At 35.4% G+C, this 144,179-nt stretch overlaps 2 protein-coding genes across 2 annotated transcripts; both read right to left on the reverse strand.

The window, feature by feature from the left end:
• Window positions 1–5,882: 5,882 nt before the first annotated feature.
• On the reverse strand, window positions 5,883–99,034 carry LOC149547897 (AT-hook motif nuclear-localized protein 10-like). Its single transcript, XM_089791948.1, has 6 exons — window positions 98,513–99,034; window positions 88,985–89,037; window positions 13,953–14,084; window positions 13,443–13,604; window positions 13,042–13,351; window positions 5,883–6,327 (listed from the first exon to the last, which is right to left on the reverse strand). Exons 1-6 carry the CDS (start codon window positions 98,952–98,954, stop codon window positions 6,266–6,268), a joined length of 1,161 nt encoding a protein of 386 aa, XP_089648074.1. The 5' UTR covers window positions 98,955–99,034; the 3' UTR covers window positions 5,883–6,265.
• On the reverse strand, window positions 58,276–59,500 carry LOC149547898 (uncharacterized). The gene is made up of 2 exons (XM_089794809.1): window positions 59,218–59,500; window positions 58,276–59,097 (listed from the first exon to the last, which is right to left on the reverse strand). The coding sequence occupies exons 1-2, from the start codon at window positions 59,308–59,310 to the stop codon at window positions 58,534–58,536; spliced, it is 657 nt and encodes a 218-aa protein (XP_089650935.1). The 5' UTR covers window positions 59,311–59,500; the 3' UTR covers window positions 58,276–58,533.
• Window positions 99,035–144,179: the final 45,145 nt, after the last annotated feature.

Below are 144,179 nucleotides of genomic sequence, written 5' to 3' on the forward strand. Positions count from 1 at the left end.
GACCTTTAGCAAACATGGGGGCAGATGAAGCTAATACACTACTATTTAATAATGATTCTTCATCACTATGAGAATCTTGGTCTCCTGTCTTCGTAGTAGGTGCCTTCTCTTTAATGTTCTTCTTCTCTTCTCTTCTAATCCTATTATCTTTTATTACTTCATTATTTAGACACTCATAGAGTGCTTATATGTATAGAGCTACTTAAAAATAGATACTTGGCTTTGTAATTTAATAAATTCAGTCAGTGGGCTAGTAAATCCTATATTTTCTAGGATTCTTAGTCGGTTCTAGTAGTTAGTTCATATAGCCTATCGACATCCCCCTCCTCAGCACTCTTTTGGGTAGACCTTGGTAAGTATATATGTATTAGCTACATTAATGGTTTTACTTGATATTTACAACCCACTTTATTAACACGACTAGTCCTCATCATGATTTAGAATGGTATTTAGGATCACTGGTATAGTAAGGACAGCTTTAGTTTGCACCTTGTGATATGATCATTTATTGGTGAAGTGTCAGGGGCTTAATCGATCCAGATGACATCACTAGATGTCATCATTAGAGTTGTTTCTAGGTGCTTCCCCCGCCTATAACTGGAGGTAGTAAGTTGTCATTTTCACTGTTCCTTAGACATGGATTCAAACATTTATGTGTTCCATACGTCCGAAGTTCGCACCATGGCCTTTTGTGGAAATGTAAAACCAGAGAGGTGGAATCAGATACTTTACCCGGTTGATGTTATGACTCGACTTGCCATTAATAAAGCAATCGGGGAAGGTATCTTCGATTATGAATTCACATGGAGGACTAACAACGATGTTATTAGATCTTTCATTGGAGTGATGGCCAGAGCAAAGATTGCGGCAGAAGATATTGTTAGGCTCTGTTGTGACTTGTTTGTCCCTACCTAGAAGAAGGCTTTGGTATAGGCCATCCATAGCATTGACGAGAAATTGCGGATTCCACTACCAGAAAAGCACATGAAGCTGCCTCGAGGTTCCTTGGACCTAGATATGGCGTTCAGGCACCCTTCATTGATAATTCGAGAAAGCTTCGTGTTCTATCGTGAATGGCCTAAAATGGAAGCAAGTATACAGTTCCTGCTTCGCTGGAGGGGGATCATTGCAGATGATAGAAAAGATTGGCTAATAAAATATCTCCATCCGTCCAATGCGTACATACAACCGGGAGTGGTATTCGATAACCTTGACACCCTTGATTTCTGCACCCCAAATGCTGAAAAAACTAGTAGGGCAAAAGTGGATTTCGAATTTCCACCAAACTATGTCATCGAGTAGCCAAATGACATCCCTAAAGTAATAATGGTGTATTGGAAGTAATCTACTACATTAAATGGTGTTTTGGGAAGCTACTCTATTTATTAGGGTTAATATTGGTAGGCCTTTAGACAATTTTGTATCTCTAGACAGCTAAACTATTTAGGGCTTTTATATACAGCTAGTAGTCCCTCTCATTTTCGATGTTTGAGAGCAGAATAGCCTCATAATCTTATCGGGATGTAATTTCAGATCTTGCTTAAGTGTAATGTACAGATATCAATATAAATATATGATAATACTAGATTTTATAATCCTTTGGACTAGAATTGGTCTTGAATGATTGTTGGAATGAAGTGTTTGCTTCAGTATTTCGAAAAGTTTTTAGAGGTAATTTACTCCTAGATGTAGTTTTCTTCTTATTTGATTTAGGTAATGGTATGATTTTATAGTTACTGATGGTCGAGAATTTTGTTAATTTTAGTAATTTATTGGTGAGATGTATGGGGTTCTATTTGAGATACTTTAAGGCGGGAATGGAATAAACATCTCAGGTGAATGATCATGGTTTTGTTGTATGTATTAATTTGGAAGTAGGCCCATTTTAATACGCTAAGATAAGCTCTTAATTTGATTTATCTCTATCACCAAAAAATGAAGAATGTCACCCTTTTTCGGTAGCACAAATGAAGCTCAATAAGGCAGTAACCATGAGTGTCTCTGCAATAAGTGTGATCTTTCTTGGATATTATGTTGAATGGCTCAAACAGGGAGATATATTGGTGTAAAATGATTCTTATAATTTCAAAATTTGGATGCTCTTATTTATCCTATACTCTTTTTGGGCTTTCCCCTGTTCTCAGAATAAGAACTATCTAGGGATGGTTGTAATCCCGGACAAAATGAATATAATATAATATGTAGTCCTCATTAATAATCTGTATGTAACAACAAAACTGTGAACTAGTAAGGATAGCTTTCACTAATTTTTACAGATCTTAAACAATGCAATAACATATGTAGCAGCAAGGAGATTTCTTGATGAGAGATCCCCTACCTTTTTTCGGAGACCTTGTGTTGCCAAATAACATTGATGTTCTACTTAAGGATATAGGCAAACTTGCATGGATGAATGTCATCATGGAAGAAATGAGGGACATCACTAAATACATCTACAATCTCATGACTGCTTAACTTACTAAGGGAAATGGGCTTCTAGAACTAGGAGTGATGTGATTTGCCTTCAACTTCAGCACATTGCAAAGCATTTTAGGCTCTTACTAGTGTCTCTTGAGAAGATGCTTGTGAGTATTAGGTGGGTGGACTGTCCACATAGGAAAGGCCAATGGACAGTAGGCTTGTGATGATCATTTTTGATGATATGATTGTGAAGAGCACATATGGGATCTTCAAGGTTGTTTTATGTGCATTGCCTGGGAAATATAAGAAACATCTCTAAACATATCTGCAACTACTCAAGAGTGCTTAACTTGATGAGAAAGCGCACAAAGACAAATGATCTTTTTGATTGGAGGTGACATGATTTGCTAGTAACTTCTTCCCATTGCAGAGCATTTTAGGCTAACTGGTGTCTCTTAAATAGATGTGAGCAGTAGATGTGTGGAGTCTATATTGAATAGGGAAAAAGTTGGAAGGGATTGTGATGACTGTTTTCATGATATGTTTTCTTTTTGCACAGACAATATCCCAACGGAATCAAAACTTGCAGTTTAGGCACTTATACTCAATTCAATTTCTTTTTTAATTGTTTGGTAGATGGGAGAAAATGCATGAGACCATGGGTCCAGCAAAAGAAAATTTGAACTCATTTTGTACACAATTTTAATTATAGATGGAGAAAGTAAATCCACCCATGCATTAATGCAAAAGCCTATTAATTTTACTCTTCAGTTCCTCCAGCACCAGTTTGAAGGTCATGGATACCATTAACACATGCATTGAGAGATTGACACGTGACAAAAGATTAGAGACTGCATGTACATACATTTGCTCATTTATTATTTTCCCCCTTTTAACTCCTAAATTATTTTTATTAAAATCTTGTTGGTGCATTTGTATATTCTTTTACGTAGCAGCAATATTGAGCCTGGATTTGGGAAACTATAATGGAGACACGCTGCCAGAGATGAACATGAATGCCCAGAAGAGTAGATGCCCTCAATACAAGAAACAGGGACATTGTAGAAAGGACAATAGATCTTGATCTGGCCTAATATGTACATTTAGGATCATCCCTTTGAGAAAGTCTGTGTTATAGTCTTCTACTTCCAGGTTCAATATTGCTGGCAGATTAAAGATTATTTTGACTCACAATTTAACAAAATTGTACTCACAGAGGAATGGAATCATATCATACATTACAGCCATGACAAACTATGTTGTGTGTGACGAATGACAACGTTGTGTCTTAGTGTTCATGAATCCTTGATACTTTTATATACTTCTTCTGTCTAGTAAATGAGTGGATGAGAAAAAGGAGTTTCTTTGGCAAGTTGAAATGTATGGAGTTTGTGTTCGTTTACGTTGTGAAAATCAAAGTCTCCAAAGTATCGTGTTCATGTATCCTTAGTCCTTTTCACACTTCTGTCTAGTAAATGAGTAGACGCCAAAAATGAGTTCCCTTGGTGCATGTCTAAAGCTCCTGTTTACATTCTGAACATCTTTGTCACCAGTAATTCAGTACGGATATAAACCGGCATGCCTTTGCATAAATGGTTGTTGTGATTCGTGAGTATAAACGAAAGGAACTTAATTGGAACATTATTCATTTCGAACACCGTGGGTTTTGTCATTTTGACAGAAGATGGCTCTTGCTGACTTAATGTCTTCCAGTTGGTTTCTTATGTAGGTCCGTTTTAGATGATTATTAAATGACTTTGATGGTTTTCAATATTTAATAACACATGGATACTATACTTGCTGATATATCAGATACTATGGATGAACAGAGTTAGACTTTCCTTACTGCAACTTTATATTGAGTTCTAAAGTATTAATTTAGGATGGCTTGTTGTGTAATCTTAGGACTATTGGATGGTAACAAGAAGATTTATTTAGACTCCTTCTCACAGATATAATTTGTGAGGATTAATGACAATGGTTTTATTACAGCCCTTTATTAAGTGATCGTATTATAGAGACCGTTTTATAGATATTAATTTATTTAGGATAGTAGTTATGATCCTTTAGTAGTTTATGGTTGGATTCCTTGGGTTGATTGTTCTAAGATCTCTAACCCGGTGTTGAAGTTAAGGATAGTTTGTAGAAGACTAATCTGATACAAGTACTTTGTCATCTTACTGGCAAAGCGCTCTTCATGACTAAGAAGGGATTTGGCAATTGTATTGAATTTGATTTGTAAGCAAATGTAAATTGTTAGGGGTATGTCCCTTCAATGTTTGTAATCTTCTATGTAATCATTCATGTTGATCTCACTGGAGTATGCTCTTTTTAAGATGTAATAATATAGGACGTTCTGTCCTAGGCTAGACTGAAGGTTTTCTTCTTCATTTTTTCCTACCAGTGCCCGTTTGAATGGAGCAACAACTGATGTAATCTTTTAATTTTATTAATAAAATTTATCACGGCCTTGATCGTTTATTGATTTTTAAAAAAAAAAATTATAAAAAAGAAAGAAAATAATTTAGAAAGTTAATAAATATATTATCAAATCATTTATTGTTAATTATAAAAAAGAAGGGGGATTATTTATTTACAAGTTCTTTGTGGATTGTTTACACAGTATAAAAATAGGGATGAAGATAGAGTGGGAGGAAGGAAGACAGTTAAAAATTAATATGAAATTCAATATTTAAGTAGAAATATTCCAAGTTAATAAATATAAAAAACAAAAGACATTTGGAAGAACTCTTTATATAATCATTCTATATTCATAACAAAATATTTGAATTGTTAATCTTTTTATTGTTTAAAATATACAAATACAAATATAGAAATTGCTAAAAAAAAAAATCTTTTGGTTTTTAAAAATGTTCTTAAATAAACTTTAATAAATAATTAATTGTAAATAAAATAAAATCTAATATATTTATATTAAATTATTGGTATTAAATATTTATATAAATATTTAAAATTGAATATAATAATATAAAATACCAAAAATGAAATAAATCTCTATTGAAAAATATTAAGATTTAAATTTTATTTCTTACATAAAAAAATAGTCAATATGTCATGTCATTGATATAATTAATGCATTAAAAATAGAGTGTACAAAATTCTTAATTTTTATGAAGAAAATTATTTTTACTCCTTACTATTATTGCTCCTCTAAGCCAATCAGAGAACAGAAAATTTATTTTGTTTCAATCATTTAAATAGATAGAAAAATTAAAACTATAGTTTATAGACATGTTTTAAAAATTCTCTACTTTGATTGGCTATTTAAAAATTACTATTGCATCTAATGGATGCAATAGTTCCTGCCCATGGCAAGAACTAAAAATGCCAGCTTTATGTTATTCAGTGTGTGTCATCGAAATGTATGCACTACAAGTTTGAGATATCAAATGATCAGCACAGTAAAGGGATGAGCTAAAAATTGAAATAACAGGCATCAATGACAAAAGGGCATGTATTACTTCATAAGAAAGGCTTTTAAGAAGAATTAGATCTACAACAATTATATTTGACATATGCCTAGAACTGAACTACAACAAATAGTTTCGTATAGCTAGCCATTATCTACACAAGCTAAATTGCACAGGGGTAAATGCTGAATCTAATGCAACACTTTTCAAATGGGAAGGAGATGATTCCCATGAACTGGAAACTCATATAATTTGCACATAATGGAAAATGTCAATAAATCGAAAAGTGACAAAAACTTCTCTGTGATAAGAGACTCTTTTCTCGTCGTGTCAACCAAGAACCACACTAGATGATCCTGCATTTGAAATATTTTCTCAAAAAATGATAGTTTTCATATATTAAATTCTGGTCTTCATTCTTCATCTCTTTGGATAGATTGAGTTCCATCAACATGGTCCATGGTTTTTCCTCTTCCTGCATAGGCAAAAAAAAGCTTAGCAATACATCTATACAAATAAAGTTTATTATTTGGCCAGACTGTACTGCAATCCAAAGAAAGTTTGTTATCTGGTCAGACTGTACTGCATATTCCTTCTCTCGACCCTTGATAGTTAATATAGACACGTCTCTTGCCTCTTCTTTTAAAAGATGGAAGTTTTGGATAAGAAACAATACAAAACCTTCAAAGCCCAATTTCAATTTTTCCAAAGCCTTGTGCTTAACCATGTCTAATTTATGTCGTTTTACACTGTAAATAATACTTGTAACTATATCTATTTATTTATTTGGGTAAAAATCTTATTTTACTTCCACTTTCCAACACGGATTTGCAGAATTTTATACTCTAATGTTCATATGTTATGGTGTTGACACAGTTACAGATTTGATAATCAGAACACTTGCCGGCGTAGCTTCTTCTGTTATTTCTCACAACTATGCTATACTAGGTAATTGCACATAACTTACAAGCAGAAATTAGGCACCCACATGTTGCTTACTTATCATTTATCTTCTGGTAATACTAACATTTCAAAGCCGGTGTATAGGTGTTTGCATGTTACATGACATGATTTCTTGGGAGTTCATGATGTAAAAATCTTCTTTTTCAAGATGGTTTGTGGAAACAGATACCTACCTTGGACAGCCAGTCCTAATGGAGTCAATTCAATAGGTTGCCAGAAGAGCATGGTCTTGGTATGGCTTGCAATCACATATAGATTATAGAATATAAATTGCCATATAAAATCGTATGGATAGGAACAAATTGGACCTTATTTATAATCTAGAAGAGGATTGACTCGCTGCTATAGAATTAGATGTTAAAATCGTATCTTATAGATCCTGTCTGATTTCTTTCATCCTTCACCCTCTAATATCTATAGCTTCATTTGCAAGAAATCATTTTAGTCATTCCAGATGCACTGGTACCATATTATTTGGATTTCACAGCCATATTTGGATGAAAATCATGGCAAATCACAAAGAATCTAATTTCCTCTATGTCCTTTACTTTCCTCATCATATGTATTAACAAAGCAATTGTGGCAAGCACTTCGACCATCTGGTTTGAGTTAAAACTTCGAAAGTGCAAGGAAGGGCAACCTTGAGTTTAGAGAAGGAATTGGAATGATTAATTTCAAGTTCAATAAATGCTTCTAATTTGGTTATTTCACTAGCAAAACAGCAGAGAAGCCATTATTTGTGCCAGACTAGATCTTAGTCTGAATATCATACAGCTTATCATGGTCATTTCTGTTGGAGTTCGTAACTGCGATAGAGATCTTTCTGTGGACATTAATACCGTTGTGGTCAGCTTCAGCTGAAAAGGACAGAAATACAAAGAGTTGTATTTGAATATAGTCATATTTTCGAAAACTCAAGAAACCTTCGGTTGTAATGTGAAGAGTCTGTCTATGTGTTATATATATCGCTTCAAGCATAAGGCATTGTACACTCCAACATTTTATTATCAATAAAGTAATATTTTTGGTTGTGGCTGGTTTTTTCCCTTCATCTTGAAGGGTTTTCCCCGGATATTTCTATGTGTCTCTTGCATCTATTTTGCTCTCCCGTATTGCTGTTTATCATTGAATTCTGGGCTAAAATCCTAACATGGTATCAGAGCAAGGTTAGGTAACAGCATTGAAGGAAGTCGATCTGCTCTCTTTGTGATAATCTTTATAGAAGTGTTGATCAATTGTTCTTAGTGTGCTATGCTTTTTTTAATGGATAACCAAGTGAAGTAATTTTCTGGGTTGAGCTATGTTTAATTGTATCTGCAGTTGATTTTACTATATCGCGCTCCAGCTTTGTCAAATTACCGTTCTCTAAGTGTTTTGAGGTGGATCTCATATGCATGATTTGGCATTGCACATTGTTGTCTTGGCTCTATTGCAACATTCCTTGTTTAATTTTGTTCAGTTATGGTTCCATCAAGTTGGCTTCCTTTTGTCCTCCGCCACTGTCGAGTTATTTCTTCTCCTTTTCTTTTCTTGGTAATCAATATCAGTTGGTCAAAATCTTAGTTTCTATTCAGGCATCAAGCTTCTTCTACAGTCACTCTCAATTTAGAATATACTCTTCTAAGTGTGAGTGTACCTCTTCACAATATCGCCAACGGTAGTTAAGGGCTTGAAGGATGCAATAAAGTTGATTTTTTATGGGTAGAGGCATAGTTGCAGCTGGGCATCATTGTTCACATGCTAGTGATCATGGGTACCCAACTCTCAAAACTTGCTACTTTAAATGATTGACTCTAGTTGTCATATGCTATCAGTTGTTAAAGATTGTCATTTCTATTTTAAAGCCTAGTTACCGGATTCGTGCCTAGAGGCCAGATTTGGATCCGGGTCTGATCTGGATTTGGATTCATGTAGATCTGGGCAGGATCCCTGTTTTACACAATGGATTCATCTGGATTCGCGAGTCAGAAAATCCAAATGAATCCACTGTATAAAACAAGGATCCTACCTGGATCTGCACAAATCAGGTGTGAATCCTCAAGAATCCACCATGAATCTGCACGAATCCTTGAGAATTCAAAGTGAACCCATAGGCAGGCTAAGGTTTTAAATGGGTCAAACTTATTTAATGACTTTCCTAATATTATTTTTACCTCCAAACCATAAAATGACCCTTTTATTCAACATCCAAATACTTTTCACCTCATATTTGCTCTTAATTTCACTCTCTTATTTTGCTCTCATTATACACACACAAACACACACACACGAATCCTTACAAATCATATTAGAATTTTTTTTCATGAATCCACGGATCCGATTCGTGTGCCCGAATCAGATTTGGATCCTAAATCGACAACTAAGTTTTAAAGGCATCGGTTCATTTTATTGATTTCGTCTATCATTCAATTTTATTTGTCCCTTTGAATTCATTTATCTTGCCTCATTTTTTCCTCTAAGTATCTGTCGTCACTTGAGGAAGGGGGTATGTCTAATTTTTTTGTCATAGCTAGCGATTTCTTATTGCACATGGCTATTCAAAATATGCGGTGGCATTCATGGGAAATGCTTTGTTCTTTTAAGACTTTTTGTGTATGGTCGCTTACAACCTCAAGCAAATTATTGATCATGGAGGACTACGTGGATCGTGGAAAGCAAAGTCTAGAGACAATATGCCTTTTGTTTGCTTACAAAATAAAATACCCAGAGAACTTCCTGTTAAGAGGCAATCATGAGTGCGCCTCAATCAATTGTATATATGAATTCTATGAAGAGTGTAAATGCAGATTCTGTTTGCATTGAGGCCTTTCACCAAATCTAATCAACTTGGATCAAATAAGAGACATACCTCGTCCCACAGGTGTTCCAAATACGAGATTGTTATGTGATCTTCTTTGGTTGGATCCTAGCAAAGATGTTCAAGGATGGGGTATGAATGATAGCGGGGTATCATATACCTTTGGTCTAGATAGGGTGCCTAAATTTCTCAAAAAGCAGGACCTGGATCTTATTTGTCCTACACATTAGGCTATTATGGATGGTCACAAATTCTTTGTCGACAGACAACTCGTGACAATGTTTTCAGCCCCAAATTACTGTGGCAAATTTGTTAATGCTGGTGCAATGATGAGTGTGGACGAATCATTAATGTGCTCGTTTCAGATATTGGAACCAACAGACAAGAAAATCAAATTAGGTGGTTATGGAAACTCAAAAACAGCCACAACTAAACCACAAACACCCCCTCATGGAATGCGAACGTTGGAGAAAATCAATGGACACGACATATAGCACTATTTTGGGATATTGAGTGAAGGTTCATACAACACAGTTGAGCTCTTGAGCACCACTCTACCAAGAGATTAGTGTTCTGTGATATTTTTTTAAACACTAAGAATAGTGTTCTGTTTCAGAATTGATATCTAATAAGTTTATTCTATGTATCATTAATTAATTTATCTTTCCCCTTGGTTGTGTTAAGATGACGAAGTGCATCGTATGGTGCAAGGAACCTCGCTGTACGATGAGTCCACCGTACCATATGGTGGAGGTGAGTCATCATATGGTGACACAATGCTGTTTTTTGTGTACGGTGGAAGTGAGATGTACGACACTCCAATGTGAGGTTTGTGTACGGTGAAGCAGTACGACAAAGTTGTTACAAGTGACCAAAGCCCGAAGGGAGTGTTTGAGGCCCTGATGCCAAAGGGAGTGATCCGATGCTGAAGGGACTACCGACTGGAGGAGTGACTATCAAATGGATGAGTGACCGTTGGGACTATCAAAAACTATTTTTGTTCTATGACAGTTAATGCACCAGATTCCATAATGAATTGCAAAGTGTATAAGTGTCTGCGGGATTCGTTGGGCTAAATAGGCTAAGTCTGTGAAAGTCAGGTTGATTGTAAAGGCAATTTGGGCCTGTGAGCTTGTCTAGAAATGAGAGTTTGTTGTATGTAAATTGTTTACTATAATACAAAGTTTCTCTAGGTTTTTGGGTGGTGGGTTTTTCTTGAAAGGGTTTCCCACGTTAAATGTGGCTTCCTTTGTTTATCTTGTGTGCATATTGTTTTTTCAATGTTCTAAAGTAGATTTACAATCATTTATATTTCATTGTAAATTGGCATTTAGAAGGCGTTTTCTGCAACTAGCTTTTCTAACAGGTTGTAGGGTGCAACAAGAAGCAAGAGAGGATCATGAATATAAGGAGGTTGCTTTGATAATACATATTGAGAGGGAGATGTTTTCACTTCAAAGGGAGGTTTCATGAGATGTCTTCTTGTGATAATCAATGTTGTTTATGTTGAGAGGGAGTATCCCCACCATTCTTATATATGTTGTTAATTTTTTATTTTTTATTTTTGAGACTTTTGTTGGAAACAAATCTCAGTGGTGATTTTCTTTATTGACTATGAGTTCTTATTCATGTGAAATTAATAACAGTTATAAGGTCAACATGATAACTCTTTCACTTATGACAAATTGATAGTGAGCATATAGTTATATGGTAATCACGTTGAGAGATTTCATGCGGGGAGTTGGAAGTCATGTTGGGAGAGTCCATGATGTCATCACATTGAGAGATTCCCTGATGGGAGTTGGAAGTCATGTTGAAAGAGTCCATGACTGTATCACCTTGAGAGAATCTCTAATAAAATGTTGGTTGTAAACCTTACTAAATTGTCATGTTGAGAGATTCCATGACAACATCACATTGAAGGAGTCTGTGATGAAAGTTGATTATGAATTTTTGCAAGTTTGACATGTTGAAAGATTCTATGAAAGCAACACATTAAGTGAGTCCATGATGAAAGTTGATTGTGAATTTTTTGCATATTTGTCATGTTGAGAGATTCCATGACAACATCAAGTTGAGTGAATCCGTGATGAAAGTTGACTATGAATTTTTGCAGGTTTGTCATGTTGAGAGATTCCATGACAACATCACGTTGAGTGAGTCCATGACGAAAGTTGATTATGAATTTTTACAGAATTGTCATGTTGAGAGATTCTATGATTATGAGAAATTGTTACAGGTCTATCATGTTGAGTGATTCCATGATTATTAACAATGAGAAAATTGTTCTCTTAGTTGAGAGAATCTATGAATTTTATTGGATCTATGAGATCTAATTTTATCATTGAGATTTTGGTTGTAGCCTTGTGTGACTATTAAGTTAAAGCTCTATCTCTCGCTAAGAGGGAGTGCTGGAGTTTGTAGCTGAAATAAAGATCTTTATCTCCGGGCATTAATATTGTTGTGGTCACCTTCAGCTGAAAAGGACATTTATGATTAACTCTAATATTAAATATTAAGGCATGTGTCATTCAACATCCGTTGAGGCATGGAACTACGAAGAGTTGTATTTGAAAATAGTCATTTTGTGAAACTCAAGAGACCTTTGGTTATAATGTGAAGCCTCTCTCTAAGTGTTATATATATATCCCTTCAAGCGAAAGGTATTGTACACTCAAACATTTTATTATCAATCAAGTGATATTTTTGGTTGTGTGGCTTGGTTTTTATCTTCATCTTGAAGGGTTTTCCTAGGATATTTTTGTGCATCTCTTGCATCTTTTTTGCTCTCCCTAATTGTTGTTTATCATTGATTTCTGGGTTAAAATCCTAATGATTTTCTGTACTATCTGGTTTATTTTTATTTTTTCTTACATCATTCCAAGAAATATATAGCAGAACACATTCATAATTAAATTGTGCTCTTATTTGTTTTTAAAATGTGCACCACAGTTATTAGTCTAGGAATGGAAATAAGTTATAAAATGGCTTAAATTCTCTTCACGAAGCTAAGCCCAATTTTTTTCCTAGGATTCTATATCGGTGACCAAAATCCCAAATCTTTTAATTTATCATTAAGTAAGATCACCGGGTGAAAATCTCATTGATTGCAATTACTCATATTGAGATCATACTTCTTGAGGTTAATATTTATGATACTCACAGATGAAACGGTAATTTGTAAATGCATAAAAGTATGAGACAGAAGTTTAATTATAAGGTGAAGTGCTCTAAATAAAGCAAGACTGAGAAGGGAATGATGTTGAAATCTAAATAGTAGCATCCATCATCATCATCATGACAGCAATTCAACTTTAACCAAGAAATTAATATTTTGTCAGGAAGACAAAAGAAATCAAGAGTTATACTATTAGTTTTACACTAACGAAATGGATGTGTATACCGAAGGTTTAATTACACTGTACCAACCTGCCAACAATACATCTCTGTCACTCTTTGCTTCAGCTTCAAAGCGGGGACTTGCCCAGTCTATTGACTGCAGGGGTGTCATATTTAAGACTTGAGATTGCAAATTGTAACTTCCACTTCCAGCATTTTGCTCATGGCAACTCTTGACTAGATTACTGCCACCACAGGCTTCAACTCTAGGTTGCATGACACCAGTTGAAGGGGAAGGAGAAACCCCTGGCATACAAGCTGATGAAGTACCCATTGATGGTTCATCATTTCCAATGCATACTAGGTCCTTGCTGTCAAATAAGAAGGTACCAACCACAACCTGGAAAAAGAGAAGTAAAAACACATCTAGAGATCAACAGTGATATTTCTGCAACTGGTACAGGAAAAAATAATGATAGCAATAATGTCACCTGAACAGGGGTTGCTGCTGTGAGAAGGCCTCCCACTCCACCCCCAACAACACGTCCATCCGAACCAGCTAAAGAAACACTTAAGCCACCAGTTCTTGTGCGAGCTCCTCCCACTTCAGTGAGTAGAAAGGAGCCTGATAAAGATAGAATCTCAAACCGTCCCTGAAAATGTACAAAGTTGAATCACACCTTCAAATAAACATACAGAATGAAAGCAAAAGTTGGATACAATGGAGGTTCCAATTTTGTTTACGTGAAAAGGAATTGATATTTGAAAATTTGAAAATACAAAAGAAAAGAAAGCAATAAAATATTAGTATAGATTCAAGTATTGCAAAAAATGATTAAGAAAACAAGCGATCAAATAATAGAAATTCTTTACAGAATTCACCATTTATACTATTCCTTTTCTTTTTTCAAATAGAAACTTGCAATTTTCCATTGTCATAGTTAATAACTACATGTAAACAAATTCAAAATAAGAAATATTTAGCATCTGGGAAATCAAACCTCATATGTTACAATGCCTCCTGACACAGATGGTTGGCGAAGAGTTGCATTAGATATGGCTCCATTTGCAGAAAGTACACAAACTGCCCATGGCCCATGTTGCATAAAAGCCATAATTTTCTTGCACACATCCTGTAGATCATACACCAAATTTAAGATATAACATGACGTCCCCCTCTATTTGCAAACCCATGGTTACAAAAATTTCAATTTTTTCTAAGACATCCATTTACTTCTCAAAATTCCTTTATATTATGAAAGAAAAGTTATACATGAAAAGTGATAAAATGTTAAACACAATTTCAAATGTAAATGCTATCTTGAATGAAAAGGTTAAGCTAATCAATTCATGTACTACAAACATATTATGAAAGACAAGTTATCAATGGAAAGTGATAAAATGTTAAAGACAATTTCAAATGTAAATGCTATCTTAAATGAAAAGGTTAAGTTAATCAGTTCATGTACTACAAACATATCACAAACACAGTGCAACTACAAACTAATCAAGTACTTATCTCCCTTAAACTGGTGCAGCTAAGTTCATAGGCAAGAACAACTCCAGTTAATCCTAACTTCTAATAGATTAAGAATGTTACTTTAGAAAGTAAATTCGTGTTGGAAAGTATTCTACTTGTTAAGCACTTATTGTAACATGTTTAAAGATTAATATGTGGTGGAAAATTTGATAAAAGGTAGACAAAAATTTACTGAGAGTCTGAGAGCACTAAATAACAAATTGCTCTGATTTTTGTATCAAGTAAATGAGAAATGTTTATTTCTTTCTTCTATATTCCTCATGTACCTTCTTCAAGCAATCTATTGTCCTCAAAATCAAATTGTTCACAAATGGAAATAGAAAGAAGAATCCCTCTTGGAGGATGAATGCTAGTTACAATTACACTCAAATTATTTGTTTATGCCCATTGCCAATTTTTTACTCTCCCACTAGACTATGTTAAGGATGCAAGAGGGTATCTCTCCCTCTTTTGTTAAAGAATAATCCATTGAATAGTTTGGAAGTGAGTTCCCACTTTTAGGCTCCTAGACATTTCATGTGTTGTAGCTTGATCTTCTTACATGATGTGTTTGTTCCTTGAATTATTTTGATTCCTCAATCTTGCTACCATGCAATAAACAACAAAAACCATAATCCTAAACCTGCACGTATTATAAATGTTTTGAGGCAGAAAAATAGATGTATTTAGACTTGAATCCTGTGTGTATCAAGTAACATTGTTGTTGGCAAAAGTATAATTATAGTTGGCTAAATGAGTATTGTTATATGTGGTAATTAAAGAGTTTATTTTCCAACTACAAGTGGTTAGTAGTAATCTTAACAAACCCAATACACTATTTATGGCAATCTATCTCTTCGTACTTGTACTTATTGCATTTCATTGGAATGCAATAAATGCTCTATCTTTCTACGAACTATATTTGTACTTGAATTTTTATATTTTGTAAAGTACATTCTCATTTGCATTGCATGTTAACATGACTTTACTAGATAAAGATTTGGCACCCCTGTCGGTACAAATCCTAGAATTATAAGTCATAGACATATAGGATGGCAATATAAAGGGCGAACTTGTGAAAAAACTGTAACTAAATAAAACTGAAGTAGAGGAATACACAATGGACAAACTAACTCAGGACTTGGTGTACTTGTGGGAATATCATATGTTTGAAGGGAGGCTCTTCAGCAAGAGGTTGTCAAGTGCATCATCTCAAATAGTCTAATAGTGGACAATGAAGTAGATCATCTCCATTTGAAATAGCCAAGGTTGCTTGCATGTAACTTTATTATCCTCCAAGACCTTTAGAAGGCAAGGAACCAAGAACTATTAAGAAATCAGATACTCTAGTGATATGAACTTTGAAGAACAAAACTAGAGGGAGCAAGAAGAATGAGACACTAGTAGGATACCCTCATAAATTAATGCTTGTATAACCAAAGATAAATGTACAAGAAGAAATCAAGAAGTCATGGGTGGAACACTAAGAATATCCCTTTGGTTAAGAAAGAAAAGTGAGTGATGAAAACAACGATAGAGAAGAATCGCCTAGGTGAAAACCCCAAGTCCACTGAGAAGCACAAGTCGAAGCATTAGTAACATCAATAGTCAAGAGGAGAAAGAACCTCACTAATGGTGGATAGATGAAGAGTGAGTGGGTAGAACTTGTCTAATACCTACAAAACATTACAACACTACCAACCAATGTGTTAATTAGCATCATCCAAATTCTAACTTTCCTCATTTTCTAAGATGAATCCCTAAAATTCATGAAGTAACCCCAACATAGAGAGCATGCAAAGTCATTGTCCTTGAGCACATTAACTCTCTTGTTTTGTTCCCTGGGGCATTTGATCCCATCTATAGTTGGTGAGTGATGCCACCAATATCTTTGATACAGGCAGCATCATGTATAATATTGTTGAGGCTAAAATCAACATCAAAACTGTATTGCAAACAGATGCTATAAATATAATAATTGCTGATACAATTGCAGTTGTAAATATAATAAATGATGATACAAATTGTTGTGATCAATACTCATTGTAGTGATGGTTACCTGTACCATTGGTACTGTAAATTTTAGTTAGCATCGGATGATAGGGACAATATAAGAGAGAAGAAATATATGAGTTTCATAATGGTTTAAAACTATATGGGTTCTCCATTGAAAATAAACATGACATGGCATATTGACCACTACCATATCCATCAATAGAAGAAAATGAAACAAAGAACTACACTCTCCTATTATCAACTATTGTGTTGATCGCAATCATCCAAATTCTGAATTTTATTGGTTTTTGAGCTGAACCGCTATTAATCATGGAGGAGCAGCCCCAGCATTGTCATGTCCTCTGTTGAAAACCCTAACTCTGTTCCCCATCCTTTTCACATCAATTTTGTGAAGTCTCTAAAAGAGACAAAATTGCAAAATAAAATTGGAAGTTCCTTGGCAACAAACGCTTGAAAGGAGGAAGATATTTTCAAACTATCATAGTTGCAAGCCACACAAATAACAATGTAAGGCAGACCTTGAGGTATATTATTAAAGATTTCATAATAGAGGGAAGTGTCATAATTCTACTTCAATGAATGTATTTCTATAAAGAGAAGAATGTACTGTATCCCTTGAGACTTCCACAGCTACCAACATGCAACTTAGAGTCATTACTTGTGTCCACAGGTGATGCCAGCTACCAACCAATTCAACCAGTCTGATTCCCCTTCGAGAATCATGAGAAAAGAGATTAAATGTTCCATATGCCATGGAGAAATAGAGCCGATGATACCGTTACAGATTGCCGCTGATCCCTATCGTGGGAAAGATTTAATAAAAGGCTAACGCTGTAGAAAGCAAAGTCTAATCAGGAGATGCCACTAGAGATTAAGAAGGTAAGGATTGAATAAAGAATCATAAGAATTGAAATAGGGGCAGCCACTTTTGAATTGCCTTGGTGAGATTAGTTTATACCTATGTTACCAAATTCTTCCTTGGGAAGCCCAAAGTCTGGTCCCATTCTTGCAAAAGGCTGGTCCTTATCATATTCTTGCAAAAGTCTGTCCACATTCTGTTAGATGAACCGGACACGAATTTTGCAGTTAATCTGCAGCAGGACCCAGGCTGAATTTTTCCAAGAAATGGAATTTTTTTACTATGTTAAAGTTTATTTTGGTCTATTTTAGTCAATCCAATCCTCCAACCCTAAAATAGACCACAAAAAATGCTACAAAGAGAAAACATATGCTATTTGGGCTAAGACACTAAGGGTCCATTTGGCTGCGGGAATAGAAATATGGGAATTGAAATTGTTATTCTGGAATAGAAAATGGGGATACATATTCCTATTCTTGTTTGGTTCAGTCAGAATTTGATGGGGAATTCACAGGCCCAAAAATTTATGTTTTCTAAAATAAATAAAACTGGAATAGGAATACATATTCCAATTCGACCTATTTAGGTGGAATTGCAAATGCTCATTTTTTAGCCAAATTGGAATAAGTATTTCTATTCGCAATTCCAATTTGGTGCACCCAAACAGAGAATTCAAAATTTTAAGAATTTACATATGCCTATTGAACTCATATTCCCGCTGCCAAACAGGCCCATATATATATATATATATATATGATGCTGTATATTGCTATGGCTTTACTATTAGCATAGTGGTGTATGAACTTATTTTCTGCTGCATACATATACATATACATATCATACATATAATTTTGTACGGACAAACCCAAAATGAATTTGAACCCACCCCAAAAAAATCTTGAACCAATTTCAAACCTGAATCTTGAACCCGCATCTGAACCTGAATCCGAACCAGCAACTTAGGTTTATACCTTAAGTAATTAATTATGATTTAATAGAGACTAATATGTAATGATTGGCCTTTGAAGATAGCTAGCTTGATATGTTCTGCAGATCATTAATCCGACTATGGAAAATACATTAAACGAGTATTGCCAACTTTGATTATGTCATTTTGACAAGTATAAAGATTATTGACTATGACTAGTCATCATTACTAATCAGTTAACAACTTAAGGATATCTATGATCATATAAACCATATGATTAGTTAAGAAGCCATAGCAATATTGAACAAATAGAAGTCAGAAGTTAGTCAAACCTGATCTCATGAAGAGGTACATTTTATTAATAGAGATATCATCTAAGGAAACACATCTCCCCAAACATAATCTTTCCCATTGGGCCAAGCATATATATGATGGGACAACGCACCTCCTTAGGGGATCATCAAATCAAGAAATGGGAGGAGAAAGAACAAAAAAAAACTACAAATAGATTACGTTCAGACCTGTGATCTGAGTAGAAGCATCCTGTGGTAATATCTTACATATTAAAGTTGTTTAGGACCTTTTTAAACTAAATTAAATACGTGGTACAGAATTATGATGCTGTGGTTGGTTATACACAGATGCATACGCACATGTGTGTACAAATAATCTTAACTTCACTGATTTCATATATGTATAGTGATATTGATTCAAGAAAATAATAGAAAAGTGTACAGGTGGGTATGCATACAAAATTATATGCATCTGCATACCTGTGACATAGTACGCATTTTATAAATTTTGTAATATACATTTAATGTGTGAAACACCATGTAAATTTTGTCTGCTGCAATTAGCCATGGTAGGGGAAATCAGGTAGTCATAGTTGGGAGAGTGGCAGTGAGGCCACCTAAGCACACCACCTCATGGTTGTGACTAGTGAGTCTCCATGTGGAGAAAGGTGACAAAGTGGACTGCCTTTGTGCTTAGGAAGGATAGGCTGTCAAGGCGCCCTGTTGTGAATGCTCCTCACAATCCCTACCATGGTAAATAGGCGTTCAATCATTACAAGAAAGTTAGGAGTGGCAAGATGCAAGAGAGTGATGGTAGGACCCCACACGAGGTATGCCACCCCATATTTATGGCACGGGCTGCACGAGGACAAGAGGGATAATAAATCCTCTCTTGGCCTAGGGTAAGAGGTTTCTGGGGCACCTCATCAAGTCACCCGCCTTATTACTTCTATGGTTGGATCACCTTCTAGTAATCAATTAATTTAATCTACATTCCTCATATATGTTTATTTCTAATTAAAGAACTCTATGACATTATGATTATAAATAAACCCTAAGTGTGTTGTGGGGCTTCAATCAAATTGAAAGGTGTCTCTAAAGCTTTCTTTGAAGGAAAATTGTAATCTATGATATATGTGGATATTAATAATTTGGGGACATTACAAATATAGTGAGAAATGTAAGGCCATGTGCCCTACTAAACACTATAGTGCTCTTGTTTTGTTCCTTGGGGTAGTACTACAACAAATTGAAAACAATTTACAATCTACTATGCACAACTATAATTCCTAGGTGAAACTAGGTCAAAGTACAAAGCACTTTCATCCTCTACTCTTTCCTCCAAAGAAAGAGGATTTTCGTTTTCTAAATCTTTGCACTCAAGGTTTTTTTATACTAGAACCAAAAGAACACAGTTGTCATCTAATTCGATGCCTCTTTTATAGCCTCCAATTTGGTGCTCAAATTTTCTTTTAAAATGTTAATTTTTTGCCCAGAGATAATGATACACAACAATAAAGAGGAATAAAACAGATACAAAAGATGCAAGACATTTATCCTGGGAAAACCCCTTAACTTGAAGGGAAAAACCCAAGTGCACCAGAAAAATATCTCTTTTATTGATATAAAAATGTTCAAGTACAATACTTTCAACTTGATACAAGTGTTACATTCACAAAAAGTAATCATACATATATATAGAATCACAACCGAATGCTCTTCAATTTCCAAAAACAATTTTTTTCATATTTTCAAATGCATGACACATCTCTTCATATAATATTATCATAAGTATCTTCTCCAACTGTAAACACAATACATAGGTATTATCTCAATTTCAGCATATATAAAAATCAAACATATAGATCTCTATTGCAACTACAATCTTTAACATCGCCTCCATGCGAGAGAGAGAGAGAGAGAGAGAGAGAGAGAGAGAGAGAGAGAGATCTTTAGTATTGCAGACAAACATAGCTGCAACCACATATGTCAATGATGAATTCTCATCACATAGATTCTCATTAAAACATATTAACTCAACATAACACAATTTATCATAGTAGCATAAAATTAAACTCATGGGGTCACACATGAATTCCACCATATCTCATCATAGAAAGTGGAATGAGGGCTTCCACCTCATGCTTCTCCCTGAGTTGAAAGTATTTCCACCATGCCTCATTCCATAGGGTGGAACAAGGCCTTTCCTCTCAGACTCCTCCCTAGGAAGAATGCATTTCTACCATGCCTCATCACAAAGTGTGGATCCACCATACCTACTTACGGAGGGTGGAACAAGGGATTTCACCTTAAACTTCTCTAACAAAGAACTCATTGACAAGGGAATGCACCTCGAACTTCTCTCACAAAAAACTCATTAGCAAGGGATTGCACCTCAAACTTCTGTCACTAGAACTCATTAACAAGGGATTGCACCTCAAACTTCTCTCACAAAGAACTCATTACCAACATGAATAGGAATGGTTGAGATTCCCTCTCAATAGAAACTCCCTCTTAGCAAATCACCACAATGAGATAGTTGATTCAAATTGGACCAAACCGTGAGCTTTAGCAGTTATATTGCCACATTAGCTTGCAAGGAATTAGACATCTGCCTTTGTCATGTAACCTCCCTTTGAAGCTAAAATTACTTCCTATGAATATTATTTTATGTATCATCAATTTAGTCCCATGACTGTAAGCAATTGTTCCTGTGTTCATGAATTTTTCATATAATCTCTCATAATCCCATTACTTCTTGATGTGTCCTGCAACCAAGAGAAATTATTAACAAAATCATAAAATCAATCATAGAAATCAATGCTAAAAGCATAAACCCTTCCAAGTGATATAACAACAGTTCAGGATCAATATTCAAAGATGTAATCATAGAATACGCATCTCTAATCTCAGCATGCGCACAAATATGAATGAATACACAATGATAATTCATATCAACCAATCTTCAAGTTCTATCTTTGACATAGTCACTAATCCATTTGAAATAACCTAGTTAGAAATCACAGGATCTTGGATAATATCAACTCATAACATATAATAATAATTATGTAAATATAAATTAGAAAACCAATAAAATATACTCAATAGATACCCCTCACTTTAATAAAACATACGTTGAATCTTCAGTCCTGACACACAATATAAATTGCACATCCTTTAGATTTAGATTCGCAAAAAATAAAAGAATCCAGTCTATCAATAAGTAGTTTTGCATGTTTGGTCCTTTGTTACTGTCTCAAGTCGTAAGACTTTCCAAGGAATGCAAATCAATCAAATTTAATAACCAAGACTCATTATTGAAAGTAAATACAATTGCTGATCTTAATAATCACACCCGCAAAATCCATATTACCAAAACTTACATGGACCTTGATCGCTTATGAGAATAATTTCTTTGGGAAAATGTCATAGAAATGATGGCAATGCTCGATGCTGCAAAAATATGGAGATTGTATTCGGTAGAGCCTGTCTTAAAATGATCTCTGTTATCAAACGAATCTCTAGAACTCAATAATTACACTAGATCAAAGTTCTTAACAAAATATTTCTTCTAGTACGATACAAAGAGAAGAACCCATATATGACACACACTAAAAAAATCTAATAGGATGCTGCTCATGCACACAAAGAGACAATAAATCACAAACTATCATGTATATCTTCGATTAGGACCTTGAAAGAAGACCTTCTTGTTTTAAAACTAAGAGTTGTGTCCTTTCACGAGAACATACTCACACCATCCAAACACAAGAATAATACATAATAATTATTCCATCATAAAGATAAAACAATACAATTTAGTCTTTATTTGCCCACAACTTGATTTGTCGTTATGGTAAAAACGTCAAAAATATAAAACTTATAATCACTGTCACAAATACAAAACTGAAATGACATGTAATAAGGTGTCAATAATAGTATATACTGAGCCAAACCCACTAGGAGAGAGATATTGACGAGCTGGAGAGTGCCATAGACACGTAAGATTTTGTATAAGATACAAGGCCATATCAACGGCTAAGATCCCAATTTCTTATGGCAAGTCTGGAACACACAAACACTTGCAAAGACACGACAATAGAATAAATAAGAGATATTGGAAGAGAATATGCATTGAGACAACAATGAATATGCAAAGATAGAGTATGAAATGATGGAAAACGTCACTAAACACCAAATAGAGATTACATACACTTCAGCTTATTACAATGCATATGAGAAATGCACAAATGATGAGGAATATGACTCAAGTAGAAGAATATGAGAACTGTGCTCACACTGTAGCAGTTGGATATAGATAGTGAACAAAAACAAGGAGAAAACAGGGATTTGTCTCGTAGCTATCACATAACTCAACACTTACAAATTGCCTATAAGGTTCTCAAACAATCTGAACAAATACACGATTCCTTTATTGCATTTATCCACCCTGACTCTGATACCATGTTAATGTTTTGCCCAAAAATAATGATACAGAACAAAGAGGAACAAAATACATACAAAAGACACAAGACATTTATCCTGGGAAAACCCTTCAGCTTGAAGGAAAAAACCCAAACACACTAGAAAAATGTCTCTTTTATTGATATAAAAATGTTCAAGTACAATACTTTCAACTTGATACGAGTGTTACATACACACAAAGTAATCATAGATATATAGAATATAGAGACTCTTCACCTCACAACTAAAGATCTTTTCAATTTCCACAAAACAAGTCTTTTCATATTTCCAAACACATGACTCTTCACATGACACGTCTCTTCATATAATATTTTCTCAAATATTATCATAAATATCTTCTCCAACTGTAAACCCAATACATAGGTATTATCTCAATTTTAAACATATAGCAAAATCAGAGATAAAGATCTCTGTTGCAGCTACAATCCACCAAAAGCGCTCACTTCAGCATTTTGATAAAATATTATATAAGGCATTACAGGTCCCATTCTGCCCATTTTATTAAAATAATAAAAAAAATTAAGTTTTATTTTAAAACATTATAAAAATACTAATACTAGGACTAACATAGAACATTATTACTAGCAAGTGATGAATGTGCTATGGGGAAGTACAATGGTTTCCTCATCTACTCCTGATGGTACCGATGTTTCCAGTGAAGAATCTGACAGCAAGGAGGAAAGTGGAGATGAGGAAGAGATTGATGCTAGAGAGGGAGCCACTAAATTTAGAGATGGCAAAGGAGTCATGCAAGATGGTTTCTCCTTCTTTAATAACAAGTTTGATAGTCGTTTCAAAGATGAATGTTTCTCTTCTTCCAAATTTGAAGATGGTATTGTAGCCATGTTGAAGGTGTTTGGAGAAGCATCTTTTGGTGACAAGTTTAATGAACTTCTATTAGACACTTTACTTGAAGCCTAACTCAAAGGTGCTTGCTCTTCGCCTAGTCTTGCTCTAGTTTTGGAATTTTCAACCCCCTACCCCAAATTTCAGTTTTTGTAGGGGCTTCCTCTCCCCATCTTCAGCCTCTTCAATCAAGGACCTATGTTGGTTGTGTCATATCCCCAATTTAAAATAGAATTTTAATAATAATTAGATAATATAATGTTATTAAATAAATAATGAAGTTATATTAAAAATAATACTAAACTATAAACCAAGAAAATAATAATTATCCAATCTATATTATTAATAAAATAATATTTAATATGATATTTTAAATAAGTAAAAAATAATAAAATTTCAATGAGTAAAGAAAGAAAGAAATAAAATTACATACAAGAGATAATATTGTAGAAAGTATGTTAATTTTCTAAATAGAATTTAATAATAAATAAAATAAACATATATAAGTAAATAAATAATATAGCATAGAATAATATAAATTAACTAAATCTAATGAAAATTCAAGAGATGTTTAACAAATAGACATGACTCCTTAATATTATGATATAAAAGGGAGGAAAGTTTATTTTAGAGAGGGGAGAAAAGGAAGAGAAGAGGAGAGGAGTTCAAAAGGAAAAATGGAAGAGGAAAGTAATATGAAGAAAATAAGGAAGTGGTTTTTTGAAAAGGTATAATGATATTGAAAGGATGTGAACCTTTGAAAGGGTCATAATTATGAACAGTTGCGACTCTTCAAAAATATTTTAATTATAAAGTATTGAGACTTTTCCAAAGGATTTTAGTTATGAAGGGTTGTGACTTTTCAAAAAGATTATAACTATGAAATGTTGTGACTTTTCAAAGGATTTTTATTATGAAAAGGTGCGACTCTTGGAAAAGAAGAAGGTAAGAAAGGTATGTTTATGAATTATATTTGTTTAATTATGTTTATGAATTTATTAATGAACACAACTTGTGGATAATATTGTGTTAGCTCATGGGTTAACACCATGGATATCAATGTGAATTCAAAGCATGGAGCATATGAGATATTAATATCTACATTGTCTGCCATGGCTGAGATTCGATATCGAAGCATGGAGCATAGAGATGTTAAGATCTCCATTGTCCGCCATGGCCAATAATCGAGTAATAATACATTAATCTATTAGAAGAATTATAAGACTCGAAGCATGGGGTAGCAAGGTATTAACACCTGAACTAACCACCATGGCCGAGAATTTTCCGTGTTGCCAGAATATTCTGATGTTGTCAAACATATGCATATGTCATTAGCCTTGGATGGATGATGCCCGTCCAAGAAGAATCTTTAAGGGGTGCACTCCTGGGATGATGATGAAGTAGCTATAAGCTATGAAGCTCAATCTGGAGACATCCTTAAGATTGGTGTTAACTTAAGAGGGTAGAATAATATATTTAGTTTTATTATTGTTGTGATTCTAACGTTTATTTTTGCAGGTATTGCTTGTCCCTAACCAACCCTATTAGTGGGGACATTACAATGGTATCAAAGCATGATCTTGCCATCCTATAGGGTTAAAGAGGATCTAGAAAAAAAAATTTATATAAAACAACTAATGTAGAAAGTTAATGACTATTAGAAAGGATTCAAGCATATCCATGATAGAAACCTAATAATTTGGATTAAAAGAAATATATATCTCAACTCAAAAAAAGAAATTATCTAATTGCTTGAGGACAAGCAATTTGAGGAAGGGTGGACTGTCATATCCCCATTTTAAGATAGAATTTTAATAATAATTAGATAATATAATGTTATTAAATAAATAATAACGTTATATTAAAAAAAAATACTAAACTATAAACCAAGGAAATAATAATTATTTATTCTATATTATTAATAAAATAATATTTAGTACGATATTTTAAATATTTAAAAAATAATAAAATTTCAATGAGTAAAGAAAGAAAGAAATAAAATAAAATACAAGAGACAATATTGTAGAAAGTATGTTAACTTTCTAAATATAATTTAATAATAAATAAAATAAACATATATAAGTAAGTAAATAAATAATATAACATAGAATAGTATAAAATTAACTAAATCTAATGAAAATTCAAGAGATGTTTAACAAATAGACATGACTCCTTAAAATTAAGATATAAAAGGGAGGAGAGTTTATTTTAGAGAGGGGAGAAAAGGAAGAGAAGAGGAGAGGAGTTCAACAGGAAAAATGGAAGAGGAAAGTAATATGAAGAAAATAAGAAAGTGGCTTTCTGAAAAGGTATCAATGATATTGAAAGGATGTGAACCTTTGAAAGGGTCAAAATTATGAACAGTTGTGACTCTTCAAAAATATTTTAATTATAAAGTATTGGGACTTTTCCAAAGATTTTAGTTATAAAGGGTTGTGATTTTTTGAAAGGATTATAACTATTAAGTGTTGTGACTTTTCAAAGGATTTGTATTATGAAAGGGTGCGACTCTTGGAAAAGAAGAAGGTAAGAAAGGTATGTTTATGAATTATATTTGTTTAATTATGTTTATGAATTTATTTATGAACACTACTTGTGGATAATATTGTGTTAGCTCATGGGTTAACACCATGGATATCAATGTGAACTCGAAGCATGGAGCATATGAGATATTAATATCTACATTATCCGCCATGGCCGAGATTTGATATCGAAGCATGGAGCATAGAGATATTAAGATCTCCATTGTTTGCCATGGCCGATAATCGAGTAATAATACATTAATCTATTAGGAGAATTATAAAACTTGAAGCATGGGGGTAGCAAGGTATTAACACCTTGAACCGACCACAATGGCCGAGCATTCTCCATGTTCCCAGAATATTCCGATGTTGTTAAACATATGCATATGTCGTTGGCCTTGGATAGAGGATGCCTATCTAAGAAGAATCTTAAGGGGTGCGCTCCTGGGATGACGACAAAGTAGCTATGAGCTATGAAGCCCGATTTGGAGACGTCCTTAAGATTGGGATTAACTTAGAGGGTAGAATAATATAGTTAGTTTTATTATTATTGTGATTCTCATATTTTTGAGGAGATTACAGGTTGAGGTTGGTATTGATATGGGTGTGTTTCGAGAGACCACCTCGCATATCTTCCTTCATGAGCTTGTTGGTTTGACTTTTTTAAAAGAGTAGCCATCAAGATTGCTGATGGGTTTAAACTATGTATGGTGCATAGATCTTTTAATGCTTTGTTTTCTCTAGATAACAAGGAACATGTTGTCATAGGGTAGGACCTATTTCCTAAAGTGTTATTTTATGATAACTTTTGTAATGAAAAATAACAGTGTAGAAAATTGCAGAATTGAACAAACACACATACACGATATTTACATGGAAAAACCTGGTAAAAATATACCAATAAAAAACCACAGACCAATCTCTTAAATTTTATTGCTCAGGAATTTTCACTGTTAGAGAAGTCTCCAAAATGTATGAACAATCATGACTTTGAGTTATAGATAACAAGCGACTTGTAAAGTTTGAAATAAAGACCGCTTACTAAATTTAGTAAGTCTGACTCATACAGTTGCATGTTAAACATTTGTTGAAATTACTATTTTAGGCAAGCCACCTACAAAACTTACTATTTATAGTAAGTCTACAAAGTTACAAGAGAATTTCGATGATTCAACCACAACTAGATGACTAGATGGATGACTTTACATTCCAACATCTTCCTCTTCCTTATGATGGGGTGGGCATCTTTACTAACCCTTTTGCTTCTTCCTTGTGTAGTTGCAAGATGTTGATGTTTCTCAGTTTTTTGTATCGCATAAGGACCTTTTGGTTGTTCATGAGAAGGACGGTTCTCCCATTGAGATGTCTTTAGATGGCATTGCGGTCTTGGTTCAAATTGTTGATGCCTTGGTCAACAAGAGAATTCCTTCTATGGAATGTGCCTCAATTGGGAAGTTCTTTGGAACCCAACCAACTATTGAATCTATTCATTATTAGACTTTCATGTGTTGAAGTGTTGTTGGTTGGTTACAGTTGATTGCTTTGTCTAATGGGTTCTTCTTTTTCTGCTTTGAGAACTTTAAGGAAATCAACTTGTCTTGTTTTGGTGGATCCTAATTTATACCAAGGATTGTCTTGTTTTTGACAAGATGGTCTACCGGATTTGATGTGTCCAAGGAAAATTAACTGGGTCACTCTATGGGTTATACTCCCTATACTTTCTCTAGAATACTACCATGGTTTCTTGAAGCTAATGCTCTACTCTTTCTTAACCGTAGATAATGTTACAAAAGCTAGGAGACATTTTTTCGCCCATGTGGAATTTGGAAAGTCTAGTGAGATTACTGCAGATTCTATTTAGTTTCTTTCAAAACTTGGAAGTTTGGGAGCAAATAGTTCACTTTGGTTCTTCCCCTCCCATGTAATCTCAATGCTATAGAGTTTGTCACATGCCCCAAATATGCAACGTTTTGAACGAGCTCATTATTTTGATAGAAATTATTTGGGTTCTTACAATGTTAGTCTTATAGATATTTCTAAGGGATCCCCACTAAGGGACAAGCAAGAAAAATCTCCTAATAATTGTTTTTATAAGGATTTAGTTGAGGTTTTGAGCGAACTCCCCCTCAAGAACAAAATGCAAATCAAATATTTTATTGAAACTTTGAAGGGAGTCATCTTGAAGGACAAAACAATGTGATTTGACCCTTGGTAAGCAATGGGTTTTTTAAGATTTCATTGAGGTCTTGAAGGAAGCCCCATCAAGGATCAAAATGTGAATGAGATTTGATTCTTTTGATATTTCAGAGCTCCGAGGTTTGGCTTAGTTTAAACCTCCATGTCTTTTGTGGCTTCTTATGTTTAGTTTTTGTTCAAATGACCAATTTTACAAGGGCCTTTGTTCCTTTTGGTCACATACTTGATTGAGAAGCCTCTCTAGTGGGCTCGTTGTAGCCTTTTGGTCTACTACTTTTATTTGTTTACCTTATTTTGTCATTTTAAGAGTTCCATGATTCCTTCATCTTGTTTTCTATTGCCCATTGTGGGCTTGTGATCAAATATATCTTTTAATTCATCTTTTGGGATAGCTTTTTATTTTTAAGTGCTTGTTGTCACTTCTCCTATTTATCATAATGGTTAGCTTTTGTGAAGGTTCTTGGGATCCATAGCTTTTTTCCCCATCCAATAAAAAACTTAAAACACTATTATTAGTCTTTCCTTATTGCTATCCCTTCGCTTATAGAAAATTGGAAAAAAATTATAAATCTTCTAATTATTTTATTTCTAAAAAGGGGACATGATAATTTACCCCGTTCATTATCATTTTCCCTCAAAACAATTGTAAAATATGATGTTCAAGTATTCACACATAGCACTTCAATTGGGAGATTCTTTCAACAAATCACATACTATGTTATGACCTTATTCTTCAATTTATCCAAAATTATAGATCTTCTAATTATTTTATTTCTAAAAAGGGGACATGATAATTTACACCGTTCATTATCATTTTCCCTCAAAACAATTGTAAAATATGATGTTCAAGTATTCACACATAGCACTTCAATTGGGAGATTCTTTCAACAAATCACATACTATGTTATGCCCTTATTCTTCAATTTATCCACTATATTATCATTGATGGCTTCCAAAACCAATTTTAGTATTCCTTCATCATCTAGAGGAGGAAAGCCTACTAGAGAAGTTATTAACTCTCCAAATTCCCTATTGAGCTATAATACAAAAAGACATTATGAATCCTACTATGTTTTCAAAACTCAAGCTCATGTGCATCAACCTCCCCAATCCTACTCTTGATCCTATATGACTTGTAGAATCGAGTCTTGATATTTCAAGCATCATTACTTAAGAGACGATTGTACATACGGTTATGGTCCAAAGAAACATATGATTAAAAACATGACAATTTGCATAGCATTTTGATTTAAATTTGCATTCATTTTAGAATATAAAAGTATTATTCTAAAAGTTACTATAGTATAGAGCTTCAATACAATATTTATTTTTGGCATTCATAAAGAAGAATTTTGGAAACTACAATAGATGATTAACATTTTCATAATTTGAATTTAGTTGCATTTTCACAAAATATTATTGTATAATCTTAAAAAGTTATTCACTTTGTCTTCTTTTTGAGACCATTTTATCCCTCCAAGTAATGTGTTTATTATATTTGGACCTCACATTTCATGCATTATTTAAATCAAGATCCTCTATATTCCTTCAATCTTTCTCAAGACTCTAAGTTGGCTTTGTTTTCTATGCACATTTTCCCATTTATCCATCCATTTACCCATTTCACTTTCCCCTTTTACCCCATTTTAGCCTTTACATTTAATTTCCCCACTTATCCTTTCATTTTTCCCCAAAATTTTGAATACTTCTTGAATCCCATATCCTTTACCTCAAAATTAACCCTTCTAGGTATAGGTCATACATGAGGCAACTTATACCAGTATATATCACACATGAGAGACCTATACCTCAAGCTATTAATTTTGCCAAATTTGGGGGCTCAATGCAAAGTATTTCTCTTTTCTTGTGCAGTGGAGTTAGCCATTGCAAAAATTGACCATGAAATCACTAAAAAAGGAGGCCTTCTCCCTTCATTTTCACATCCGTAAATCTGCAATTACCAGACATCTCAAGCTACCCCCATCAATTGTAAGTTATATACTCTCAAGAAAAGATATTGTCCATTCAAGGAGTTCAAGCAAGCAAGGATTCGTTGAAGGAAATCCATCCATCATTCATCAAGAAAACATTTCTTTCTGTAGATCTTGCTTCTTTCTTCATAGGAGATAAAGGAATTGGCCACCAAGGGAGGACATCTACATCTATCTTCATTCTTCTTCCTCTTCATCAAGCATCCATACATGATTTGGGCAATGTTGATTTATTGCATAAGTGAAGACATCCTAGATTCTACATTCCTCATTCCTACATTCAACATACAATTCAAGCATGCATACATCTTTGTGGCTGTAAGTGATCTGTATGCATCCACAAGGGTTTGACAAGAAATGTAATACTTACATTTTATCATGTTTTACATGCTTTACTTATTTTATTTCAAGGTTTATTCCTCAATGGGGATTTGGCAGGTTTATTCCTCAATGGGGATTTGACCAGGGCAAGCCTCTTCCCCCAACAATTTCCCCCTTTCTTTTATGTAAGTACAGATCTGAAGGTGTAGTTACAATTACATTTATGATACCCCAAAACTTAGCCTCCAATGTATATGCTGCCTCAAGTTTGACCTATACTCGTACATGTCACACCATGTTAGACCTATTCCTATAGCTTCTGGATTTTCATAGCAGAAAGGCAACTTCGAGATCTCTTGATCCAAGTCTATTTCCAATTTCACTATAGTTTGGCAGGGTTTCTATAGATCTAAAGTTGCTTCCTCCAAGAACCCTCAAGGTCAATACATCTTTTTTCCTCCTATTTCATAGCACTTACTTTGATACACCAGATCTTCTATTTTTCTGTTTATCTTTACTTTCCTTAAATATACATTACATTCCTTTCTGTTGTCCTACATTTTGTCACCACAAAATGCAACAGTACGAAACTTTTTCAAACTACTTTTGCATATCTCTAAGTTGAATTTGATATTCAATTGTTTAATGTTGATCGATCAGTCAACTCCAATTCGCATATCAAATTGTTTTACTGAAGGCTGTCATCAAGTCTTTTTCGTTTTTTTGTTTGTCAAGCCTATGCTTGGTTTTTGAGGCCTTCATCATTCCTTTTCTTTGCTTTTGAGTTTGCATTTTTTGGTTTTTAGTCCTTTAATCTTGTTCAAGTCATGGCTTTTGGTTTTCCCTTCGATTTGATCTAACCTAGAGCATAATCAGAGTTGTCTATCAAGAGATATGGTCGTTTTAGTGCCCCAAAAGTGGACCTTTTTGATGTAACAACACGAATTAAAAATATCATGTTATATTTTTTATTTGACTGTAATATCCCTTTCCGGATGTTTAACTAAAAAACCCTTGATATAAAACTTGCAAATTTAAAAACCGAACAGTAAACCATTGTTTGATATAAATTCCAAAACTTTAATCGATTTATAACCAGCAAATATGCATACAAGGAAACTCAAAAAAGTTTGTGGTTCCTCCTATATTCAGAAGTACAATATAAACCAATAATTAATCACCAATGGTTGCCAAATAACATTACTGTATTATACAACAGCAATACAATAACACGCAACAAATCCAGAAAATCCAATCTTATAAACATAAATAACAGTCAAATTGGTAATGTAGATAAAACCTGTGAGAAGGCTAGGTATGCGTCCAACCTCCAAATATTCCTTCAAGGGTTTGCATCCTCAAAGAAATAACCAGTCACTATTTGCAGCTCCCAGATTAATATTTGTTTTTAAATATTATAATCTTCATAACATCCCATGCGGAGTCTGTTGTACCTTTATCAATTTTCTCAATGTGATGCATGCTCTTTTAAGCAATGTGGGATAAAGCACCTTTTTTGTCCTTTAGTCACTTAAGTGAACATAGTACCTTTTTAAATAAAGTGACTTGTTAAATGAACTTTAATAGTCACTTAGTCAGTAACCCATATAATCATCAAGCATTAAAATAGTCGACCAAATGAACTCAGATAATCATGGGCAATAAGCTCGTTGGAAAGTTCTTGGTGAGACACTTCACAACTAACATTGAGATACCGAAAATATTGTGCTCTGTTTACTTACTAAAAATAGTAAGCATCCAGACAACATGCCAAAACTGCTCTGATGGGTCTGAAATTGGAAATGTCTAGGCCAAACCTTGAACTGAACCCCATAAAGAACCTTTTCGCCTCCGAAACCTAGGCGAAGTGAGCCGACAACATAGAATTATAATGTCCCGAAAAAAAGGGACATTACAAAGCCTCCCTTCTCAAAGATTGCTTTCCCTCAAGCAATCTGCTCATACCTACAGAAACCAAATGCCAAGATCCCATACTCGCCTTGAGAATGAGATTCTACTCCTTAGCTGATGTAACCCGACATGCATCTTTCCACATTCGGAATGGTGAAACAGTATAATAGGAATCGATATGCCAACTAACTGAATGTTAGGATCCCAAGGCTCACCGTTAAGGGACACCATCTGTCCTGTACTGCTGTCCTGTATACTAATACCCTCAGTCAGAATGAATGCCTCACTCCATGAGTGACCCTACGAGTCTCTACTGTCAAGTGATGATGAAAGCTCGACAATATACCAATATCCACCCCAAGATGATAACGACCAAACTCTCCTCCTAGCTCCCCAATAAAAGGCAATACATAGGGATGCTCCCCCTGGATCCCGAGTGAGGACTCGTGCACTATCTGAGATACCACTGACCAGCTCTTGTAATATCTGTACCACTGTACCACTCCTGTAATAACTGTACCAATGACAATAACAGATCTGGCCAATCTGACTCCACCACTATATCACCACGGTGAAAACAAAGTAATCCTAATCTTTGGAACTCTGATGTGTCAGGAGGCTGAAACACACAAATCATAATCCTGTGACTATGTAACAACACAACATAATCCACCAGATGTAAAATACTATTAACACCTGGATTCCTGATCACCTAAACAACATGATCCTGGATAAAGGGAGTGGTTGGTGAATCACTAACATCATGAAAGCTAATACTGTCTTCAAGATACAGCTGAATAAAAAATGTAGACACCTCATGAGGAACATAGAATAATGTGTGTTCTCCCCACTCATTTGCAAACAATTCGCTGACCCTTGAAGGCCAAATAGAATCAGCGAAAATACTACTAACATACACAGGCAAATCATTGATAGCTAGAATATACCAACAAGTAAAATCACCAATCAACAAGTAGGCCATGGCCATCTCATAAGAGTTGGGTGATAAAACTCTAGGTAAGCTGAAAAATCCCTCAGAGCATGCTAAGGATAAATTTGAACTTCCTACTTCACCATAAGTACTCTCGCTTATGTCAAAGTCTTCGTAAAAGGATGGTTCACCACTAATTGGAATCTTTGAATTATCCTCACTTCTTGTATCACTAACCATGTGCTCATGTGAAGATGTATAGCTACTGTCATAAAAATCAGAATTTCTAGACTCACCAACTTGTTGATCCATAGAAGTCTCAGACGGGGAATACGTGATTGAATTACATTCTTTGCTTTCACATCTACCCGCTTTATGAATTTCTTCAATGATTTGCGTGATTTCTTGTGCCCTTGAACTACTAATATCTTCTTCATAAGTGGCTACCCCACTCGTTTGATTTTCAACTTTGTGGATGGAATAATGTGTTAAGCTCAATTGAAGGCATAGCTCATCTACCTCACTCTCCTTGTCCCTTCCAAATTTTATTGCTAGATCTTTATCAATTAATAGTTGCAAGTACTCATATTTTATCATTTTCAACGTTTCAAAAATAGTATGTAAAAGAGGACTTGTGACACCACAGACATTCCCATGCCTCTCTTCTATCACAATCTTCCGCATGAGATCCTCAATCAAATTGGAAGAATCATCCATCCTTGTCAACACTTGGACAATCTTGTCCTCTTTGACCAAAAGCATATCCAATAAGTCAAGAAGTGATAATAGTTTTTGACCATCTCTTTCAAACACAAGTGGGTTGTTCTCCATAGAATTTTCTGATTTTTCATCACCTAGGAGAACAACATTTTCAAATATATCCTCTAACTCAATAGGTGCTAGATCCTCTATCCTGCCAACATTGCGGTCTATTTGCTCCTCAAAATTCAACATAATTTCCAGCCTAGTATCACCATAAAACTCATCCAAGTGAATTTCCATGTCACCAAATAAGATGTTGGAGTTTTCCATGTCTAAATAAGATAGGGAGTTGCCAACGTTGGCGGTTTGGTCAACTCTTCTACATGGGCCATTAACCTACTCATCGAAGGGACTAGTGTGAACAGCTCCATAAGATACTTTTGTCTCCCAATTATCTATTAGTATACTCGTGCCATTATTAGTACTACTATCAGGTTGATTGATATCTTCCCTATGCGAATCTCTGTAACTATCCTTTGCAAGGAGATCTCAAGCCAATTCATAGTATTTGTTTCTTGTCATATCCATTTTGTTTTGTAGCTCTAGCTGAAAGTCCACATAATTAATGAAAGGAAATTCTTTTTGAAGCTTTGACGGGAAATTGTTATAAACATCGTACAGTCTCCTTACTTTGGTTTTAATATTGAGTTGGAAGTTTTGTCCCACTTCCTCTGCCATGTAGCTTATCAACTGAATTGCTCTCAATCAAAAGGATGCCATTAGCAAAAATCACTTAATTCCAAATCCTCTTTAGACTCTTGCTCATGAAAATGTATATCACAAATACCCAAAGTGATCAAAGCAACATTACTACATTCAACTGTGAATTTCCAGTTTAGCCTGACTGTAGGTACCCCAAAAAATAATATTATTGCAGGTCTACAATGAGCTATATCAATCCATGCTAGTGTGGTGTATAGGAGTTTCGTTTATAGTTTGAGCTTGTGGAAACACCAAACAGATCATACTGCCATCTATACTGTATACTAGACCCCAATGTTTACCACCATTCCAAATCAAAAAATGATTGTGACTGGGAACAAAGTTTCATAGCATGTATTTTACTAGCATTTATGCTTCATACAAAAGTCCAATACACAACTGTAGATAACAACATTGGATTACAATTCCAGATTGAATGACGAGTCACTAATGAGAATTATTCCATCATTCCGCAATTCTAATGCGCCCAAATTTTGTGTCCGTTACCACTATGGTTGGTGCTAGTCAAGGAGTGCAGTTGCGGAAATGATGAATTCTCAGGTGCATGATAACACTTTGTTAAGCTAACTCAGTCTCAGTGACTTGCAATCTCCCTACATGGGCTAGAGAGAATGAGGGTCTCTGATGGGTGCAGTCACAGGACCTACACAATGCCTCCACCAACCTCCATGCTTTTGCTGAATGCCTTCAACAATGTGCCTTAATGAATCATCCAAGCACTCGTCCAGAACCTGCATTCAATCTAGAAAATGACCATAGGTGCCTTACACACCATACACCATCGATACCTGTAATAATCTCTGTTATTTCTTAATGATAAATCTGTAATAGTCTTTGTTGTTTCTTAACAACAAATTCCAAACTGACCTTGAAGTATTTGGTCAAACAATTGATGTGAAAACTCAGTTCTCAGCAATTATTTAGCTTACACACAATAAATTACTAGTTACTATAACAAGGACCATGAAATCTGATAACAGAGTACACAACCAAATAAAGATGTTCTGAGATTAACATTTGGTAATCTTAATCGTTGCATACATGAAAATATATAAGCAGACCTTAACTATACGCTGAGAGGAACACAGTAAACAGACCCTCCTTAATAATCACGATTCAATATAAAAATATAGAGTGAATGCGTTAGGAACAGACCCGAACAATGGAAGGTGTATCATACAGGCATCTGTGTTGGCTCTCAATCTTCAGCCGGTCACGCTACTCAACTCTCACCCGACTTGCCGCCTGTTCTAGTATTGTGCCAAAAGCCGTGTGGTGGAAAATGTTGCTCGACCCGTGGTAGGATGCGGGCACGTTGTTGTTGTTAACTCGTCTACCTGTGAATACAACCAAACCTCCCCCAAACTTTCAATGGCTGTCAACTCTTCAATCTACCCTGAACGTGGTCTAGATTTCACGTAATTTTTAGGCCGTGGCTAACCACAAGGACTCGCGTTTCATATATCCCATATTCCCACCTTCTGTGGTTACACCTTCCTACGAAGGAGGTAGGAGTTGTCACACTTTTGAAAGCTCTAGTCTACCCTTCAAATCGTGTAGGCTAATGTATATTACACATTCTCAGAAAAACTCTATTCCCCAGTGCTTGACTACTGGCGTATTATTGCTAGTTCTTCCTACCTGACTGCTTAACAATCCAAGCTCATTTCCATTGTAGACCACCTAAGTCATTATCTCCATGTAAACAAATAGAATGCACTTTCTTTCTGAGCATTGTCGATTTCTGCCTGAATTTCTAGAGAGGAACTTTGGGGTATCGTCCAACTTCCTCGAAAATGCCAAACTCAAGGGGTTTCATCCTCAAAGTTCTAACCAGTCACATTAAAGCAACCAAGATATAGCAAGGTATTGGTTTCATAAATTCTTGTGTCTACAAAATATCAAGCTTATTTTCTAGTAAACAATGTTGTAGAAGAAAGCTCCTTTTTATCACAACTCTGCAGACTTTCTGTAAAATACTACAACTAGAAAAATCTGTATGATGTACCTCTGCAACTTGAATCTGAAGAAAAACCTCATACGCTGCTAAAACTCTGTAACAAATAATATTCAAAAAATCTCTTCAAAACACTTCTCACTTGATCCAAATACCTCACAAGCTGACAGAATGCTAGGCTTTGATACCACTGTAATATCCCTTTCCGGATATTTAACTAAAAAAACCTTGATATAAAACTTGCAGATTTAAAAACCGAACGATAAACCATTGTTTGATATAAATTCCAGAACTTTAATCGATTTATAACCAGTAGATATGCATACAAGGAAACTCAAAAAAGTTTATGTGGTTCCTCCAATATTCAGAAGTACAATATAAACCAATAATTAATCACCAATGGTTGCCAAATAACATTACTGTATTATACAACAGCAATACAATAACACACAACAAATCCAAAAAATCCAATCTTATAAACATAAATAACAGTCAGATTGGTAATGTAGATAAAACCTGTGAGAAAGCTAGGTATGCGTCCAACCTCCAAATACTCCTTCAAGGGTTTGTATCCTCAAAGAAATAACCAGTCATTGTTTGCAGCTCCCAGATTAATATTTGTTTCTAAATATTATAATCTTCATAACATCCCATGTGGAGTTTGTTGTACTTTTATCACTTTTTCCAATGTGATGCACGCTCTTTTAAGCAATGTGGGATAAAGCGCCTTTTTTGTCCTTTAGTCACTTAAGTGAACATAGTACCTTTTTAAATAAAGTGAGAAGTTAAATGAACTTTAATAGTCACTTAGTCAGTAAACCATATAATCATCAGGCATTAAAATAGCTGACCAAATGAACTTAGTTAATCATGTGCAATAGCTCGATGGAAAACTCTTGGCGAGAAGCTTCCAAACCAACATTGAGGTACCGAAAATACTGTGCTCTGTTTACTTATTAAAAATAGTAAGCATCCAAACAACTTGCTAAAACTGCTCTAATAGGTCTAAAACTGGAACTGTCTAAGCCAAACCTCGAACTGAACCCCGTAAAAAACCTTTTCACCCTCAGAACCTAGGCAAAATGAGCCGGCAACACAAAATTATAATGTTCCAAAAAAAGGGGACATTACATTGACATTCACTTTTTGAAAAATTTAACTTAAATTCACTTTATGTTATGTTTTTAAGTTATTTTATCATTAAAATTTTCACTTAAAGTAACTATAGTGTACTTTATGTTATAATTTTAAGTTGAGTTTACTTTTTGATTTTTCACTTGAGTGACTATATTAATATATAGTTCAATTTAATTTTTAGCATTTAAATCAAATGCTCTAGTGAATATTGCTTTGTAAATGATATTTACATATAGTCATCAAAAGTGGACCTTTTACATGCCATTGCATATAATTTTCAACTTAGAAGCATAAATCCATCAAAAGTGGACCTTTTTGATGTTATGTTTTTAAGTTATTTTATCATTAAAATTTTCACTTAAAGTAACTATAGTGTACTTTATGTTATAATTTTAAGTTGAGTTTACTTTTTGATTTTTCACTTGAGTGACTATATTAATATATAGTTCAATTTAATTTTTAGCATTTAAATCAAATGCTCTAGTGAATATTGCTTTGTAAATGATATTTACATATAGTCATCAAAAGTGGACCTTTTACATGCCATTGCATATAATTTTCAACTTAGAAGCATAAATCCATCAAAAGTGGACCTTTTTGATGCCATTGCATAAAACTCACTTGAAATGTGCAATGACATGAGAAAGGTGAATTTTATAACTTAAATATATTATTGCATCTAAAATATGAGCTTTTACTTTAAAAATTCAATGATCATGAAAAAGTGAGTTTTCAAGTTAAATGCATATTTTAAAACATGCAATGCCTCTTAAAAGGTGTGTTTTGCACTATGGAGGGATTTTTAAAACAAGCAATGACCATGAAAAGGTGTGATTCACATCTTGGCATGTTTTTAATATATACATTGCACACTAAAAGGTGTGTTTTGCACTAAAAGTTCATGTTCTTGCCCTCAAGAAACCCGTTTTTGGAAGAACACATGCAAAGAACCTCCAAGAACCCAATTTTGAAGATTGTGGGAGATTTACTTCATGGTCTTTGTCAAAATCCTCTCTACAAGGGTCGTTTTTGCTTAGCCATGGGTTTTCAAGCAATGAAAATAGGTTTATCTTGCTAAAAACATTTTTTCAAACTCCTTCCAAGGGCACATTTTTGTAAAAATCTTCAAAATACATCATTTTTTGCTCAAGGAGGAACCAATTTGGCATTTTAAGTGTTCTACGTTGCATCTTGGTATATGTTTTGATCTTTAACAGCCAAAACATTTTATTTCCATGCCTTAAGAGTCATGTTTTTGACCAAAAACATCCCACGTGCATGCAACCCAAAAACATTGGGATTTAGAGCAATGATAGGGCACATTTTGGCATCTACCATTTAAAATGCCTTATTTGCTACCTTCTCCATTTCGAATTTGAAAATTTTAAAAGAGTCCAAGTGTTTTGAAGAGATTTTCAACTTTGGAGCATCCTTTTCCATCATTTTTGGCATCTAATCTTCATGTAAGTGGACTTATTCTTTTTTGTTATTTAATTTGTGCTTATTTTGTTGATTTTATGTATATTATTGCTTGATGATTGCCACTTGTTGAAATTGATACCATGGAAAGTGCATTTTTCCTTTAAAAATGATGAAATTGTTCATTTTCATGTTTTTGGTTTTTCCCCAAACTCCAAATTTAAATTTGCAGGTTGAAGTGCCTTGCTTGTTGACATGTTTGCATCATTTGCCAAAGGTACAATTTTCTTTTGAAGTTTTTTTTTTTTTTTTTTTTTTGTGTGTTTGCTCTCCGATTTTCTCCACTTTGGAGAAGTTACAAGTTCTTTCCTAAGAACTTGTTCTTGTTTCATTTCATGCGAAAGCGTCATCACATTCCATTTCCATCTTCCATGTCACAACACTTTGCATCTCATCCGACAAATGCGATTACATGTTTTCCATCTCATTCACCATACACACATGCATGTAATCTCATTTTCCACTTCCATCTCACTTTATGTATCCACTCACATGTCACGATTACATGAAAAAGCTTTACGTGTAATTGCATCTCCAAAACCCGTTTTTTACTTAAAGTCACTTTTTGAAAAGTCAAAAAATGTCATTTTTATGTACTTCGACTTCACCTTTTCACCAAAGATGACTATAAAAGTTCATTGTCCCTCTTTCATTTTCCATTTCCATCTCTCCATATGCACTCACGACTTCATGAGAAAATACATGTTTTCCCATTTTTCGCATTTTTCCATCCTTTGCATCTCATCCGTTATCCACACTTGCATGTAAAGCTCATCCTCCACCCGCCTTCGTATCTCATCTCTTCCTTCATCCCTTGTTACATGTTGCGTTTACATGTAGTCACGTTTCATGCAATAACGTCTTAAAGACTCTAAGTCATGTTTGAAAATCAGCAATCTTCATTCTTACGCATTCCCATGCGTTCCACCTTCATACATATTTCCATCTTTCGTTTTCCACCTTCATAACATTTCATTCCGCATTTTATTTCCATTCACATTTCATCTCCGATCATTGCATACGTATATGATTTCTCTTTTAGATCATTTCATCGGATCTACAAAGTCTTCAATCCATGTTTGAACCTTTGTTACTGATCGAGAATCAACTTGTATCGCAATTTCCTCTAATGATGTGTTTATGTTTTGGGATTTTTGTGTTGCAGCACAAGTGCAAGAGATGCCCTCACCATCAAAATCCAAAGGCAAGATGAAATATCAATTTGATAAAGAGTTGGCTCATGCAACTCCATCATTAGATGCATATATTCTTGATAACATACTGGACACAAAGATCAGTCATGTGGATGTGGCTGATTTTCTAAAGAGAGTAGAAACTCCTATTGGCTACGAGATGAAATGCATCAAAAGAAGTCATATTCACTTGGTGTCTGCATTTCTTATGGTTGCCATGGAACTTGATTTTGTTCTTGGATGTGCAAGACATTTTAGCCCAAAATCGAAAACAATCATTAGTCTTGATCCAGAGGTCATTGAGCAGATCTTCAAGGTACCACATAATGCAGAATGTGCAAATCTAACCAAAGAATCATCTTTGCCAAGCTGGAATGAGAAGAAGAGTGATTATCAGAAGTATGTTAACCAATACTGGTTAGACAATAAAAGGAACAACTTCTCAAGATGGCCAAAGACCGTTCACTGGTCTGACTTCAAACAAGAATATAAAGATCTCATCACTCTACTCATCAAAGTTTGCGGTCTCAAAGATTCCACTGATTTCAAGCCATGGATGTATAAATTTATCTTTCAAATCATGGAAAATAGAGAACACATCTTTTGGGGAGAGTTGATTAGCACTACGCTTTGCCAACAGTTGCTCAATGTAGGAACTTCAACGCCTTTTTACATGAACTCCTACCTCGTCTACATTGTTGTTGCTATGGGATCTTTCTCTGGTCTCTCGACCAAAGGAGATCGTCTTTAGATTCTAGTTTGGGATTACTATGACCAAATCACTCTGGCTAATAGTAAGTTTCATTACAGAAGAATCCAAGATGCTTTCTTAGGGCATTTCTGATGCTTATTCAATAAACAATTATCCATCAAGAGGGTCTCTAATGCAGCCTCAGATAAGGTGAATCAATATGGTTGTATTTTTATTCAATTTCCAACTTTTACATACTTAAGAGTTGGGTATTTTAAAAGTGAGTCGTATACCTTACCTAGGTATGCTACTGATAGAATCATCCTGATGGAGTTAGCTAGACAACTCATGGAAGTACAGAGTGATCAACATACTTTGCATAGGCCTGGTTTCCGTATCACTTATGCCAAACCCTTGGCAATTGGTAACTATTCGATCAACTTTGTGCAGAAAGAAAAGAATATGGAAGCAAAGTTGCAATTGATCACCTTGAAGAAGTTCAAAGCCAGATTCAACTGTGATTATTGAGAAATAAATTCTCAAATCAAAAGGGCTTTCATACATGTTCATCGCATCGAGGACCTCTAGATTGATATGAGAACAGAGCTGGATATAATGAAGATGGATTACTGCAAATTAACTTTGCAGCAAATAATCGATCTTAACATGTTGGAGATTCCTTCAGATTTCCAAGTCGAAGATGACAGCAACATCCTTGATCCGGAATTTCATCAAGCTAATTTTGATAAAAGGTGTCCTTTTCCTATTTAGTGGCTGCAGAAAGAAGGTACATCTATCTTCGATAGATTTCAATCCATTTTGGCAAACACCAACAAGTGGCTGAAAAAAGTCCTAAAAAGAGTTAATCCTAAGTTGGGTTTGGATTGTGGAAGTTTTGGTCCTCCTGAAAGAAAGTCACAACTGGCAATTACAAGGAAAGATGGTGCTTCCTCTTCTGATGTGAAAGGGTTCCCTCAAATTCAAGTTAAAGGGCGGAAAGGACTCTAAGTCATCTTAGATCTTTGAACTAGTTCAAGAATCAAAAGAAGAATCAGAGGAGGAATTGGAAATAGAATTAGACGAAGAAGATAAGGAAAAAGAAGGGGAAGTCATTATCATATCTCCCCCAAGGCCTGCACAAACTCATGCACCGTCCATGCATGAAGCACCTTTTCTGGATGAAGTAGATGATGATGTGGATTCATTTTCTACTGTTTTCACACCTTCTATTCTAGTTTTTGAAGTCAATACAATGGCTCTTCCTATTTGTTTTGTTGCTCCTCTCATCCTAGAAAATGAATAATATGAGCATTTGGGAAATGTGTTTGAGGATTTTCCAACTCTTATAAGTGGTCAAGTTTCCCAGCTTGATACATCTTTGACAGGTTTTGAGTTTTTTTATGACGGAGTCCTCTCATCACGCACCAATGAATTCAATTGTGTAGACTGAATCTTGTTCACTCATGATGGAGATATAATTTGGATCAATGCCAATGGTCTCCACTATACTCGCTTCTACAGATGAAAGTTTTAGCTTGCCTGCATGGTTGAGCAAAATAAAAACAAAGAGAAGAAAAGTGGTTGTACCTCCAGATAATCTCCTTGTCAAGAAAACCAAATCCAAATCTTTGAAAGATAAGATTGCTTCAATGGTTTTGGTTGATTTGGATAAAACCAAATTTGTAGAAGTTGATGAGCCCCTGGTGGACAAACCTATTGAAGAACATACTCCTTCCAATTACAAGTTCACTAATGTCAAAATTGGGGAACAATCACGTTTGAGTTGTTTACAAGATCCTCAAGATGCATTAGCTAATGTATCAAAAAGCAATCATGAGCTATTGGAGAAGAAAAATCAACTCAAACAAGAGGTTTCTTGCCTAAATGAGGTCATCCGGCAACAATCTTCTCAGAATGTAGTTGTTATGTCTCAAACTTCCAAGGAGAGAAAGCTAATTGAAGCCGCCAAGTCTTGGATAGGAGAAATCATCTCTGAAGGAGTTCAAGCCATCATGAAAACATTTGCAGTTCTTAGGCGTGTCAAAGAGATGAATGAAATGAAGCGAAGCTTGATCTCTTCTTTGACTCGAGAAGTAAATGATTTGAAGGAAATACTCAATAATTGGGATGAAATTGCAAAATTTGATCTAGATGCCTTGGTCTTATGTGACATTCTTCCGTCATGTGAAATGTTCTTCAGGTTTCAAGGACTTATTGGCTACAAAGAAGAAACATTGAGGAAGCTGATTACAAACTTGCAAGCAGCCCTTGGAGATTGCCAATCAGTTGAAACAAGTGTTACTTGTGATTTGAAACAAATGAGATGCCAGGTTCTTGATGGATCTGGTAATCTCATTGCAATTGAAAGGATAAGTTCAGACTATACAATCAGGATCAATGCTGATGTGGATCCTGAAGATTTTGGTTCGCACACAATTATCAAGATTGTCTTGTATAAATCCTCGACAAAGCACTTGTTAGATTCTTTGGCAACAAATTCCAAGGTTGTACAATCAATGTATGTAGATGCAGTGAGGATTGAAGTCATATCAAAGACAATGGAGATTGTTGATCTTCCTACAATGCGTGATGTCATCATCAAGTTCAAGGAACTGAAGAACAATCTTTAAGATTGTTATTTTTGTTTTTATTTCTGTTTGTAGGTCTAAGAGGATGCATTGCATGAAAACATGTAATTACATGTAATGCAAGTTGCATGTGCATGAAAAGATGTAATGCGAGTTGCATGTGCAGTTGCATGTAACCCTATAATTTCTCTTTTAGTTAGACTAGGTCAAAGTTGGTTGAGTTTCTCTCACTTTTTGCTCCATCTTTTTCTCAACTTTTGTGCCTATATAAAGGAGTGCCTCCTCATTGAAAAAATCATCTTTACTGTATGCAAGAGAGCTCTAGAGAAATTGTGCCAACAGAACTTTGTTTGTGTAGCACTATTTTAAGAGAAAAGTAAATACAAAGGAGCAATTTAGACTTAACTTTGATTGAGTGAGATTGTTACTTGTGTGAATTAGAAGCTTTATCTGAATTAGAAGCTTTGTCTATGATTCGCATACGTTATCTTTGATGCATGTTATCTTGCATTCTTGGTAATTGAATATAAAAGAGTTAAGAAGCAATTGGATCTAGAGCTTTGGCTAGGAGCAATTGTGGAAATATATAGCTAGAAGCTTTGTCTATAGCTTATATTTCTTTCTTAATTCACAAAATATTTAAGTTATTTTTACTTTTAGGAGTCTTTACACCCTAATAGTAAAGTTTTTTTCATATAGAAATACGACTAGACTTAGAGCCAAACTGGTAAACTTTCAGCTAGCCTTTGAGTTAGTATTGATTTATTGGTATCACTGTTTCCAGCTTTAGATAGAAGTGTAGTTAGAGATTTAACCCTGCCCATTACTCACTCCACAAGTAAGTGGACTCTTCCTTGAAAGATAAGAAGAAAGAATATTGGTAACACCCCTTTTACAAAAAATCTCTCAACTTCTTGCTTACCTTGAGTTGATCCAAGGAATGGTGAGAAGGGGGAGCCTTCCCTTTAAAGTAGGAGAGACTCTGTCTCACATGCTGTGGCTGGTCATCCTATTTTGTGACTGCATTTTTACCCAAAATTGTCGACTGCGAAATATCCACCCCACTTTCCATACACTCATACATTAGGCAGAAAGCCCAAGGATCCTAGAATCAACATCTCTAAAGGACCTAGATCTTGCATTACACCCCTTTAACTATTCGGGTTTTGCTAATCAAATTTAAGTCTTTTAGGGGTCACATTTTAGGATGCCCTTTTCCAATGTATGGTGGTGAAGTGGAAGTCTACTATTGATAACCATTTTTCCATAAACATTTTTGTGAACCCACCGCTCTCATGCTTTATACCTTTTGATTGGGTAGTTAGATCTTCTTTGTATGATCTCCTTTGCACCTTCAGATTGTATGCATCTCGTTAGCTCTCTTTTGCATTTACATCATTGTGACGCTTTCATGCTTTATGTTTCTTGATTTGGTTGTTAGATCCTCTTTGGGCATTTAAGTTACCCTTTGATGCATTATGTTTCCTTCTACTTTGCATTGCTGCTACCTTTCATTTCACTCCACTGTGTATGAGTTTTGCCACTTTGAGTCCAACCTCTAGTATTTCAGTTAGAAGAATTCATAGACTCGTGGTTAGTTTTGATCTGGAATCCTACTTCTTTCCTAGGAATGTTGATGAACACACTCTTCTCCCTGATGATCCTAAACCTCTCCTAGAGAAAAACTCTTCTCATTCTTCTCGTGATGAAGATGAATCCTTAAGAGTTCCTCCCTCTCAAGTCCAAAAGCTTACTCATGAATATAAATAATTGGAACAATGGTTAGCTCAAGAAAATCACAATCCCGACACTCTTTCTACTATAGAAGCCTTAAGGAAGATCATTCATAATGATAAGGAAGGTCTTAACCTTTTGCTAGCATTTCCCATTTTATTGATTCTAATGTTAAACCCATGACAGAATGTTCTCAAGAGTCAAGATATGTTCCAACTTCTGCAAGTGTTGCAACCTTTGTGCTTATATCTATTTCTATTCCTAGTATCTCTACTTGTGCTTCATCTCTCATCACTACTTCAATTCAAGCATCCAATCCTACACATGTGAGTCTCCCTAATCCTATTTTTTACTTCTCTTCATACGAGTGTTCCATGTGTTTTATTGCCTTCATCTATGCCTTACCTTTTTCATATTCAAAACTCCCTTCTAACAATCCTCCTAATTTGATTCATGCTTTGAACAAAAACATTCCTAAAATGATTTCTTCCATTGATCCTACAATTAATAGCTTAGCTCAAAATGTGTCCTCTTTGCAACAACTTGCTTCTTTGACTCCATCCAAGTTTGATATTCCTACATTTGATATTGTTGGTCATTTGTCCATGGATATTATCCAAGCTGTTATCCCATAAAGTATTGAGCCATCTTGAGACATATAATGGTAAGGGTGATTCTATGAAAACTTTCCAAACCTTGTGTAGTGATTTCTCTCATGATTTTAGATTCATGACAAAGTTGTTCACTAGAACTTTTCATAACAAAGCTTTGCAATGGAATTGTTCTTGGCCTTCCTATTCCATTGATCCCTTTCACAATCTTGCTAATTATTTTATTCAACAGTGTCAAAACAACATTGGTCCTCAAATTTCTTTGACTGTTTTGATGCACTGTAAACAAGGTGTTAAAGAAGCTAGTGACTTCAGTGGTAGATTTAAGCATTTACATGCTCAGATTTCTTATCTTGTGCTAGATATTGATATATAACATATATTTGTTTCTAATTTACAAAAGGACATTAGAGATAAGATTCTCCTTACTACGTTTTCTTCCTTCTCATAGTTGTGTGTCATGCTTTATTATTAATCAAGTGAGTAAATTTGAGAGCAACACTCCAAGTCTCCTTTTTTTGTTGATAAGAGTGATGCCACATCCAATTTTAACAAGTTTCATAAACCTAACAACTATGTCAAGATCAACAAATCATCCAACACTACAAATGAACAAGTGGCAGCAACATCTGAAGTTGTCACTCCTATGTCTTTTGTTTTCAGATTTCATAATTTTACTCAAAATTCAGAATCTTCACACACCATGATGTTGAAGTTAATGAATGCTAACATCATTAAACTTCCTCCTATCAAGTCAATTGACCCAACCAAACCTCCTCAATTATTTGATCCCAAAGCTTTTTGTCTATCCCATTGTCAAGATACTGAAAGCTGCTTTTCTTTGAAGACTATGGTGCAAGACCTTATTGATTCCGATGCTATATCTGTTGATACTGTTATCCACTTGGATGATGCAAAACAGTAGCACCTATTATTTTTGGTCTCTTTGATGCCAACCCAAAAAGACTCTTCATCATAACTCTCACATGTCTTTCTTCCATTGTGTTATAATTCTACTTCCTTTGGGACATGATGATATTTCATTTGGACACAATATTTCATATATTACCATATGATCATGCTGACCCTAGAGTTGGTAGATCTCTCTTGTGCTCTCTTTTTGTCATGTGCTCATTTCCCTTGAATTCACTTTTCTCAGAGGCATTTTGTAGCACCTCCCGTGTTTGCATTTTGTACCTTGTTATGTTTTGGATTCGAGAGATACTTTGATACTCATGTTGGATAACATTCCAGATGACCTGATGGTGGGAAACTCTGTCTTGATTGCTAGTATCATAGATGTTAGATGCTATGCTGTTCAGTTTTATCATATTGATGTGGCATGATGCTTTATGATGATATCTTGTTATTTTGTATTCAAACATATACTCTATTTATGATTATATGATGGACTTATTGGATTTTGGATACTATGATTCGATGCTATGTATATTTACTTCATTCTTGCTTTGAGATGTTTTATGATGTAGTGAGTGATTTAAATAGATTATTATTAATGTGATTAAATAAATGGTTATTTATGTAATTTAATGCATTTATCACTTCGGCTATATTATTATATGCAATTGCATTTGATAATGTTGTTTAGTATGCAGGATTTATATCCCCGGTAGTGGCACATAGAGTTAGTGATTTGACTATTTTACCTAGCAAATGTCGTCCCTATATAGGCGACGTATCTTGTTTAATTGGTAATTAAACCCTCTGGTGATTTAATAAATCTAGATTTCAATTGCATTATGTGATTAGACCTGTGAGCGTGTCTGTGCATTTAGAGGTTCGTATTTGTCACAAAATTTATTAAGGAATACTACGATTTATTAGTTTATGGGAATTTTATATTTGATTTAATTATTTTAACTCCTGACAACATTATTGTAGTTGAATTCCATTTTAATTGGAATTACCCGATTTTGTCTAAGTTGAGAAAGGGTTGTTTTAGTGGGCCAGTTATTTTTCCTAATATGACTTTTCTCTTTTAAAAGTGGATATATACTCCAAAAGGGAATTATTCCCTCACTTCTCACTTGTGGAATAGAAATTTGGAGAGAAAAATCCAAAATCCTCTCAAAGGGATTTACTGTTTTATTCGTTGTAAGAGCTACGGGCGTGGGATCGTCGTGAGGTTGAGCTCGTTGGATCTAGCTTGGGGAGACCTTCATTTGTCGAGACTTTCGACAATGGCCACAAAGTGATTATTTTATCGTGTGCGTTCCTATTTTAGCCCTTTTGGCTGTGAGGTAGGGCTCTCCCATTTTATTGCTTTCGCTCCATTTTGGAGTCTGTTCCTAGTAGTAAATTGTTTGGAGGCAGAGAACTAGTGTTCCCCTCTTTTTTTGTATGCTAACTCTACCCGATTGGACGAGTACAAGCATTTGAAGCCTTTTGGGCTTGGGGTTTTGGGGTTTCAGGCCGTTATGCTGGCCATTTTTGCACACGAACTCTGAACCTAAATTTTATTTGATATTCATGACTTTTGTACCCAATGGCATAATGGGTTTTAATTTCGTGGTTTTTGGGCTTTTTGGTTTTCGCCTTGGTTTGTGTGCCGCCTAACTTTCTCAAGTTTTCTTGGCAATGAAGTTGGTTGTGGATCAAGATTATCCATAGGGATATCTCTGTGACCCTAGATGTATTTTATTGCATTGGGATTTGTGTCAAATCCATACTCCCAACGACATGCTCGATTAAGTGATTTGAGACTTGGTGTTTTATTTGTTTCTCATCCAGACCTTGTTGTCTATGATCATTGTGTTGTTGTTGTGCCCACACACAAGCACGTGAGTGTGCACTTGTCGGATTCTTGCAAGACCCGAACTCCCGATTGCTTTCAGTTGAGTTATGTTCATTAGAGTTGGGTTGGGAAACTGCATTGCCTACAGGCACTCATCGTATGATGAGCATGGGCATGTAGGGTAGACAAGTGGAGGGGCTTCTCTTCTAACCCCGGGTCGTGTTCCTGACAAGGTTAACGTGAAGAAGTTCCTAAATAAGTAACAAAACTGAGATAATAAAATGTGAAATACCTGTATGGTTTGACCCGAAGGTATGAGTCTGTACGGTTTGATCTGAGGACACAATGTGATGGCCTCCCAAGGGAGAGTTTTCGCACAATGTTTATCTTGGGAGTCCCAAGCGATCTACTCTCCACTATAGTCCCTACATAGTAGACCCATAAAGTATCTGACCAAGACCTGTTGTATTGCATTGTCTCATGATCTTGGTTTTAGTCCTCTGTACTATTTGGTGTGAGTGTTAGCCATGGATGACTATATTGTGTGTGTTTGAAGTCGGATCACTATCTCCATCAGCATGGCGGAAATGGGCCTATGGGTTCTACGTGGTTGGGAGGTGAAGCTACCTTAAACTCTGTTGCGGACTGGCGTACAAAGTTGGCCTTCCTCCATGTTCAGTTCAAGAGCTGGATGCTCACATGGTTCTCTGTATCTTCCAGAGTATGTTTCCATGTGGTTTATCTTATTTCAGTTTATTGAATAGTTGATTTATGCACAAATGTGTTTACAGTGATGTTACTTTTCTGCATGATTACTAGATGCTATGGAGTAGATGATTAGATATTTAATTTCCCCTTTATGTTCACGTCATTTCATTTCCATGCTTTTGAGTGTCTAAGCCTCGATTTATGTGTTTTTGGTACTCTCTGATGTGGAGGAATTATTCTGACTATGTTTCCATTAATGTTTTTCTTTATCGTTGTCATCCTTTTTTGTGCCAGAGATGTGTTTCTTTGCGCGAGGAAAGCATTCTCTAGCATAGGCCTGGCTGAATTCTCACGCGAGAGTACGTTCTCTCGCGCGCAACATAGAGATTTCTCACACAGGAAAGTACTAGCTTGAGTGGCCAAGTACTCTGTGTGGCCGTGTGTCTTCTCGCGTGAAGGAGTGTTTCCTCGCATGGCAACAAGTTTCCTCGTGTGGGTCGTGATACTTGCTCACGTGAGCAAGTGTTCCCACGAGTCTGGCTTTTTGTACTTCCTCGCGTAGAAGACAAGGATCATTTTCATGTCGTTAGGAAGTGTGTCTGGGTGTTTTGGACACCTTATTGGATTGCGTGCCTTCTTAGGTTTAGACAAATCGAAGACTAAAGGTTTGTTATTTGCTTAACTTTCATAGTTGGTTATCAAACGCTTTAGTAAGTAGTGACGTTTGGCAATCATTGGTTGGTTGGATTTCTTGGTTAAGTCTTCCGTTGCAATCTTTTGATCGGTTGCATGTTGATGTTGTTTGGATCCATGCTTGTTTCTTTGAAAAAAATAATGTATTGCCTTTTATTTATTCTTGTTCCAAGGATCTCCAGGCGGGCATTACACATTTCATCATAGAAACATTTCTAGTGGTTGAATGCATTGTTCCCAGTAAGGCATTTACAATAGATTTAGCATGGGGGTATACATTTCACTTGCATTTTTTGCACACATGCATTGATTTTGATGATTCTTTGCATTTGCATCCCTTATGTACATAAAATCCTTAAGGACTATTCCTTCTCTTCTCTTAATCCCTTATGGACATACAATCATAAGGATAGATCGCTCTTGTTGGATCCCTTATTCATATATAGTCTTTTAAGGATAGATACTAGATGGATTGGCTAACACGACACACAAACCCCACTAGACTTTCAATGCCATTTTTGTGACACTCTTTTCTCCCTCTATGTGGTTCATAAAAAAAAACTCTTACTAGGACTAAGTAATCAAACCCCTCTCTCTTGAGCTCCTATCTTTCCCTTGTTAGAGATGTCCCTCTTATCTTAGTTTCGAACTTGGTAAGGACTTAAGTTACTTGGAGGCTTGATGTTTCCTTGTCTCCTTGGCTTTGATAAGATCATCTTTTTGTATTTGATCTACTTTACTGTGAGAATGAGTTTGCTTCATACTCCCACTATAGTGGGGGCTCAATGTATAGTATTTAAAAATAGCACTTTGTGTTCTTTTTGAGATCATTTTTGCCTTCTTTAGTGTGTTTCTTATATTTGGACTTCACATTGCATACATTATTCAAATCAAGGTCCTCTTTCTTCCTTCAATCTTGCTCAAAACTCTAAGTTGGCTCTAATCTCTTTACACATTTTCCCATTTACAAAATTCACTTTCCCTTTTCACCCCATTTTTAGCCTTTATGCTTGATTTTCCTGCTTATTCTTTTGTTTTTCCCTAAAATTTTAGTGCTTACAAGACCTATATCAGTTACCTCAGAATTAAACCTTCCAAGTATTAGTCATAAATGAAGCGACCTACACCTCGAGGTGTTAATTTTGGTAAATTTGGGGACCCAATGCAAAGTATTTTTCTTTTCCTGCCCATTGGAATTGGCCGTTGTGGAAATTGACCCCAAAATCACTATAAAAGGAGGCCTCCCTTCATTTTCACATCCATAAATCTACAACTACAATTCATCTCCAGTTATCCATCAATTGCAATTTATCCACTCTCAAGCAAAGATATTGTCCATTCAAGGAGTTCAAGAAAGAAAGGATTCATTGAATGCAATTCATTCATCGTTCATCATCCATCAAACAAGCATTTTCTTCTATAAATCTAGCTTCCTTCTTCATAGGAGATAGAGGAGTTGGGCATCAAGGGAGAAGGTCTACATCTATCTTTATTCTTCTTCCTCTTCATCAAGCATTCATACATGATTTGGGCAATTATTGATCTATTGCATAAGTGAAGACATCCTACATTCAGCATATAATTCAATCATTTATCATCTTTGTGGTTGTAAGTGAACCATATCCATCCACAAGGGTTTGACAAGCAAGGTAATACTTACATGTTATTGCTTTACATACTTATTTTATTTCAAGGTTAATTCCTCATCCGGGGCTTGACCAAAACAAGACCCTTTCTTCCAACAATTTCCCCCTTTATTGTGTGCTGGTGCAAATCCAGAAGATTCGGATTCGAGAGCGCAGATTTGAAGATATAGTTACAGTTACAGCCTTGAGACCCCAGAATTAGCCTTCCAGGCTATAGGTTCCCTCAAGTTTGACCTATACTCGCATAGGCTGCCCCATGTTTGACATGTTCCAACAACTTCCAAATTTTCACAATAGAAAGGTTCAACTCTCGGGTTTCCAGATCCGTCTCCTTTTCTAGTTTCAGTATAGGTTGACAAGATTTCTAGAGATCTGAAGTGGCTTCCTCTACTAACCCTCAAGATGAGTACATCTTTTTTCCTCCTCTTTCATAGTACTTACTTTGATACATTAGATCTGCTATCTTTCTATTTATCATTATGAGTGCATACTTTACTAGTAACTTTTCTTGCATGTACATCACATTCCTTTCCATACACTTATACATTAAATGGAAATCCCAAGGATTCTAGAATCAACATCTTAAAGGACCTAGATCTCGCATTAGCACCTCTTCATCTATTTGGGTTGTGTTAATCGGATTTAAGCCCTTTAGGAGGGTCACATTTCACGATCCCCTTTCCAATGTATGGTGGTCAAATGGGAGTCTACTATTGATAACCCTTTCACTATATACATTTTTGTGAGCCTGTCGCTCTCATGCTTTATACACTTATACATTAGGCAGTAACCCCAAAGATCTTAGAATCAACATGTCTAAAGGACCTAGATCTTGCATTAGCACCCATTCATCTATTTGGGTTGTGCTACTTAGATTTATGTCTTTTAGGGGGTCACATTTTAGGATCCCCTTTCCAACGTACGGTGGTGAAGTGGGAGTCTACTATTGATAACCATTTCACCATATACATGTTTGAGAAACCCATTGTTCTCGTGCTTCATACCTTTTGATTGGGTAGTTAGATCTTTGTATGATCTCCTTTGCATCTTCATATTGTAAGCATCTCATTAGCTCTCTTTTGCATTTGCATCATTGGGATGCTTTCATGCTTTATGTTTCTTGATTTAGTTACTAGATCCTCTTTGGGCATATAAGTTACCCTTTGTATGCATTGTGATTCCTTCTACTTTGCAATGCTTCTTCCTTTCTTTTCATTCCACTATGTATGTGTTTTATCACTTTGGGCTGTACCAATCAGATGTAAGTCTTTTTGGGGGTCACATTTTAAGATCCCCTTTCCAATATATTATGGTGAAGTATATGTCTACCATTAATAACCATTTCACAATATACAATTATTATAAATTGAAAATTGTCTACAATCTTGAATAAGGGGCATTAAAGTCTGACTCTAAGCAATTTATTGTGTACGACTCTATGGTGACCAAAGCAATAAAAGTTGTAGACTCGTGATCATATATAAATAGAGTAATGATGGACATGGTGATTAGCATTCTAAAAATGCCCTCCTAATTGAGCCAATTGATCCATGTTGTTTGTTGCCTTCCTACATAATTGCTCAAGTACCCCTTAATCCACTTATTTAAACTACTTAATATTCACACATTCATTTAAGGGTGATATTTGGTATCGAGTGTCATCTTGATTCTTGTTAAATGAAAAAGCTCTTACCAAAAAAGAATAAGGAATATGCAAAGTCCAACATAGCACCAAAAACTTTTTAGAGCCAAAAGTTTATTAAAAATAATGTATTTTTTCTTTAATGGTCATCTTAGTCATCTTAGTTAGCTTAGGAAGTTTCCTTTTTTGTAATCAGATCACGATTGTCATTTCGAAACATCATCGTTGGAAATCTATTTAAGCAGCCTTTGTCTCTTCTTTACAATATAACATTGATTTACCATAACATGTTATCAGAGCAGGTCTGGATCTAACTCCATCATGGGAGGCCCAAGGTTATGCGGGTCGCATGTTGCTTTCATGTGTTGTTTTCTTATTTTACTGCATGAAGGTTTTGTGATGGGTTGTTTTCTTTGTTGCAACAATGACCTAGTTTTTGAAGTACAACGATTCTACATGATTTTGATTTAAAAATAATGGCGGTGACTTTTCTAGTTTTTTCCCACAGAAATCATGCTGGTGGGTTTTCTGAATTTTTTTTCCACAAAAAGTCACGGTGATGGATTTTCTAATTTTTTGTCCTAACAAAGTTCCAATGAAATTTAAGTTTTAACAAGCTTTTCCCTTTAAAATTTCTAATGGATTTTAATTTTTTTTCCTTGAAAAAAGTCTAATGTGTTTTCATAATTTTCCCCTCAAAATTCTAGAAGAGTTTTATAATTTTTGTCCATAAAAAAATATATTTGGGTTTTAATCATTTATCTCAAAAATTCTGTTTGGTTTTACCATTTTTCCTCAAAAACAAAGTTTTGCATTCTGATCTATCAATTTCGTCTTGGTTTTGATCATGTTTTCTCTCCAAAATTTGTATTCATGGCTAGAGTTCCCGGTCTTAGTTTTTTTGTTGGAGAAAAAGAAAAAAAATCATTGGAGTTTTTTGTCATATTTTCCACAAGAATCATGGTGTCTTGTAATCTATTTTGAGACATAGTGCTCATTTGCAAAAGGGTTAGGCAATTTTTATCAAAATCATAGTTTTAGTTTCATCTCAGTGCCTTTGGCTACAATGAGTGATACCTTTGTTTCCCAACCATCAGGTTCATAAGTTTTTGGTTATCTTAGTCATTTTTTAAAATTTTGTAGAGCATTCTAAAAGAGAAACGGGTAGTCTTCTCTATGCATTACTAATCAGAAGGGTGAAACCTTGTATGCGTTTTATACCGAAAGACCTACAGATTGTCGAAGGGAGGGTACTTAAATATTGTAATGTTTCTTTAAAGGTCGTCTTAATTAACTTAGGAAGTCTCTTTTTCCATCTTCAGCTCATAACCGTTTCCTTCAAAAACATCATCTTTGTAAATATATTTAAGGAGCCTTTGTCTCCTTTGTTTAATATAACATCGATTTAATAACATTTTTTTACAAAAAATTGGGATTTAAATGACAGAAAAAAAACATGTATACAAAATGCAGAAAAAGGACAAAAGCTTATAATTCTAAACATTCAAAGGCATTTCAATAGCATGGATATATAGAAAGAAAATAAAATAAGAAGTTTATCTCATGAATTGTGGAATAAATGTTTTTTTGTTTGTATCGCTGATATTGCATTGCATGATTCATACTTCGGTAGGAGTCCTCATGGGGTCTAGCGGCAATACTTCCCTAAAGGGAATAATAGGTAGTGCCCCTTGTGGGGTTTTTGGGGGAACACCCCTAGCTGGGTCAAGGGGCAGAAACCCTCACAAGGTCTAGGAGAAGCATCCTTGGTGCATTCCTTATCATGATATAGGATGGGGTCAAGTGCTCAACACTTGCCACCAAGCCCAAGCTATGTGTGTGCGAATAAAAATGTAAATTTTCAAATTGTGAATAATAAATGTCAAATAGACATCAATTTACATTCAAATACAATATAGCTTTAAATTTTAATTAAACTTAAAAAAATATAACAAGTAAATGTAACACATTTAAAATATTAGTAAAAAATATCAAATATAATAACATTTAAATATTAATTTATTAATATTAATATTAAATGATTAACACTAATTTCAATTCAATTTTCCTTTTTTGGTCTAGCCAGATTTGGGTAAGTGGATCAACTATTGAAGCTTAGAGACCCATTGAGCTCTTTCAAAAGATTGATTATTAATGTTGAAAAGGAAGATTAGGCGTAGCGTAGGAAGCATTTGTTAGAAGCCATCAATTCCTTTCTTTTGATCACAATGGAATGCCTCCACCTCAGACAAATTCCAGACAAGCTCATGAACTCGTTACTTGTCCTTCAACTTTCATAATTTCGTGAGTGAGAATAATTGATCTAGTGCTTTGCAGTCTATTGAGAGTGTCAAACTATCATTATCCCAAAGTCCTAAGACAATGGAACTCTGCCTTCTACATTTTTGCATAGATACCCTAAAATTGCATATAATGAGATAGTTTATTCAAGATTTTGTTTTGATTTAAACACTATTAAAAGGCAAAATGAATGTTCAAATTTGTTGACTGTTGTTTTTTTTTAAAAAAATATTTTTAGAGGAAAAAAAATGGTTGGTGGCAATTCATGATTTGTATGCTTTATTGTGTTTTTTATTATTTTTCTTCTATGATCTTTATCACTCGTTACACTCTTAGGCAAACCATGAATTGTAAAAATTTCTTTGAACAAACAATTCAGCTCTTCTAAAGCCTTGAGATGAAATGTATTGCAAAGAAATGAGCATATCTAGCGAGTTTCTACTACAAAAAATATGCAATCCTTATTTAAAACTCTTTGGAGGTTGATGGTGAAAGCCATAGAGATGTTCTCCAAATTTTGATTGTGGATGGGTCAGGGTTGTAGTAAAACAGCTGGAAATATTTGTTTTGTTGGTAAGCACACACTCTTTGATGTGTTTGAGGACATGTTGTGAGCTCTTTTCACAAGAATCTCTCAATAATGTTTTGCAACTCTTGAAGTTTCTTGAATGACCTACCAAGAATGTATTAGGTACTGTTCTTGTGGCTTCATTGTGATCTACCCAACTGATCTAAATAAGCAAACAAGTACACGAATGATAATATTCTAAGCATTAATGTGCCAGTAGCAGAAATAAGAAAACAACTTTATAATCATAATCTACATGGACTTTTAAGATGCATAGATGGTGTCCAAGATAAATAACTCTCCACTGATCAAGAGCAGTAATTACGAATGAAACAACAACGAACTAAATTTGACCAGTTAGAACCTTCTAAAAGAATGATGGTGTAATCAGCAATAATATATCATAGGCAGTCATAAACTTATCCTTAAGAAGTTTACATTGTACAATTCAATATATATAAATATCAGCATATTTGGATATCTCTTATATATTAGTGTATATGGAAAATACTCTACCATATATATCGAATCCAACATTGTGATAAGACATTGAAATCACCATTCTCATACAAGTATTTTTTATCAACCTAATTATCAACATAATTGACATTAATATTACCACTCTCCTAATTCATTTTGAATAGAAATTCAATACAGAGAAGGCCCTTGCAATCTAAATTATAGGAAGCATCCCAAAACCTAAGAAATCAAGTGGTATCAGAGTCAACGAAGCTGCCAGACCATGGGGAAACATCTCAAATGAGTATAAAATAGAGAAAAAATTCAAGGATTTGTGTTAGAAATGAAATGAACTCAATGATAAAATGAATCAACTCATGGCAGAATGCAGAAACACTCAAGAAAGACTGGCAAATTGCTAGACATGCTTACATGAGTGAACAATAAAAACAATTGTGATGGCAACAAAAGAGAGAATATAAGAACTGAGGACCAATACTCAATCTCCAACTAGACATTTCTACAACAAAATTGAGGCTGATGATACTATCAACATTTCCATCTAGAGTAGAACATCGAGAAAGAAATAAACCCAGGTTGGTTAATCTACAAGATCTATTTCAACCTATGCTCCACGGAGTTTCCGAGACAGGGACATTTTAAGGGACGGGAATGTGTTTCCGGTACGGGTATGGGTCAAAGCCAAAATTTAAGGGATGGGACCTCAGGGGACGACTATAAAATATAGGGGATTTTAAAAATTTTATATATGGAGAATTAGACTTCTTTAGAGATATATTTCAAATATGCATATCATAACAATGATAACATTGATAAACCACTCACCATAGAATACATGGAAATTGAAAACTATCAAGATTAAAATCAAAATGAGAATATGATATGATGATATAATAATATGATATATCCAAATATTGCATACAATTAGCAAAAATTCCCAAAGGCTCCAAGTATCAATCTATCACCATCATGCATGAAATCGAAATGACATAATGAAAGTAAATACTAGAAGTGCAGATGTCCAACTCCATAATAATCAAAAGCAATAATGTATCTGGGTATCTGCAAAGCGGAAAGCCAAATATATGGCTGTCCTCTAGGAATCTAAATCTCTATCTAAATCAAGATCATCATCAATCTCTTCCTCTGAATCACTGGCAGGGGTAGGTAGAGGGTCCTCATCCAATGGAACACCAAGCAGCCCTGGGGTTGTGTTATCCTCATCAATCTGCAATGCATCCTTAGAATTAACATCCCAACGTAGTGTTGGAGTCTGTCGATACTCAAGACTCTGTCGCTCCTGTAGTCGCAATACACTATGAACAGCCACAAGCTTCTCCGATCGTCTAGAGGTAAGATTGTTCCTCTTGACCAATTGAATGAAGCTATATGTAGACCAATTCCTCTTTGCAGCAGAGGAACTCGCAACCTGTGAGAGAAGACAGATGGCAAGGCCTTTCAGCTCAGGTGCGTCTCTACCATGCCATGTCCACCATCCAATCAGATCCTTTTGAGCTAATGTAGCTCTATCAGTCCTTGCCTCTGGTCTACCAAATGTTGGACCACGAAGACTAGCAAAGTCAAGCCATTGCCCTCGAATTTTTGCAGCATCCTCCGCACTATACATTTTTGAAAGGGCCTTGAAGAAGCCCTCCTTCACCTATATTGAACAAACAAAAATTAAGAAGTGAGAACTTAGAGTTTATAAACTTTACAAATAATTTTTTTTTTTTAAAAACGTATTATAAATTCAGAATTCTTTAACATAAATTAAACTCACCTCCTCATCACTAGATGGAGGCACTCTCCCAGGCCTTGGTGCATACCATTTTGGATTGATTGCATAGGCTGCCATATGAAGTGGGGTGTTCATAGTGTTCCACCTTTTCGTCACAATGGGCTTAAGATGCTCCTCATAGAACTCCAAAGTAGGTTCCTTATCTTTAACATCTTGCTTGATCTACCCAAGCATGCTATCAAAGGTCTCATAAATCTCTTCAAGGCTAGGAGAGTCAGTATTAGCATATCTAATGACTTACACAATAGGGTCAATGAAGGAGCAAATGTATCTGCAAATGAAAGAAAATTGCAAGTGAGAAACATCATATGTTAAAAAAATCAGCAAGTGCTTAAATTAGAAATGTTTTTATTAAATCAGCAATAACAATTATGATGTCAATTATTTAAGTTTCTTACCTCATTGTGGTCCACCAATTCTCATCTAGGATTCTTCGTCTGACAAGTCTTCTATCTGGGGTGCTTGATTCATGTCATCTATTCACTCTACATTGACCACCATGGATTGTAAGGCCTCTTGGACCTCAAGCATCCTCTCCAACAAAATGAAGTAGCTAGCATATCGAGTCTCCACAGGCTTGAGGAATTCTTTTTTGGAAAATGTCCTAAATAATGCAAGAGATGTGTGATGATTGCAAATAAACATTTGCACGTCTCTAGCCTCAGACACCATAGTCTTTATCCAATCAATTTTTCCAAAGTCCTTCAAGTTGTTATTCAATGCATGTACACAACATGGAGTCCAAAAAAATGTGTCTATAGGTGCTCTTTACTATCAATTCAGCTGATTTATACACCTGGGCTGAATCAGTGACTACTTGCACAACATTTGAAGCCCCTACCTCTTCTATAGCATCCTTCAAAATCTGAAATTGGAAGGATGCATCCTTCTCTTTTCCAAAACAATCAACGGCTCTAAGAAAATAGGCCCCTGCTATACTAATGGCAATAAGATTGATGAGTGGCCGATCTTTGATATCGGTCCAACCATCCATGATAATAGAACATCCATCACTCATCCATGTTTGTCTTATATCCTCCATCAAAATGTTTACTTTTGAGTACTCTTTGTCAAGGATAGTGGTGTGTAATTTAATCTCTCCTGGTGGTACAAATGAGGGACCAGCAACATAAATATCTTTGCACATTTGTTTATAGAATGAGGAACGAGAAACATGGTATGGTATGCCATGAGCAACAAGAAATCTGCCAATGGACTCTTCAGCTCTCTCTTTTGCTTGTATGTTAAATAAATCAGCCACATTGGTATCTCTCTTAGTCTTGGCCTTTCCCTTCCCTTTACTAGCAGTGCTAATGCGGGTCAATTAGGGTGTGGGTGTGCTACTCGTAAGACCCCCGGAGTTCAATAACTCCCCCTCCACATACAACCTATTGGACTCGAGTTTTTCATCATCAGTAATTTTTTTGCAACCTTTCACCCCTTGCCCACCTAATCATAAAAGATGGCAATACACTCTTGTGTAGCTCCCAAAATAATGCTTCTTACATATATGACACTCCCATTCCGTACTACCCCTTGAATTTTTCTTCTTATTTTTGTCTACTTTTGTGGCAAATTGTAAGAGATGTTTCAAAGGGTTGAATGGGTCTTTGGCATATTGTTTTAGGGCTTTGGAAGGGCACTCAAATGGATTAGGCATTGCATCTTCCATAGGGACATCTACATTAGGCTCATCAATGGCTGCCCTAGGTCTTTTTCTTGGTCTTTGTAAATGTGACACTTGAGTTTTTTGCATGGCAACATCCATGCTATCACTACTTCCCTCACTCTCACTGCGGCTCATGTTTTTGCCTTTGGATTTTACAATGTTTTATACTACTGCAAGTTATGGAAAAAAAACATTTCAATGTTCCATTCAACATGCCCTCTCTATGTCATTGGAAAAATTGAAGAATGACAACAAACAACAATAAAGTTTGGATCAAACAAAAAGAAAATTAAAAACATACCTGAAATGAAGTAGAAATGAAGGCAAAACCTCCTCTTGAACCTCCAAAGCACACTCCTCTTTTGTTGTTGTTGTTTTCCTCTTCCTCTTCCCAACTTGCAAACAACTCCAAATGAACAATGAACTCCAAATTTAACTATTTAACAAAACATATTAGGGTTCCCCTAGTTTAGAAACTTCTAACATCTATGTGGGCCCCGGACGGAATAGAAAAAAATTTTAAAAAACATTTTTTTGTGACTTTTAAGTCAGTCGTAACTCGCTGGGAAATCGGGGACAGCGTTGGCTACAGGGTACGATCGAGGAACGGGAATGGAGTCCCCGGTACAAAATTCCGTACCCCCATTTCGGTGCAATTTTTTTTTGAAGTTTTGGGGACGGTCCCCTTTTCACCCCACTTGGGATATCACAAGGTACGGCCGATATCAGTACCCTGTCCCCGTTTCGTACCCAGTACGAGTACGACAATAAAAACCCAGGGGATGCATCCCCGTTGAGCATAGATTTCAACAAGATTGGATAAATGAAGAATTGTCATGGTACGCCTCTAAATGACTATACAGACATAAGGATGAAGTACTTTCCTGAAGGAAGTAGAGAGCATGATAGAAGGAGAAAGTCTTGCACAAACAAGAAGGGCTCAAAATTTCAAAAACAGTAATGAAAATCGCCATGAAATCGCCTAAAGCACTGGTTTGGCGATTCGATTCATGGTTCCCGATTTTTTTTGAGCTGGTGAACCAGATTAGTGATTTGATCGCATGAATCGCCAAAATCGCCTTTATGAATTGCGAGAAATTAGCCGAGCTTGAGGATGATGATGAGGCTTGAGCTAGAGCCTTGTTTTTTCATTTTGTTTACAAATACTGATAGACATGTTTCATGGATCTACATCTTACATACATTTATGATTTGATGTCTTATAATTCTTCATCTTACATACATTCTATGATTTGACTCATTATGATCCTATGATTTTTATTTACTTCAGCTACAATTTACACTTTACGTGTAATGTAGTTATGTATGTGATGGATTTAAGATTTATCATTTATGTTCCATGTTTATGTATGTTAGCTTCTATTTGATGATGTTATAGCGTGTTTAAGTTATATTCAATAAAAGGGTGCATGAAATAAGTTTAAATTGATAAAATCTCTAAATTTCAAGGGTTTTTTTAATTTGTTGATTCGTGGTTGATTCGATTCCGATTCATGGCCGATTTGCAATTCGATTCGACTTTGCCAATTTCAATCCGATTCCGATTCTCGTTACTTTGGTTACAAATGAGCTTTTCAAAATGGAGAAACCAAAGGAAAACTGAGTCACATATCCAAACATCACACTTTAAAAAAATGCTAGTAAGGAGCTGATGCAGGAGCACCCGTACCAACTCACAACCAAAAATGCAACAATATGGAGATAGAGAGATGACAAAAAAATGCTTCATAAAGCATCCATTAATACTTGAAATTCATTAAAAGAGATTACATTTGAAGAGCTTACAATTTAAGAACTTCTATTTCTCCAACTTCCATTCGAAGAGCTTCCATTTCTCGAGCTTCTTGAACTTCATTACAAATGATAATAGGCCTTTCTTAAATAGGCACTTCTAACCCAAGACATTACAAACACAAGCAATGTGGGATAAAAGGTAAATACAACTACCTTTAAATAAATATTAAATTCCCACCCAAATACAACTAAGCACCCAACAAATATTAAATGCATGATTTAAGGAACTTGCCACCTACACACCTCGATTAATGGAATGACAACTATTTTTATTATTTTCTATTTATGCCACCATGCACCTTGAAAATAAAGATTCCTCTTTTCTCCACTTTTCCTATTTTCTATTTTTAATTATTTTCCTTCCATTTTCGTCACTTTCTCTCTCCTCCACAAATTTTTTTTTTTTTTCCTCTTTCTCTCTCTCTCTCTCTCTCTCTCTCTCTCTCTATTTTTTATTTATTTTAATAATAAAGTTTTACAAGATGCTCCTGCATCAGACTCCCTTGGTAGATAGAAAAGTGTGTCCCACACTTTGACGCCAAAAGAAAGATATACAATTATCTTCATGTTCACCACAAGCTTCCACCTCAATAGGGACAAGAAAACCAACATGCAAATCTTCCACATTTTTTTTTGCTGATGCATGATGCTCCTGCATCCGACTCCCATGGTAAGAAAAATTTTGTGAGTATGGATTCACAAAATGAAGTAGCCACTGTTGACAGATTTTTTTCCTCTTCCTCCAACACATAGTTGGAACAAGTATCCGATGCTGATATATTTCCTTCTTTCTTCTTTTCCAACACCTAGCTAGAACAAGTGTTTGCTGTTGAAGTCTCTCATCTGCAATGAACTCTATCCAAGTATAACTCTCATCCTCATCCAATCTTGTTGAATTAATCACACCTGTAATAAACCCAGCAACACCATACCAATCTTCCTTTGCATACCACACATGACTAATAAGATCCTCATGCAAACCATCATCAATATCTTTTAAACTCATATCAAAGACAACATCCCATGATTCATAAAAATTTACCTGTTTGACATCTTCATCTTTGCTTGCCACTTTCATGTCATCAACAATGCACGTAACTACTCCACCTGCTTGATCTCCAACGAAGGCACTATATTCTTTCTCCATTGTTGCAATCTTCAAATCATCTTGCTCTATTTCAAGTTCATAAATCTTGCCATCTTCATGCTCTTCCTCTTGTCTTTCATCTTCTTCAACTTTAGGTTCGCAAATGATTTCCTCTTCATCCGCTTGCTCTTCCACTGGATCATCTTTCTTTTCCACATCCAAGGAATTATCAACATCTCTTTTCTGGTGACATGCTCTTTGTTTCCGCAACTCAGCTTCTAATTCATTCACTTGCTTCTGCAAATCAACTAGCAATGATTGTTGATTTCTTGCTCTAAATTTCTCAAGTCGAGGAATCCTCAGAATCCATCCAATCACAAAAGTCATCTTCTTCTTTCTCTTCTCCATAATCAAGTCTTTAGAAGACAAATCTCATGCAACACAAGAACCTTGTGCAAACTGCCTCACAGTCGGCGATCTGTCTACACAATCAAGAACTTCTTAACAAACTTCAACCAACTCAAGGTCCTGGTGCAAACTGCCTCACGTTCGGCGATCTGTCCGCACTCTCAGGAACTCCTGCTCTGATACCACTGATGACGGGCCACACCACCCGTACCAACTCACAACCAAAAATGCAACAATATGGAGATAGAGAGATGACAAAAAAATGCTTCATAAAGCATCCATTAATACTTGAAATTCATTAAAAGAGATTACATTTGAAGAGCTTACAATTTAAGAACTTCTATTTCTCCAACTTCCATTCGAAGAGCTTCCATTTCTCGAGCTTCTTGAACTTCATTACAAATGATAATAGGCCTTTCTTAAATAGGCACTTCTAACCCAAGACATTACAAACACAAGCAATGTGGGATAAAAGGTAAATACAACTACCTTTAAATAAATATTAAATTCCCACCCAAATACAACTAAGCACCCAACAAATATTAAATGCATGATTTAAGGAACTTGCCACCTACACACCTCGATTAATGGAATGACAACTATTTTTATTATTTTCTATTTATGCCACCCATGCACCTTGAAAATAGAGATTCCTCTTTTCTCCACTTTTCCTATTTTCTATTTTTAATTATTTTCCTTCCATTTTCGTCACTTTCTCTCTCCTCCACAAATTTTTTTTTTTTTCCTCTTTCTCTCTCTCTCTCTCTATTTTTTATTTATTTTAATAATAAAGTTTTACAAGATGCTCCTGCATCAGATCTACCACCAAAAAAGAAAGATCTACCAAAAAAGAAAGATCTACCACCATCTTCATCTTCACCAAAGGTTTCCACCTTAACAGGGACAACAAAACTAGCATACAAATCTTCCACATTTGCATCACTCCATCAAACACCAGAATCTCAACCATCCAATCAACATGCTCATTCCCAGGAACAAACTGAACATAATGCTTCATTAGCAAACTCCCATTCACATCAACAACTAGTGAATCCAAACCAGCAGCAACAAACCCCGCATCAGCAACAACAAACTTCATATGAGCACCAACATGTAGATCTCCATCAATACATGCCAAACTCTCAACACCAACCACCTCATTGCTCACAACAAGATGCTCTGCAATACATAACTCACCTCCAACAACTAGATCATCCACCTCCAAGTGCTCCATAATCTCCATGTCAGATTCAACCAATTGATCATGAAAACCAACCTCCATCCCAACATCAACAACATTAGGAGTATCTTCAGCAACAACCTCTAGTTGCTCTGCAGGTTCTGCATCAGACTCCACAAACTGATCAGAAAAACCATCCTCTTCCACCTTGACCTTCTTAGCTTGATTAGCCAATCTAGCATCCAACCGAGAAATCATCTTAGAAAAATTCCTCTCCACTATATCATGGATTTTCACAATCATCTTAGGGTCCAATCCTCTTGGAGCCATCTCCCAAGATCTTCGTAAACCCTCTGCAACAAATCCTTCCTACGCTCCTTGTGACAACCAAATTGTTTGCAAGTCAGATCGCAACCTACCACCTCGCACGAACAATCAGGAACCACATCACAAGTCTAGGACAACGGATTTGCAATCCACAAGCTCTGATAAACTTTGCCCAACCAAGGTCCTGGTACAAACTGCCTCACACTCCGGCGATCTGCTTGTACACTCAGGATCTCCTGCTCTGATACCACTTGATAGAAGGGCCACACCACTCTAACAACTCACAACCAAGAATGCAACAATATAGAGACCAAGAAAAAAAATGCTTCACAAATAATTTTATTATACTTGAAAAATCCTTACAACACCCACAAAATGATATGACTTCTTCCACATAAGAGAAATCCTAAATAAGAGTCTTCACACCTTCTAGCTTCTACTTCTCAAACTTCTCCTTCTCAAGCTTCTACTCCTTGAGCTTGATTACAAATGATAATAAGCCTTGCTTAAATAGGCACTTCTACCCCAAGACATTACAAACACAACCAATGTGGGATAAAAGGTAAATACAACTATCTTTAAATCAATATTAAATTCCCACCCAAATACAACTAAGCACCCAACAAATACTAAATACATGATTTATCCAAAACCTTCTAGAATTTCCACCTACACACCTTGATTAATGGTATGACAACTATTTTCCTATTTAAGCCACCCATGCACCTCGAAAATAGAAATTTCTCTTTTCCCTTTTTTCCTATTTTCTATTTTTAATTATTTCTCCTCTAATTTTCGTCACTCTCTCTCCTCCAGATTTTTTTTTTTTTTTTTTTTTTTTTTTTCAAATTTTTTTTTTCAATTTTTTAATTTTTTTTTTCCAATAATTTTTCCATGCAAGATGCTCCTACATCAAGAGCATACAATTTCCCGTGATCTCATAGCGATCATACAAGAAAGCCAAGAAAAGGAAACGATCTCTAACATTCCTAAAAATAAAGAGATAAGTATGCTTGTGTAGGCTTCTTCAAATATCCGTTAAATAACTCATCGAGAATGAAATTGCCCTTACTCCATCTCAAGAATCATGTATTGAGGATAACTTGTTCTAACTAGAAATAAGAATGACATTCATGATTCTCCATCTCTTGAAGAGTACATGACAACCAATGACTATGAGTGAAAAGGATAACATTTCCAATGATAGTGAGTTAGAGATTGCATTGTGTGTAAAAGCTAAGTGCATTGAAGAAGATAAACAATGGAATGTGACATTGAAGGATAGGGACAATCAGATGAGGAAACTCTTTTATGAAACTATGGCAAGCAAAGAAACAAGAAATTAATTGATAGTGCCCAGGACGTGGAAAGGACTCTTTGAATATGTGAATGGTGGCCTGAGAAAGCTACACATACTAAGATGATAACTTCAATAGTAAGATAATTTGCAGAAAATCAAGCAAAGACATGGGCACTTGGATAAAAAAAAGATAATTTGTCTGACTAAGCATGGTGATTCAAATATTGCATCAAGAGTTTCATGCACACAATCATCACAACAAATGACATTTAAGGCCCTAAAGGTTGTTACACCTAAGGGATAGAGTGTGAATAGTTTTTCAGCTGAGGCCTTTGGTTTCTACATACAAGAAATGGCCAAATTGATAAATGATCATTAAGCATTAAAAGAAGCAGAAAATCAGAAGATAGTCACCAAACAATTCAGAGAGCTAAGGAACATGGAAAAACTAACAAAATAAAGAGACTAAGCTACACACATAAAGCCTTTGACCATTGTCCCAAAAAATCAGTTATGGAAACTGTGGAAATAGACAAGTTCAGTTTGGAACTAAGGATCCAATGCAACTAGTAAATAATCCTTGTTTTTGATGTTGAAGCTAGCAGAACCTATGATAATCCTCTTTTCAATTTGGATAATAAAGCTGCTCCAGAACCATGTGATGAGGTAGAAGTCAACCACAAAAATCAGGATCTTGATTCACTCTCCATCAGTAAAGACTTGAGAAGTGATCAAAGCCTCAAGACAATTCCTATTGGTGTTGCCGTTAGCCACACCCCCAAACACTTTGTGTGATATGTCAATTCATAAGAATACAATTCACTATTTTAAACAAAAAATAAATGTAGGCTACTTAAATGTGTTTCAAAGAAGAAATCACAATTCAATTATATCAATGTCCATGTCTCCTAGACAAAATATTTGACCCCCCATAGTAACGGAAACAATTCATGACCAAGTGTGGGTTGGACCATTGCTATCTTTAAAAGAGTTAAGGGAGAGGAATCCTACCAATATCAATCATATTTCTTCCATCAGAACATACAATGATTCTTTCAACCGTTCTAGATCATTTGTAATTGCAATAAGTTGGAACAGTTGAGATTTCCTTCTTCACTTGAGGAAATATGTTAAGTTTGTGGTCTTATGGTTGGACAAATCTCTTTTGCAAAATAGGACTGAATATGGAAGAAATGTCTTTGGCATGGATGAGAACAAAAAACACTCCTTAGGATTCCATGGGAGGCAAACCCAATGTGAGTATATCAAGAAGATTGATAAAATCAGTGTAGTGCAACGTCATCATGATAAGGTTAACTTGGAACCCTAGAATCAATTGGAATCCAATGGTTTTTTTTCGTAAGTTTGTGGTGATAAAATCTAGCCAAGAATATGTTTCACAGAAATTCATCCAATATTAGAGTAATCTTCCTACTAATTAACTTCAAGGGATCACTTTCACTAGACTTCAACTGAACTAAATAGTGAGCAAATGGCACTACAAAACTTGTGATCTTGGAAACTCTACAAGGAATAAATTGAATGATATAGAGTTGCTAAATGATGAGATAGAGTCTAATTTGTTGAGTTCATTAGCATCAGCATCAAGCAATGGATGTGTGGAAGTTAAAACCTTCTATAGACATTTTTGGGACCCTGATATTGAAAAGAAGATCTAATGTTCCTTGTGGGCAAGAAAAATCAAGAAGAGGAATCTGTGATGTCCCCAACTAATCTAAATAAGCAAAGAATTATGTGAACTACAATAGTTTTCAAGATCAAAGAATCATGTTAATGTTCTAGTACCAGAAATAAGAAAACATGTTTGCAATAATGAACTGTGTATGTCTAAGATGCATAGAGATGACACCTAATACAAATAATTCTCCACTAAAAAATGCAGCAATTAGAAATGAAAGGACAATGAGCTTAAGTCAACCAGTTAGAACCTTCAAAAAGCATCAAGGCATAATCAGCAATAACATTTCGTAGGCAGTGATAAACTAATGAAGGATCGTTATCATTATATAGCAGTGCTTACACAAATGAAAAGCAATTAACCTTCTCAAGATATGGGAGACTAGCTGCAATTAAAAGAAATGAGTGTAATGGACATCATTTATACAAAAAATATGTATAAAGCGGTGATTATAAAATGCAGTAATGAAATTTTTTTAAGGAAAGAAAAAGAGAAGTATTTACATAAACTAAAGGCTGTGATTGCTAAGTAGAAAGAGCTATGACTTATTTGAAAGAGTTATGACTATTTGAAAGGTAATATCTCTAAGGAGATGCAAAATGGGAAAATGAAACATCATTCCAAGCATCATCGAAGATTTCTTATATTATTTTTATATCCATATTTGGATTGCTCAAGTTCAGCAGAAGCCTTCATAGGCATCAGTTGCATATATTCAGAGTATTGATCAGGAACAGTGGCAAGTGAATATCGTCATTATTATCAGTATATCAGACAAGGGAATACGATCAGATCGACTAACAGAAGTATGATTTGCAAACGTTATAAGGAAGATATCAGGAAAAGTGTAATACTCTCAGATCTGTAACCAATATCATTTATTCATATCCAGTGGCATCACACTGAAATCGGAGATAACTTCCATATTTCTGAAGTAGTATCAGACATAGAAACCATTAAGGCATCAAGACATAAGTCTGATAAGCAATTGGCAGATCAGTAGAAGATTGTTTGCATATATTTCTAGACATATCAGAGATGACAACTTATCAATATATTTGTATCAATATACTTGATCTCATAAACAAAAGGATAAGTCATCCAATCCTTAACATATTTACATTGTACAATTCTCTCTCTCTCTCTCTCTCTCTCTCTCTCTCTCTCTCTCTCTCTCTCTCTCTCTCTATCTCTCTCTCTCTCTCTATATATATATATATCACCATATTCAGATATATCTTATATATAGTATGTACTGCAAATACTCTATATATCAGATCCAATATGATATACGACATTGCAATCACCATTCTCATACAAGTACCATGAACAATCTAATTATCAAGATAATTGATATTACATTTACCACTCTACCAATTCATTATGAACTAGTGTTTATTAGAAATAAGTCTCTTGCAATTGAAATTATAGAAAGTAGTCCCAAAACCTAAGAAACTAAATAAGGCGACTTCATTTAGTATTAATATTTTATATTGCAATGAGATAGACTCTATCCTTATAAAGGATGTGATCATTTGCTACCTTGATTTCGTCATCTTACAACTTTCCCACAAGAAATGCTAGCAGTAGAAGTGTCTTAAGCATACTCTACTATTATGCCACTTTCTAATCAATAAAGCATTAGACAACATCGTTACCTTAACGTACTATACATCAAAATCATAAGCTCAAAACTTACTCGTTGTAGAATGGAAATACCACTCAACTTCATAGAGTAATGCCAATAATATAGAATAATTCAATTGATACGTACATAAAGCAAAACATAGAATGTACCTTAATACCACAATACCAATTGGCAAGGAAATGATTTACTTTATTCATCCAAAAACATCATGCATACATTGACAGTATTCCAAGTACTTATAGAAGGGTCAATTGGTTGGGAAAACCAACCAACACATTCCCTCACCTCCTAACTACCCAACTCGATTAAGCTTCAACAAGTACTAAGTACAATAGTTACCTTATTCCAACTACATCTATCCCCCCCAACAAAAAAATAAGTCTTCCAGATGACTGTTGAACATCAAACAAAAAAACTTTAATTTTAAGACAAGGGATGGGAAGACATCTCTATACTCGAAGCTCCCCGTAGTCATTGCAGGTCACATTTAGTTGTCTTCTATTTTGTCTGAACACCTTGTAGTTCCCTTAGAGTGTCCATCTTCTTTGCTTTTGTTGTGGCTATCTTGCTTTCCAAGTCAGTTTCCTCTATCCTCTAGCCCTCCTCCATGGCAACTTTCTATGCTTTCTCTTGAAGAGTTTGTCTTTCCAGCTCCCATTCCTTAGCCAAGCTTTTTTCCTATTGGAGTTCCAAGAAGGTCCTCTAAAAGGAAACTCCAATAGCTACAAGGGTCTCCGTGAGAGGTGGCGGTTGTTCCTGACCGAGAATAATAAATCTGTTTGTCCATGTAGCCACTGTGTCCTCCTGCAAATATCCAATACATGTTTTTATCTATTTGACTAACACCTTTGCCAGTATCGTAACACTTTGTCTGTCCCCTAGAGATGTCCGTCTGCATACGACCTTGTACCTCCAAGAAGCTACTGTAATAGGCGTACAGTTGTGAGACTTTCCGTACGGTCAGCTGAAGTCTGGCCACACGTACGACAGTCTCTCCAATGTTCATGTTCTCGGTTGCCTGCTTTTGTATGGTCATTGTCATTTTTTTTGTGCTCCCTCATATTGCCTTTCTTGCCTCTCGTATGGTACTCCCTTGTGCTTGTATGGCTTGTACGATGTCCCTTCATACGGCCTCTACTTCCCTATCTTGTGCAGCTCCTTGTATGACCTTTAGTGCCCTCTGCCTACTAGCTCCGTCCATACTTATTCTCCTTGTAAGGTTGTTGGCCTCCCTCCGTACGGCTGTGATTGCTCCGTCCATAATTATTCCCCTTGTATTGCTATTGGCCTCTCTCCATACGGCTGTGATTCCAGTATGTGTTGATATGGCTTTATAAGACTTAGGGTGGAGATTTATTTCTTCTCTGTTACTTTCTCCTTCTGTACTTGTGAAATAACTAGGGACCCACTTTGTCCTTTCTTTGTATGTTTTTAATTTAGACCCATTGACGAGGTATTTTACCTGTTTATTATCTAAAGTAGATAACTTTATTGCCCCATTTTCTTTATACTCTATGTACCCCTTCGGGTATCTTTCTTCCTATTTGGATTCTTGTATCTATAACATATTACATTCTATGTGGAAAACTTCATAGTCTCCCATTTGCCAGTGGAACAATCCATTAAGGGAACTTGTTTCGACATCTGAGCATTCCCCCAACCTAAGCACCCCTTCCTCGTCTGGTTCCATCCCTTCATAGTCTTCCCCCTCAGAGTCTAATGCCATGTCCTAACTTGTTGACTGGTTCTTTAGGTCTATGATGTACTTTCTTCTTTCTGATTCAATAGATAGTGTTATGTTTCCAATTATGGTTGGCTTTTGCTATAACCAACCATCCTCTTCCTAATAAAGCATCACACCCTTTCTTCTCTAAAGTAATCGTCACAAAATCAAGGAAAAATTGTTGAGTATTGACTATGACTTTTTGCCCCATTAGGGTCCTTATAGTCTTAATTCCATGTTGGTCCGCTCCCACTAGTTGAAATGTAGGTGGCCAGAGTGCGGGTTTTCCTATTACCTTCCACATTTCTTTAGATAAACATTTACGCCGCAACCTCCATCAACAATAGTATTTGAGAGCTTGCACCCTAATATCTCCATTTCTACTGTGAAGGGTGTTCTCCCCGCTCCTTTAATGAATGGGGTATTGTTTTTAGTTTGTGGTTCTCCTTCCTTCTCTTTGTTAAAACCCTCTTAGGCTTGCCCCTGTGTTAATGCTACCTGCAACTGGGGTAGCGTTTCCAATAAATCAGCGATTTTCACAAGGATGGTGGTTTCCAGTACTTGCCTCACAATATTTGATACACTCCTACCCGAAGTAGGCTTTTCTAGCCTTGTCTTCCCTTCCTCTTCCATGCTATCTTGAATGTCCTTCTTTGCTTCCTGAAATCTTTCGGTCTCCATAATAGCATCTGGATAGGCTAATTTTTTGCCTTGCATCCTCGTGACCGCAAGAATTTTGCCTTCTGGATCTAATTAACCCCCTTCTGTCTTGGGCAATTCACATCCTCATGATTGCTTGGCCCACACCATTTATACAGCATTCCTCCATTTCGTCCTCCATCCTAGCAATCTCGTGCAAAAATGTTCCCATCCATTGCACCTTCCACATTGGATCATAGGTCTCCCCTTAGAATCATACTAGATTGCTCGCCGCGGTGTGTTGTTATTGTTGTTGTTGCTATTATTATTACTTCCTCTTCTGTTATTTTTATATCCTCCTAGTGAGGCTTTTGTATTTGTATTCTTTGGAGGGGTGGAGGGTGGTATAGATTCCTCTGCTTGGGTAAAGGATACTTGAGCGCTCCATGTTTTCAAATTGTGGGGACAACCTTTAATTGTGTGCCCTAGTACCTGACAAATCTCACAAAATGATTTCTTTGGACATGCTCCTTTTGTATGGCCTTCTTTTTCACAGTCAGTGCACCAGAGCTCCCTCCCTTCTTTTTTTTCTCCCTTACTTCCTGCCACTTCATTAATCGCCTCAAGTCTTTTCCCAGGGCTTGGATGGTTTTGGATTCATCTTCGTTTTCTTCTAAACTTTCACTCACGCTTCCATACCTTCTTGCCTTGGAAGTTTTGCTCTCGCGTTCTATGTCCATCACACGAGTACATGCATCCCCAAAGGTTGATGGTGGGACTAATTTCATATTTTTCCTAAGAGACAGTGTTAATCCTTCAATGAACTATCTTTTCTTTAGTTCATCCGCAGGCTTGTTGTCAAGTTTTCCTATCAGCTCTTTTAGTCTTCTATAGTCAACTCTTTTAGTCTTCTACTATAGACTTTAACAAATTCGCTCTTCCCTTGCCTTGTGTTATAAATCTCTATTACTATTTCATCATTGTCTCTTAGGAGTCTGAATTCTTCCTCAAAGGTTGTGCTGATATTATTCCATGTGTTTTTCTTTCCTACCTCCATATCAGTATACCAGTCAATGGCTATACCCCTTAGTGTGGCAGGGAAAACTTTTAGCCACTCAACTGCGTCATTTTCTCCATTGGCTTCCCATATGGTTATGCATATTTTACAATGGCGGTCGGGGTCCTCCGAGCTGTCCCCCATGAACCTCGGCAATTTTTGTTTGTCTATTGCCATTATGTTGGCCTTTTTCTCTCTTGGCGGAGTACTTCCTCCTGATGGAACACTTCCTCTAAATGGAACTCTACCTCCTGATGAAAGTCTTCCTCCCGATGGAACTCTTCCTCCAGATGGAACACTCCCTCCTAACAAAACACTTCCTCCCGATGGAACACTTCCTCCTAATAGAACACTTCCTTCCGACAGAACATTTCCTCCTAATGGAATACTTCCTTCAAGTGGAACACTTCCTCCCGATGGGACACTTCCTCCTGATGGAACACTTCCTCCCGATGGGACACTTCCTCCCAATGGAATACTTCCTCCTGATTGAAAGTTCCCCCTCGTCTAGGAGCCTGATTCTTGATTACTAGAAGTATCCTCTTCTCTGAAACTTTTCTTTTTAGAGGTCTCTTTGTGCAAGTGTCTTTGGATTTTTGTGCCCTAACTTCCTTCCTGGTGTCTCCAAGGTGATCAAATTGGCTATACCTTCAATTGTATGCTCAATCGACCCCTTTTCGATCCAGATGGGGTCCCCTTGCCCCCTTAAGTAACAACGCCTCTCCTCCTGTTGTTGGAGTCACAATGGCCTCAGGGCTACTTCCTCCTCAATTTCTTCCTCTGGTACTTGCCTCAGATATCTATTTGGAATCAACGGCATGAATTTTCTTAGTGTTTATTTCACTTCCTGCAATTATCCCCCTCTTCTAAAATACATGTCCATGTCCTTTCATCAAACTGCTAGAGTACTTGTTGCCTCCTTCGTTCCCTCGACTCTTTCTTCCTCAACACGTAACAAGTTTCGTGCCAACAGGTGAGGAATCCCCAATAGATCGTACATCACTTGGTGGCATCATAAGTTCATCACGTACTGTGCCCTTAGGAACCGTTCTCTCACGGGCTTCCCTTTGCACGTAGTGATCGGCCGCAACTTCCAGGCTATCACCAAATCGCATGTCAACTAATCTTCTCTGGTTATTCCCTCCTCTTCTCCATCACTATTTGTATATGTGGTAGGAATAGTCTTCCTATTACTCCATCCTGTCTTGCCAATGACCTCTAAGTTCAAACTTAGGCAATGGCACCAAAAATGTAGAATGGAAATACCACTCAAGTTCACAGAGTAATGCCAATGATATAGAATAATACAATTGCTACGTGCATAAAGCAAAACATAGAATGTACCTTAATACCACAATACCAACTGGCGAGGAAATGATTTACTTTATTCATCCAAAAACATCATGCGTACATTGACAATATTCCAAGTACTTATAGAAGGGTTGGTTGGTTGGGAAAAGCAACCAACACATTCCCTCACCTCCTAACTACCCAACCCGATTGCTTTAACAAGTACTAAGTACAATAGTTACTTTATTACAACTACACTAGTCTACTTCTACTATTTGTCTAAGGAATGACTTCAAGATGTGTTCAAATTTTACCATAAATATGCCACAACCTAGGTATCGTCCAAATTTGACCAAGGCATGACCAATGACCAACATCTCTTAGTTATATGTTAAGAATGATATTTATGCCTCTCTATGGTTGCCATTGAAATGCTAAAGGGTGCCCATTATGCATTTTACTATCCAAATACCTTCTAAAGCATTGCATTCTAACATAAAGGGAGGTGAAAAATCTAGAATGGCCAAAATAAGGCCTGGATTCATAACCTCTTTGAGCTTTATATAAGCCCTTTGTGTTGGTTCAGTCCAAGAGAAGGCATCTTTCTTTGTCTGCCAAAAGCATTGCAAGCTATGAGAAACCTTCTCAACCCTCCTAAAGTACTTGTAGTTGTAGATACTGAAGAATCCTCTCAACCATGTCAAGGTGTTTCGAGAGGGCCAATCTTGGATTACTTGTACCTTCTACTGATCTACTTAAACACCTTGGGCATTGGAGATATGCCCCATGTACAAAATCTCTATGATCTCAATATCACACAAATTCTTTTGTGAAGAAAGAATGATTTTGTATGTCTCAACTGGTCCTCCCAAGTCATCCTATATATAAGAATGTCATCCAAAAATACTAACACAAATGCCCTCAATTATTTAGTAAATATATACTTCATACAAGACTGAACAGTAGCAAGTGCATTTGTCAAGCCAAGAAGAATGAATACTAATAGCATCCATATTGATGCCTAAATGTTGTCATGTGAGCATCCCCCTTTCTTACTCTTGGTTGATGGTACCCTTATCTAAGACCAATCTTGGAAAATCATATTACTTGTGAAGCTCACTCTTGGGAATCAAGTGCCAACTCTTGATAGGATTCTTGTTGAGGGACATGGAATCAATGCACATTCTCATTGTGTCATCATTCTTACTAACCAAAACTGGAATAAAAGAAAAGGTGCTAGAGCTCAATTTGATTTGACCCATTTTGAAAAAATTATAGATAGATTTCTTTCTTTCCTACTTATTCCTTTTGGGATGGAAATAAGGAGTGGTAAAGATGGGTTTGAAACTTATTTCATGTTCCACTATGTGTTGAGATCATGATCTATTAGACTTAAATCCTAGATATATGTTATTTAAACACTATGTTATGTTGATTTAGAATAGGCTAAATGTCAACATTATACAATTTCTTACCCACTAACTAAGTTGCAATCACCAAATAGTGGACTGCCCATGCTACATGGGAACTTCAATTGGAAAGCCTAATCAAAGCATATACATTCGTGACATACTAAACAATCCCCTTGTTTTCCAAAAATATTGCCACATACTCATTTTTTCTCACCTCCCTCCAATACCCTCCCACCTTTTTCCTATATAAATCCTTACCCCAGCCCCCCAAAAAACCCTTCCCCCTATTTCAGCAATATATTGCTCCCTTTTCTTGCCCATTTTAACCCCCCAATATGAATGCACGTGGTATTGTATCGCCCCTTCAATCAAGATCTTGTGCCATGCTATAAGTCTTCCATGAAAATATCTCCCTATTCTTTTCATTGAAATTACCCTCCCAGAGTACTACTTTTTTCCCTTAAAGATTTGGTCTTAAGATCCATGGTTTGAGAGTTGTATAAAATTTCTTTAAAAGAATGCAACCATTGTAGTACTAAGACCATGTTAGTCTCTCCTAGACCCATATATAGAAATCATAAATAAAGACAAAACAATCTAATTTATATAAAGATTATAAGATGATGTTTCTAAAAGAAACAAGAATTAACAGAATACAGAAAAGAAGACTTACTGAACCAACTAACTTACTAAGATGACCATTATAGAAATATTACAATATTTTGATACCCTTCATTAATGGTCGTCATTCTATCTACCCTACAAAAGACACAATCTCCAATTTTTTTGGCCACATGTATAAAAGGCTGCCCCCTTCTCTTCAAACACTCTACACATGAGCCTACTACTCAAGCCCTCACTGATTTTGTAGAGCTTATGGATATGACCAAGATAACCAAAATCCTTCCAACCTAACATTGTTTACCATACTGGGGTAAAGAAATTAATGCACATAGACAATAGATAAGAACAGCAAAACTCCTTTTATTATTCGCATATGCCAAAGACATTACATTATGCTTGATTGATGAATACAATGATCTCAAAGGGGGTATATATACATCACGAGGAACCTTCCCGAAGGGGTCCGTCGGCCACATACAACATGTCGGCTACATAATAAGAACCTTCCCGATACCGACAACATACATCCTGACACATACTCTGTCGGCTACACAGTATTTACCGACGACATCATCCCCCCCAAAAAGAAAAGTCATCTCCGGACGACCACACAACAAAACTCAAACAAACAACTAACTACATTTATTCATAAAAACAACATATACATAGACATCATAAACCAGAAGGCTGTCTCAGACAATGAAGACCGGCTATGTCGAAGCTGATACACTTATTCTGTCCAGACCTTCAAATCAGCTCTGATCTGAGAGTTCTCCTCCACGACTTCTTTTAGTATCAATGCAACCTCCTAGCGCTAGGCTTCTTTCTAATCATGAGCCCTCTTCGCTGAGTCCTCCTGAAGTGCTGCTACCAAACGCTGTTGCTGACTGTTGTTCTACCTGTTGCTTCCCTCGTGCACCTTCCTCGAGTTGTGCTAACAGGACGACCTGCTCTACTTCCCATGCAATCTGCTAGGTGGCAAGTCAATCGGCCATCTCCTCCCGAGCCTTCTCCGCCATCTCCCAAGCTTCCTGCCCAGCCTCTGCCCGTCTTCCCTCTGTAAGCACAAACTCTGCCAGGGACTTGCTCTGCTCTACGATAACAGCAAGGCGAGAACAAACATCCTTATCCTTCTCCACTATTGGTAGAGGGTCTAACACATGCACCCCTTCATCTACTTTCTCTGCTGCTGCTACTGCACTCTAATCCTCCACCCCTGGTACACAGATACTGCATGCCTGTAGCAGGTCCAGGTCTCATCAACTAGTTAGACTTCCCATGATTGATAATCGCAATGACTAGGGGTCTAGGGGGAACGCCCCCAACGGAGTCGAGGGGCAGCGCCCCTCGCTGCCAAGACCAAATTAGCACTCCAAAACCCATACAAAAATGCATAGAACACACTATTTTTGCGATTTCTCCTGATCCCACACTCTTTTTGGCAACCGCTAATGTTTTCCCTTCCCTTTGGCATCATCCATTATGCATTCTGAACATTTTTTATTTGACGACGTTTTTTTTTTTTTTTAAAACCTCCTGTCATCCTTCTTATGTGCTACCAATGTATAGCTACACCATAGATCCTACTACCGTACGGCCTCTCAATTCCTTATGCTTACTGTATCAGCTGCTCATATCGTGCGTACGGTTCTAGAGGAATGTCGTACAGTATTCACCACATGCGTACCTCTTCTAGCCGTACATCGTACGATGAAAATGGTTGAGTGTTGTACCTACTGTTGGCATTAAAGGGAACATCGTACAATGCCATAACCATGTTGTACAATGGTATTAGCAAGCACCATACGGTAAGATTAGAAATGCCATATGGTGACACCATCTCATGCCGTACGGTACACTTGACTTCTCACCTGTGTCCACTTGATCACCGTACAGTGTCTCTAGAAGAATTGCCATACGGTTTGTAGAATGATGCGTCCAGGAACTATGCCATACGGGCTCAATGCTTGAATACTTAAAAACTTTGCAAGATGTGTCGTACGGTGATATATACCTTCAAGCCGTACAGTGGAGGCAAACTCAAATGGCCGTACGGTGAAGGCAAACAAAACTAGTTGTACGGTGAAGGCATGAGCAGTTGACCACCGTACGGTACTTTTTCTTCTCACTTAAAAAAAATAAAAATTTTAATGTTCAACTCTATCTTTTATCTACCGTTACTTATCTTGCATATGTACAGTATTTACATATATACAGTATTTACAGTCGTTCTTTTCTCAGTTGCTCGTCCACGAAGGTGCGTTATTTCTTTCATGGTAGACATTCAACTTCGACATATGCACTACGTCGGCCACTTCCTTTCCGTCTAGCGTCCATAGTTTTATTGCTCCGTTATCACCCACTTCCCGAATCTGGTACGGCCCAACCCATTTCGTTTGAAACTTACCTGGTTTGATCTCGTTCCGTCCATCATACTTCAGCACCAATTGTCCCGATTGGAACTTGTTCAATTTTAGGTGTCTATCATGCCATGCTTTGCGCTTATTCTGGGTCACCTCCGTGGCCCATTGTGCCTGCAATCGTCGCTCATCAAGTTTATTTAAGGTACACGATCTCTCCCTCCGTTTTTCCATATCGCCTAGTTTGTTCCCGAAGCTCGGTACCATGGATTCTGTCGGCTGCCCCTTCTTGCTGTCAATAACACCTCCACTTCGTATTGCTGCAACTTTTATTAAACCCTTCCTCTTTGTTTCCTGTGCAAACTGTATGATGTGTTTTCCTTGCTGCCAACACCTTTCTGCTATATCTGTGGTTCGACGTAACATTTCCTTTCTGTGCGGTCGTACGGTGGAATCTTTCCTTTTTGTGGGTTCGTACTGTATGTTCTTCCCTTTAGCTTCAGTCCCAACTGCCTTTCCTTCTTCCGCTTCTCCATATTCCTTCGGACATTCATTTCTCTTTTCTTTCTCACCTTCGTTGACCCTTAACATATTACAGCTTAGAAAGAGCTCGTAATCCTCCATCTGCCAATGGTAAAGACCATTCACCGAATCCAAATCGTCCTCTCCTTCCAACCGCAGGACTCCCTCCTGATCTGGTTCCTTACGCTGCCTCTCTTCATCCTCCTCTTCGGAATCTAATGACAGAGCTTCTTCTCCTACCATTTGGGTGTGTAAATCAATGATGAATTTTCGCCCTTTGCTTTCAAGCGAGAGTGTTTTTCTTCCAATTGTGTTTAACTTTGGCTTGTATGAGCCACCCTCAGCCCAGGATGGCATCGTACCCTTTCCTCTTCAACGGGATCACGAAAAAGTCAAGCAGGAATGGCTGTGTTCCAATCATCACTGATTGCGCCGTGAGGGCTCCCAATGGTTTGATCCCGTGTTGGTCTGCTGTTAATAATTGGAACGTAGGTGGCCACAACGTCAACTATCCCAACCTCTTCCAAGTATCCTCCGGTAACACATTCGCACTGGACCCTCTGTCCACAATCGTGTTTGTCCAAACAGTCCCCAGAATTCCCATTTCGACGACTGTCGGATACCGTTCAGATGAGAGGGCTAGCAGCATTGAATCCTCTGCACTTGCGCCACTTTCCTCCTCCCTTCTATCCGCTGTACTTGCTCCACTTTCCTGCTCCCTTCCATGTTCTCTTGGTAATTTAGCAGTTGGAGCGATGTTTGTGAGTGTCGATCGAAGTAAAGGCATTGAGAGCAGTAGATCACTTACTTTGACAGGTACTTCAATTTGTAATATCTATCGTACTATGTTCTATTCTGTGTTGTTCCTTGCTGAGGTACCGGTAGTGTCCTTCATATGTGTTTTCGCCCCCTGCGTTGCTTTTTGGATTTCTATCTGTGCTTCCTCTAGTCTCTTCTTTTCTTCCGTCGGGTCGAGGTACAGTTTTGCTTGCTTCTGAGTGATTGCCAAAACCACCTCTTCATCCGTCCCGATGGTGATCAAATTCACTCCTGATTTTGGGCACTTAGCAACTTCATGATCGCCGGGTCCGCACCATCTGCATAACAATTTCGATGTGTTCACCGTTGTACAGTCATGGGCAAAGTGGCCCCACAAATTACATGCTCGGCATTGAGCTATGGGCCAACCGTTCGCATCGTACTGAATTCAACTCCTGCTGCCATTATTGTTGTTGCCGTTGTTTTGAACTCGCCGATTATTTCTGTATCCTCCCGACGTGGCACCCTCCGTACTAGTGTTCCCGCTCCCTTTTGACGCAGAAGCCTCCTGTGCCAGGAACACTTGCTGAGGACCTCATGTTTTCAGATTGAACGGGCATTCCTTTGTGGAATGTCCCATGATCTGGCAAATTTTGCAAAATTGGTCCTTCGGACAGGATCCCTTTGTATGGCCTTCTTTCTTGCATTCAGTGCACCATAGCTCATTTCCCGTGGTCTCCTTCTGGATGTTCTTGAATTCTTTCATCATCTGAATCATATTCGTTTGAAGGGCGCAAACCTTCTTGTTGTCCGTTTCGTCATCATTGCTCTCCTCTTCTGAAGATGCGTCGTCATCTAAATCAGACGAACTACTCTTCTTCTTCTTCTTCGTCTTCTACTCACTTTCCAGGTTCATTGCTTGGTTGTATGCTTCAGTGTATGACGATGGCGGCACAATCTTCATCTTCTTTTGCAACTTCAAGTGTAGGCCTTCAATGAACCATCTTTTCTGCAACCCATCAGTCGGCTTATTCTCCATTTTATTGATCAAGTCCTTCAACTTCCTGGCGTAGACTCAGACTGTTTCATTTTTCCCTTGTTTTGTGTTGTATATCTCGGCTACGATCTCATTGTCGTCACGGAGCAGTTGAAATTCGGCAGTAAACTCCTTCTTAAGGTTGTCCCAAGTTAATTTCTGGGGATCTACATCGGCGAACCAATCAATTGCAACACCCCGTAGGGTGGCCAGAAACTGCCGGACCCATTTGTTTGTATCTGTTATGCCATTGGCCCTCCAAATTGTTTTGCATGATTTACAATTTCAGATCGGATCGGCTGCTCCATCACCATCAAATTTTGGCAATTTTTCTTTTGGACCTGCCATTACTACTGGATTTGTAGGAACACTAACGTTCTGTATTCCGACACCAAGGCTTTGTATCCTGATACCAACGGTTTGCACTCCGGCACCAACGCTTTGTATCCTGACACCAACGCTTTGTATCTCGACACCAACGCTTTGTAATCCGGCAGCTGTGCTTTTTGGTGAAGAAGGGTCTCTATTAAGCGAATATGTCCGTTCCGGAAGTGTATCGCGGACAAAGAGTTTACTCCACGCTCTTGCTCCCTCGGCACTCCGAGCCGTGCAAGTTAATTCTCTTCCCTCTGGATTCTCTTCCCTCGGTGAATACAGGTTCAAAAACTCCTCCCTTGCTTCTTCCACCAACTCCACCCGCTGTCGAGTTTCTTCCAACAATTCCTCTGCGCTTCTGTGTCCGTCGGCAATCTTTTGAAACCTCCTTCTGCATTCGGCTTGTTGTGCTGAAATTAAATTTTCTTGCGCAGTACGTATTCCATCTTTTCCCTTATCTTATTTCGATCCTTGTTAAGCTGATTTGGCATTAATCTTCATTCCTCCCTCCTTCCAGGTTCATGGGGCAACGGCGCCAAATGTTTACCATACTGGGGTAAAGAAATTAATGCACACAGACACTAGATAAGAACAACAGAACTCCTTTTATTATTCATATATGCCAAAGACATTACATTATTCTTGATTGATGAATACAATGATCCTGAAGGGGGTATATATACATCTCGAGGAACCTTCCCGTAGGGATCCGGGTCCGTCAGCCACATACAACATGTCGGCTACATAATAAGAACCTTCCCGATACCGACGAGAACCTTCCCGATACCAACAACATACATCCTGACACATACCCTATCGGCTACACAGTATTTACCGACAACAAACATTAGGTAACAAACCTTTCCCTTCAAGATCAGCTTCTCAGAAAGCATCAATTTTTTTGACAAAAACTGAAAAAGTTGAATCCACGATTTGTGGAAAAATTGCCAAACCCTCCACTATGCCTAAAAAATACCGCAACCATGATTTTGTCAAAAAACCGTTAAAAACTTTTGCAAATGAGTACTGCGACCCAAAAAATGACTGCAATAAACCACAATTTCTGTGAAAAAAATGCCCAAACTCTCCAAAGATTATTTTAAAAAACCTTGAGATCAAAAACTAGGTTACCAATTCGCCCTTGGAGCTTGGAATTCCTAGTTCAATTCCCTAAAGAGTTTGGTCCTTCTCAGATACTATCAAAAATCTGCTGCAAAGGCCAAATTTCGTTGGGGATTCTCTCACAGAAACTGTGGCAAAATTTAGAAAGACTTTTGAGCAACTTTGGTTTCTAGCAAATTTCCTGACATAATTTCAAAGAATTTTGAGAATTGAGAAATACCTTTTGTTGAATATTTTATCAAAAAAAAATTTTTGCCAAATTAGGCTCAAAAATCTTATTTAATTTGAATTAAATGCTACTTGAGAAGAAGAATTGGGATGTATAAAAGTATGGTAGGTCTATTGTGGAATGTATATAATACACCATAATTTGTGTATATAGCCTAACATGTATAGAAAACTATGGATTTTGAATAAAAAACCCAAAGAGATCTTTACTGTGGATAATTCTGGATCTAAAGCCCGCTTTTTGGCTTCTTCCAATCTGATACAAATCTGCTTTCTTTGAATCATCTACTCTAATAATTAATGTGTGAAGCTTACAACATAGCAACAATCATAACTTTGGCTTCATTTGATCAGTGATGGCTGATTATTAATGTTCACATTATTGCTTTTTGAACTGAAGAATTGATATGGTGGTGAATTTTCTATGTTGCTTAAATATTAGCATAGCAATATATCAACTTGCTGTTGTAAAGACGGACCCAAAACAGATCCGGGCCTAACCCCAAAAACATTTAAACGAATTTCGAACTGAATTCAAGCCAGGATCTTAGCCAAGAACACTAGTCATGAATTGTTTCGATAAATTAGAAAACCCAGACACAATTTTTATGGAGAATTTTTTTAAAAACTTAGACACAATTTTTAAGGAGAAAATAGAAAAAGCCAAATTACAATTTTTGAAGAGAAAATTAGTGAAACCCGATTTTTAAAAAAAGAGTCAAAAATCACAAGTCAAGATTTTTAGGATAATATCATAAAAAACAAGTACAAGTTGCTATGGAAAAATCATGCTCAAACCCACAAAAAAAATCTTTATTTCAACAAAATACCCTAGGCAAATAAAACTCTTCAGGAAATACAAACTTGCACGAAACCTTAAGCATTGGTTGTGTAAGTCGAGAATGAACACATCGAAGGTTGTGTTGTTGGAAGAACCATGTGCTTAAAAAAAAAAAAAGGTAGCTTAAAAAGAGGGCATATCTGCAAAGAAAACACATCCGAATAATCTCCACATGTGTAGAAAAACCTTTGCAAAAAGGTTGCAGGTCGTGGATATGAAATGTGAGTGTGAGAATAGAAGAAACCATCCTTCGCGTGAGTTGAAATTACACCCATAATCCATTTTCATATTGTAAAAAAGAGTCTGAAAACAAAAATGACGCACATATTTTGCTGAACACATGGGTAGCAAAAAAAGGCCACAAACAACTTCATCCACAACAACAAAAAAGTATTGTGATCTACAGTAGAAATCCATATATCTTCAAAAAAGCCCACAAATTTGTTAAAAATTCACCAAATAAATCCAGTTTACTCATTATATATTTTTGGAAAACATTCAAGGTAGGAGGCCACAAATTTCCCCCAAACCTATAAAAAACCCATTGACCCACTCTAATACCATGTTATTATAAATTGATATATACAATAGAGAAAAAAGACTATTTATAAAACATTAGAAGATGATGTTCCTAAAAAGAAAGAACCATTGTTAGAATGTAGAAAAGGAAACATACTAAGCCAACTAAGATGACCATTATAGAAACATTGCAATATTTTAATAGACATTGAATCAATCAAAGTCTTATCATTATGTTTTCGATACTCTTTTGGAAACCAAACCTTTGTCTACAAAATTGTAGTTTGTGTCACAATCAATTAGCAATGTAATCTTTTGCCCTTACAAAACTCCATGCACTTTAAAGGGTGATACCAAAATGTGTGGCAAGGGTTCCTCCTAAAGTTTCTTCCTCTTCCATTCTTTCAAGTTAGATTTATTCTTCAATCTTCGGTATATACTACTTTGAATTTGTTCTTCATCTAGTATCACCTCTATGTAATGCACTTGACCTTGTCTAAGATATTTGTGACTAGGCTCTGATGGATAGCTTGAAGAAAAGCACCATTTCTTTCTTTGGAACTCATTTCTAGCTTTTTCTCTTTCCTCATTCTTGGTAGCATTTTCTAAGATGAGATACTCCCTTCTAGAATATTTGCTTCTATTGATCCAAAGGTGGTGATTTTGACTAGAATTTTTCTTTGGTTGCCAAATTCTCTAGCTTCACGAATAGATTATTGCTTTCCTACAAAGGTGGTGTATTGAAGTCTTTCTTCCATGAATAGAATATTGAGAATCCTTTCTGAGACATCAAGAACATAAACTAACAATTTTTCAAACTCAGCTTCATAACTATGTATAGTGTTGTGTTGCCTTAATAGAGCCAACCTTCTAAAGTGGATCTTAAGGTCTTTCTTGTCAAAGCTATTTATTAGTTTCTGGCTTAACTTATCCTATGCACCAATTAGTTCCCTTGGGCAAGCAATTCATAGTGCCATCATTCATGTGCTATACCTTGCAAATAAAGGATAGAAAATTTTATGATCTCCTCACACTTTATCTTCAGGAGGCCACTCTGTTTCGTGATAGCACTTTACAGTCACTTCTTCCTTCCAGGCCTTCATCTGATCAGCTCATTACTGCCTTTTTCTCACCCTTATCCCCGTTACAAGGTGTGAAAAGGCTGTTCAGTTCTGCTGGTTATTCCAGATCTGTCAGACTTGGCAGCAGTTTCTTATGTCAGCAACACTCATCCAGGAGCTCACAGCGACAAATTAGGGCTTTTGTTACCCCGCAGTCTTGTCCTTTTGTGACTGATTTCTTTTCGGCAACAAAGGATTCCAAATCTTTGCCTTGTCTTCGCGGCGCCTCTTTTCTCTTCTTGTTCTTGTTGTTTGTTTTTCTCGGACACTGTTAGTTGCTGTCCGTTCTCTGTTGTCCTCTTATAAACTCTCAGTCCCGTAGACCTTTTGTGGTCATTTGTTGGACATTAATACTATTATCTTATCTTATCTTATCTTTATACCAGGGCTTAAATGTATCTAGTTTATACACCCAAGGAAAAGTTGGACATTCATTTGAAACATCAAAAGCAAGAGTTGTTAGTTTACCCAATTTATATTGTAAATATTTGTGAGGCTGGATTGCATTTTTCCTTCAAACATTCTTTTGTACATTCTACATCTCAGTCTATGGTGAGAGGCATTCTTGAACGAAATTCACATCCAAAAGATCTCTATTTGTCAAAATAAGCTGTAATGTTATCTCCAATCACAGTTTTTTCTTCTGCATCTATATGCATTTCTGCTCTTTGTAAGAACATAGTCTAGAAGGGTCTAGATACTGAATCAATCACAATTCTATTGTTTGTGGAGGCATGCATTCCCTTCATCTAGAGGAGTTTGAACTGCTCTGGGGAGAATCAAGTTCTCTATTGTCTGCAAAGGATGTGCCATAAGGTTCACTTTGCTACTAGCCTTGGCTCATCTTGACAATAGCATTATACTGCATTTCTACGTTCTGTTCATCTAGTTAAACCCTCTTACCTCTTCCCATCATTTGTTCTTCTATTTCTACTGTGGCACCTCAATTTTGTAATTTCTTTCTTTTTCTTTTGTATACTTTAATGTCAACTTACTAGGCTATTTAAAGTCAACTACAAAACCTGTAGGCTAGCAAGACAAAAGCTTTGGTTCCACTACAATATTTTTTTTCAATATTTTTATAAAACCTACATTTTTTTGTATTTGCTATCATGCAAAGAGTAAGAACTTCCTCTATAAGTTAACTCTAATAAATCACGAAATTTCTGATGTAAACAAGAAAGGTGGCATTTCCAATTCCACCATGTGACTAAATACTAGCAGCATCCTTAAATATCAAAATTTATTTTTGACAACCCTTTGTATTACAAATATTTTTATTGCAATTTGCTAGTAACTTATTAAATATCGACATAAACAAAAATGATACTGCAAAAACCCTCATTGATACGTTGTTTAAATTGAGACTAATAAAATCAAGTGCGAGCATAGACCCAACTCACAAATCTATAGCAACAGTGAGTTAAGCAGGGATAAGACTGCCAAGGTACAACAACTACAAACAACACCACAAATATTATAATTTCTATGGCTAGAATCAACACTGAATTATGCTACAAATTTGTTATAATTTTTTTTTGTTAAAACTATTGTTATAAATGTAATACTTACTCACACCAATTGTTGTTATAAATACTCATCAGAATGACAAGGTGCTATAGTGGCACTGCAGTAGTTATATGGAATAGAACTTTATGGCACTAGACTGATGATACTATAGAAATCTAGAAATCCAAAATAATATACAATCCTCTCTGCGTGACTACAATTCCTGGGTGAAAACAAGTCAAAGGATTATTGTCCTTTGCTTTTTCTTGGAAAATAAGAGTGTTTACGACCAAAACTTTGCACATTGAATGTTTTCAACCTTAGGAGAAATAGATGAACATAAGTGTTCAAACTATCAAACAAAAAAGGAGTTTTGGTTTTGGTTTCATACATTGGATCATCGCCTTTGAGAGAATGCCTCTCATGTATAGACTCCAACTCAGTACCCAAATTTTGGAAACCTTTTTCCCTTAAAAATTCTATCCGTCCTTGAAGATTTGAATAAATTATTACATAAGGCTTATTATGCACTGTTTAGACAATCCTTTGCTAATAATATTAAAATTCTCTTTTAGAATCATATTAGTAAACTAACTTGAAATATTATTTTAGAAATACATATCAAAAAAATATTATTATAAAAATATTTCTGTCTTTAAGTCTTAGTTTATGAAAAAAAAGAAATAGTTTAAGGATCTCCCATTTATATTATTTCTAAAAAGGGAACTAGACGCTATTATGAACTTCAATTATCTTCTCTATTTTTGATATTTTGATTTTATATCCTTGCAGCAATAGTTCTTTCCTTCAATTTCATGTTTTTCCTGTGTAATCAACAAACTATAAAGTTTAGAAGTGGAATGATTCAAACACTTATTTATTTACTAATGTTTTGAATGAATTGAATAATTTTTCCACTATTTACTCTCTATTTAATTGTTCTATCTTTTTTCAGATATATTACGACATGCACGTAAGTCTTTAATACAATGAACCGCTAATTTATTCCAGATACCAGGTGTGTGGTGGGCTTTTGAAAACCAAACATGATCACATGCTTTGCTCAAATAATATAGAGAACTCATGTGTAACAATACATTCTCCACTTGAATATGTGATGACATCTGATTTAGTTCTTGCAATGCAATTTCCATACGCGAATTCATTCAAAAATAAGGTTAAAACTTGTTTATTTTATTTAACAACGTCCCCAAATAATATATAATATAAAAATAGCACAACAATCAAAACAATATATGAAAAACAGCTAGTGTCTAGATATAGCTTATTTTCTCATTTGAAATCATTGTATAAAACCAAAAATTATAAAATGGTAGTCATTCAATTTATTTCAGTAAATATAATGTAAGCTTACGCATGTTGCTCATGAGGTGCACAACAGCCTAACAAGGAATATTAAAAAAAATTTCTAGACAAAATATGTCTTTAAAAAGCATCAGATAAAGGAAGTGTACTCACTTCTCCAGTTGCAATCGTAATGACATGTGCAGTGAATCCCTGCCCCGGACTCCCTGCAAGCAAAACTATAAGTAGCATCCTAATAATAGCAGATTTTTGTGCAAGTGCTTGATACTAAAAGAGAAATAAGTCTATTTATATGCATCATAAACTATATTTTGAACAAGTAAACATATCCATAGTAGTTGGAATGAATACAATATAAAACATAATAGAAAGAGAAAAAATCCAGTACATAAAAATGTTCAACTAGGGGAGCATTCATGATTGTCTCTCAACATGAAACTGTGACCAAAGTTCCCCCTATTTAAGTGATAAGATTTGCTAGAAAGGAGAGAGAATTCTTCAATGCACTTGTAAGAGAAAGTTAGACAGGGATTCAAAGGCATGCTAAGAAGATGATTTTTGTAAAGGTTAAATATATTCAACATTTTGGAGGTTGTATTGCCATTAAGGAAAATATATCATCTTAAATTAGGTTATACTTGTCATGATCACTCGCTTGAAGATCTCTATTGATTTTAACAATGATTGTATTTGACTTTATTCTCAATTGTCTGCTTTAATGACTGATTAGTTGAGCATTTCACATGAATAAAATGTTGGAATGAAGAGAACAAGTGCAGCAAAAATCAGAGGAAGAATTGGCAATTAAGTTTGACAAGTTCAAAGACTTTGGACTTTTTTCCTGAATGACACTGTTCCGGGGACTAGCATAGTTAGTGAGAGGTAGAACGTCAAGGACTTGTATATCAGTGTAAGTGTAGTGCTGAGACATGGTAATTTAAGTTTTAGAGGATGTCATTGGATTTCCAAAAGGGTGAGGAGCATGAGTAAATAAATAAGGTCAGTTGACCAGATAAGAGACAGTAAAGTAAAATAATTCATGAAGAGTATGTACAGATAGTAAAAAGGATACAAAAAATATGAATTCCAAAAGGTCGTGGAAGCAAAGAAGAGAAAGAAGTTCAGACTCGTGACAATTTCAACTGGTGGTTGAGTTAGTTAAACTTCGAAGAAAATCAAGAAAAATGTGCCATTAGAGTTGGAGGAATAAACTTCCACTTGCAAGTGCTGCTGCAAATTAGGAAAAGCAAGCATGTGGGTACAGCTAATTTAATATTTCAGAGAATCATTCCTTTGCCAATTAAAAGTCTTCCAAATCGTTGCAACTGCATGCATAACTGCTGATATTATGGAGAATAATGGAATGTAATTCCTCATATAATGAACTGTCCCAACAAAGCTCCATGTTTTTGTAGATCTCTTAGGTGTGACCCAATTTGTTAACCTCAAAAATTTCTTGATAAACTCTTATTTATTCTTCAATCACATGTCCCGAATAGAGTTCTGGTTTCTTTGCAAACTCACTGATTTTCACATTGCACAAAAAGGCTGTTCTTCCTTCAATACTTGCAATAATTACTTGAACTGAATTAGATGTCCATTCCATGTATTACAAAACCTAAAATATTATCGAATACAGTATGGCATATGAATCCATCGATGTTCTTGATGCATCCATTCATCAATTTCACAACAATAATCAGTACATTATAAACTAAGAGGAGGGAGCAACCATTCATAAAGCTACGTTGCAGATTCGGGTTCCATTTCGTGTACAAGGTTTGAGTACAGCAAAAGTTTTTTCCTTCGGTATGGGTTCAAGTTTGTCTGCACACACACACAAACATGCACACATAGACATATACATACATACATACACACACACACATATACAAACACACACATGCAAATACATATACACATAATACACGAATTTGTTGATTCGGGTTCGGGTTTGAAGAATAGGTTGACCAGTTTGGCCAAATTTTGAAATGGGGTTTGGATTCATTAGTACAAAATCATGTAAAAATTACATAACTACATACATACATACATACATACTTTTAAAATCGTTGATTGGCGGAGACTTGTATTGAAAATAATGAATCTTATGTGAAGATTTCAGATCTTGAATATCTAAGTTCTGATTTATTTAAGGATGTGTGTGTGTGTGTGTGTGTGTGCAGATCTGAATATGCCTGAGAATGTAATGCCTTATGATTGATATATTTTCAGAATTCACAAATGCATACAATATATACATACATACATACATACATACATACATATATGGTATGCATTGAGATATGTTTACATAGGGTTGTGACCCTACATAACCATACCTCAATACAAAACAATATAATTAATATCCTTTAAAGTTATCGATCAGATGTTTACTGCTTCATAACAATTGCTTTAGACTTACCAAGTCTTACACCCGATAATGCACCGATTCAGTTTTACACATAACAGATTTGTTAACATCGGTATATGGTACATGATCGGTATTCATAATAAAATGAGTTTGATCACATTTATAAACAACTTGATTGGCACTTTATAAATAGCTCTGATCAGTATTTAAAAGGATATATATATATATAAGATTAAAGTATAAGAGCATAAGGAAATAATATATATAAATCTGTACATACATATATATATATATATATATATATATATATATATATATATATATATATATATATATATATATATATATATATATATATATATATATATAATCAGATTAATATACTGATTTATCATCAGATATATATAAAGATACATATACATAATTTTGCATCAATTTCCATGAAGCTAATCTTCTTAACAATATATATATGCTATTATGCAGCCTTGACGCATAAATTAAGATTAGAATGTCACATAGTGTCATACAAACAACAAAAACACTATAAACATGTAATCATAGCATCATGTATCATACCATCATACCATCATATACTCAAGTTCAATATCAAAATATATAAACTAGTATTACAGTTAAAATATATAAATTAGTATTACTCGATATTCTACAACAATTAAACTATTTGTCTAAACAATTAATTTTACTAAATTAGATCAATAAAAATGTACTTCAATAAATAAATGCAACAGAGACCTTGTTTTTCAAGGTTTTATGTACAAAAGTTTTCAAATTGGATGACCTATGCTTTGAACCCATAAAATCCTGTCACATTGCACAGAAGAGTAGATTGTGGAACAACATCAGAGAAGAGAAGAACCCAACATGCTGTATTAGAAGGGCAGCTGGACTGATTTCACCAGTTCCCTTGTCACCTTATATGTTGTAACAAGCAGTGTAAGGATAAAGTTCCGCTGGGAATTGTAGCAGATCTTTTAACTCATCTGGCTGTTTAATTTTGTTATCTTAGAATCTTTGGATACACTATTGAAACTCACAGTTGAAATATTTAGTTAGCTTAAGTAGGTTAAAAGTTACAGTAAAATGAAATGACTGTCAGTTGTATACGGGACTGTATAGTCTTGTGCCCCTTGATCACCTTATGTAACTTTATATCTAAATGGACTGTTTGTTAAAAGATAAAACAAATAATTCTGAAATTCAAATGTCTCGAGAGAGGGAAGTGCTTCATTTATTGTTAGTTGGCTCCATAAAAAATAATCTAAAATTTAAATGGTTCACCACCAATCCGGGTCCGAACCCCGGCCAAACCAAAGTTGAACTGAACCAGGACCCATATCCGGTCCGAACTGGACCAGTACCAGGGCCTAGTACCAGAAAAATCGATAATTTACTGTGTATATATATATACACATATATACATACACACATTTATACATATATATACACATTATATATGTATGTATATACTTATATACATACAGATATACACACACACACACACAAACTTATATACATGTATATGTATATGTATATACACTCATACACACACATATAGAGATATGTATATGTTCAAATATCAAAGTTATAAAAAGAAGAGTGATACTCATGAATCCATAATTACCAATAACATTATAAATTGAATACCTCATATATCATATTCATAATTTGCAAAAATGAAAATGCTCGTCTCAAAATGCCATTACACGACAAAAATTTAAATAACAACTGACGTTTAATCTTTTTAGTTTCTTCATCAGAAACATTATACAGAATCTTGGGTACACCATACTTCACTTCTAAATACTCAGAAGCTTAATACAAAGATTCACTTGGTATATTTATACAGAGGTTTGAAGATAATCTACATGTAAAGAGTATATTATTTCATATTCATGCATAGATTTTGGTATATTTTCTTGGTTACTGCCCTTTAGGTACTTCCTCGATGCCCGGGTTCTCTGTGGGTGCTTCATAGAACGACCCACAGAAAACCCAAGCACCCAAGATGAACTAGTACCAGAATTGCACCTATACTAGGACCTATGCCTAAATAGATGAACCTGGTAACTAGGGCACAATGGCCTTGTTTTTTTATAGCTTGCTTTCTATACATTCTCCTACATACACTCCCAATGGTACCAGGATTTGAGATCCAACTTCAAAAAAATATTTCTGATATTAAATATGGTCCAGCACATCATCCATCCATAGGAGTGGATACATAATCTTGATTCTTGATGATGATCTTGTTCAAGGCCTTATAATTTATGCATGTATTTCAAGAGCCATAATTATTCTATACCAAGACAATGGATGACACAAATGGAGAATTACTTAGGTGTATCACATCTTGCTCCAACAACTCTTGATCTGTTTGTTCTCTTTTTCACTCTCCAAGAGTTATTTAGCTATACAAGCCACTTTGAGTACACCTCTTGAATATGATGTCCCTATGATACAAATAAGGGTTTCCAAAACAAAATATCAAATGCATCAAGTAGATCACCAAATCTGTCTAAAACGTGTGGAACTACAGCTGGATCCACCTCTCCCCAAAAGTATCACTCTTAAAAGAAAGAGATTCAGAATGGATTTAGCCAAGTAACAATGAATGTATTCCTTTCCAGTCTAGGAGCTGTCATGAATATGACCAACTACTAGTTTGTGAGTACTCAATGGCTATTGAAACAAAGCAGCAACCACATGCAAAGGCATCTCAATAGAGGAAAATGGAGTTTCTAAATCCCAAAAAGAAATATATAATTAAGACAAAATGAACTAATAAACTAGCAAGCAAAAGAAAATGGATAGTCAGAGAGGTCTTAAAAACATTTGGGTTAGCCACAGCAAAAGACCAACGTTGAAGATTTGAAAAGAACTGCATTGAAGGGAAAAGATCTCCTAGAAGGATATGAATTCAAAGAAGCCATTTAAGAGATCTTGGATTTGGAGCTGATAGCATGAAGGGAGTCTGAACAACAAGATTGAACATGTAGGCAAAGAGGACGAAGATAATGTTAATCATGAATTCAGTCAAAATTGAACAATGGAAAAGAGGAGCCTTATCCAACTGAAACAGTCAAAAAATCCAACAAAATAAAATTTATCAGAGGGAAAAAGATATAGAACTTAGAAGTGACATTCATTTTAGTATTAAGAGAGAAACAATGGTGGATACAGAAAGGGGATCTCAACCTCTGTTGGAAGAAACAAATGAAAATTTCTTATAACACAAACCTACAGGAAAAAATAGAAAATATAAGAAGCTTAATATTCATGTAGTCAATTGCTTGCATGCAAATCAAAATGTCACATGCATGTTTTTTTTATAAGGGTAAAGATAGGATTTTGAAAGGACCCGCCCCTGACCCTTTTCAACAAAGATAGATAACAAGGCCAAAAAATTCCAGTCAAACAACAAGGAGCAAAATCAAAAAACCAGTGGCACAGAGATTGCAATAAAACAGCAATTTTAGACAAAGGTACAGAGCACAACAAGCATACACAGCTTTTCATTTAGACTATTTTTTGGTTCTTATTAGTTAAAAGTTATTTTCTTTCTTGCACTTATTAAAACTTTGTTACATGTCCCTTAATGTACTTGTGGGATTCAATTCCTTTTCTGATAATACACTATTTTTACCTTTATGAAAACAATTCTTTGGAAATTTAGGTTGCAGGGTATATGTTTTAACCAACAGTATGTGTAACCAATTAATTCCTTGGCTGGATCAAGTAGAAGTGATACTTGGATCTCATTTAGAAGCATCCATTCTTTATAAAACATAGACTTCCTCTAAAGACATAATTCCTTTCTTCTTCTGCACCGAATATTACCAAGAGTCCATTGGGAAGAAGTCAGATTTCCATTCCTATTTTCCTTTTGGATTCATTTTCTGAAGGCCACTGACCCATCATATTTTCTATTGGAGACATCTTTAATAGAAATTGAATTCGGGTAAGATAACTGAGTCTTCAGTTTCTAACTCCAAGTCTTCTAGGCATTTAATTTGCTTCCCTTATCCATGCATGATTATTATTTAATTTCATTCCTTGTGCCTGTCCCTCACCCCACGCCCACTACCAGGTTTTCCACTTTACTCTTATCATTCCCAATCTCTAAAACTCCGAATCATTCATCTGGTTTCTTTCCAATTTTCTTATTAGAACTTGGATGTCTCCTAAATGCCCATCCCCAGGCCAGGCCACTTGGCATTCCAATCACTGAGGCAATGCCCTACTATATAAGATGTATCCTCTCCTTGTGTTTTCTTTCTTCTACTTCCAATGTCCATCTACCATGTATATCGATGTATTCTGTACAAATAACATGCCAAAAGTTCCATCAAAATAAAATGTGTTCTTCCTTCCAATCCATTCATACACTGTATCATATAAAAGGGGAAATTCCACTCTCCAAAGGCAAGGACTATATAGAAAGATTTCACTTTTTGGAGAGGATCATATAGGAGATATGGTTACATGCTATTAGGTTAAAAGCCACATATTATCAAAGTTTTCAATAGTGACATGTTTATAGCGGATGTTGTCAAATGTTGAGGAGTTTGGCTATAGTACCAATGGAGGAAAAGAAACCAAGGTACAGGTCAGAAGGACATCTCAGCCTGAAATCCACATTAGAGAGACCTTAGCCCAGCAGGATGATCCACTGATCTAGGTATACCTACAAAGGACAATTTTGTAAAATCTTGCCAATGTGATCTAAGAAAGAGTCTCAGGCACAAAGTTCATATACACAAAGTGTTTTATATGCAGTGACTTTCTCATGTACCATAGATTATGAGATTAACAGCAGAAGCACTCTCTTATTTGTATGAATTTCATATGTGAGAAGAAGATGTGCTAGTAATTATATTAGTTTTGGGCCTTGGCACACTCCTTGACTTTTATCAATTTATCCTATTCTGTGCTAAAATTGAAATTTTCATGCAGTGGAATGCCAACATCCTTGACTCACTTTTGAAGAGGGCTGACCATTGTGCATATTTTTTAGTTTTAACATTTGATTGGAAGATTCAGTTTTTATCAAAAAAGAAGAGGAAGAAGAAGAGACTCCTGACTGCCACTTATAATTCTGTTCTAGGATGCCAGGGTTGTGCCTAGTCCACAATTCTCTCATAATTTTCCAGTTGTCTCTTTCACCCGTATTTGTCTTGTTGAATCCTATGGCAAATCTCTACATTTCCCAATCACTCACTTGCTTCCCTGTTCTAGGATGCCAGGGTTGTGCCTAGTCCACAATTCTCTCATGATTTTCCACTTAAGTTGTCTCTTTCACCCTTATTAGTCTTGTTGAATCCTATGTCAAATCTCTACATTTCCCAATCACTCGCTTCCCTGCCATCTAGCAGTGAAATCATAAACCACATTTATTAGAATTACAATTGGGGTATTTTTTAAATTTCATTTTGCTAGATAAGAGAAGGTTTTTAGTGGACCACCTACCTAAAGAAAAATTGCATATATGCCAAACAATAAGGGCTGTGTGTGGGTGTGTGGGGGTGTGTCTGTGTGTGTGTCTGTATGTATGTATGTATACCAGCCAGAAAATATTTAACATTACCAACATTTCAGTCTACCACATCCAGCTTTTCAATATAATACCACCATATTTCAAGCCACGTCCCACTGTCTTTTGCTGCTTGTATACAGCTTGACAGAGAGCCAGTTGCAAAAGAATTTGTACGGTTAACAGATACTGAGATTGTCAAATACAAAACTAGACTTAATTCCATATGTTAGGAGTATCAGGAGTTTAGTAAATTTCCCACTTTTTAATTTCTTCGGACTCTTGCCAATCATTATATGGAAATAACAAATAGCATTTATTGGCAAGATAATTTATGGAAAATGTCACTTGAAAATGCTTGAATGCTCTGTGAGTGTTTGACAACAGCTATCATAATCAGAAATTCAGAATACATACTCTAATTTAAAAATACCACTCAACCATGCTCTCAACTTTCAATGTTGAAAAAAATCAGACTGCTTGATGAAGCGTTTGATGGTAGTTAAACATTTTATTAAACCAATTGAAAACAAACCAACTAGTCCAATAAAACAAAAGTCTGAGATGGAAAACTATCCTCGTAGAAATTGATCACTGACTAACAACTGAATAAATGTGTCTTCTCACAACAATGCTTGCAGCAAGCAATTCAAAGTGCTTATTACGAAAGTCCATGATGTTCCCACAATATCTGAGGAAGGCAAACGAAAGTTCTCAAGGTAGAAAAGTCACTCATCTTCCACATAAATGCTGGAAAGCACACTAGTATGAAGCACCTAACATAGTTTGCATTTGTCAATATATGTAACCAGTCATGCTGAATCATGGATGAAATAGGACTTCGAACAGGATCTATTCATACGCTCAACCGTGCTATATATATATATAGTGCAGAATGCCCAGAACAAACTGGAACACATCAATGGTGTAGATATGCAAAGTATCCAAAAAAGAAGGTACCCAAAATTAATTAGAAAAGATTTGAAAGCAAAAAAGTATCAGATGATAGGTTTGCTATAACCTAGTACTAGAATAAGAAAGGGGATTTTCATTTTTAATATCGTACGTTTTGAGGGATAATATATCTTACTAGGCGTCACTTAAAAAAACCAGAAATACCCAAGTAAAGACACGATTCGGTTCGATTGCAGACGAAACAAACGCCTTAAAAAGTGATGGGGAATGTTCAAGCATTGAATAATGAGGACAAAAGATATAGTAAGTTTATTTTCCTTAAAAAAACAGAAGCCCAATTGTCAAACATGCTCAGATACCAATATAATTTATTTAATATTTAATATATGCTTGCACAAAAGTTAATTTGTCGCACATTCCACATTTTAAAGTATTTAACAAGTCACAGAAATATATGATCTGGAACAAACTACTAGATATCGACATTGCTTTTAATGTTGTAGCGTTCATTGATCGAAAACTACGAAACGTGGCTTCTGAGACAAACTGAAGTTCAATAATTAACTAAGGCTCAGGGGAAAGTGGAACCAGTTCACAACTAGGGAGATAATTTCTGTGAAAAAACATAATCAAAACTTAAATAGTGATCCCATGAAGAGAATTTTGTAAAACCCAAATCAAACGGGGTCGGAGGAGAGTCACCAATACACACCTAATGCAAATGGAGATCATTTATGTGACACAACATAATCAAAACTTCGAAGTGCTCACCATGAACTGGATTTTGTAAAACCCAAATCAAAGACATAAAACAGAGGACGCGATAACGAGATTAGCATACCAAGAGCGGCCATCTGCGCTTTTTTACCAGATCCTTTCTTATCTGGTGAAACTGGTGATGATGGAAGACCCATTGGTCCAAATCCATCAGCAGTGGTGCCATACTTTCGAGGTCTCCCTCTCTTTCTCTTGAAGCTGTCTGGCACAACCATTCCAATTCCTATGCCTGCTCTTTCGCTAACTGCGGGAGAAAACATTGGACTTGGATTTTTGCATTCTGAGTAGAAAGGAGAAGGGGAAGAGGCGGTATCATTATGGGTATTGGTATTGTTATTGGAAATGCTGATAGGCTGCTCCAGGCTCACCATGGTTCTCTCACAGCCTACTCTGTACACAGCATTTGTGCAAGGATTCAGCTTATCGTCATTGCTATTGGGATTGTGATTATGATTGGAAGGAATGAAGTTTCTGTGATAGTAGGGAGTGGATTCTACGCCTTCCATTCATGAAACTCGGAGAGAAATTCGTCGCTTGTGGTAGATTGTTTTGAATGTGGGTGTGATATTTTTCGTTTGTGAAGTACAATCAGTGTAACTGGGGGTTGAGGGAAATAGTTGGGCAGCTGCATGTATGTATGTACGACAATGTAGTCAAGAGTAATACAGCGTCTCAGACAAATTTGGTAGACTCTGAGCATGCCATTCCCATTTGGGTAGGAGAATTCGAGGAGGTGAGGATGAGAGAAATTTTATAGGTGGCAATTGAGGTGGTGGCATTAGAAGGGACAGGATGGTGTGTCTCCATCTTAATCATGGGAGGCAATGAAGGCATGGCCCTTAATCATCCTTCCATGGTGATGCGAGGTTATTTTCTCATTAGTTAGGTACGTGGGTGTTTATTCAAAATAATTGTTTTTTATTTTTTATAATAATTAGTTTTCAGATGTGGCTTTTGGGTTTTTTTGAAGTCTTTTACATTATACAATGATGCTATTGGTGGAATGAGATTGCAATTGTACTGTAACATTTTACGTAGAAATTAGAAGAAATAGATTATTTTATAGTTCATGGAGCAATGTATGGCATATGGAAGCAATTCTTTTATAATGTATGATGTAAGGCTATAGATGACTTAAAATGTAGCCAATTCTTTTTATAGTCTACGATGTAGATTTACACATTTATAATGTACTCTATATACGAGGCAAGTTGATAGTTCATATTATAGATTTATAGATCGGCTTACAACATATAGCATGTAATTCCTTTTATATTACATGATATGAGTTTATATATACTTATATTGTATGGTGCATTCTATGTAAGAGCTATTTCATTTATAGTCTACGATATGGGTTATATGGCTTACAAAGTATAGTGTATTTCATGTAGAAAGCAATTTTTTCTTATAGACTGTAATAGTTTATGTTAAGGAGACAATTATGCTACAAATGATGTGCAGATAATATTCTATGGGAATTTGAACTCCTTGACTATTTTTCATCTTATTTTTATAAACTTTTATTTGGAGCTTGATAATTTCTTTATAATAATATTAATCATTCATTTATTAATTTTTTTTATATGCAAATAATAATTAACGTATATATAAGATATTGAAATTGGTAGTGATTATATATTTGAAATATGATAGTTTATATCTCATGTTTGATATAAAGAGTTAATAGAATAATTTTAAAAGCTAAATAAATGTGTATAGTAAAATTAATAAAATTGTGTGTGTATATGTGTGTGTCCATCAAAATGTTGGATTTGAATAAAGTTGTGAAGATGATGGAAAGCTTGGAGATAGGGATAACTTTAAGAAACCCCTCCAGGAAAAAATGCTTAAAATGCTGGTGAATCCAACATTTTATGGGTGGGAAAATTTTCATGTCGAGGGTGATTTTTTTGTTCCATGTAGGGAAACAAAATATTATATGTTGACTATTTTTTTTTGCCCTAACAAAAATCATTTAAACGTGGCGAATTAAAAAAAATTCTTGCTGGTAGGTAAATAAATGATGGTTTTTTTTTCTTGCCAAAAATGGGTTTGTAATATCAAAGGCGAATTACTTATTTTGTAGAAAAATGAATAATAATGGTCTTGGCTAATCTTTAGTGGTAAACTGAAAAATTGTTTAATCTGAAAGCGAATTTGCAAGTGTGTTGGCTAGTGACCTTTAAGGTTTTATGGTTGCCAAAGTACACTGACTAGTGTACTACCTATTATTAATAACGTCGGTGTCATCATTACCAACTTGGCTACTGTCACTTCGGTATCGTTAATACATTAGTTTTATCAACTGTTGATTAAATAGAGATCAACAACAAAAGATGCATTTTGGGGCCAGCTGCTTGAAAAGACCGAGAGCCGCATGAAATTCTCTGGAATGGAGACACGTGGCAAGTTTTGCACGAAAACTATTAATTGGAATGTAGTGAACATCGTATCAAGATTAAAATCATAAATGTCGTATTGACAATTACAATAATTACATTCCAATTACAGCTAGTTTGGCGGGCACTCTGACTATCAAACATAAATGTGAGTACATTTCCCACGCTTGTAAATTAATAGGAATATGAAAACAAAAGATATGAAAGATCGAGAATAATTTAATGCAGTTGCTATTAAAGAGTCTCTCCAATTCCTCTTTCACTATCATTTCTCAAATTCTCAATTTGGTTTGTAGAGTTTCTTAGTTTGCAGAGTTTCTTAGGTTTGTAATTCTCATGGATACACCAATTCAGTTAAAATATACCACAATGGGTCTGCAAAAGCTCTTTTTGGGCATGATACTTAAGGATGTCCTAGTAATGGTTTGCAAGGAAGATGCCACAAGTCTTTTTTTTCACTATGCTTTGTTCATGGTCCTCGACCATGAATTCTTAAAAAATGAGAAGAGGTATTGTGTGTCCACAAATATTACCTCCCACTTCATCATGTCTCTTCTCAACCTTGGAGGCAACCAAGTAGGCATTTTGATGCTTCTATGTAACATTTTTAAGGAAATATTTTTAGAAGACGACATCAAAATTCTTGTATTGGTCAAGTAGGTACCGGGGTCGGGCATTGGCATCCCTTTTGTAGACATAGCAGACAAGTGTTGGGAGCAAGGCATAGGGAGCATTGTATAGAAGCATCCCTTCCTACTCGACATGAATGAACATTAATTGACTCGCCATCGGAAGTGGACACGGCTTGGGAGGGATTTTCTATAGAAGTGGTTGCTGTTGGATGACATCAACAACACTGACTTTATATGGTTGCACGAGTTTAGTGACATTATCATCTCCAAGAGATATTTATGGAGGGACTTGAAGACCTTTCTGGTTGAAGGCTTCAAGCCCTCAGCCTACTAATGCTCCCCATTCCCTATTCCTTGTTCCATGTTTCCTATTTCCTTGACCCTTGCCCTTTGGGTGAAACAATGTTTTTAAGATATTTGTTTTTGGTAAAAATAATAAGTAGTTACTTTGGATTGGGCCTTGCCCTTGAATGTAAATTATAGAGTAGTAAAATCAGGTTGATTTAATCAGTTATTTTGAATATCTATGTTATGAATCTGTATATTGTACAATCTCAAATATAATCAATGAAAATAATAGTTTTTGGCTTCTCAATTTGTTGTTCCTGTTAGTCTGTGACTGTTTTTGGCTTCTCAATGCACTATTCAAATGTTAGTCTACGACTCTGTTATAAAAAATTAACTGTTACAAAGTTAGAAACAAAAAAAAGTTTCAACAATCCTTTTATAGTTTCATATTTGTTTAATAATTTATAGTAAAAAATTGTTCAATTGAAAATTATCTCATAAAAATTTGTAATATGTATATGTATGGCCTGTAAATTTTAAAACCTATACATTTTGATAATATATGAACGCAAGGACCAGGGCCATGCAAGTTATATAATAATAATTATTTGTTATTATAATTTGTAAATTTATAGTTAATAGTTATAATAGTTTTAACTATTATTAATTTATTTTAAAATATTAAATAAATAAAAAATAGTTTGTCAAAGTTAAACTTATGATACATGTAACATCATGATACATGATCGTGCATTTTAAATTGTATAAATAATATTGAAATTTGATTTGAAAATAAAAAAGTTCAAATTATAACTTATATATAAATGTTCATATAAAATATTGAATATTAATTTATTGATTCATTACTTCCTATTTTCAAATCTAAATTTATTTAAATATCATGATCATCATAATATTTTTAATTTTGTATCATCTTTTGAATTAAATAAAAAAATGTCATGGTTATTAAAATTTGAATTAAGCTATCATTATCAAGTTAAAGCAATTTAGCAATATCTGAATTATTTTTAATTAACTAAAAATGCTATGATTATTAAATTAAGTTATCATAATCAAGCAATTATTGATCAATGAATGATTACAAGTTACAAATTATAATTTTATATTTTTGAAAATTTGATGTTTCATTAATTTTACATGTTTAATTTTATTCTAATCCAAATTAGGGATTTTGGAAATTTTCAAAAAATTCAAATAATTTGTATGTTTTAACTAAATAATTTAGTTAAAATGTGTGCAACTAGTTACTACACTTTGTGATTTAAATTTAAATTTGCATTGTGCAACAATAAGATAAATTATAATTTAATATTTGTTATGCAAAAGGTTTAACGAATTGATTTGGATCGTTTAATGAATGATAGATCAACGATCGTAGCTCTATTTCGGGCCAAATTTTAAAAGATCTAAGTTAAATTCTATTTCTACCCAAAATCAAGACACATGTACTCTAAGATTCTTTCTTATAGTTATGTTTGACCATTGACTAAGAGAAAGATCAAAAATCCAAGATGAATTTCAAATCACTTTGGGGAATATTTTTCCATGTGCCTAGATTCATCTAGAATCATAACACGTCTGGTCATTGCAATGCTCAATTCAATATCAATTATTATGTTTAGTCTTTGTTATTAGTTAATCGCGGTTGTTAAGTAAAAGAAAGATTGATGACCCAAGATGAATTTTAGTTAAATTTTGGGAATGTTATCATTGTTGTCAAGAAACATTTAGAATCGTGACATGTATCAAGGACACATGTCTGTGACAAGTGTCATGATTCCAGATGACTCTTGACAAAAACAATAACATTCCACAAATTGACCTGAAAATCACATTGGACAGGGGCCATTAATTATTAAGTTAATTTTTTATTATTTAATTATTTAAAATATACAAAATTGAAATATATTATGTAATTAATTATTAATTTTTATTATTATAATTATGTACATTGTTGATGATAGTAGCTTACATGTACATTATATACAGTATAGTACTGTAAACCATTAATTACTTATGTATTAACTTTTAACTATTAAAATTTTACTTTTATGTTTTTAGACTATGAAGTTTAGAGTTCTCGAAAGATCAATACCGTAGGGTTTTCAAATTTCAACTTTTCAAAGACTGTGATTGAATTCCATTTTTTGTTTTGAAGATTGAAGGTCTAAAACTTGAGTATCACAGGACAACAAAATTATCTGAGTATCTGCTAGCATCAGTATTATTGAATCTTAGATCTTGATTCTAAGTATTTAAATTTTTTTAAAAAAATTGAAGTGCAATTGCAGCAATAGAAATTTTATTGTCTTATGTTTATGCTTTATATTTGTTTTAATTAGGGCTTGAAGAAGAATTTTTTGTACTAACTAGTAGTAGGCATGGGAAAAACAAAGTCAAAAACCTCTAGTATGAGTGCAAAAAAAAAGGAAAAGAAAGACATTATAGAACTTAGGAAAGTGTTACAAACCTCAGGTTTCACCAATGAATATCATCATATTTTTTATCTTGTTATCCATGGAGATTTGGAATCATGGAAATTATACATTTATTTTTTATAAGTGGAAAGATCCACATAAAGGGGATAAATTATTTTAAATATAACAAAAGTATTAATGCACATACAAATAAACTAGCTGCTTTGGTTAGTAGATTAGCAAACCTCATTATACCTGAAGTATTCCCTTGCCCTAAAATTATAGTGATATGCACTCATAACTATGATGAAAATAGAAAGACAATTGTAAACCAAAACACTAAGGAGGAAAGTTTATCCATAACTGGGAGTGAATTTTTCACTCTGTTAGACCTAGGGCTAGGATTTAAACCAAAAATCTTTAACAAGTTCATTGAGTTGGATAAACTAGCACAGGCTTATGAAAAATTGGATAGAGTTTTTCAAGATTCATATATTAAGGGTTTAATAAACTCAGATTCATCTACTGATCATATGAGTGTTACTCTTGCACTAGACATAGACCATAAGCCTCCTTATCAGTATGATATTTTTGTGCCATGGGTTCACAATATTATTTTTTTGTTATCATTTTGTCTGGAATTGGATAGTAACAAGGAAGTGGGGGTCAATGTTCGTGAAATTATTTATAATATCCATTGTCGATGTCAATCAATTGAGAAGGTAGAAGTAAGATATAATTATGTTCAACGCATTGTTGAATCTATGCAAGAACAATTACTAATTATTAAACAAAGTACAAATAAAAATAAGATGAAAACATTTAGGTTCACAAGTTACTTGTGCTACCTTCTTTTAGTAAAGAAACATCGAATATTTCAAATTGAGAACACCAAGCTTAATATTGAGGTCTATAAGTTTGATGAGAAAACCTAGAAGAAATTAGAGACTCCAAGCCCAGTATATAAGTGGACACATAAGATGAGGATAACTGGTAACAATAATAACTACATCCATTTTGTAGACTTCTTTTTAGTACCTATTTACCAAAAAATCATAGGCACTTTGATACCTATATTGCCCGTGTCTTATAAAGATTGCATTCAAGTGGAAAGTCAAATTCAATTGGATGATTGGTTCTTCATGGAAGACTACATTGTGTTAAGGTTTTACGGTTCAATGATTGAAGCGTGCAAACTTCTAATGCATGTTATAGAAAGGGTTTTTGCATTGGAATATGTATGATAGATGGAAAGCACAAATGAAATTTTCAGTTGATAACAAAAGAAAATGGCATTTCCTTCCTTGCCTTTCACAATTGGAGGCCTCACATTTGAGAGAAAGGCTTTCAAATTGGCAAATGAATTGGTAAATTTTTTTAGTTTTGATTTTGTCGGTCACTAGAATTATGATCCATTGAACATGTAATAAAAACAAGACTTATTGCTAATGGGAACTCTGCAAGCAAATATCAACATTAGGATATGTCATTGATAGAAAAATTTTAAAAACATAGATTTGTGGAATGAGGTTAAGAAAGAGATGGAGAAACATGCAACAAAGAATAACATTTCAATGCAAGAATTTTCAGCCCAAATTATGACATTGCACATATCAAAGTCACATAAATCAAAGCCTCTAACATACTTAAATCTCTACAAGAAAGCATCTCAACCTTCTAAGAGTTCTATGTTGAAAGCAATTAAAGAGGCATGTAGATTTGGATTATGATGTCAAACCAAAATGAATGATTTTTGGAAAATGAGGCAAAACTTGGATGAACCAAAGAGCTCAGAAACTTTTGAGGAAATTGATGAGGATGAACTTTTTAGCAATTATTGGAATAAAGAGCATCCATCTATAGTATATCAATTTGGCACTTGCAATGACAGTGATAGTCAAAGATAGAAGAACCCCAACTTTGATTTAGACATTCAAGGTACTCAGGATCCTAGGTCAACCAAGCATATTGTTAAACTTCAAATGAGTGATTCTATTAAACACGCATATTGTAAAGGGGCAACTATGATATAAAACATGGTTTATGCAGGTATAAGGCCCATTGGTGCAAGTGGTGAAGGGATTTGGAATCCAATTGTAGTACCAAACCCACCCAAAAGTGGAAGTAAACCGGTCATTGGAATCTTCGATGAGATTGAAGATGATTCATGTAGAAAGGGGGAAAAAATTATACTTATAGTCCTGAAGATCATCCCAAGACAATTTTTTTTAAATCTTCAAATCCAATTGAATTTGATCCCACTGGCACTTGCACTAGCACCAGCATGGGTGGACCTTATGAAAAAAAGAAAAAAATTATGACAATTACAATGCAAGCAATGCTAGTAATTACTTCACCAATGTATGCACTAGTAGCTTCTGGAAAAAACCTTAAAAATAGTCTTAAAACACCAAGATTTGGAATGGGTCATCTTCAGATTTTTGGCAATCCTCAAAATACAATTGCAGGTGGAGTAAGTGTACCTAGAGTTAGAGGAGCAGACAACAATACAACTGATAATTCACCTTTTAAACACTCAATTGTGTCAACAAACCCAAATTTTAGTTTAAATGACTTTTCAACGAAGTTTGATCAGACAAGTAAAAGAAATAGGAAAATTATGAAGACATTGAAAAGTGATGCAGTTGTTAAACATTAGGGTTCTAGTAACAGTATATTTCCAAAATATGATCCAAACACTGAAATGATGAACTTTATGGCTATTATGTGCCTAGCTACAGATAATAATCCACCAAAAAATATAATAAATTGTAATGATGTACAAGTTACCAGTCTTCAAATAGATTTCTCAAAAGTGAAAAATATTGACAAAATCAATATATAAAAGAAAGCAACAAAATGGTCTACTCTACATTTCTAAAAGTAGAGAGGGAAAACAAAAGGCTTGCAAAGAAAATCGAAAAGTTATAGGTAAACCTTAATAATGTGAAGGCCAAGGAGAAAGCAACAGATAATAGGCTCAAAAAATTGCAAAATAGGACAATGAATTCTTCTTCTATGGAGGCAATTGTCCAGCAAGTAAAGATGAATGAACAACTGAAAAATATGACTAAAGAATTGAATGAGTGCAAAAAAGGATTTGAGAATGAAAAAGCCTATACTACACAATTGTTCAAATCTATAGAGAATAGTGCACAGGTAAATAATAAATTAAAAACTGACTTGGACTATGTTGTCAAGGAAAATAATAATTGGAAGATTAATCTGGAGAATGAAAGGAAAAATTTCTCATGCACTGAAAATACAATCCATAACGTGAAGATGGCATTGGAGAATCAAAAGAAAAATGAGGAGTCTAATGCAAGGATAATTCATAATTTGCGGAAGGAATTGGGGAATGAGAAGAAAAAAGAGGAGTCTAGTGCAAATGAAATCCACTATTTGAAGAAGTAATTGGAGAATATGAAGAAAAAAGAGGAGTCAACCACAAAGATATTCCTTGATTTGAAGAAGGAATTGGAGAATGGGAAGATAACAGAGTCTAATCATAGTGCAACTACAAACACAATCCACCATATGAAGAAGGAATTGGAGAATGCAAAGAAAAAAAGAGGAGTCAACTGTAAAGAAAATCCTTGATTTGAAGAAGGAATTAGATAACACAAAGAAAGAGGAGTCTACTCATACTGCAAACATACTCTATGATTTGAAGAAGGAATTGGATAATGCGAAGAAAAAAGAGGAGTCTACTATGAAGAAAATCAATGATTTGAAAAGGAAACCCAAGGATGAGAAGAAAAAAGAGGTAACTATTGCAAAGAAAATCCAAGATTTGAAGAAGGAATTGGAGGATGAGAGCAAAATAGCAACTAATTGGCAAGGGAAAGTAGAGGAAATATGGAAAAAGAGTGAAATGGAGATGTCTGAAAAGAAGAAAAACACTAAGAATGCAATTGCACAAAATATAACTACATCTTTCGAAGACCATCATGTCAAAGATAATATAATAAACATGGTTAAGTTTAATAAACAAGAAAATTGGGAGAAACTAATGCAGAACGATGATAGCTTGTTTGAATGGCTTGATTTAAATAACAATATTAGAGATTTCTTTAAAAATGTTAAAAAATATGTTGAGGATAAAAAATATCTTCACCACTTTTTTCTTAGAAAATATTATAAAATAAATTTTGAATAAAGTACAGAGATCCAGTGACAGGGATTTGGTAAACCAAGGAATAAACAACCACTATGATGCCTCTGAAATGACCTTAGTTGTCTATCAAAATTGTGAAAAATTAATGGAAATAGATGAAGCTATTAAATCTACTTCCAAAGACTTGATGAAGATGAATGATAACATACTTCACTTGCTCAATGTTGGATTACCAAATCTAGCTGATTCAGACCCAAAATTCATTAGGAAAGAAGATTACATGAAACAGTTGCACAACATCATGAACTCTAATTTAGGCAACTTGCTTGAGGAAACCACTCCAAAATGAATTACAAGTTGCATCAAGCCACTATCAACAATGAATACAGTTATAGATAAATTTCTCGATTCATATAAAAATATCTCTTCGAACTATTCACTGTTGATGAGGTTACAACTATTTATGTACAACCTAAAAAAATAGAGCTTCCAAATGATGTAGAATGGATCATCCTAAAGAACATCATTGGATTTGGGTCATCTACTCAATCTGTTAATGTCAGTCATAGCACTAACAAGTAACATCTTAGTAAGTGATAGTAGTATAATCATTTTGTTACTTGTTGATCTTTAATTTCAAATTTTGGATTTAATTTCAACATTTTTTAATGTTAATTACTATAGGAATCAAGATCCAGCCTATCAGGATAGCTGGATAGCCAAGCCTACTAGTATTACTTAGAGAAGGTGGAAAAAGTTTCCCTACTCCTACTTGGAAAAATTGTACAATTAACAATGTAGCAATGTGATTGTACACACATAATGTAGTATTAATCTAATTATATATACAATTACAAAGTGACCTATAGCTATTGTTGCTCCCTTATATTTGTAAAAGGGAATTTGGGGTCATTGACTCGTTTGCAAATGGTTTTAATATTCTATTTTTCTAGACTTTATATTTGTATAATTGTTTTTAATTGTTAAATGTATTATGTTACATGTTGATTTATAAATTATAATACAATTTTTTTTAAAGAAAGTTTATTTTGTAAAATGCATTATGTTACAATTTCTTTAAAAAACTAGAATTAATGAAAATCTAAAAATGTCTAAAAACTAGAATGAATGAAAATATCAAGTTCAACATGTATAAAAATTGGAATCAATGAAAATCTCAACATATATAAAACTAGAATCAATGAAAATCTCAACATGTATAGACTCTAAAATCTAGTTTCAATGAAAAAATCAACATGTAGCATCAATACGTTTAAAAATAATTTAAGCATCTATAATAGGATAGTGAATGAAGGGTATAAATTAATTCTTACAAACATTAGTAATTAGTAGATAGAGTCTTAGACATTGGTAAGATCAGATCACATAAATTAATTTAAATTGAAATTGGTAAAACCAAAGCTACTATCCGACTACTTGACTAGTTGTCACTCTAGCTAGATGGCTTATTATCATTATCATCAGAATCCTCCTCACTTATTTCATATAACATTTGATTGTTCATTGTGTTTTCTTCAGATTCACTATTAGTATGCATGTCAAAGTCAACTTCATCATCATTGCTTCCAATATCAGGACATGAACCATTGTTGCCACCACTGCTATTGCCACTTGGGTTTGAAATGTTGGTCATCCCTCTTCTTTGAGTTTAATTTCTCCAAATGCTAAGAGCCCTATCATAAGGGAAACTATCTACCTCATACTTGGAATTATAGAGCTCAAACAATTATTCAATTTTTTGTCTAATTTGTTTCTAACCTTTGACTTCAGGAAGTCCAAAGTACTAAAAACCCTCTCATCCTCTTCTGAACCCAATATCATTGTCAAACATAAATTGATAAGCTTGAAATATTCTAGTATTTACTCTCTCAATTGATTGCTCTGAGCAAGGTTTTTCCAAATCTTTATTACCACTACCTCTTCATTTGGATTCTCCATAAAATTATATTGTTTACTCACTATGTTTGCAAAAGAATATGATTGATCTCTCAATCAAGATTCATCTAAAATTCTATTTGTATTTACAACATTGATACCTTAGTTTTGCAAAATGCTTAATCAAAGTTGTCATCCTTCTTTGAAAATCACTTAGATGGTTTAAAGACCAATATTGAGGAAAAACAATAGACATTGCTTTGAGCATGTAATGCCTCTTGTGTTTGCAATTTGTACCTTGTTATATTTTGATCCAAGAGATACTTGTACTCATGTTATTATTTTTGAATTTGAGATGACTTATGGGTCAGATGGTATACTTTGATTTTAGTATCATAGATGCTATACTGCTATGTTGTTTAGTTTATCATGTTTGCATGTTGATGCCATTTTGAGATGACAATAGGTATATGATGATATCTGGTTATCTAGTATTTGGAAATATCTTTGATTCTATTATCTAATGGATTTTATGCTATGTATATTTACTTCATTATTGCTTCATTATGTTTTATGCGAATGTGAGTGATGTAAATGGATTATATTAGTATAATTGATTAAATGGTTAAATTAGGTATTTAATGCATTTACTGCTTCAACTATGATATTATATGCAATTGCACTTGATCGTGCGTTTTAGTGTGCAGGATTTATATCCCTAGTAGTGGCACATGGATTTAGTGATTCAGTTGTTCATATTTGCCAATGTCATCCCTATATGGTTGATGTATCCTTATTTAATTATTTAAATTGAACTTTTTGGTGATTATCAAATCTGAACTCATTTACAGTATGTGATTTGACCAATGGGCACGTCTATGCATTTAGATATTAGCATTGTTGCGAAAGTTGTAAAGTAAATTTTTGTGATTTTGGCTTTTCAAGCTTTAAATTTTATTAAATTTAATTTCTGATAGATTTTCCATAGATGAATTCCTATTACTAGGGATAGCTTGTTTTCCTTTGGGTGGATTCAGAGTCTAGCTAGTCTAACCGGCTATTTCCCTTGATCAATTATTGACTCAAACAGTGAATAAGTATTGAAAGAGGAATTTAATTCCTCACTTCTCACTTTTGCAAATTACAAAATTGAGAGCTTTTTTGAGAATCCTCTTCTTGAGGATCACATTTCTATTCATTGTGAGAGTTGTAGGTGTGACATCTTTGCGAGGTTAGTCTCATTGGATCTGGCTTGGGGAGACCTTGTTGTGTCGTAATTTTTGGTGTTGCTACAGGTTATTTATTTTATTGTGTTGTTTCCTGTTTCAGCCCATTTTGCTATCAAGTAGGGCTCTCATGTTTTCTTGTTTCAACTTAGTTTCTAGTAGTTGTATGTTAGGAGGTTGAGAACTAGTATTCCCCTCCATTTTTGTTTGTTAGTTTTGCCTGGTTAGTCGGGTATGAACGTTTTTCCAATTTTTGAGATGAGGGTTTGGGGTTTCACACTGTTATCCTAGTCATTTTTTCATATGGTGTCCGAACCTATTTTTTATTGGATTTTCGTGACTTTTGTGCCCAAAGATCAAATAGGTTTTAATTTTGAAGTTTTCCAATTTTTGGGTTTTTACCTCATTTTTGCATACCATCGTATTTTCTTAGGTTTTCTTGGTATTATGTTGGTCATGACCTGGATCATTTGCTAGGATTCCAATGAGATCATTGTCTCACTTCTATGTTGTATTGGGATGTGTGTCGCATCTGTCCTCTCGAGCTTGTTTTTGGTCGAGTGATATTTTTCTTATGTTCTCGTCCAGTCCTTATGTTATGATCTTCATGATGGTGGTGTGTCACAGATGAGAAAGTACACGTGCAATTTTTAGGTGACTTGTGAGGCTCGATCTTCCATGGTTTTCTGGAAGTTTGACCATTTTGGATTGGGTTGGGAATGTGCATGCCTATGGGCACTCATTGTTGGATGAGCATGGGTAGGGTAGCATATGGAGGGGACTTCTATCTCTGTAGCCTGGTATCCATGCCCAATGCATTTGTGTGCAAAAGTTTTAATCAATGATAACTAAATAAAATACTAGGTGGTTATAAACCTAAGATAATAAAAGGATTATGGATTTTTGCTCCTTCCATTGGGAAATGAGAGCTGCCAATATTAACTTGGCCTATTCGATGCTAAGTGACTCTCTATGATGTCAGCCCCTACATAGTACCCCATTGAGTGTTTGACCATGACATGTAGCACTTTCATTATCTAATGTTCTTGGTTTCCTTCATCAATATTGTCTGGCGTGAGTGTTAGCCATGGACATTTTTATTTATGTGTGTTTGTGGTTGGATCATTATCTCTATCAGCATGGTGGGAGTGGACCTACAGGTTCCACGTGGTTGGGAGGCATAGCTACCTTCACCACTACTGGGGACCAGTGTATAGAGATAGTCTATTATTCCAATGCGACCGTTTCTTGTTGTTTTACTTGGTACTTCAAGTTTTGAAGTATGTTATCTTGTGACTTATGCTTTCATTGGGATGCTTGGATATCATATTTAGATGATGTTTGTTTATTTGACACATTCTAGTACTATGATGTTTAGCACATGATTAAATGATGAGCTTGATTATTTGGAATATCTAATGCTTTTCTTTTAGCATGTTAGATTTCCTTATTCTTATGTTGTAATACATTTTAGTAGTGATGTCCTTATAAGATAGCTCTGACAATCTGGTTGGTAGTTTGGGATGTTGTGTGCGGGGGATGGCTAGGACCTTCGAGGTCTCATGATGCTATTATTGTTGGGAGGAACCACACTTGAGTTTTGTTATTCTTGTACATTGTGATGTTGCTTCTGTATACTGCGATGTTACTTTCAGTACGTTCTTTTATTCCTATGTTTTAGATGGTAGTTGTAGTTTCTATTTTACATTTTAGTGTTTGAGTATCCATGCCTCGACTTGTGAATCAGGTACTCCCTAGTATGGAGGAACTTCATTTCTTAGGTTTTTATCTTAATTTTTTATGGCTTGTTGTTTTGGATCCTCATGCAAAATTGTACTTTCTCACGTGAGAGTGCAAAAGTTCATGTAGTGTGCTAGGTTTTCTCATCCAGCTCTTGGTACTTCCTCATGCAAAACCGTTGACCAATTATGGGTGTTTTGTTGTTGGGCCAAGTATTTTCTCACACCATTTGGTGTATTTCCTCATGTGAAAGGTAGTTTCTCGCATGGCATGTTGTACTTTCTTGTGCAAAAAATCTATCTATTATTGTGCTTATACAAAAAATAGGGGCATCTCCACTGGTTTTTAGGGAACACAATTTGGTGTTTTAAGTACCCTTTAGGTTTGTTTAATTTTCCATGCTTTGACATATCTAAGATTCTTTGTTCTATTATCATCTTTGGTCTTTATTTCTTTGTTTGTGTGTGTATGTTTGGTAGTGGCATTTGGAGAGTCATTGGTTGTCAAGATTGTGGTTAAAGTCTTCCATTGTGATCTTCATGATCCTCATATCTTGAGTTTCATGTACATCTATACTCATTTAAAAAAAAATTCTTGTATTGAATCCTTTTTCCAAGGATCTCTAGGCAGGGCATTACGTCTAGTATCGAAGCCCATGTTGCAACATTGAGATCTTTGTGTTAGGCTTCCACTTACTTAGTGTTTTCTATTTGTGTAATGTTATCTTATGGTTGGTTATTTTGATATCTTGTTGTGGCTCATTCTTGTGACTCTTATGTTTCTAACGCATGATTTTCACCTTATCTTGTTGCTCCATAGGGATGCCTCCTATACGTAGATCTGGTATTCAAGGTGGTAACTGATGAGTGTTAATGAAGAACACCACGAGGAAGAATGTCAGGTTGGTGGGGGAGAACATGGTAATCATAATCATGGTGGCATTGAGGTATTGATGCTCATGCTACAAGAGATTCTTGCTCGGTTGGAACCTCATGTAGAGGAATACCAATAGGACAGTGGTCAAGAAGAGGAATCTCATCATGGAGATTCTCACATGTCTGAGCATAGAGAGGAGGAGCATGAATGTGAACATTCCTATACACCATTAGGTGGTTGAAGGCACCATTGGTGTGGTAAGAATTGTGATGATGAGGATTCCATCTATTTGGACATTATGAAGACTCTTTAGAAGTCCAAACCACCATTCTATGATGGCAAGGGAGGTGGCCTCAGGGCAGAGACTTGGTTATTAGGCATGGAGCATTGCTTTACCATGTATCCTTATGCAACCAATCTGAAGACCCATTGTGCAATTATGCAGTTGAGACCATGCAACCATTTGGTGGAATATAGAGGGGCAAAAGATCTATATCAACATCACACATCTCACCTAGGAGATCTTTGAGGAGAGGTTATGAGAGAGATTCCTATCTCCTCAGTTCAGGAAGGCTCATGTTGATGGGTTCCATGAGATTAGATAAGGAAATATGTTAGTGGACCAGTACAAGATCAAGTTCTTTGAGCTCAGGCAGTACTCATGCTACAATCATGATGAGGTACTCCAAACTTGGCATTTTTTTCGAGGCCTAAAGGATGCCCTTATTGTAGAGGTTTGTATACATCAACCTAGGACTCTTATTCTTGCTACAGAGAAGGCACAAATTGCAGAGAGTAATCTAGCTAGAGGGTTCAATGGTAAATCTATTTCTTAGAACCACAATGCACGAAATTTAGGACATGATGCATAGGATAGCCAGTCCTCTGCAAAGTGCCAAGCCCAATTAGCACCCTCTGAAGGTGGACAATGTCACAAGAATAAGAATGGGTTCTAGACCAAGGGTGGACAAAGTTCTAGTGTTTCAAGAAAGAATGGAGATGACCATAACTATGGTTATAAGCCTCAACAAAATCACCCTTCTTAGAGTAACCAACAAAACTCTAGCAAGGATAGTGTACCTTATTCTGGTATTACCCAGGGTGGTCATGAAAATAGTTCCAACTTTCCTATAAAATGTTTCTCTTGTGGCCAGCCTAGTCACAAGGCATGGAAATGTTTGATTAAACTAGCTATAGGACCTAGCAGAGGTGCAACTAGATCCAAGCCTACATGAGAGATGATAGGAGGAATCATCAAGTATTTGCGATAGTTGATAATCGTCAAGCTGAGCACCAAGGTACAACAGTATAGGTACATTGCATGGAATTTCATCTTCAGTGTTATTTGACTTAGGTGCTTTAGATTATTATATTTCACCATCTCTTGTTCAATGCTATGGGCTGGTGGCAAAACATTAGGTCAATAAGTGGTAGGTTCAGTTAGCCACGAGTTCCAAGGTGGTTGTAGACTCCTTAGTCAAGGGTTGTAGTTTGAACTTGGGTACCTTCACCACCATAGTGGATCTTTGTATCCTACCTCTAGGATCATATGACATTATGTTGGGCATGGATTGGTTAGCCACCCATTAGGCAAACATAGATTGCCATTGTAAGTTGATACAGTGTATTTATGACACAGGTGGGCAGGTGAAACTTGTAGGAGTTTAGAGACCAGTATCACTTCAAATGATCTCAACTAATCAACTAAAGTGGAGTATGTGGAAGGGTTGTCAGATGTTTCTTGTTTCTGTTAGTGATCTTGAGGAAGTTAAGAGTCATACAGTGACACTCGGTAATCACCCACTCCTTCATGAGTATGCAGATGTGTTTCCTAATGAGATACCTATTGGACTAACTACCAACATTCCCCTTTGAGATTCATGACATGGCTTAACCACCTCCTATGTTCTATTAGTCTCGTGTTTGTATCAAGCATTGACAAGTCAATCTTTTAGTGCAACAACAACTCTAGCTTGTAACAAGTGGTATCAGAGCTTGGTCACAGGTTTGAATCTCCTCAAGTAACACTAAGGGGAGGATTGTTGAACTAACCACCAACATTCCCCTTCAAGATTCATGACATGGCTTAACCACCTCCTATGTTTTACAAGCATTGACAAGTCGATCTTTTAGTGCAATGATAGCTCTAGCTTGTAACAATACCAAGTATGCCACTACAACATGACATTGATTTTTGGATCAATCTCATACTAGGAATAGAGCCGATTTTATGAGCTCCTTACCACATGACTACTCAAGAGTTGAGTGAATTTAGATTGCAGTTGGAGGAATTATTGGCCGAGGGCCATATTCATCCTAGGGCATCCTCATGGGGTGCACTAGTCATCTTTGTGAATAATAAAGATGTATCTTTGTGTTCATGCATTGACTACTAGTAGTTGAATAAGGTGACAGTGAAGAATTGATATCCTTTATCAAGGATAGATGACTTGTTTGATCAAATGAAGGGAGCACAAGTGTTCTTGAAGATTGATCTTAAGTCAGGATACCATCAACTTTATATCCAGGAGGCTAACATTCATCAAACAACTTTTCATACATGATATGGGCATTATGAGTGCATGATTATACCCTTTGGGTTAACGAATGTGCCATCCGTGTTCATGAGTTTGATAAATGGAGTAGTTCACACTTACCTCCATTAGTTTGTCATTTTTATTCTTGGATGACATATTGATCTATTTGAAGACTGTTGAGGAGCATGAAGTTCATTTATGTTGGGTGTTGCAATGCTTGAGAGACCATTAGTTGTATGGAAACTTGGGTAAATATGGATTCTTCCAGTCTGAGGTGAAGTATTTAGGGCATATCACCACTGGTGATGGTATTATAGTGGATCCAGAGAAAATCTAAGCTATCATAGATTGGTCAATACCCACTAATATTTTAAAGTTTTGTAGTTTCATGGAATTGGCGGGTTACTACCATCACTTTGTGAAGGATTTCTCACGAGTGTCTCATCCAATCACTTCTCTTTAGTGGAAAGGGAAGAAGCATATTTGGTCAATCAGTGTGAGGCATCATTTAATGCTCTCAAGGAGTGTTTTACTAGTGCACCAGTCCTTGTAGTGCCTTATCTTATAGCTGATTTCATGGTTTGCACATATACTTCATTGGAAGGTGTAGGTGTGTTGTTGATGCAGGATGGTAAAGTGATTGCATATGAGTCTAGAAAACTCAAGGACCATGATATTAACTACCCCACTCATGATTTGAAACTCGTAGCTATGGTGTATGTTGTTGTTCATTGGAGATATTTCCTTTTGGGACATAGGTTTGAGTTGCATAGCAATCATAAGAGCTTGTAGTATATTTTTATTCAACCAAAAACTTGAATGCACGAGAACATCGCTGTATGGAATTCCTGTGTGAATATGAATTTGATGTTCACTACATTAAAGGGAAAGAGAATGTCTTTGTGGATGCCTTGAGTACAAGGAGACATGAGATATTAGTGTTATCATTGGGGGTGGATTTGAGAGGCCGTATCTTGGAGGCTTTGCCTAGCGACACTTGTTATCAGAAAGTGAGGGCGAAGATCAATTTTGGACATACCCTTGAGGGGAGGTTTTTAGGTTATTTGCTTGAGTCTTATGGACTATTGCAACACTTGGGTTGTATTTATGTACCAGTATCAGATCTTCATACCTTAGTTTTATCGGAAGCACATCGTGCACCATATTCAACACATCCTAGCGTCAAAAAGATGCATGCCAATCTTAAATAAATGTACTTTTGGGTAGGTATGAGGTGTGATGTGGCTGATTTTGTTGCTCAATGTCTCAAGTGCTAGAGAGTGAATGTAGAGATCAACATCTAGCAGGTCTTATGCAGTGGTATGCCATTCTAGAGTGGAAATGTGATATGATATCCATTGATTTTATCACGGAGTTTCCTATTTCATCATAGTGACATGATTGTATCATGGTAATAATGGACAAGTTGTCCAAGGTAGCACATTTCTCACCCATGAGAGCATCCTACATAACTTCTTCTATAATGCATGTTTTATTGGATGATATTGTTTGTTTGCATGGGATCCCTACTTAAATTATTTTAGATAGAGATCCATTGTTCACTTCTGCACTATAGATAAATTTCTCAATTCATATAAAAATATCTCTTCAAACTATTCATTGTTGATGAGGTTAGAATTATTTATGTACAACCTAAAAAAAAATAGAGCTTCCAAATGATGTAGAATGGATCACCCTAAAGAACATCATGTTAGAGTTGGGTCATCTACTCAATCTATTAGTGTCATTCATAGAACTAACAAGTAACAACTTAGTAAGTGATAGTAGTATAATCATTTTGTTACTTGTTGATCTTTAATTTCAAATTTTGGATTTAGTTTCAACTTTGTTTAATGTTAATTGTTATAGGAATCAAGAACTAGCCTATCAGGATAGTTGGATAGCTAGGCCTACTAGTATTACCTAGAGTAGGTGGAAAAAGTTTCCCTACTCCTACTTGAAAAAATTGTATAATTGACAATGTAGCAATGTGATTGTACACACATAATGTAGTATTAATCTGATTATATATACAATTACAAATTGACCTATAGCTATTGTTGCTCCCTTATATTTGTAAAAGGGAATTTGGGGTCATTGACTCATTTGCAAATGTTTTTAATATTCTACTTTTCTAGGCTCTATATTTGTATAATTGTTTGTAATTGTTAAATGTATTATGTTACATGTTGATTCATAAATTATAATATAATTTTTTTTAAAGAATGTTTATTTTGTAAAATGCATTATGTTACAATTTCTTTAAAAAACTAGAATCAATGAAAATCTAAAAATGTCTAAAAACTAGAATGAATGAAAATATCAAGTTCAACATGTATAAAAACTGGAATCAATGAAAATCTCACCATATATAAAAACTAGAATCAATGAAAATCTCAACATGTGTAGACTCTAAAATCTATTTCAATGAAAAACTTAACATGTAACATCAATACATTTAAAAATAATTTAAGCATCTATAATAGGATAGTGAATGAAGGGTATAAATTAATTCTTACAAACATAAGTAATTAGTAGATAGAGTCTTAGACATTAGTAAGATCAGAGGACATAAATTAATTTAAATTGAAATTGGTAAAACCAGAGCTACTATCCTACTACTTGACTCATAGAGAACTTGAGAAGCTATTATAGTTGCCACTTTGGCTAGATGGCTTAGTATCATTATCATCATAATCCTCCTCACTTATTTCACATAACATTTGATTGTTCGTTGTGTTTTCTTTAGATTCACTATTATTGTGCATGTCAAAGTCAACTTCATCATCATTGCTTCCAATATCAGGACATGAACCATTGCTGCCACCACTACTATTGTCACTTGGGTTTGAAATGTTGGTCATCCCTCTTCTTTGAGTTTTATTTCTTCAAATGCTAAGAGCCCTATCATAAGGGAAACTATCTACCTCATACCTAGAATTATAGAGCTCAAATAATTATCCAATTTTTTGTCTAATTTGTTTCTAACCTTTGACTTCAGGAAGTCCAAAGTACTGAAAACCCTCTCATCCTCTACTGAACCCAATATCATTGTCAAGCATAAATCGATCAGCTTGAAATATTCTAGTATTTACTCTCTCAACTAATTGCTCTGAGCAAGGTTTTTCCAAATATTTGTTACCACTACCTCTTCATTTGGATTTTGCATAAAATCATATTGTTTACTCACTATGTTTACAAAAGAATATGATTGATCTCTCAATCAAGATTCATCTAAAATTCTATTTGTATTTACAACATTGATACTTTAGTTTTGCAAAATGCATAATCAAAGTTGTCATCCTTCTTTGAAAATCACTTAGATGGTTTAAAGACCAATATTGAGGAAAAAAAATAGACATTCTTTGAGAAAATGCCTCTTGTGTTTTCAATTTGTACCTTGTTGTATTTTGATCCGAGAGATACTTGTACTCATGTTATTATTTTTGAATTTGAGATGACTTGTGGGTCAGATGGTATACTTTGATTTTAGTATCATAGATTCTATACTGCTATGTTGTTTAGTTTATCATATTTGCATGTTGATGCCATTTTTAGATGACAATAGGTATATGATGATATCTAGTTATTTGGTATTTGGAAATATCTTTGATTCTGTTATCTGATGGATTTTATGCTATGAATATTTACTTCATTCTTGCTTCATTATGTTTTATGAAAATGTAAGTGATGTAAATGGATTATATCAGTATAATTGAGTAAATGGTTAAATTAGGTATTTAATGTATTTACTGCTTTGACTATGATATTATATGCAATTGCGCTTGATTGTGTTTTTTAGTGTGCATGATTTATCCCTAGTAGTGGCACATGGAGTTAGTGATTCAGTTGTTCATATTTGCCAATGTCATCCCTATATGGGTGATGAATCCTTATTTGATTATTTAAATTAAACCTTTTGGTGATTATCAAATCTGAACTCATTTGCATTATGTGATTTGACCAATGAGCACATCTATGCATTTAGATATTAGCATTGTTGTGAAAGTTGTAAAGTAAATTTTTGTGATTTTGGCTTTTCAAGCTTTAAATTTTATTAAATTTAATTTCTGACAGATTTGCCATAGATGAATTCCTATTACTAGGGATAGCCTGTTTTCCTTTGGGTGGATTTAGAGTCTAGGTAGTCTAACCAGCTATTTTCCTTGATCAATTATTGACTCAAACAGTGAATAAGTATTGAAAGAGGAATTTAATTCCTCACTTCTCACTTTTGCAAATTACAAAATTGAGAGCTTTTTTGAGAATCCTCTTCTTGAGGATCACATTTCTATTCATTATGAGAGTTGTAGGTGTGACATCTTTGCGAGGTTAGTCTCATTGAATCTGGCTTGGGGGACCTTGTTGTGTTGTAATTTTTGGTGTTGTTGTAGGTTATTTATTTTATTGTGTTGTTTCCTGTTTTAGCCCCTTTTTTTGTCAAGTAGGGCTCTCATGTTTTCTTGTTTCAACTTAGTTTCTAGTAGTTGTATGTTAGGAGGTTGAGAACTAGTATTTCCCTCCATTTTTGTTTATTAGTTTCGCTCGGTTAGTCGGGTATGAACGTTTTCCTAGTTTTTGGGATGAGGGTTTGGGGTTTCACATTGTTATCCTGGTCATTTTTGCATATGGTGTCTGAACCTAATTTTTATTGGATTTCTGTGACTTTTGTGCCCAAAGATCAATAGGTTTTAATTTTGAAGTTTTCCAGTTTTTGGGTTTTTACCTCATTTTTTTGTACCACCCTATTTTCTCATGTTTTTTTGGTATGATGTTGGTCATGGACCTAGATCATTTTTTGGGATGCCAGTGAGATCATTGTTGCACTTTTATGTTGTATTTGGATGTGTGTCACATCCATGCTATCGAGCTTGTTTTCAGTTGAGTGATATTTTTCTTATGTTCTCATCCAGTCCTTATGTTATGATCTTCATGATGGTGGTGTGCCATACATGAGAAAGTATGCGTGCAATTGTCAGGTGACTTGTGAGGCTCGATCTTTCATGGTTTTCTAAAAGTTTGACCATTTTGGATTGGGTTGGGAATGTGCATGCCTATGGGTACTCATTATTGGATGAGCATGGGTAGGGTAGCATATGGAGGGAGCTTCTATCTCTGTAGCCTGGTGTCCATGCCTAGTGCATTTGTGTGCAAAATTTTTAATCAAGTGATAACTAAATAAAATACTAGGTGGTTATAAACTTAAGATAATAAAAGGATTATGGATTTTTGCTCCTTCCATTGGGAAGTGAGAACTATCAATATTAGCTTGGGCTATTCGATGTTAAGTGACTCTCTATGATGTCAGCCCCTACATAGTAACCCATTGAGTGTTTGACCATGACATGTAGCACTTGCATTGTCTCATGTTCTTGGTTTCATTCATCAATATTGTCTAGCATGAGTGTTAGCCATGGACATTTTTATTTATGTTTGTTTGTGGTTGGATCATTATCTCTATCAACATGGTGGGAGTGGACCTACAGGTTCCACGTGGTTGGGAGGCATAGCTACCTTCACCACTACTGGGGACCAGTGTATAGAGATAGTCTATTATTCCAATGCAACTATTTCTTGTTGTTTCACTTGGTACTTCAGGTTCTGAAGTGTGTTATCTTGTGACTTATGCTTTCAATGGGATGCTTGGATATCGAATTTAGATGATGTTTGTTTATTTGACACATTCCAGTACTATGATGTTTAACACATGATTAAATGATGAGCTTGATTAGTTGGAATATCTAATGCTTTTCTTTTAGCATGTTAGATTTCCTTATTCTTATGTTGTAATACATTTTAGTAGTGAAGTCCTTATAAGACAGCTCTAACAGGTTGGTAGTTTGGGCGGGGGATGGCTAGGACCTTCGAGGTCTCATGATGCTATTATGGTTGGGAGGAACCACACATGAGTTTTTTTATTCTTGTACATTGTGATGTTGGTTCTCTATACTGTGATGTTACTTTAAGTACATTCTTTTACTCCTATGTTTTAGATGGTAGTTGTAGTTTTTGTCTTGCAGTTTATTGTTTGAGTATCCATGCCTTGACTTGTGGATCAGGTACTCCCTAGTATGGAGGAACTTCATTTTTTAGGTTTTTATCTTAATGTTTTTTGGCTTTTTGTTTTGGATCCTCATGCAAAATTGTACTTTCTCACGTGAGAGTGCAAAAGTTCGCATGGTGTGCTAGGTTTTCTCACCCAGCTCTTGGTACTTCCTCATACAAAACCCTAGACCAATTATGGGTGTCTTGTTGTTGGGCCAAGTATTTCCTCACACCATTTGGTGTATTTCCTCATGTGAAAGGTAGTTTCTTGCATGGCATGTTGTACTTTCTTGTACAAAAATTCTATCTGTTGTTGTCCTTACAAAAAAAATAGGGGGCATCTCCATTGGTTTTCAGGGAACACAATTTGGTGTTTTAAGTACCCTTTAGGTTTGCTTAATTTTCCATGCTTTGAAATATCTAAGATTCTTTGTTCTATTGTCATCTTTGGTCTTTGTTTCTCTATTTTTGTGTGTATGTTTGGTAGTGGCATTTGGAGATTAGTTGGTTGTCAAGATTGTGGTTAAAGTCTTCCATTGTGATCTTCATGATCCTCATATCTTGAGTTTCATGTACATCTATACTCATTTTAAAAAATATTGGCTTGTATTGAATCCTTTTTCCAAGGATCTCTGAGTAGGGCATTATGTCTGGTATTGAAGCCCATGTTGCAACATTGAGATCTTTATGTTATGCTTCCACTAAGTTAGTGTTTTCTATTTGTGTATTGTTATCTTATGGTTGGTTATTTTGATATCTTGTTGTGGTTCATTCTTGTGACTCTTACAATTCTAACGCATGATTCTGACCTTATCTTGTTGCTCCATAGGGATGCCTCCTATACATAGATCTAGTGGTCAAAGTGGGAATTGATGAGTGTTAGAGAAGAACACCGAGAGGAAGAATGCCAAGTTGGTGGGAGAGAACATGGTAATCATAATCATGGTGGCATTGAGGTATTGTTGCTCGTGCTACAAGAGATTCTTGTTCAGTTGGAACCTCATGTAGAGGAATGCCAATAGGACAGTGGTCAAGAAGAGGAATCTCATCATGGAGATTCCCACATGTCTGAGCATGGAGAGGAGAAGCATGAATGTGAACGTTCCTATACACCATTAGGTGGTTGAAGGCACCATCGGTGTGATAGTAATTATGATGATGAGGATTCCATCTTTTTGGTAATTATGAAGACTCTTTAGCAGTCCAAACCACTATTCTATGATGGCAAGGGAGGTGGCCTCAGGGCAGAGACTTGGTTATTAAGCATGGAGCATTGCTTTACCATGTATCCTTATGCAACCAATCTGAAGACCCATTATGAAATTATGCAGTTGAGACCATGCAACCATTTGGTGGAATATAGAGGGGCAAAAGATCTATATCAACATCACACATCTCACCTGGGAGATCTTTGAAGAGAGGTTATGAGAGAGATTCCTATCTCTTCAATTCAAGAAGGTTTGCACTGATGGGTTCCATGAGATCAGATAAGGAAATATGTTAGTGGACCAGTACGAGATCAAGTTCTTTTGGGCTTAGGCAGTACTCATGCTACAATCACGATGAGGTACTCCAAACTTTGGCATTTTATTTGAGGCCTAAAGGATGCCCTTATTGGAGAGGTTTGTATACATCAACCTAGGACTCTTATTCTTGTTGCAAAGAAGGCACAAATTGCAGAGAGTAATCTAGCTAGAGGGTTCAATGGTAAATCTATTTCTTAGAACCACAATGCACGAAATTTAGGATATGATGCATAGGAGAACCAGTCCTCCGCAAAGTGCCAAGTCCAATTAGCACCCTCTTAAGGTGGACAATGTCACAAGAATTAGAATGGGTTCTAGACCAAGGGTGGACAAAGTTCTAGTGTTTCAAGAAAGAAGGGAGATGACCATAACTATGGTTAGAAGCCTCAATAAAATCACCCTTCTTAGAGTAACCAACAAAACTCTAGCAAGGGTAGTGTTCCTTATTCTGGTATTACCTAGGGTGGTCGTGAAAAAAGTTCCAACTTTCCTAGAGAATGTTTCTCTTGTGGCTAGCCTAGTCACAAGGCATGGAAATGTCTGATTAAACTAGTTATAAGACCTAGTAGAGGTGCAACTAGATTTGAGCCTACAATGAGAGATGCTAGGAGGAATCATCAAGTATTTTTGGTAGTTGATAACCATCAAGCTAAGCACCAAGGTACAATAGTTGAGCCTACAAGTACATTACATGGCATTTTATCTTTAGTGTTACTTGACTAAGGTGCTTTAGATTATTATATTTCACCATCTCTTGTTCAATGATGTGGGCTGGTGGTAGAACATTAGGTCAATAGGTGGTAGGTTTAGTTAGCCATGAGTTCTAAGGTGGTTGTAGACTCCTTAGCCAAGGGTTGTAGTTTGAACTTGGGTACCTTCACCACCATAGTGGATCTTTGCATCCTACCTCTAGGATCATATGACATTGTATTGGGCATGGATTGGTTAATCACCCATTAGGCAAACATAGATTGCTATTGTAAGTTGGTATCGTGTGTTTATGACACAAGTGGGCAGGTGAAACTTGTAGGTGTTTAGAGACTAGTATCACTTCAAATGATCTCAGCTAATCAAATAAAGTGGAGTATGTGGAAGGGTTGTTAGATGTTTCTGTTAGTGATCTTGAGGAAGCTAAGATTCATACAGTGACACTTGGTGATCACCCACTCCTTCATGAGTATGCTGATGTGTTTCCTAATGAGATACCTATTGGACTAACTGCCAACATTCCCCTTCAATATTCATGACATGGCTTAACCACCTCCTATGTTCTATTAGTATAGTGTTTATATTAAGCATTGACAAGTCAATCTTTTGGTGCAACAACAACTCTAGCTTGTAACAAGTGGTATCAGAGCTTGGTCATAGCTTTGAATCTCCTCAAGTAACGCTGAGGGGAGGATTATTGAACTAACCACCAACATTCCCCTTCAAGATTTGTGACATGGCTTAACCACCTCCTATGTTTTACAAGCATTGAGAGGTCGATCTTTTGGTGCAATGATAGCTCTAGCTTGTAACAATACCAAGTATGCCACCACAACATGACATTGATTTTTGGATCGATCTCATACTAGGAGCGAAGCCAATTTTACGAGCTCTTTACCACATGACTACTCAAGAGTTGAGTGAATTTAGATTGTAGTTGGAGGAATTATTGGTTGAGGGCCACATTCATCCTAAGGTATCCTCGTGGGTTGCACCAGTCATCTTTGTGAAGAATAAAGATGGATCTTTTCATTCATGTATCAACTACTGGTAGTTGAATAAGGTGACAGTGAAGAACTAATATCCTTTTTCAAGGATAGATGACTTGTTTGATCAAATGAAGGGAGCATGAGTCTTGTTGAAGATTGGTCTTAAGTAAGGAGACCATCAGCTTCATATCCAGTAGGCTAACATTCATCAAACAACTTTTCATACATGATATGGGTATTATGAGTGCATGATTGTACCCTTTGGGTTAACCAATGCACCATCAATTTTCATGAGTTTGATGAATGGAGTATTTCACACTTGCCTTGATTAGTGTGTCATTTTTATTCTTGGATTACATATTGATCTATTTGAAGACTGTTGAGGAGCATGAAGTTCATTTATGTTGGGTGTTGTAGTGCTTGAGAGACCATCAATTGTATGGAAACTTGGGTAAATATGGATTCTTCCAGTCTAAGGTGAAGTATTTAGGGCATATCATCACTGGTGATGGTATTACAGTGGATCTAGAGAAAATGTAAGCTATCATGGATTGGTCAATACCCACTAATATTTTAGAGGTTTGTAGTTTCGTGGAATTAGCGGGTTACTATTGTCACTTTGTGAAGGATTTCTCATGAGTGGCTCATCCATTCACTTCTCTTTAGTGGAAAGGGAAGAAGTATGTTTGGTCAAATCAGTGTGAGGCATCATTTAATGCTCTCAAGGAGTGTTTTACTAGTTCACCAGTCCTTGTAGTGCCTTATCGTATAGCTGATTTCATGGTTTGCACAGATGCTTCATTGGAAGGTGTGAGTGCGTTGTTGATGTAGGATGGTAGAGTGATTGCATATGAGTCTAGAAAACTCAAGGACCATGAGATTAACTACCCCACTCATGATTTGGAACTCATAGCCATCGTGCATGTTGTTGTTCATTGGAGACATTTTCTTTTGGGACACAGGTTCGAGTTGCATAGCAATCATAAGAGCTTGTAGTATATTTTTACTCAGCCAAAAACCTGAATGCACGACAACATCGCTGGATGGAGTTCATGTGTGAATATGAATTTGATGTTCATTACATTAAAGGGAAAGAGAATGTCTTCATGGATGCCTTGAGTAGAAGGTGACATGAGATATCAGTGTTATCATTGGGGGTGGATTTGTGAGGCAGTATCTTTGAGGCTTTGCCTAGCGACACTTGGTATCAGAAAGTGAGGGTGAAGATCGATTCTAGACGTACCCTTGAAGGGGGGTTTTGAGGTTATTTTCTTGAGACTTATGGACTACTACAACACTTGGATTTTAATTATGTTCCTGTATCAGATCTTCATACCTTAGTTTTATCGGAAGCACATCGTGCACTCTATTCAACACATCCTAGCATCAAGAAGATGCATGCCGATTTTAAATAGATGTACTTTTGGGCAGGTATGAGGTGTGATGTGGCTGATTTTGTTGCTTGATGTCTTGAGTGCCAGAGAGTGAATGTAGAGATCAACATCTGGCGGGTATTTTGCAGTTGTATGCCATTCTAGAGTGGAAATGGGATATGATATCCATAGATTTTATCACAGGGTTTCCTATGTCATCATAGTGACATGATTGTATCATGGTAATAGTGGACAAGTTATCTAAGGTAGCACATTTCTCACCCATGAGAGCATCCTACACAACTTCTTCTATAATGCATGTTTTATTGGATGATATTGTTTGTTTGCATGGGATCCCTTATCAGATTATTTCAGATAGAGATCCGTTGTTCACTTCTACACTATGGGCATCTCTCCAGAATGCTTTGGGTGCACAACTCAATTTTAGTTTAATGGCTTATCACCCAAAGGCTAATGGTTAGACTGAGAGAGTGAACTAGGTTCTAGAGGATATACTTTGCATGTGTGTGATGGACAAGCAGGTGAAGTTAGAGGATTATTTATACCTTGTCAAGTTTGAATACAACAATGGGTATCATAGTTCTCTTGGCATGTCACCTTTTCAGGCCTTGTATGGTAGACCATGTCGTACCCATTTGAGTTGGGATCATTTGGAGGATCGAGTACTTTTAGGTCTAGAGTTGCTTTAGGATATGGAGCAGCAAGTTTTTCATATTAGAGAGCATTTGGTTACTGCTCAAGATAGGTAAAAGAAGTATATAGGTGCCCATCGATTGGATCATCACTTTTCTATTGGTGACAGGTTTTTTTTGAGAGTGCATCTGAGGAAGAGCCCCATCCGTTATGAGAAAGGCTCTAAGTTGGCACCATATTTTGTTGAACCATTTGAGATCCTCAAGAGGATTGGTCTTATTGCTTATTGACTAGCATTGCCACCTAGCCTATCATGCATCCATAATGTTTTCCATGTTTCTATTTTGAGACTGTAGACTCTCGATGTGACCCATCTTCTTGATTGGGATGCTTTATATGTGGTAGAAGGGAAACTTTCTTTGGAGCCCATTTGTATCCTTCAGTATTGGAGGCTAATCTTGAGAGGTCAAGACATAGAATAGGTAAGGGTCCAATGGGACCTAAGTGATGAGACTTCTATGACTTGGGAAGATGCTACATGATTGAGAGGATTGTACCCCTATCTTTTTGCTAGCTTCTAGGAGTAAGCCTATGCTAGTGGGGGAGGATGTAGTACCTCTCATGTTTGTAGTTTGTACCTTGTTATATTTTGATTTGAGAGATAATTTTACTCTTGTTATTATTTATGCATTTGAGATGACCTATGGGTCACATGGTATACTTTGATTTCAATATCATAGATGCTATATTGCTATGTTGTTTAGTTTATCATATTTGCATGTTGATGCCATTTTAAGATGACAATAGGTCTATGATGATATCTGGTTATCTGGTATTTGGAAATATCTCTGATTCTGTTATCTGATGGAGTTTATGCTATGGATATTTACTTCATTCTTGCTTCATTATGTTTGATGCAAATGTGAGCGATGTAAATAGATTATATCAGTATTATTGAGTAAATTGTTAAATTAGGTATTTAATGCATTTATTACTTCGACTATGATATTATATGCAATTGCACTTGATCATGTGTTTTAGTGTGTAGGATTTATATCCCTGGCAGTGGTACATGGAGTTAGTTATTCAGTTGTTCATATTTGCTAATATTGTCCCTATATGGTTGACGTATCCTTATTTAATTATTTAAATTAAACCTTTCAATGATTATTAAATCTAAACTCATTTGCATTATGTGATTTGACCAGCAAGTGTGTCTATGCATTTAGATATTCGCATTGTCATGAAAGTTGTAAAGGAAATTTCTGTGATTTTGGGTTTTTGGGCTTTAAATTTTATTGAATTTAAAAACTAGCAGCTTTGCCATAGATGAATTCCTATTACTAGGAATAACTTGTTTTCATTTGGGTGGATTTAGAGTCTAACTAGTCTAACTGGCTATTTACCCTAATCGATTATTCATTCAAAAAGTGAATAAATATTGAAAGAGGAATTTAATTCCTCACTTCTCACTTTTGAAAATTACAAAGTTGAGAGCTTTTTTGAGAATCCTCTTCTGGAGGATCATGTTTCTATTCATTGTGAGAGTTGTGGGCATGGGATCTTTGCGAGGTTAGTCTCATTCAATCCGACTCAAGGAGACCTTGTTGTGCCATGATTTTTGGCAACTATTGCATGTTATTTATTTTATTGTGTTGTTCCTATTTTAGCCCCTTTTGTTGTCAAGTAGAGCTCTCCTATTTTCTTGTTTTAGCTCAATTTTTGGTTATGTTTGTGGTAGCTGTATGATAGGAGGCTGAGAACTAGTGTTCCCGTCCATTTTTGTCTATTGGTTCTACTCAGTTGCTTGGGTATGAACATTTTTTCCAATTTTTGGGATGAGGGTTTGGGGCTTTGCACTATTATGCTGGTTTTTTTTTGCATACAGTGTCTAAACCTAATTTTTATTGGATTTTCATGACTTTTATGCCCAAAGACCAAATGGGTTTCAATTTCAATGTTTTCTAGTTTTGGGGTTTTTAACTCATTTTGTGTGCTACCCTGTTTTGTCAAGTTTTCTTGGCACGATGTTGGTTGTGGACCTAGATCATCCATTGGGATGCTAGTGAGATCATTGTTGCACTTTTATGTTGCATTGGGATGCATGTCACATCTGTCTTCCCAAGCTTGTTCTTTGTCGAGTGATATTTTGCTTGTGTTCTCATCTAGTCCTTATGTTATGATCTTTGTGATGGTGGTGCGCCACACATGAGCACATGCATGTGCATTTATTGGGTGACTTGTGAGGCCCTATCTTCTATTGTTTTCTAGAAGTTTGATCATTTGGGGTTGGGTTGGGAATGTGCATGCCTACGGGCACTCATTGTTGGAAAGAATTGGTATGGTAGGGTAGCATATGGAGGGGGATTCCATCTTTGTAGTTTGGTGTCCATGCTTAGTGCATTTGTATGTAGAATTTTTAATCAAGTGATAACTAAATAAAATATTGGGTGGTAATAAACTTAAGATAATGAAAGGATTCTAGATTTTTCTTCTTCCATTGGGAAGTGAGAGCTTCCAATACTAGCTTGGGCTATTCGATGCCAAGTGACTCTCTATGATGTCAGCCCCTACATAGTAACCCATTAATTGTCTAACTAGGACCTATAGTACTTTCATTGTCTCATGTTCTTGGTTTCAATCATGATTACTATCTAGCATGAGTGTTAGGCATGGACATTTTTCTTTATGTGTGTTTGTGGTTGGATCATTATCTCCATCAGCACGGTGGGAGTGGACCTACAATTTCCATGTGGTTGGGAGGCATAGCTACCTTCAACACTGTTGGGGACCGATGTACAGAGACGGTCTATTATTCTAGTGCGATCATTTCTTATTGTTTCACTTGGTACTTTGGGTTCCAAAGTATGTTAGCTTGTGACTTATGCTTTCATTGGGATGCTTGGATATCATGTTTAGGTGATTTTAGTTTATTTGACGTATTCTAGTACTATGACGTTTAGCATATGATTAGATGATGATCTTGATTAGTTAGAATATCTAATGCTTTACTTTTAGCATGTTAGATTTCCTTATTCTTATCTTGTAGTATGTTTTAGTAGTGACGTCTTCATAAGACAACTCTGACAATCCGGTCAGTAGTTTGGGATGTTATGTGTAGGGGATGGCTAGGAACTTTGAGGTCTCATGATGCTATTATGGTTAGGAGGAATCGCATATGAGTTTTTTTATTCTCCTATATTGCAATGTTGCTTCTATATACTACGATTTTATTTTTAGTACGTTCTTTTACTGCTATGTTTCAGATGGTTTTTGTAGTTTCTATCTTGTAATTTAGTGTTTGAATGCCCATGCCTTGATTTGTGGATTTGGTACTCCTCAGTATGGATGAACTTCATTTCTTAGCTTTTTACCTTAATGTATTCTAGCTTTCTATTTTGGATCTTGTGCAAAATTGTACTTTCTTGTGCGAGAGTGCAAAAGTTTGTGTGGTGTGCTGGGTTTTCTTGTGCAACTCTTGGTACTTCCTCGTATGAAACCCCATACTAGTTATGGGTGTTTTGGCTATTGTATCAAGAATTTCCTCATATTATTTGGTGCATTTCCTCACGTGAGAGGCAATTTCTCACTTGGCATGTTGTACTTCATCGCACAAAAATTATGTCTGTTGTTGTCTTCACACAAAAAATAGGGGCATCTCCACTAGTTTTTGGGGAACACAATTTGGTGTTTTAAGTACCCTTTGGGTTTTCTTAATTTCCCATGCTTTGATATATCTGAGATTCTTTGTTTTGTTTTCATCTTTGGTCTTCGTTTCTCTATTTGTGTGCGTCAGTTTGGTAGTGGCATTTGGAGATTCATTGGTTGTTGGGATCATGGTTAAAGTCTTATGTTGCAATCTTTGTGATCCTCATATGTTGAGTGTCATGTACATCCATATTCATTTAAGAAAATTTTATCTTGGCTTGTATTGAATCTTTGTTCCAAGGATCTCTGGGTGGGGCATTATAGAGTAGTTCCTCTGGAGGGAATCTGTGTCTAACTTATGATGAAAGATTGTAGAAAATTTTCTTGATAGAGTCAAGCACAAAGTTAACGATCTTCTTGAAGTCTTCTTTTTTAACATGTGAAAGTACCTTCTTTGGTTCAGATTCTACTTTGCTTCTTGTTTTGTTGGCACTGGACTTGGGGTCGACATGACCATAGTACCACATTGGTATGTCAACTCCATTTACCCTGGCACATACCTCATCATTTGCACCAATATGTAAAAAGTTCTCAGGATTGTTCAAAGCTATGATTTATATCCACATTGCAAACTCTGATTCATCTAATGGTTGTAATCGATATAGAGTATCCAAGCTATTACATGTCATCTTATGCAGCTTATTATATTTTGCAATGTACATAGCTCTTTATTGAACCTTTTTCATAATATTTATCATGTCTTATAACACGGGGAGAATAGATGCTAAAGTTAAGAGTATCTTAACATTAGTTAGACTCAAATATAGCTGAGGGAATTTGTCTTGCATAGAGTGGATTAGTCTAAGAAATGACAAATATTCAGAGAATACTCAATGTGTTGGTCTATCTAAAGAGATCCATTTGGTATCATTGTCTTTAAGTAGCATCCTCACATTAGTAAGTCATTGAGCAAAGTGTTGAAATTATATTTTGGACATCAACAAAAGTATTGGTAAACCTCTTTGATTGAATATTCCACTATATGAACACAACCAAAATCGCTGACAATTTCAAAAGCTAGATTCATTCAATGGGCCATGCAATGAATGGGAATAGCATAGGGTAACAAATCATTCTAGATCTTTTTGCAAATACTACCTTTATGACCCTGCATAATCAAAGCTCCATCCACTCCAACACACACCAACTTTTTGGAAATCTCCATGTTATCCATACCTCCACAATCAATTAGCGTACTCTTTAATAAATTATATATATTTTCGATTGTTGCATTATAATTCAATTTAACAACATATAGTATAAAGGGTTGATGAAAAAGATCGTTTACAGTATAAACATGCATGCACACCCATGAAATATTATCAATTGTTGTAACTTAATCTAAAGACAATGTAGTGAAATTTGATTATTTAATTTTTTCCGTCATATATTCTTTTCAACCTATGCAAGACAACTAGCCCATGCCCACATGTTGTTTACTGACCAATGATTGTTCATATGGTTTCAAACTTTAAAAAATGCAATAAACTAGTAATTGAAGGGTAGTCTATCATAGGATGCCCTCTACTCAAAATATAAAAGATGACACTTAACAACTTTTCCCATATTTTCCACTTCCATTGCTTTTCCAAGGAAATCTTCAATAGAAACTTTTATTGCAAAATGCTTCTCCCATAATTTCTCCTATAACTTGTATAATTTAGAATTCCTGATATGCAAACAACTATCCTTTATTTTCCAAGTTAGCACAAATTTTTCAACTCCATCTATAATTTCCTTTTTGTAAACTTTACCAACATGCTTTTCTATGGTATCAAGTTCAAGTTGCAACCTCTTTTCTTTCTTTGTTAGCTCTATGCAAATCTTACATCTACATTTTATAGGAGGCTCACCATCAATTAGATTGGGCACTAGTTAAATGAACTAGAACTTTTCCACTCATTCTAATTGAAACTTCCTTTTGGATAAATCCCAGTGAGATCGATCTTTTTTTTAATTCCAATTTTCTTTTCCCCTTTTGTGCACGAACATCATTTATGGCATCACTTTTGGTTTTCTCACCCAAATCTATAATATCATTTTGTGAGTCCCTACTTAGGGGAACTGCCTCAAAATCATGTTCAAGTTCGTCCTTGACTAATATATCAGGTTCACCAACTTGAACTTCTTCAAAATGGTCTCCAACTTGTGATGAATCTCCTTTTTCAATATGCATTGAAGATGTAAGTTGTGAATCTTGTAGATTGCCAACATTTCCACCACCAAAATATGTGGATAAGGTTTTGAATTTTGGTGGCCCCTCTTGGCTTTTAGGGATCCTACTAGAACCCCTCTCATTTGACATTGCAAACCAACAAAGGTTTCAAAAAAATAAAAATCAACTTGTTGAACAAAAGACTCAAAGACTATGGTAGTAGACTACTTAGACTACACATAATAATAATAATATGATTCATTTTCATAAAAACTTAAAAGGATACCATGGTATTACCCAATAAAATTTGAAAACCTATTTGAGCATGTGAGATGTCCAATGGATAGTAAAAAATAACTAGTACCCATAAAAAAATAAATTTAAAAATCACCTACCTTTTACAAAAACCATGGTCCATGAGTCACAACTTCTCAATGAGCAATGCACTTAGCATTCTAAAACTTCAACAGCAATAAGAAATGTCAGTCTCTAGACCAAAAAAGAGTAAATTGTGTAGAATAATAATATTTTATGAATGTATATACTACCAAATTAGGTTGGTGAATTGTGTGGAATTAAAAAGCATGAATGTTAAATGTAGGCAAAACACACCTTCCTATGTAACTCCAAAATAGAAAATAGTTGGCTTAATAGGGCTGGTGGTTGACACACATCAGGAAAATGGTAGGTGATGCCAAAACCAAGCCAAAATTAATTGGTTATACTAATGGCAAAAGAACATTGTCCAATAAGAAAATAACATGTAAAGGATGACAATTTTTTTGAAATAATTGTATCCAAAATGTATATAATAGTGGTGATTGGACTGGGACTTTCAACCAATCATGTGAAAACTAATAGGCGACTAGTATGGGCATTAGACCCAAATCTTGTAAATTTTTACTGGCGTGGTTGACCAATGTTACATGCTTTATTCACAAAATGACAATTAACTAATGAGATAGGATCACCAAATGGAAAATATTTTCCACTAAAATAATCTCTACTTGGAGATGTATGGGTCAAAGTGCATTTTGGTGATGTGTCAAAAGGTAACCTAGGCAAGAGTGGTGTGGGATGTGTCATCCTAAATACATGGAATAAGATTCTATCTAATGGAGCCAAATATCTACCAAAAGGGACCAATAATGTAGTAGAGTGTTTTGCTGCCATCTTTGTGCTCCAAGTGGCAAAGCAAAATGGACATAAGAAAATTCATCTTCAAGGATATTTAAAATTTTTAATTAATGAGATTGTGTGAAGGGTAAACTAGAAACATGGGTTCTAGATAAACACATTAAATGCATCAAAAAGTTACTAGAAAGCTTTGATGTTTATGTTGTCTCTCATAACTACACAAAGGGAACCAAATAGTAGACAAAGTGAAAAATGTGCAAATTATGATGAATGAAAAATTAGAGATGGTGGATAATTTATCTCAATTACCTTTGTAATCCTGTAATAATGTGGGATGATTTAGTATGATGGTGAGACACTTTTTAAATTCATTATATGGTGAATGATAGCGATGAGGCAAGTAAGTTACTTGGCTAGTAGAGTATGATGGATTAATGTAGTACCAACGATTCATGACTTTGGGTGATGTGCCTACAGAATTCTCTAGACACAGGAGGCACTTTAAATGAAACATTTTTTGCTAAACTTGGCACAACATGTGTGCTCACTAAGTTGGAGAGTGAATCATGGAGCCAAATTTATATTTGGAGACTCCCAGTTAGACACAAATACCTAACTTTGGATAGGAGATCATGATGCTTAGGTCGGGGGAAGTCTTAAGGATAGAGGAGAACAAGTTTATTTGTATTTTGAATGAACTATTTAGAAAGGAGTTAATCGAGTGAGACTTTTGTCCATGTACAAATGTTGACATCTCCTCCATGTTTTGTACATGGGCATTCTTGCTTGCCCAAAATAAGGAAAAATCTCTACACATGGTGGAACGATGTGTACTTTTATGACATTTGGGTGTCATGCACTAGTTGAATTTGGTAGAGATTGGAGTAGGATTTCACACAAAAAAGGGATGGTGGTGCCATATAGAAGGTGCAAGGGAAGGATTTTAGCCATTTTTGGTGTTTGCCATCTCAACACCGATTGTGTAGTTTGTGGGTGAAGCTAGTATGATATGGATGGTGGTGTTTGCATACATGAACTAGTGGGAGGCTGATCAACAAGGTCTAGAAGAGGAAATAAATTGCAAGTGCAAACACAATCCTAGTAACATTTGTGAATGAGATGAAGGGGAGATTCCTCTCGGGAGGTGTCGCTACATGTTCAGGGTTAAAAGAAATCTAAGGTGGAGACAATTGAAGGGATCATGGCCAATGAAATACATGAGGAGATGCTAGCTAAGTTGGGGTTCAATGAAAAATGAAATGGTGGATTTTGTGTCTAGCTTGCATGCTCCTTTTATTTAGTAGGTCTATTTTATTTCCTTTGTCTTTGTGTAGTGTTGGTTGATAATATCTTGATGGGTAGTTGCGTAGATGGCAGCTATGTAGATGGGAATGCAAAGGATTATGCAAGCTTAAGGCCTTATTTTGGCATATGTAACTTTTTATTTTCAATTCAATAAAAATTATCACTTATAAAAAAAATCTACCCATCAAAAAATAAAATAACAACTATTATTGCTATGAAGATTTTATTACAAAACAAAGTCACAAATCACAAATATTTAAAAAGCCTTGATTAATTTCTTAAAAAAAAAAACATTTTAAATATAATTATAACTCATAAAAATATGTGTATGTGTGTGTATATCTTGGTGTCTTGCATGGGATTTGTGGCATGTGTTGTGTCTATATGCTTTCTTTTTTTGTTTTGAATTTTCTTTCTTTTCATATGTGTTTATTTTTCCAGTTGATGGTTCTTGCCATTTCACGAGTTTTGATCTCATAGTCTTTTCCCCAACCCAGTTTCACTTGTGCGAGTGATATTCAGTCTTAATGGAGAGAAAGATGACATAAAATTTATTGAAAATAAGGAGAAAGTGGATAGTGGTGCTAATGAAAATTGTACCCTCCAAATGTAACACATGAGAAACTATCTTATAAAGATGTGATTTTAGAGAATTCAACCCCATTAAGTCAATCATCTATGTGTTTTGATGGGAAAATTTTTAGGCATCCAATCATGGGTTCCAGAGGAAGTTCGGGAGGGCTCATAGCTAATTTATGTGGACTTGGAGATGGAGACCTTATTGAGTTTGGACACCCTAAAGGAGGATGTGATTGGAAGCCTCATTCTTGCAGTTTGAAAACCCTCTCTCTTTCCTCTAACGAGGATATGGTTAAGGCTATTAGGTCTAAGCAATCTTGTTTAAGAAATATTGCTTTTCTTTTTGTATGTATGGACAATGATTCTTTTACATTGATGAATGGATTTTGAATGTTTGGGGAAATAAATTAGGTATTCATGTTAATTTCTACATAATGGTTCAAAAGAGATTTTTTTTTATCTTCTTGAAAATGCATAATTCGCAAGAAATGGTTTTGAGGAAATGTTTTTGGAATGTGGGCCACTTGTTATTCAGAGGCTTTCCCTAGTCTCTTAAAGGAAATTTTGAATAGGTTATTGCCAGGTCTTCCCCAAATTAGGTTAAAATTAAAAACATGTAGCTAGACTTATGGCCTTTTATTTTAGATATTTTGAAGCCATTGGGCTTTATTTTATTGATAAAAGAACCTAGGGTTATTCTCCCACATCCTAATGCTAGAGTTCTTATTACTTTCTTTCCAAAAATTCCTTTAAATATTGAAGATAATTTTTTTATATGGGAATTATCCTTGCTTGGTAATTTAGGGATGTGTTGTCACTATAAATTGAATGGGCACACAAGATGTGATTTTTTTGTCTCTAGAAAGCTCTTATGAATTTAATGTGTCCTCAAAGGGTAACTCTAATGGAATACCTAATGTCAATAAAAAAGGTGATAATTCTCATAAGGAAGATTATAATTTGAAAGAGCCTATAATGGTGGTTGATACCTATGGTATAGGCCAATATTATAATAAAGATAAGGAAACCCCTACTAATAAAGTCATCTTTTCACCCTAGCTAATCCCCTCTTTGAGGAAGAGTTTGAATTCCTCCATGTGGCTAATGGTAATCCCATTAATAATAATAGTCTTCCCTCTACCTTAGTGAATGATTAACCAATTGAGAATAATTGCAATTCTAATGGTAAAGTGGTGGGAGGGAGTGTAGCTACCCCAACCAAATTGAATGCTTAGCAATTAGCCTTGGCCTCTATTAATGAGAGGGATGAGAAAATTGAGAATGATAAACAATCTCCAACTAAGGGGACAAATCCATCATCGAAGGACATGTCTTCCATTATGGAGGTTTCTATAGATAGTGCAAATAAATTTACTGAGGTCCTTAATAAGAGTGTTAGAAAGAAAAGAAAGCAACAAATAGAAATCCGTATATAATTGTAGTAAAAAAAAGAACAATGAGATTCTAGATTGTTTCAATAGGATCTATAAGAACCAAAAACCCTCCTATAAATAGTTTCATGAAGTTGAACATCTATAGTTAGAATGTTAGAGGTCTAGAGATGCCCAATAGAAAGTATGTGGTGATAAGATGGTGTAATAACCTTAAAGATATAGACATTATATGCCTACAAGAAGTTAAGGTTGTGTGATTTCAAGCCCATACAATTTTGAAATTCCTTATGGATTAATATTTTGGCTTCTACTCCAATCATGAAAGAGGAAAAGGTGGTACAACCATCATCATTGGGCCTAAATGGGCTAATGGATTTTTACATTGCCAAATGGCCTTATGGGTCACCTTCCACAAGAATAACAAAGTATTTGGAATTTTTAATGTTTATGATGCAAATGATTATAAAGATTATACTAGTTTACAAGCTTGGTTTACTTTTGGGCTCCTTGATGCCCGCTAGATGTTTATGGGGGATTTTAATATGATTGAATAGTGTAAAGATAAATATGGAGGTAAAAAGCATTATTGGAAAGGAAATGAGCACTTTTGCTGGGAAAATTTTGATAAGAATTTTTGTTTATCCTAATATTTGGTCTACTTGGTGTAATAATCTAGCAAGGAAACAAGAGTTTATTGTGGATCTCTCCATTGTCACCCAAACCTAAACCTTTGAAACGTAATGGTCTTAAGTTGAAGGTCTCATTGTTGTAGGATGATGACTCTTTGGAAACTATCAATATGGTCTCTTACCTTTCTAAGTTTTGTAATAATAATATTAGACCAATCTAATAATGAGAATCCTTACAAGTACATGGAAGGATATGTTTTAGATTATTGGCAAGAAAATAGATATGGATATATCAAGGGAAGAATCCTTTCTCCAAAGAAAATTAAATGTTATTGAGAAGGACCTTCAGTTGAAAGGGTTTTATCTACAATTGAAAGGGAAATTTTTATGTGTCATACCACCTCACAAAGTTTCTGAATAATAAGATTCAAGGATAGTGAGTTATGCCTAGGATGAATTGGTGACATAAGGACGATAAGAGGTCTAAGTAGTTTAATTTGATTAGGGCCAAGAATAAAAGGGAACTTATTGAGGAAATTATAAATTGATCTTGGTCCACTAATGATCTTGCAACTATTAAAGAATTATTTTACAATTTTTTTTGCAATTTATTATCTTTAAAGAATTGTAAAAAAATAAAGAGGTTCTTATCAAATGTCTAAAATTAATATCGAAGAAACTATCTCATGTAGAGGTATCTTCTATTGATATGAGATTGTTTTGAAGTGAAGAACCTATAATGGAATAGTTATTATTTTGTCAATGATGTCAAACTTGCTACTTACTAGTGAGACAATTACTCTGTGGTCTGAAAGCTATCATTTAGTTGATTGATAATGAGGATTTGAAAAGAGGAGATAACACAACGTCCCAAGAAGAATGTGGCAGGTTGGCCCCCTACCCCTTATCCTACTATTATAAGGGTAAGGGCTTATTATTTTATTGTGCCCTCAAATAGATTATTGTAGATCTAGCAAAGGCATGGGTAGAGACCACATGAGAAATGGGGTTGGCAACGGTAGAGGATAAGGCTCTCGAGACTTCCCATTTGTTTGGATCTCCCTCACTTCACCATTCATGCTTCTCATTAGTTGAATGAATTGCACAAAGAAGAAGAGTCCCACTAATGAGTGCTACCTTTGCAAGTAGGTAGGCCTATTAGCCTAGCTTGATAGAGACCATAACACTCATAAATCCTAGTAGAATAGTAGGGTCCTAGCCCCCAATCATGTGCCCTTTCTGACCATAAGAAAAGTAGGCCTAGATCTAGCTATTAGATCATGAATGAATCCCACTCTTAATACATGTAGAGGTGAGAGTTGCCTTACTCTCCTTCCTTTTTCTTCACCAACGGAAAGAAAAGAAGTCAAAATTTGGATGAGAAGAGAATACATTAGAAAAATCATTTTTATATTCTTAAAGTAAAAATGATTGACACAATCATTTGATTCTCTTTTTTTTATTACTATTTTTTGGGGCATTGGATTCTCACTAATGTTTGTGTTACTCAAGCACCTAACCTCATATCATCTATCACACCTTACCCTTCCACTCCCCCACTCACCCCTGTAGGTCCCTTAGCAATTATAATAAAAAAACTCGATTTGAGGGGCAAGAGAGAGTTTCCCTCAATTCTTAATTACTCCCAATTTATAGTGCATAAGTATTATGACTTGAGCCCCTAGTAGTGGGAGAAAGCCCGATTTGGTCAAGCCTTTACTTATCTTATTAAAACACTATCACCCACCCTCCCTTGGATGAATCTAGCACTTTTGCAGACATCTACACTAGGGTAGATCCAAAAGGTTCTTCTTTTATCATGGATTGACAAATTGGGAAGACCGCTATAGCTATTTATATCATATCAAACCATAAGTGCTCCCATTGCTTGGTAAGCACCTCTGATAGTGTGTATCATGTCCCCTCTATAGAATTGAGGTAGATTATTTGTAGAGGGCTAGAATATTATAGTGTGTTGGGGCTCCTATTATAAACAGTTCTAGAATTTCCCATAGAATTGTAGGTCAATATTATTTGGAGGGTGTATTGATGGTGTTGCTATTGGATATGCTATTTGTAATGGTAATGGGTATGTATCTGTCATTGGATATTTGGTGATAGGAAGGCAAAGACTTAGGCAATTCTGCTATTATAAGGGATGCGAAGTGAAAAGGAAGCTTCCCTTATAGATAACCAATCAATTTTTGAATAACTGCCATAGAATAGTATGGGTCACCCTCTATAATTGCACCTAGAGAAAGGTTGAGTTATTTGGTATGTAAAAGAAGCAGTAAGACCAAGTAAGACATTGATACTATAGTGAATTGTTTATCTACTTAAAGTCTAAAATGAAATATTACTCAAGTTAAGATTGGAAGAAGATCAAGTAAGAAAAGTGTTTGCCAAGCCTTACCGAGAAATTAGTGCAAGACAAGCAGAAATTAGTAGAAGTTGAGTGAAAATCAAGAGGTGTTGAGAAATGAAGACGTACAATGCAAGCCAAGTGAATGTTTGTATATGTTGAGTAAAGTTTAGTTGGTGTAAAGCATCAGTAAACTTTAATGTTGGTTGAGTAAACTAGTGTTGGCCAAGTGATAGAACAATATATAGATGCTGAGTGATAAAAGACTATTAAATCGAATATTTGATGAATTTGAGCTGATTATTTTGATTTCTTGAATTATGTGAAGTGTGTGGAAGATAACTATGATGAGCTGGTGGCACAAAATTCAAGATAAACCATTTTGAGGTGAATACAATGAAGATTGTAGAGAAAGTTTCTAGAGGAACCAAATGAAAAAGTAGGTAGATTCATTGAATCCTACCTAACCCTAAAATGGACAATTGTGGTTAAGTGACAAAAGATATAAATTCTCAATTTATAGAGATAGTTGGTCAAAAGAAAAGGTTGTCATGTGTGAGAACCTAAGGAAGACAAAGAGTTTAGGGTATTGCTTCATTCAATGGTCGAACAAAAGAGACTATAGTTGACATACAAAGCAAGAAGGCTTAAAAGCATGAATGCTTGAAGGATGAACAAGCTATCAAAGATGAAGAGTATTAATGCTAAGTAGAATGGAGTACTAAAACAAAGATCTATAATCTACAATTGAGTTTTAAGTTTTTATTGATCAAGTCCTAATGTTACTTTCTAATAATTGTACTAGTGTGGATAAAATCCTTTGGATTAAGGTTGACCTAATAGTCATTTGTAAATCCTTTAACCAAATGACATTCTAATGGAATGGTCTAAAGTCCTCTAACAAGGCTCACTCATAATAGGGTGATTGAAATCATTTAACCAAGTAACATTTAACAATGTGTATTGTAACCTTTAATAGGGTTGGCCTTTCATAGGGCATTGCTTCAGAAGAGTGAGAATTAGTAGCATGTTACAATTGTTGTCCCCAAATTGGGTTTTCACATAAAATCCTTATGTAAAATTGTGTGAATTTTCTTATGGTGTTTCATGTTTACATTTTTGTAAAGTTGTTTTGACCTAGGATAGTAACCTACAAAGTTTAAGTATTGTATGATCTAATGGATGCATGCATGTTGAAGTTTTATGGATATGGGTCTACTAAGCATTGAAAACTTTTATTTGTACATTTGGACCTTGGATAACTGATTCACACCCCCCCCACCCCAAGTTATTCTATAGAATTCCAACAATTGGTATTAGAGCCATAGTGCTTGTGAGGTTAGTTTGAAAGTACTAAAAGCAAAAGATCATAGATGTTTAAAAGAGAGGTACCCAAGTTAACAAGGAAAAATTTCTTGCATGGAAAAGTTTGATGAAGCTACACGTAGGAGATTTTGGAGACCATGCACAATCTACCATCACCATTGAGCATGTTGAAGATTGCCTGATTGTTGAAGATTGCCTCTACCCTAAGTTACTCTGAGTTCAATGACATCAAGGATTGTGATAGTGAAAAGAAGATGTGGGATGCTTTACACACAATTTATGTAGGAGATACAAATGTTTTGAGAGCCAAATTTGAAAGTCTAAGAGGGAAGTTCGATGACATGAGAATGCAAGAAGGTGAGAACATTGTTTAATATCGATCTAGAATAAAAGATGTTGTTAATACTCTAGAATAAACGATGTTGTTCATGCTATTAGAGGAGATAATGGGATCATTGATGATGTGACTATAATAAGCAAAGTACTGAGAACTCTACTACCTATCTATGCTATTAGTGTTTCTTCAATACAAGAACTAAGGTGTCTACCTAGTACTAATTTGTTCCTTGAAGGTTTGATGGGTAGGCTCATTGCCTTTGAACTCTCTAATTTTGATAATTTCAAAAATGAAAATATTGAATCTACTTTCAAAGCTAAACTATCATTAAAGGAACCTAAAAAGAACAAGAAAAAGGTCAAATATGTTTCTAGTGATAGAGATACAGATGAGGAAGATGTAGAGCAAATTGAAGCATTCTTGGCAAGGATATTTCACATAGACAAAGGAAAATTCAAAGGTAAGCTACTTATCATGTGCTTTAATTTTAATGAGGTTGGTCATATTGTTGCTAGATGTCCAGAGAAGATGAACAATAGAAGTGGAGACAAATACAGAAGCAAAAGAGACGAGGACAAAAAAGATTATAAAGATAGAGAAAATAAATCTTTCTATATTGATAAAGAGGAAACTATTGTCACTTAGGTTTTCACCCTTGTCCAAATCCTATGCATGAGGACAACCTAGTGAAACATGTAAACAACCTCCAAGCTGTGGGACTTGAACTGTGAGGTTGAGTCTCTAGAGAAGGCCGGCTTCCTCTTACTATTAGGGTGTACCTAACTACTCTTGGAGGGGAAAAGGGAGAAGGAGAGCATGAAGCAAATCTACCTAATCTAATCTAAAGAGGTGATGCACCAAAATAGAGTGTTCAGACCAATCTCTGTCCATACATACACTATCAGACCAGAATGAAACCAAGGATATACGCATTCGGATTTGCTTTAATCTAATAACCACATACAGATCAGAGAACCAGAATTAATGACACAAGGAAAGAGAAGATTCATTTATACATCATTCACAGGCCAAAAGAGATATAGTCATGCAGGTTATAGATATCCACAAAACACTAGTTGGAGGCAAATAGTTCTTGCACTTTCACGCCAATGGCTGAAGGAGATAAGACAGTATGTCATACAGTTTAGAGGCATAGGGGAATTTACACTAGAATTGTAGAGCAATAGTAGAGAACAACAGAGAATGATCTGACCTTAACAAAATCTACAAAAGTTGCCTTTATAGTTTAGGCATAACTGAGATCTCTTCCAGCTGAAGTGACTTTGCAGCTACCTGCCATTAAGTCCTGCAGAGAACAATCAAGGGGAAATCTGATCTGGATGCGGATCCAG

The sequence above is a fragment of the Cupressus sempervirens genome, chromosome 7, assembly GCF_028749045.1.
Source record: "Cupressus sempervirens isolate cs-2001-9-10 chromosome 7, ASM2874904v1, whole genome shotgun sequence".
Taxonomy (NCBI): Eukaryota; Viridiplantae; Streptophyta; class Pinopsida; order Cupressales; family Cupressaceae; genus Cupressus; species Cupressus sempervirens.

Coding starts and splice junctions, on each gene's coding strand:
- LOC149547898 (XM_089794809.1), bottom strand. CDS start 59,310: ATGAACACCCCACTTCATATGGCAGCCTATGCAATCAATCCAAAATGG. Junction 59,098..59,217: donor CTCCATCTAGTGATGAGGAG/GTGAGTTTAATT, acceptor TGTTCAATATAG/GTGAAGGAGGGCTTCTTCAA.
- LOC149547897 (XM_089791948.1), bottom strand. CDS start 98,954: ATGGAAGGCGTAGAATCCACTCCCTACTATCACAGAAACTTCATTCCT. Junction 13,605..13,952: donor GAGGCATTGTAACATATGAG/GTTTGATTTCCC, acceptor GTACATTTTCAG/GGACGGTTTGAGATTCTATC. Junction 13,352..13,442: donor CAGCAGCAACCCCTGTTCAG/GTGACATTATTG, acceptor CTCTTTTTCCAG/GTTGTGGTTGGTACCTTCTT.